Genomic DNA, 111,919 nt, shown 5'->3' with positions numbered 1-111,919 from the left:
TTGAGTACTTTGTCACAATTTTCCAGCAATAATGACAAAATAGTCTGTTAATAACATGAATTGACAAGTTTTTTAGTATGATCATTGCGTTCTCACTGATAACTAGCAGAATTGATAATGATAAAGGCAAATTCTTAGTCCTGGCAAGTCACAGTTGCTTTTTTATGTTCTTGAACAAACAGAAATGAGACAGTCCTCCCAAACAAAGATTAAAAGAATTTAATTCACTGAACAAGCAGAGGCAACATAAGAGTATTCATCAAAGCCAGGAGGATAAAGAAGAGAAACAGTGGTTTTGAAACACATTTCTGTTCTGGTATTATGCTGAAGTTCAATGTTGCTCAGGACATTACCTGAAACTAGAGGCAGGTTGTCACTGTTTGCCTTCTGATGCACCTTAGATTAGTGGCTTTTTTTAGACCTTTTGTCTGTAAAGCAAGTAACCTGCATACCCCAATGGCTTTTAAAGCTGTCTTTATGTTGTGTAATAGAACACTGTTAGGGCTTGGAGCCTGTCCTCACAGTGCCCATCCTTTCCTCTCTTTGTGTTCCTCACTTTAAGCCTGGTTTCTTTCAGGGAGTGAAGGACAGATGTCACCTGTTATAAAGTCTGGCACTTCCTAGCCTGTATCCTGCAGTGTTTAAGTACTGTAAGAAATGGGGCAGGCTTTTAAAAACACAGCCTTCCAACTGATTTCATGCATCTAATAATAGCCTCTCAGGCGAGGAATTGTGCATGTGCCTCATGCAAGCGATCACAGTGTCAAAGTAGACAGAGACATACAAGCTACAAGCTAAGAAAAACAGTTTTACAGGCTGCTGATAGGTTTCTGTTCTTTCCATGCAGGACAAAGACATCAATTCAATACTGGAATGGCCAACGTGGAGATAAGAAGAAAATTTTCTTCCCCATGGTTTTAGCATAAAAGGATTTATGCAGCTCTTACTGTTCTCGTTGAGGACTGGCCTGAGTCTTTCTTGCATGTGATTTTATGGCTTGTTTGCTTTTTTGCATTACTCAGTGGATGTCGGTGATAGGCTTGCACTTTCTGAGTGGTTAAATTTGTTAATATTAATAGCTAGAGATACTAAAAGCTGTTATGCACTGCTGTGATCATATTAGCTTTCCAAGCCAAACTTTTCTGAACAGAAATAGCAGTGTGCTTGTCTCTCCTAGATAAAAACAGCCATCAGGCTTCCATTTAAAATTTCACTGATTCTGCATCTGTATTCCAATCTGGTTCAAGCCAAAGAACACTGTGTACATTAGCATTTCACAACTTAGTAATTGTTCTCAAACATTATGAGTTTCCGTAGAGACTGTTGGAATTAGATCTATTGCTTTTCATAGGAGAAGAACTAGTTCTATTCAAAATACTGCAAGGAAACTAACAAGGAGTACTAAAAAAAAAAGATGAGAGTATAAAAGATTGAGAGTATATTCCCATTTATCATAATCTCTTCTTTCCAAATCTTTACTTGTATTAAATTCTTTGTGAAGCACTCATTCAGTTATGCTAGCAAAGGATATCATGACATTGACTTGCAAATGACATGGAAGGTTGTTTCTCTGTTCTTTCACTTGTTAAAACCTTCAGTGATATTGTTAATCATCATAGAAGCACTGCAGGGCCCTGAGTTTTCATCTTTTTATATAGGTGAATGAAACACTGATTGTTTGATATCAATGTATTTATCGGCAATTTGAAGATTTTGTTCTTCCTGACAGGGCTTTTGAATTTCCCTTGATCTGTAGAAGTATCATTGAGAGGAAAATATAGAAATGCAAGTCTAAGCAACTTTTTTCCTTTCTGAAACAAGAGCTCCAAAAGGTTTATATTTAAATTACAGAAAGAGTCCTCAAATATTTAATCTTTCTTTTCTAATTAAATCCCTGTCTTGTACATCCAAATCAGCTCCACTTGGATTCAGCAGTGTATTATTGGCCATAGGAAGCCCTGGGCAGTCAAAATACTACATTAGCTCACCTAGTTTGAATTGAAAACGACTTTGTTTCATGGAATTGCATATTTTCTTAATTTATGCATTCAGGTGATTGGCAGTTAGAAAAACTGACAAAGGTTTCTAGAACAAATGAAGAGTATTTTACTTTTGCCTGAGGAAATTCACCCAACAGATTCATACCACATAATTAGTGAAATTTTTTACTTGAGATGTACCAGTGAGAAGATGAAACAATTAATAACGGTAATTTCAGTGATATTCCAATAAGGAATCTGAACATTGTCTTCTAAACAAACAAACTCCTAAGAAATCTTCCAGATTTAATCTCTCAAGTTTGTGTTGCAAGTTCACAGCATGAAGCCCAATGATCCATTCACAACTTACAGCAAAAATGTCATACTCTTTTTACAGATTTCAATTCTGGCACTTGGCTGCTTTGGCTCGTTAGTAACCCCCTGATGATGTGAAAGCTCCCAGAATGTATGGAAAGAATATCTGTGGGGTAGGGGGCTATTCTCCTCATCTGAAAGATTTCTAGTAGTGTTTTGTGTTATAATTTTAGCCAAGAGTTTATAGTAGTTTAAACCTGATCTGATTCTGGTGCTGAATTTCCTATGGTTCTGCTACTTCCTGATGCTGTTCAGACTCTATCAGTTTATCTTGTAGAACTCAGGCCACAGTTGTATCCTGATACCTACATAGAAGGTATCATACTTCATACATAGGGTATAGAAACATACTGCCATCTATTTTTTTTTGCATGAGAGGAATTCCAGTGGGAAAGCAATAGTCCCAAACTGAACTTTGCCAGAATATTTTTTACATTGAACATTACAATAAAATTCTGTAACATTACACTGAATTTATCATACAAAACATGTATATAAATTCAAGAGAAGACATTGTCAATTTGGCAGTGTTTCATCAGACATCTTAGTTATCTGATTGCATTAATGCTACATATCAAAATTCTCCTTGTTCTGGTGTTATGTCTCTCCCCATTGGAATCCAAGCCCTGGAGTCAAATAAGAAAATATCCCCTGCTCTTTGAACGTGTTGGATCAAAGGAATGAATGACATCTCTGATCTCAGAGAACAGAAAAGCACACATTTTGGTAAGATCTTGTTCACTGTTAAGAAACCATGACTGGAGACACAGCACATGATTAAAAGCGTTAGGGCCAGCCCATAAAGCCCAGAGCTCAAACTTCATCTGTATCTGAATTAATGTGATTTCTGGTGTTGATGCTCATTCAGTCCCACACTGAAGACTGCAGATCCAACTTTTCTGTGTTTGGAACATAATGTTTAAATATCATAAAATATCATTAAGCTTTTCTCTAGCTAAACTTAATTTAATCAGATCCTTTCTGAGCCCCTCATAACAATCTGGAGTTTTCTGCTACGTTCCTGATGCATTGACATCACTTCGACTGCTATGAAAAAATATCACCTTCAATCAAATAAAACAGAATCATTAGCTGGTTCAGCAAACTCCTCAGGCATTAAGGAGATGTTGTGGAGTCAAGTGCTGTTAATTGGTTCATTCAGACTGCTGGGGGGGAAAGTGACCATCTGCAGAGTAGCGCATCCCGAAACGCATGCAGGAAATCAGCCCTCGGGCACGCTGGAGCTGTCAGGAGCTCTGATGCGGACCGGGAGCTGTACCCTTGGAAGTGATGCCTCCTGTGCCGCCGGTGCCCGGCTCGGCATTGCCACCTCCCGGCCCAGCCCCGGCACTCCCGCCCGGCCTTCTGCTGGATTCCCCTCCGTTCCCGAACAGCCTGAGCGTGGGCAGTGTCACAGGCGCTTGGAGCCTCCTCGCAGTGCTGCTGGGCCGGTTTTGCCGCACTCTGGCCATACAGGAAAGCCTGGTGAGCAGGGAAGGATGGGGCTCAATGGCACTGGGAATCCCTGCGTGTAAACCTCGTGTGACAGTATAAAGGTGCTCTCATGTATGTGGTGTTTGCGGATTCACATAGGACACTGCAGATCCTCACTGTGTTTTCAAATGCTAAGCTAGGCTGAGAATCCATTGTTGCACCAGGGATAGCCTCACCCATTTGCTTCATTGGCTCTACATGTTGCTGGCTGACTTTTGGACAAAGTTCAGTATTTCTTAACTAGCACCCAGAACAAATGAACAGCAGCCTCATTTTCCTTGCCTGTGCTTCTCCATTTATTTCACCCTTCTATATAACCAATAACTGGAAGAGATATCTGACATTTGTCCATCACAAAAGTAAACTTAAGCCTAAAACATTTGTTCATTTGACAAATGGGTTAGAGCTAATGCCTTTTCATCACACTTCTTATCCTTATCCAGGTGACTTCTTATCACCTGTCAGGTATCACTGGTGTAATGGCACCTGAACACCCTGTGGCCATGTCAGTGCAAAGTCTGATGTCTTCACTTAAGCTGTTGTGCAAGGCAGTTCAAGTGCAGCTGGGGGGTATTGCACAGATGGTAGAAAATGCCCACATATTTTCTTCTACCAGCAGAACTGAGAGGGACACACATTCAGAGGGGAGCATACAGTTGTGAGCCATTTGCATTGTCAATCCCTGGTATTTTTTTCCGTGAATACTTTGTGCATGATTTCTATCACACCTTTCCCTGGGGCCTTTTAATGAAAGTGTACTTAGAGCTTGGTCTTATTTAGAGTCATTCCATTTAAATATTCCTCAGCTTGCTGTGTATGAAGCATTTTAACATCAAATTTAGAAAATGCACTCTCCCCTTGCAGTTTTATTGGTGCATTTTCTATTTAAATCTCATTAACACATGAAAACATTAAAGTGCTGAGTGGTTAATAAATATTAAAAAAACAGCAGAAAAAAATTATATAGTTAGCATTATATATCTTTTCTTCTGTGCCTCTGATGAAATGAATATGCCCAGCTATACAGCAGCTGAGGAGCTATTTTAATTAGAATTCAAATTAGATTTCGTAGACCTGTGAAGAAGGAGGCAAAAACAGGCCAAAAGATACTACCAGCTGCAGAGAAACTCATGATGCACCAGCAGTGTCCTGGTAAAGACAATAATGTTCTCTAGCATGATGGCACTGGAGAATGAAGCTCTATTGCAGAAGGAGTGCTTATGTAAGTACTTCAGACCAGAAGGCTTGAAGAGGGTTTCTACATATTTGAACCTCTCAGGAAGACACATAAGAGGTATCAGCAGTGGTTTAGATTTCCTGTATCAGTAGATTTATACGATGTTTTCCAAAAGAAATATTTAATACTATGAAAATTTTGTAGTATCCTATGTCAAAGCTAAGGCTAGTTTTTGGATACTTTTTTCCTCTGGAAAAATAGTACATGCCAGTCTTTGGGACTGGCAGCTCAGCACTTTCACCACCTTTCCATTAAAATGAATTTAAATGTTAAAATAAAAAGTTTATGAGTCTGATGTTTCTTAAATAGAGCAGACGTCATGGTGCTAATTGACAGGCAAACTTCTCAGATCCCTTTTTTTCCTAGATGCAGGTCAAGAACTGAAACAACTAGATTCAAAGTGCTGACTGGGTAAAAGCATCAACATTTGGGGTCCCACAGATCATAACATTTACTGCAAGGGCAAATGTAATATGGATGGTGACTTTTGAGATGTTTTTTCAATTAGTCACCAGAGTGCTGTGAAACTAAGTGTCTGGACTGGTACTGACTAATGTGTGTATCACTGTAATTATCAGTGCATTTTGCCGTATTTTTTTTCTTACTATAGAATCATTGCAGAGTATCTAACATGCATGCAAGCCAGAAGGCAACATTTTTTCTTCCATAAGGACTAGTGCTATATAACTGCACTATTTTATGGCTGCAGATATTTTCAGGCTTTTCTCTTTATTAAATTTTAATTCAGCTCGGGAAAATGACTGGTCTTGGCAACTGCTCCCAGCGCAGAGAGCGAGGAGCCGCTCTCTCCGGTTTTTTTTTTTTTTGTTTTTTTTTTGTTTTTTTTGGGGGGGGGGTTTTTTTTTTTTTCTTCTGCAACTCTGCTGCTTTTCCAGCAGGAGGAGCTGCAGGAACAAGGAGCCCCCAATTCCTCTCAGACTTGCACTAAGGAAAAATACCTGGGATCATTTGTCAGCAGAGTTCCTCTTTGTCTACGCTACTGTACAACAGGTCAAATACAAGATGTTTTTGAGAGACTCATTTATTATCAACCGATTTATTCTTCGTTTTGCAAGGAGTAAAAGGTCTATCAAGTAATTAAGACAGTGTTTTCCAAGCCCCACTGTTGAGTACTCATTTATAGCAAATCTTTTGAGTTTCAGCAGTCATTAGCAACTGAGTACATAACACCAAATATGGTTGAAAGGGACAGTATAGGTGTAGCTTTTTATTACTTAGTGCAGTATTTTTAAACAAACAGAATAGTGCGACTAAGCAAAGGAAACTGAAACGGCAGCCTAAATAAATTCACTGGCCATGATAATAGATATTTAACTATGGATAAAAGGAAGTTTGGCTATCTATTCAGGATGTAGCTTTTTCTGTACCTTTCTTGTATATTGGTCTGTTTCATCACTAAAATGTACTCATCCTGCTGGTATATCTTCAGCTATATCCTTGCTCTTTTTCATGGAAGTTTTTTCTTATTGTTCATTTGTCTTACCTTAGGATTCTGTCACAACCGGACCCTGTGACATGTTCTCTGCATGGGCTTGATTTCATTCCCACACGTGTGCCAACAAACACATTTTTACTTGGAAAATTATACAATGGCAGCAAATAAACAACTTGCATGCTCTAAGTTAAGCAAGTGCAAAGCTCTCTGTAGGATTTTGGCCTTATTCATTCCAGGTTTATCTAATAATTTCCATCTGGTTAGGTTTTGCTGGCTGGTTTCATCATTATCTTTGCTCCTCATGTCTCTCTCTCAAACTGCAGTGTCACAGTGACCTTTTTTCCCTCTCTTATTAGGTATTTTTTAGAGACACATTACCTTTCATTTACCAAGTTGGGTCCTGTAATAAACTGGAAAATAACTGACCAGGTCCTAAAAGCAGTTGACATTTGTGCACAAGGAATTAATATAACGTTATCTGGCACCCCAGTACCTGGATACTTTTCTATGCTTTTTGCCTTGCTCCCTTTTATAAATGCTCAATGTGAAACTCTGGTAGAGCTTTGCATTGTGGCAGAGGGTGTCACACTACAACTTCCTTAACGGGGCGTGCATTTAAACTGTGAAACAGAAGCAGTCTCCAGGCCAGGTAGAAAATATCCAGATCTAACGTTTATCGAAGTTTGGGTTTAGATATGACTCCAGAACTACACTGCCTCTGAAGCAGTCTTTTTGGGTGGTTTTCTCAATGCTTCCCCAGAGTTCCAGAGCCATGCTCATGAGTGTTGACATGACAGTTTGCAGAATATATAACCTTCCAGTCATATTCATATGCTCTTCTGCCTGCTGGTTATATCAGCCTGACAAGCTCCTAAACCCAGATAAAATAGTAGCAGAATCTTACTGAGGTGAAGTTTGTCTTATCTGCCTGTTTCATCACATGGTCAAAGGATGCATTAGCAACCACTTCACTAGGAATAAATTTATGTTGGTCCTGCCACACACAGAGTTGTTACAGTCAGGAATTTCTTCAGTCAGATTGAGACAGACAAATCCCCTTTCCAAAGAATGGGTGAGGCAAAGCCAGAGCTTGTTCTGGAAGCTTTCCAAGACAGACTAGGCGATACTGTCAGATCCTCTCCTTCCTTTAATCAAAAGAGTGAACTTTCAGCATGTGTCGCTGTGAACATATTTATTTGTTTAGTTACTTGATGAAGTGGAAACAGGACATGGTCACAAGGGATAACCACAGAGCAACCAGGCTGGGAGTGGTCACAGAGCTGTGCAAGTCCTGAACGAAAAAGGAAGAAAATATGAGGCTGGGCTGCCTCTGCCTCAAAAGGCAGAATCGCCACGGTGTTGAGAGATAATGAAAGGAGGGTGCAGCTGCACATATGCCACTCTGGACGGGTTCTAGGAATTTCCCCATGTCTGCCTGCCCAAGATCCTGATGACTGCAAAACATTGTGAAACTGTTGTGGTAGATGTTTGTGTTTAAGTAGGAAACTGAAGATCCAGTGGGTTTGGCATGTTTCTTCCTGACCTCCAATACCTTTCTGGCAAGAATCTTAGGCTGGAAGCAGGTGGATCTTGAGGTGAAAATCTGGTGTTGTTTCATCCTGACAACTGCAAACACACACACATACAATCTGGGCATTGAAATGCTGGTGTTTGAAAATATGGAAGGGAGAAAAAATGGACCTACATTTGATAGTATTGTGAAGGAATCTTCTGAAGATTGCCTTAGGTCTGCACTTTTTTTAAAGTCAGAGCAACTAGATTTGTTTCCAGTTTCTATGCCTGAGTTAATGTGCCTAGGGAAATGCAGGGACTCTGTCAGTCCTATTCTAAGTCTAGTTGAGACTCAGGGATGGACGCCCACCATTATCTTCCTCACACTCATTCTTCTGGAGGCTCTTCCTTTGTTTACTGTCTCCTGAAACAAAATTTCCCTGCCATCCTGTTCAGACTACAAAGAAAGTGATTTTCGTTCCCCTTTCATCACTTGTATTTTTTCAACTATCAGCTAATCTCTAGCCTGAAAGGTGGTATCAGTTGTGTCTTCATTTGAATATAGCTCCAGGGTTCCACTTAAAACATTACAGACATGATACTTTTGAGTCTGTTAAGAGCAGTGATCCTTTAAAATATGTAGGTATAAAAAGTCCAGGATCAGTTATCCTTCACCTCTGTAAAATAATTACTTATCAGATTTTTATCAAAAATAAGGATGCTTAATTTGCTCTCTGAATATGTCTAGGGCTTACACAAATTTTTTCATCACCAATGTTCTAATTATGTAAAATAGATGTGAGTGTAAACAAAAAGCATTTTTTCTCATTAATTAGAAAAATATAAGTAGATCTAAATAAGTATAATATGGTGTTTGATTTTGAAAGATAATAGATTTTTCATCAAATGTCAGATAAACTCAGAGTTTGGTTTGATTCTAGGTCAATTTCACAAATTTAAGGCAATAAAACATAGGTTCATGGACTATCATTTTAAATTACCATCTTTGATGAATGACAGTTTTAAAGGAAATAATCCCTGTATCTTCTTATGTTAGATACAGTTAACTGTGTCAAATTTCTGAAGAAATGTTGCATCAAATGTGTATCTGTTGTTAGGTTCCTCAAGCTTGTAAAAAACAAGGTAGAGATAACAAACCAGACTGTCTGGTTTTAATACAGAGCAAAAGAATATTGAAAGTATTCTTCTTTGATACATATTCCTGTAGTGAAAAGAATATTGAAAGTATTCTTCTTTGATACAGATTCTTGTAGTGAATGGCTATCACCATCAGAGTGGAGTCTTACTCTGGCATTTCTCACTAGAACAAGCAAGATTTGTATATTTTAGTGGAGTATCTCTATATAATAATCTACACAAAGGTGGAGTCCCTAGTCCTTCTGCCTCACTCCCCCCTGCCCATGAAAAGGATAAATTACTGCTGTATATTTACTACCATTTTTCTTTATCTTCATTTACTACATACCCTTTAGCTCCCTGGAAGGTAATTAATAATATATTTGGTCTTGGGGTTATTTATATTTATAACTTTACTCTTGGGGAATCTTAACCAGTTCAAACTGTATCTGACCTCATTTTTCAAGTTTTTTTTAAGAGCAAAGTTATTAATCTTGAGATTTCTCAAGCTAAGTCACGCATTAATGTTCTCAAAGTAACAACCACAAAAAGTCCCCACTAGCCTTTCTCTTTTTTAAAACTTTGTTTGGGTAGATACCCTACTAGCTAACCAAGAAAGGTAGTTTCATGCTGTGGCCTCATAGCTTTGTTTTGCACTTGCGCTTTTGCTCTGATGTCATGAGCAGTACAATGCTGGAGTAATCAAAAGTATAGTCATGTCCTTGAAAGCTATTAAAATCACTTATGAATTCCTTAAATCGTGACAGACATATGTGCGTGCATATATGCACACATTCATAAGGGTAAGGACTTTGCTAGTTTGGTAGGAGTCGCTGTAATGATGCTTGTTCTTAACAAATACCTTAAAATAACAGTAATAATCACTACTGGACTTTCAGCTACATTTTTTTGTCCATCATTTGTATTTACATGACTCCTTCCCCCCACCCATCAAAACTAGCAAACCACTCCTTTCTAACAAGAAGCGAAGGCAGAGCACTAATTGTTTGAGTGGAACATGGGGATAGCTATTACAATGATTCCCAGGATGCATTTAGTGATCCTGAAAGCTGAACATCAAAGCATTTCTCTTTGTTTCATATTCTCACAAAGCAAATCTGTAGAGATACTTGATGAATGTAATTTCCCACCCCCATCCCCCCCATCGCCCCCCCCCCCCATCCCCCCCTCGCCTTTTTCTGCTGCAAAGACTGTTCTGGCTTCCTGCTATTGCTCCTGTTCTCCATTTTTGTTCCCATGCCTGTTGCATGTCTATGCCGTGTCCGTGCCACTGACTGCTTTTGTTGGCAGATCATACGTGCTGCGTGTTGCCACACAACTCCTCCCCCTTCAAAAACCCCTTTCACTCCACTTTCTCCTCAGATAACACAGCAGCGTGCCAGCAGCTCCTTATTTTTCATATCTAAATCACCTGGGTTGTGTAAGAGGCACAATATTGGTTGCCACTACTTTGCAGAGTTCTTTGTGGTGGCTTTTAGTACAGGAAAGCACAACCGGCATGTGGCAGAAAAGGCAGAAATGAGAGCTGTTTACCAAAGTAATCATAACTAGTCTGACCAGCTGCACCAGGTCAATGAGTACAGTCCATTTCTCTCTGTGCCTGTCATGGCAAAAATATACTGTGTGTGTATTTTTTGCATGCTGCTGATCCCATTAGCATTGCTAATTTCACCCACATTCATGTAGCTTGGGTATTTAACCACACATTAATTTTGGAGGTCCCCACTAGTGGTGGCATTACAGGGAGAGATTTCTATAGATGTAAATCCTACCCCAAATTCCTCAGAGGCAGAGAGTACCCAGATTCCAAATCTCTTCCTTTCCAGCTCGAGAGAAGGTGGTTAGAAATTGCTCAGGATTTGTGAAACTGTACATCAACTACAACCCCCATCTGCTGAAGAGCAGAGAATTCAGGAAACTAGTGTCAGTGGCCAGACCCACTCCGTGGGAAAAGGTTTGCAAGGGGAAAAAGAAAAAAAAAAAAAAAAAAAAAAAAAAAAAAAAAAAAAAAAAAAAAAAAAAAAAAAAAAAAAGGAAAAAGAGAATGATCCCTACTTATCTCCTCCAGAACTGACCAAGCAGCTGTATATCCTCTTTAGGTGGTCATGCACAATCAGGATGGCAGGAGCAAGCTCAGCAGTTTCAGAGTTGAAAGCCTCTTGGGCAAGCAGAGGCTTTGCTGGTAGATGTAATGTTTGTGCTTACTTAGCCTGCTTCAGGAATCCATTCTTCACTGCTTGTAATCTTCAAGTATTCTAGATCTTGCTGTTCTGTTCTACAGACCTTTATTCCGTGACAAATAATTGAAGGTTGCAGTTTGTGACCTTTTTCTGCCTCTATGCATGCTGAAATTGAAATTACCACTACAGTAGACCCAGGAACATTTATGTTAGCTCATCCCAATTAGATAATGAATATATCTGCTGGTTCCTGCGCATGCAGTGAAATATTAGAAAACTGAAGTGTTTTCCTGTGTTTACCCATGGCTGTTTATATTTGGGTATGCTTCCCCTACATGTCACTATGGTCTTGCTTTGAAGTCTTGGACTAAAACTAGTACTGTACTGATCTCCAAAGCCTTTGTGTACATAAAAGAGTTGGTAATGATGCCAAATACCACTAGTAAATGCTGGATTTCACAATGCAGAAGAGATGGGCTGGAACAGATTTCCAGGTTTCCATTCAAATGCATCATTCAGATATCTCCTTAGGAAGCAGGAGAAGCTTTTGATTTGAAAACAAAACAAAACAAAACAAAAAAACATGGCAAACCTTTTCCATGAACTCATACAAGTCAGAAACCAAATTCTGCAGTTCACTTTGCTCTTAGGGATCTGCAGGTTCTGGTGCTTGTGAAGCTGAAGATCTGCATTATGTAGCTCTCATCACATTTTTCAACAGATTTCTCTTAATATATGAACTTCCTTAAATATCCTAATATCAGACAAAAGAGCCATTGTTCAATAATGTCAGAGAATGAGATGGGGATTAGTATTATTCCACCAGTCTAGTATATGCCTGGATAAGAATTTTATTTCTAGTAAAATACTGAAATTCATTTGCAAGGCAGAATTAACTTAAACAGAGAAAGTTGAACCATACATTTTCCTACATGCTAACTCAACCCTGTGCAGCTCCAGTGCAACAGAAATTTTAAATTGGACCTATTTTTAATTTTACCTCTTCTTTCTTCATAGATTTGCTTAGGTGCTAATTCCCACAACTGTACAGTCCCATCATTTATGCCTGCAAACCTGAAATTTTCTGTGAGGGCTGGAAATGAGCACCAGAAATTTAAAAAGTGGGACAAACTTCGTGTGTTTGCAGTGCTACTGAAGAAAAGACCTGTGGAACCACAGGTTTACAATGGTACCTGGACGGCTGTGAGACCCTAGTGTGTTTTTTATTGCAAACCTCTTGCTCCATGGAAGGTGGACAGACAGTGAGGGTTTATCTCTTACAAGGCAAACATTTGGCTACCTCTTCTGTAGGAATTTTTGACTACTTTATATCATCTCAGGAACACAAATACAGAAGTTTGAAGCCAAAATAAGTCTTCCACACAACACCCAGAAATGCTCAATTGCTTGGTTTTTTACAGCTCATCAACATCTGGCCAATTCTTGAAAATAATCAAGCCAATCTAAGTCAAAATTCAGAAATATTCAGTCAGATTTGTATGTAACAAAATTTCACCACACTGGATCATGTATCAGCTCTGTAATCAAGGAAAGGCCGTCATGCTGCTACTGAAAGTACTGCTATTCCAGATGAGAAAACCAGAAGTGCTTCCACACATCACTCATTTAGCAAAGCTTCTACTAACTGAATGTGACCAGGAGAGATGCCTTGAGGTAAGGAAGGATTCTCATGTCTTTGTGCACTTGATTCTCACCTCTCTACATACATTTGGTGTGTCTTCTACATGTTCTGTTTTCCAAATTTGCCTCACTTTCATGTGATCATCTCATGTGGCTTAGTAGGAGAATCCATGCAGCCTTTGTGATGGGCTGTAATGTACAACAGGGGCAATGCTGAGGTTCTGGGTTCCCCCAGAACTCAGCTTCATTTATCTTCTGGATGGTGTCCCCTTCTCTGCCAAGACATCTCTCCTGATAGGTAGCAGAACTGAACTGCCAAAGCTGAATGACAGCTGCTACCCAAACTGGAATCTAACCAACAATCTGCAGGAAAAGCATCCTCTTCTGAGCAATCAGATTCCAAATTTTAGGAAGAATTACCTGTGACACCTTCACACTAAGCCATATGCCAGTTTTTTGGGTAATGAACATGGTTTTCTGCCATTCAAGTTTTCCAAAGCCTTCCATTTTAAAGATAACCTAATTTACTAAATATGGGGAGGGAATGCACAAAATTTCTGAACCTGTGTTTCCTGATGGTGGTAGACTTGACATGTGTTCTTTTTTCCATTAAATTACAGTTAGCTTTATTTATCTTCTCAACTTTTGTATAGGATGTTGCAGGATTTGTTAAAAGACCTTTGCTGCTCACTACAGCTGACTTTGAATAGCTCACTTGTCTGCATTCACAATCTATCTTTCAACAAGCAGCACAAAAGAAAAAATCCAAGTAATGCTGCTGGTTAGAAGTTTCCCGTGTTATTCATCAAAAATAAGCACATCATTAGCTTAAAGCCAGCTGAGAGTTTTGAGGAGAGTAGATAGAGACTGCAAAGCCCTGGTTAAAAATAAATAAATAAAAAAACCACGTCAATAAAAGGTGTAAATCTAGTTTTTACAGATGTCAGAAGGAACTTAAGAAAGGTGCACTAGGTCTTGTACACCTTGTGTTTTTCTTCCACTGAAGTTTCCCCACATACCTTACAAATGCTTGCTTAAACTGATGAATTTAAGACTATTATTCAATACAATTATGTGTTTGCAAACACTGGAAGGGAATGTTTTTCTCCAATGAAAAGGGTTCTTTTACATAGCTGTGTTTCCATTCTTTGATGTGGGTGAGGTAATCTGTACCTAGTCAGTGCTTTGGAGTGTTTAAAAAGTGTTTTCAAAAAAAAAAAAAAAAGAAATAAAAATCTTGTAGATTTTCTATATATTAGATCCCTTTTATTCCCTTGGAAGATGCCAAGAACCTAAACAAAAGCCTGTCTATCTATGGAGAGAGCTATTAGGCCTAAGAGGGTCTCACTGAGCTTTTGTTCACCTTTCTGGTTTGTCTAAAGCCTTTCATGTAAGTCGTATTTCTGAATTCTGTTGTTCATGTTTTGTGGGAATGACTAGATGGTTGTACCGGGTTTGCAAAATGCCTGCAGATAAAAAAACAGGTGATCATTTTAAAGGCTTTTGTAAAGGAGCTACTTTGAGATCTAGCCCAGGTTGACAGCGATCCTTTGCATTTGGGGATTGAGACTCACTGTGTCCTGTGCTGTTCCTGCAGTGTTTGGGAAGGCACAAAGGCTGGAGTTCCCCCTGTTCCACCCTTTCTCCCAGGGATTAGCCCTTAGCAGCAGTAACTAACCACAGAAGTCTTGCAGAGAAGCCAAACCCTAGAAGCACAATTTGCACTTACACCACAACCCGTTATGGCAAAGGAGCACAGCCCTCTTGGTTTCAATTGCCATGTCACCCAAATGAGTTATGTCACCATTTTATGATACAACTCATTATGAGGAAGAAAAGGTTATTCCCCTGTAACCTGAAGTCTGTGAGTTATATTGTTTCTGCACAGCACTATTGGGTCCAGCTTGGTAAACTTGCCTTAAATAGCCATACAGATAGGGATTTTGAACAGTCTTCTGTTGAATACAAAGGGTTCAAATTTGAAGGGTCTTCTCCAGCCTTGCAATACATTGTCAGAGTTCATATTCCTCTAAAGAGCTCATATTCAAAGGCAGCTTCTTCTTCTGAGCAACTCTGCATTGCCATCGAAGTAATACACCAGTGCTGATACCCACTCTCAAAGTCATGGACAGGAAAAGAGATCTTTTAGCTCTGTACCTACCTCTTCCAGTTATTCCCAGACAGCTTTGTCCAGCTCAGAGCAGGAAAACATTTCATACAGCCACATGATGCAATCTGTGGGATGACACCATGGGGCTTCATCTGGGATAACCCCAGGGCCAAAAGGCTGCTGTGTGGCCTGCCAGAGGGTTTGAAGAGATATTTACACCCTTAATAACAAAGACCTTCATTGTCCTGGTGTAAGGGGACAGAGGGAGCATTATCATCTCAGGAGCTCCTCATCGACCTCCTCCCGGCCCTGGTCAGACTGATCGCACATACCAGCAGGAGGAGAAAGCTGTGTAGGCACCTTCGTGGCCTGCATCCACACCAAGTCTTCTTGAGCCCCTGTGCAGAGCAACCCAGTGGTGGCCACTGCCTCTTTGGACAGCTTCAAGGAGTGGTAGGTGCTCTCAAGGATGCTCTGCTTGCTGTCTCCCTCCAGTCTTCTACAGATCAATTTTAGAGCTTGTGTAAACCTTTTGAGGTGTAAACTTTTACACCCTCTCCCTTTTTTCCCATTTGTTGTCTCCTGGAAACAGTTTTAGTCTGGGGGTTTGTGGGTTTGGTTTTTGGTTTGGGTTTTTCTTTGTATTGTTTTGGGGGTTTATTTAAGGCCTTTCCTTTCTGGGAGGGGCTTGAAGATCTTGTTAGAGCCAGGAGCAGATGAAATGATATGCGGTCCTGGGTGCAGCCAATGGTTACTTGGAGAACCTGGGAGCTTGGCTGTGACCCAAAAGACCTGACCTGCCTGGAGATAAGGTGCTGGGCTCCTGGGGTTGGCAAGAGACCAGAATGTGGTAAAAGCTGAATTGCCCAATCAGGCTGAAGGGGTAGGAGCTCTGCTTGCTCTGGTAGAGATGGGAGGAAATGTATTGCTCTTTTGAAACTCAGTAGCTCTGTCAAAAATTTTACATCCCAAGAGAAGTGTGATCTGTGTTTCCTAGCAATTGTTTGATGAACAATATGGGAAAGAACATGAGAATTTTCACACAGGCAGGTGTATTATGGGTTTTCCTGAGGTTGGTAATGGCTGGGATTTGACCCATGGTTTTGAAATCCCAGGCCAGGACACACAGAAGAAAATCTTAGCAGAAGGTTTCAACCAGAATGACTTTTTCTTTAGTTAACACAAGTGAGGTCAGCTCCCAGACATGAGATTTCCATAAGCAGAAAATAACCAGCCCAGCTGAGAAGTTTGCACTGGAGATGTCAAGTTCAGCTGGAAGAAGTTTGTATCTGGACGTTTTCAGTCTGCTGAAGCTCTGGAAGACAATTTCCCATGTGAAGCATTTGAGACTCTTAGCCTCAGACTATACTGCTGGATCTTGATGTTCTTTGGAACATTTGAAACTACTTGGGGTTGGAAATTATACCTGCAAATCATGCAGGTCATGTTTGACTGCAATGGAATTCCAGTTCTTGTAGCAGCCACACATACAAGTGGAGTATAACTTGTACCAGTGCTGTGTGCCGGAGTTCAGCTGGTGCATGTCTTCAGCCAGACCTCACAGTTAGATGTATGCCTACCTATTTAAAACACTATGACAGTTTTTAAATATAGGGTGGCATTATAGCAACTTTACTCAGCAGTTTTCTGCAAATAATAGCCACTTTATTAAAAAAATTCCAGATCAGCTTAAAGCTTAACCCCAGTCATTGACAACCATTTATAATAACAAACCTCTACTTTTCAGAGAATGGGACTTGTGCAAATTATTGAAAGATCAAGCTTATGGCTGACATACTTTTTAAAGATCTTTAAAATTAGATACCTCAGATATCCTTGCTGAGTGAATTCAAATACAAAATGTCTTTTAATCCTTCTGCAGGGGCTACATTGGCAGCATGACCATGTCTTGGCCAGTCTCAGGAGACTTGCAATTCCTCTATGCATCCAAGCCCAGGATGATTGCTCCTGTGCAGAGGGGTGCAAAGCAGAGGTCCCACAGCCATCACTGGTACAGGTGTTCATCTGTCCTTCAGCCACTATGATAGATGAAGAAAAACCTGAAGATTGCTCCTTGTCCGCCTCCCAAAGGAATTTTTTGGCAGGTCTGGTTATTTCATCCAGACATTAAATAGCTTTGTTTTATCTTCTTCCCATCACTGCCAAAAGCTCTAAATTTTCTTGTATGCCAAAAACCAGATTTGGTTTAGACCTCAAATAGTTAAAATAAAATAGAAATCATTAAAACTTCTTTTAAAAAGCTTAAAACCTGTGAGCTGAAATTAGCAGGAAATTTATTCATTTTTAAGAAATGGCTTCTCCAGTTGACAGTTTAGAAATCTTCTTCAGATACCTACAATCTGTCCATCTCTTAACATCTCCACCAAGAATTGATGTTAATAAATGGAGAAGACATTCATTTCTTCACACAGAAGTACTCATGTTGCCATATTGTCACATCAACAGGGGAAAATTTCTCTGGCTTCATGATACAAAGCCAACCATCCACATTAGCTTAGAAACCTGGCTGCACTCAATGCTCTTTCTTTCTTCCAGCAAAGGTTCATTCCTCAAAACATCTTGTTCTTGGAATAATGGCCATTTTTGGATTTTTTTTTTTAATGATCTTAGGCTCAGCAGGTTGCTAGTGCTACTGTGTACCAGGCCTTCCCCTGAGAGGCTCTGCAGGGAACTTAAAACAGTTACTGCAGTGGGTGCTTGGCTGTTACTGCAGCAGTTTGAGTCCATCATTTTCTTCTGAAACTATCAGAAGTAAAATATATTGCACTTCCCACAGTTTTTCCTATTGAAGTCTATGGAAAATTAGAAGTAAATTCACAAATGTAGCTCTTCCATTGTAGACAACAAAAACCCCTTTTGAGAACTTGAAACCACATTGATATTGCTGTATTTAATTCCTCAAATTACATTTGCTAACTAATAAGTAATTCAAAGAAAGTTTACATCAAAACTTATGTACTAGGGTATTACTGTCTCTGCATACTGAAGGTTTATATGCAACAGCTGAAATATACTTTTGATCATGCTCTTTAGCAAGCATATCAGGCTGACAATTTAGCATTAGGTCTCATGTAACATAAGTCTCCTAAACCTTATGGACATAATCTTCCATTTTACTTATAAATCATTAATAATTGTGTGCTTGACTTTCAATATTCCATGGTCTTCTGTTTCAAAACTAGGACAGCAGATAAATGTACAAGTATCTAAAGGAATCCCAGTTCTATCTCAGACTGTCTCTTTTCATAAAAGACTGCATATGCTGACAAAATACACATTGTGACCTTCCTTCTGCATTTCTCATTTATAAGGTTTCTGGAGATGCACTCCAAAGATACATTCCTTATTTAGAAAGAACAATTTTATTCAAAGAGCAAATAATGACTCTGAACATTTGCTTGTTCCAAAAATGTACTTTTTCACATGGGATCACAGGGCCAGTCTCCCTGTAGCAGCAGCAAAGTAACCTTTCTTGCTGTAAATTATTACATCTTCTCTCTGCAAAGTTTGCCACCAGAGAATTGCACAGGGAGTGAAGGGACAGTGACAGTCATGTGGTGTACCACAGGTAAAACACACTTCTTCTCATGTAAAAAGTGCAAAGCAGTGCCCAGGAGCAATTCCGGTAGTCAGGGACTTCATGGTCCCCTCCACTCCCAGTGCAACCCCCAGATCCTGGCTCTCCTGCTCGCAGCCAGCAGTGGCTGCTCCTGGGGCCTGGACAGCATGGTCTGACAGGCAGGGGTTTCTGGGCATGCTAAGGAAGCTAAAACAGAAACGTTTCCAGAATAGCATGGTGGAATGATTCACAGATACACAGCTCCACTACATTATCAACTATCCCAAGTGATGCCTATGTCTCCTACATTTAGTATGGAATTCTGTGAGTTTTCTCTTCCTCCAAAAAGGGGTTAAAAAAGTGGCCAGTACAAGACAAATTAAATCATCTCTCTAATTACTTCTGGAAAGCCAAACTCCTCCTCTGACACTTTAAAGTTTTATCTCCAGCTGTGTCTCCACATACCTCCTCTGTACTGGTTTGCCCAGGCCCTGCTTGGGTATATTCTCAGCATTCACTAAAAGTTGTCCCCCAGAACACGCCAATGCAGCATCCCGTCTGGGAGCTCAATAGCCTCCTGTCTCCCCTCCATTTGGGCTTCTGGTCTCTGCCGGGATTTGCTCCAGTTCTGCTTATCCCGGGGATTCAACACTGTCTGCCGTCTAGTAGCTATGAGTTTCCATAGATTACTCCCAGCTGTGGGAATTGTCCCAAAACATCTCTGCTGTTACGACTGCCTTAGCCAGCATCTCTTTAAAATGCAGGCTCCAGGTGATTGACTTCCAAGTTAGAGGAGCTGAATAGGTTTAGACAGATTAACATTCTAGCAGTAAGTGGCAGTCATTCCAAGGAGCTAAATCAAATTCTCAAGTGCTCATTAGCAACAGGGAAAAAGGAAAAAAAAATTAAAAAAAAAAAAGTAAGGGAAAAAACTAGTTTGTGAACGTAAAAAAGAATGAGCACATAATGGAGAGACTTGGTGGAAGCTGTTTTTTCATTAGAGTTTTTCATTGATGGCCATCTCCCTAAAACACCAGGTGATGGGGTGCTGCTGCGTGACATTTTCTTCTAACACAAAGTACGAAGGTGCAGTTGACCCAGGGTTACTCCAAGTTCAGAATCAGCCAGTTTGGCTGGCAGGATGTGTATTAGCCACGCCGCGCTTCAGTGGCAGGGGGAAAACTACTGCGGCTGCCATTTGCTGTCTAGCCTTGGAAAGACTGCTCTGCACCCTGAAAAACAAAGTACAAGTCTGCTGTGATGAGTTCACTCGGGTCATCCAGGGCACTTCGTGTGCTCGTAATAATTTGTCTGTTTGGAGTGTCCTAATAGGACAGAATTGCAGCAATCGTTGTGAGGGGGAGGTAAGGAGGACGCTCACCACTTAGCAATCCGGACAAGAAATACTGCACTGTCTCGGGGCGTGCAGGGACAGTGGCTTCATCGCGGGCTCGGAAAGGTGCACTGACACTGGCCATTGCCAAACTACACGCTGAGGAGGACGGCACAAGCGGCCCTGCAGCACGGTCCCCGGCGCGGCCTCCTGCGCTCCCCTCCTGGGGCGGCACGGCTGCCCTGCCCTCCGCTGCTCCCCTCCCGGGCACCCACCGCTCCTTCCCCCTGCTGGCGCTGTCCTGGTCCAGGCTGAGGAGCAGGGTGAATCGTGGCTCCGAATCCTACTAGTGAGTGGAGTAGTTTACATTTATACAAAATATTTACAGTTTTTTCTCAAGCTTGTTTTCCTAGAGTTCTGTAAATCATGCAAACAGATTTTTGCAGTTTAGGCAGTTGCACTGCAGAACTTCACCTGTTCTCACTAAAAGCATATGAAAAGGAGTAAATAGGAAAGATTTGGAATTATTAACAACTTGTCCCATAAAAGTAAAATCAACTCTACCTGAGTGCAGAGGAAAGTCCCTATTAACCTTTCACATTTCAGAAAAAGCAGAGGCAAATCCTGCCCCAGGTTCCCCTTGCCGCTTGATTTACTCAGAGAAATATTTTCACTGCTGTTTCACACAGCACTAATCAGTTTAAAACTCAGTGGGTTCACAGCAGCTGAACGGCAGCAAGAGCACAACCCTGAAGTGTACCAGCTACAGACTGGCCTGCAGGAAAGGAGGAAAACCCAAAAGCACTCTTTAGGCTTGAATGCTTGAAGAAAAGTTGTCTAAGGGTTTGTTTTAAATCAGGCACCTGCTCCCGGCTTTGAACATATCAGAGTTCCTAATGCCAGCCCTCCCAGGCTCTGCTTGGCTGCTGGCTCATGCTGCTTCATTCCCTACCCTCTCCACCTGCTCTGCGCAGTGTGCTTTGCCTAAGTGAGGCTCACCCTTGGCACAGGAGCATGATGGAAAGTGCCTGGGTGTTCTGGCAACAGAGTCAGCATTAAGCCTGGAGACAGTTGAATACATTCCTTTGACCGGCACCCACATTTTTCAATGCCTTTTAGAAAGCGGCTTTCACTGAAAAAAGAAACAGCAGCAAAGAGATCAAGATGTCAGGAAATGCTTTTGCTGACTTGGTGTGAAGAAAATATTTTTCTTATCCAAAGCAGCAGAAGAAGCTGAATAAGTCACTTGACCTTCCTTCCTTTCCTCTCCTTACTCTCTAGGCCTTCTGCCTCTGCAAAGGACATTTCTTCAGCCATTTGCCATCCTGTCTAGCACATTTCTTCATTTTTTTTCCCTTACATAGTCAGATCCTTGGAATACTCAAAACACTTCTTGATTTGCTCCTACCTTGCACTGATGGGCATGGCAAAGTCTTCTGCTTGGATCCATCACACACACAGTGGTTATAGAATTTTGCAAAAACAGTAGCTGAAACGATAGCAAGTGAGCTTTCTGGTATTCTGAATCTCTCTGCTATAATCTCAATAGTTTAAAGCTGCAAATTTGTGGATCTAAGCCCATTATGCTTGAAAGCACTGTATACTGCAAAAATTCGTGCAGGAATTTGAGTCATTTTGCTAGGAAGTGTCATGCATAGCTCTCATGATCACTATTACTAAGCATGATCCTAATTAAAAGAAACTCAAACCACAAAAAGCACCTTTGTGTTCAGAATCCTGGTAGTTTGCTAGTGTAAATTATTGTTTCTTCCCCTTCTCTTCTGGATTTCTTTGATCATCTAAGCCAACACAGGTAAGGAGCAGAAAGCTAGACCATTTTTCTACTATACCATGCATTTTGCACTGCAAGTACAGTCCTCACTGCAAGCACTGTGGGTACAACATAGTCTCCAGGCTCATAATTAACAGTGATTATTAATGGCAAAATATCTGTCAGAAACTGTGGGAATAACTCTCCATCCCTTAAGGAAGAAGGATGCACAGGATGACCTCTCAAAGTCTCTTCCAGCACCGTGACTCTGTGACAACACAAAGACAAAAGGCTCCCAGCTTGTTTTTCAAGTAGTCAGCTCTTTGCAGGGCTGCAGCTAACAGCTAGGAAAAAAATATCCTTCTATCTGCTTGCAGAGCTCATTGGTAGGTATGCAAAATTCTCCTGTCGTGTAAAATTTTTATAAATATTTGTTTATTTTTTTCTAATTAATACCACAATCGTACTATGATGCTAGCTGCTAATGGCAGTCTCTGTTCAAAATTATGCTTTCTGTGACAGCTGTAATGTATGGATCTGGAAACAGAGCCCAAATTGCAGTAGACGTTCTGCTGTCTTGTTAGTTTAGAGACTTCAACCCAATGAACTTTTTTAGAATTCAGGCCAATGATAAAATTACTATTTTCTTACCTGTTTCAGTGGAAACAGGTTTATATTACAGAAGAATGGAAACACCGTATCTCAGAGATTTAGATTTTTGTAAAGCCATTTTCACCATTGCTCTTCTACCTTCCACAAGAAGACTACAAACAAGAGCACACAAGTCAATGAAAATTTCAATTTTTAGTAAAGACCCACACCTTGAAAGGGGAAAAATATTTCACCTGGCGAAACTTTTCATGATGCTGATGTGAACGGAAGTGTGATGGCAGAAAACTGGTGCCACTGCAGCAACTTGTGGGCTGAACAGGTTTGTTCCCAGGTGGTGGCCATTCCTTGATAAGTGGGCGTTTCCTCCCCTGCTGCCAGTAACACCTCCCTGGTGGCTCGGGGACTATTAATGCTGAGTAAGGTGGCTCGGACCAGAACTACATTCTGGGAGTACTTATGTTATTTCTCTGTCAGCTCAGCTTCAGCCTATGCTAACAAAGTGGTAGTAGATGAGAGAGAATAGGGTCAGAGCACTCTAGATTTTTGTGTGGTTTCTGTCTGAAACCTTTCTTGGGTCTTGGGTGCTTGAAGCCTCCTAGATTTGCCTCCTCAAAACTTCTTGGGTGCTCAAAGCCTCCACTTGCCCCTGTACACTGGGTGGAATGATTTCTATCAATATTCAAAATCTATGATTTTTTTCTACCTGCAGTTTAAACTGGTGAATTTTGCGAAAAGCTGCAGCTGGTAAAGGAAGAAAGAAAGGAAGGAAGATAACTAAATGTCGTAAAGGTTATGGAAGTAGAAGAAAAAAGAAAAAAAACCCCACAATGCAGATGCCCAAAAGCACCTTGGCCATTGTAGTCGAAAGTGCTGCTAAAAACCCAGTCATATCAGCATTGGCTAGAGGGAAGGTGCTTCTGACTCTGTGCACTCCGTTCCTCTCCATCTCCCCCAGTTAAAACAATACCAGTAGATATTTTGGCTGTGTCAAGGTTATTATAAACAAACCACTAATTACTAAGCTAATAGAATTAAAAGAAACACCCCACAATTAAGGCCTATAAAATTCATATAATCTCTCTACTTTTGTAGGAGCAGTCTGACAGGGATGGCAGAGCCCCATTACATGGCACAGAGGGTGGCTGGGTTCCAGGCATTGTAAGTCATCAGATCTGTGGCAACTTGTACTTCTTACTGCTGTTGTTAAGAGACTATTTTAGGGCACACATATTTATTTGACCTTCACCTACTAAGACCAGACTAAGCCATTAGTTTTTCTTCTGGTGAATCCCATTAATTAACCTGCCAAATATTTCATCAGAGTTCCTAATGGGAAAACCTACAGAGGAGCTAATGTTTATTATGGTCACTCATGCAGTTTGCCTTACTGTAGATCTGGAGAGACTTGGTCAGAGATCAGGATCCTGACCCAAATCCTAAATGCTACCAAATGTGGGTCACATCCCATGGGTTTCCCCACAGAACTTATCATCTGAAAAGACTTGGTCAACAGATCTTCCTTAGTATAGAGTACACCTGGACTGGAAAGATGAAACAGCGAGAATTGCCTTTTTTGTTGTGAGATATACTCGAACAAGATAAGCATAACTTTAAAAGTCAAACCAACTGTATCTGTGCTCGTGTTTGTGACTGTGTTCTAAATTCTTCCACTTGCCATGTTATGTATAATCAGAAGTCATAGTTTTATTTTGATCTTGTTCTTATTCATGAATTGAGATATGCAATGTTGAACATTTGCTTCTAGATTAATTTTTTAAAGAAAGGTGAATTGCTTAGAATGTTGCAACTAAGACTAAAATAAAGCATAAATTTTAATGTGCCATGTCTTTTTTTCAAGTATATACAGTCTGCATTTTTCACATAAGCTGGGTGAATTTCACCTTTACACTCTACATTTGCAATTAATTTTCTGCTAGAGAGGATTTAATTGCTCTTTCGGACTTACTTGTTTGAACTCTCAGGTTAAGCTGAAAAGATGCTGTGAAATATTAAAAAAGAGGAAGAAACAGAAACATACAAATGTTCATCATTAGCTAACTGCAGGACACTGCAAGTAAGAGAATTAAGTTGATAAACATGCTTTCTGTATAACACCTCAAATCCATGTTGTACTGTTCATCTTGCAGCGATGAATCTGAAGGGGCTGGTAAGATTAGGGATCTTCTTCAAATATTGCAACAAGACAGAATGTGCTGCTGTTATATGATGATCACTTATAAAATGATAATCATGGAAATTTTCAAAACTGGACTTCAGCGCTACTTAGAGTATTCCTGCTTGAGCTGATCACTCTCTCTAGGTTTCAAGTGGACTAGACAGGCAAGCAGAGTGTTTTCAGATATCCTATATCCAATTTTGAGACTACCCAGTGCAAATCCAACTCTTATAATGGTTAACAGTTCAATTAGTCTTTCAACATGATGTGGGATTTTTGCATGTTTTGTCTTTCTCTTAAAAAAAAAAACAGAGAGAGAGCGAGAGAGAGAGAGAACAGAAAAAAATATTGTGGCTGCAACTATTTTCCTGTCACACAGCCTTCTGGTCCTATTTGCCAGATAGGTGTGTGGATCTTTTGTCTTTTGTCATGTTTAATTACTCCTTCTGTCCCCATTGCTAATGCTTATCTTTCCTAGTAGTCTGCCTCCTCTTCTTTCCTTGTGCATCACAAATTATTAATTATTGTGTCCTTTTTGGAGGGTAAGAGACATGGAGGTGGATGCTGGCACTTGGTGTTTGAGGTTAACTCAGCAGCAGAAGAAGGCAGCAGCTGCCCAAAGCTTGGGATGAGTAATTTTTAATCAAAGGTGGTCAAGCGCCAAATCTTTTCATTTTGCCCTATCATGGCACCATGGAAATATTTTAAGGAATTATTCAAAAATTAGTTTGATCTCATGGAAGTTGGTCTCCAAACTTGAGTATTGCCCCAGAACCTTGATGGAAGTCAAGGCAAATGTAAAGGTAACCATAATTTTCTGCTGAAATTTGTCTTTGGGCATATGTCCTTCGGGGTTAGACAGTCAAGAGCATGGAAACTGAACATTTTTACAAAAAATATTACTTTCAAGTGTTTAAAAGTTTCAGAAAAAGTTTTTAAGCTGAAAGAGGGTAGATTTACATTAGATTTTAGGAAGAAATTCCTCAAAATGAGGGTGCTGGGGCACTGGAGTAGGTTGCCCAGAGTAGTTGTGGATGATCCATTTCTGGAGGAACCTGGTCTAGTGAAAGAGGCCCCTGACTGTGGCAGGGGGTTGGAATTAGATGGTCTTTAAGGTTCTTTCCAACCCAAAACATTCTATAATGCCATGATTACTCATGGGTGGGTACACTGGAGACAACTGAGGGCTCAGAAGCTGCAAGCCAACGCACAGAACAGAGAAGAAAAGCAACAGGTTACAGCAATGCAGGTGAACAGTCCCACCAAAAGCCTGCAGAGAAGCCTTCTGATTTAGCATCATCTGTTGCTGAAATAAACTATTTCATGATTACCTGATTTCTCCTCTATCCAGAAAATTCCTGGTTTTGTTGCAAATTGCTTATTTAAAAAAAAATAATTTTACCTGGCTATTTAAGTCAAAAAAGTATTGGTGTTTATTAACATGAGGCTTATGTGGTGCAGAGATCTCGTGTATCTGGGTGACCTTCCTGTTTGATGGCTTCCTTTTCTGCATTATAGTCCCACGGCCCATGTCCCATGTCCTGCTGGAGTATTTCTGTCCATTGGAGCATGGAAGGGGTTCAGCTGTCACCATTATTTTCAAGTCCCTGAGTCATCTGAACCCTTTTTTTCTGGTAACCACCCATGACTATTACGGGATGTGTGTGAACACCCCCTCCCTCCCACAGTCACAAACCTTTCTGGTTGTTCCCCTGACCTCTACTCAAGCTCACACCCAGTCGAGCACACAAGCGCCTACATGCACCACGGTGATATCTGATGTTGTCTCGGTGGCCTCTCAGACCTTGCTGCTTATTTGTGCCGAGAGATAGAAGTGAATTTAGGCCATGTCTTTTCTCTCCTCCCTCCCCCTTTTTACAAGGATTAATAAATAGCTGAATTCTACTTGGCTTGACTTTTGTTCCGTTCTTAGGGCTTGCTTCAGTACATAACGATAATTTCCTGCTGAACTGCTTCTGCTACACAGTGCCTGTTTCACTTCCCTTCTAGAAGAAGTGACTTCAGAGTAAATACCAGACCAGAACTGTGACTCCCTGCCAGGGTTAAATCTGACCACAGAGCCTTGTGATTTTGCTCTCCTTCTGATTTCACCAGCAATGGCTTCCAGTTTTGACCTAAAGTATGTTTCCTGTGAGGAGAGTGCCCAGGTTTTTAGCTGTGAATTCTCAACAGTCTGCAAAGAAGAACACAACCCTAAGATAACCTGTGCAGACTATCTACTCTTCTGAGCTGCAAAACTGTGAGAGAAGGGTTATACTACATTCAGAGTGGTTTGCCCTTGCTTTTTCAGGTCCTCATTTTATTATGAGGACTGGAAAACCACTTTGTATGTGTGAGAGAGCTCAGTATAATAATAACAAAAATGGCATGACTATTATTATTTCTGTGCTGGAGGTGGTGCTGCCTGTGGCTCTCCACAGAAGTGTGGAGCTCTCTTCCGTCCAAAGCTTTAAAAAAATCAAGAGGGAAGAAGAGCAGCATCTTGTTGCGGTACTCTGTGAGTTGTGGGTTAGGCTGGAGGGTTATATAAGGGCATGTTTGCATACAGCTAAGGTGCATCATGCCCACAGCCCTGAACTAAAACACCCCAATATACGCCTCTGGCCAGAAACCCCCTAGCACTATTTGCTAGCCAAACGCAGCAAGAGCACATGGCATCTATACCAACATGCCAGCTGCCCTGAGTGAAGGGCTTACATCAAAGAGAAACAGCCACTGCCATCACGGAGAGTGTAGCCGTGACACCCCCAGCCCCAGGCTGATGGGGACAGAGCCCCTGGCAGCTTGCAGGCCCTGGGCCAAGGGGAGCTGCTCTGGAGCTGCTGTGGGTGCATCTCTGCTGCTGGGGCCTTAAACGGTGCGCACAGCGACCTGGAGCCGGGACCTGGAGGTGGAGGAGAGTTATTGCAGGGGGATGAAGGGCAAAGAGAAGACAGCAGCTTCAGAACAGCCAGGCAGGCAACAGAGCTGCTGCCAGGCATGAGGGCACACCTCCAGGCTTGTCATCCCCATCCCAAAACACAGCACATGGACTCTCACTGCTGTCACAACAGATAGCCTTTAAGAGGGACTCAAGGAAAACATACCAGTGGTTTTACCTCCTTCTTTTTGTTTAGGGATTGTATTTGGTGTAAGGACAGCATGGAAGAATACATGAAGTTACTTGTAGAAAAGCAAATATTACCATGACCTAGGTTGGTGCTTCTGGAGTTGTGGAAAGGCAGAGGCAAAGTGCTGAAATGGATACATGAATGAGAAGGGCTGGTAAATGAAGAGTTTAAATGAAAGTCTGAACCTGAGATGTGTGGAGAGGAAGCAGCTGTTGAGAGGGGTAGGATGGTCAAACCACCAAGTAGGAAAGCAAAAAGTACAGTCTGGGAGGAGTTGTTGGGGGGCCCACAGTGACAGCTTGCAAAGACTGCATGGAAGTGCCACAAAGAAAACAAGACCTTTCTGAAGAAGAAGGTGCTGTGTTACAGACTAAGCACATTGAGATCTTTTACGTAGGGGACCACTATCAGAAATTCTCACTCTCCAAACTTCAACTTCAACTGGAAAAAAATCAAATGCTTTATGATTACAGACTTATTAACAGACTGTTTGATTACTGAACCATATTCAAATGTCTAACCTGTAGTAGGAAACATTCTGTGTTAAAAAACTTGAACAAAATTCAGAGTTGAAGTAGAGGCTTTTTAATTTCTGACAAAAGTAGCAAGTGTTCTGCTTCTCCAATTACTTTTCTGATAATTAGAAATTCATTCTTAAATAACATACTCTCACTTTTTCATAGTTTCCCAATTAGAGAGAGAGGGGGAAAAAGTTTTGCCATAATCTCCTTAATGAAATGCACTCACCAAACTTTCGACATGCAGTTTTCTTGTTGCAGTAAAGTCAGGAGTGGGCAGGAGTGATAAACTCTACAATAAGTATTTAACATAACTCATAATACAGTAAGCCATATTCAGAGGGAAAAAATTACAGTCCAGGAGACACAGCTCTCCAAAAAACACCCCAAACCCCCTGACATTTTTATTGCAATTTTAAGATCCCTTTTGGAAGACACCTTCCTTGATCAAATACTATTTCCTTTAAAGATTAGTGTTCACAGCCTAATCATGCTGCACTTAGCCTAATTTGCTTTGCTGTGGACTCATTAAATTCTTTGTTTTGGTCAGAAACCCTGCCATGGCTTGGCAGAGAAACAGGAAATCTCCTCTCCATCTTGGAGGGTTGTGACTGCTCTTTCATTTTAACACACAGACTGGAGGGTGCTGCAGCAAATTACGTGTGAGTCACTCATTTATTCCTATGTAAGGAGCCCACAACCCCTTAAAACACTTTGTCAGCTGGACAACTGCGACAAGAGGGAGAAAAATAATTTTTGTGTCAGAAATGTCTCAGATTGCCATTATATCAGTTAGATCTAATGTTTAATTTTAGGTTACCTGAAACCTCAATGGCAGCAATTCCTACAACCGATTGTTGAGGCTGCTTTCATCCCATCTCACATTGTGATAGATTCAGCATTTGGTGGTCAAGAAGAGACTTTCCTGAATTGCTACTGTCATTTGTGCTGAGAAAGTGCACTTAAGGAACAACCTGGCACCATTACCTGTTATTTGATCCAGAATCTGTGAATCAGAGTAAAGTGCAAGTGATAAATAATAGAGGTTTGGCACTATTGTTTTGCTGGCAGATGAGGAAATTTGGCTTTCCTCACTGAGGTTTGGAAGTCCATTAAAAAGTTTGAGCAGATGTGTCATGATCACCCCTACACCTGCAGGAGTATGCAGACAGATGTGGTACCTTGAAGTCTCACCTCGGTCCATGGAAAGTGTCTCCTCACACAGACAGTGAGCAATAAGGAGTATTTTAATTGCTGGATGACCTTCTGCCAAGCATTAACTCTAACAAGGCATCCCTAGTGCTGTCATGCACTTCACCTTCAGCTGAACAGAGCCAAGAAGAAAGTCAAACTCTTTCCTATTTGCATCTTGCACAAGAAAAGCATGAACTGGCTTTCAGAGGTAAGACCCACAAGCACATGTGAAGAGCCAGTAGAAGAGGCAGAGCTACACCTTTAGCAGCATACCTTAAAACAGTTAACTTCACCACACTTGTGCAACCATGGCTTTTGGTAGTATACCTGTGTTCTGGACATGCAGGAGAAGGCACTCACATGTCTTTCCATTTTCTGTAGTATTCAATATATTACAGAGATGCTCATTTAGAAGTAATCTGTACATGTTGGCAAGGAACTACTTCTGCCCAGTAATGCCAATTTGCTCCTTTAAATGGTGCAAATGGAGCATAGGTTCTCTCTGAGATGGATTGCCTGAGAGTTTTATTGGCAAACTTATCAGATGAGGACACTATGGGAATGCCTCCCTTTGGGCAAATGGGTCATGATTTTAAAGAGTACTACAGAATACTTAAGAGGTTTTTGTACCACTAAACTCCTCATTATTTACTATTCTGGACTATTTTTTTCTTAAAGAATTTATCTGCATAATGTTTGCCACTAATGCTGAACTCCCATTTCAATTCAAGTGTTTTACAAAAATTTTCCCCATGATTATTTGCTCATTGATGCAGGTAAGTTCTGAAAGATTTTTTTATTCTTGATGCATTCGCTAAAGCTGGAATCACATGCTTTTATGAACTTTTGAATTGTGATAGTTTGAAGAGAACACACTGTTAATTTGAACTTTGCAACGTTTGACTGGGAGCTTTACATATTATAGCAATAGTAGTTTGATTTATTGATTTCTACCTGCAGCAAAACTCTCTTACAGAGTGAGTGTGGATTTGCTTAGGTAAAACCTGTGAGATTTTTCTATACTTGAAAAAGAACACAATTTGAGAGATTATTGTTTAGAACGACAAACTGCTTTCAAAAAGCACAGGTAATATCACAGAAAAAAAGGCAGCATAGTGGATATCCAGCTCTGAATAAATCTTTTAAAAATTAAGAAGAATTAAGAAGAATTCTTAATTAAGAATTGCTAAGAATTAATTAAGAATTTTTTTTACAAATAGGAAGAATGATGAAAATCAATTTCTTTCACTATTTTTGAGCTCAAATATTATTTATTCTTTAAAGATTTAACTTGCAGGACTTCTAATCTACTGTCGGGGGCTTGAACTGTCCAGTTATCCTAGATGAAGATCCTCTGTCTACTCATCAATTACAGATATTAATTGGGGTGAGGGTCATGATACTAATCAGTTGCACAAATGACCTACATGGGGAAACAAATAGATGAATAATATCTCCAGATCACCACTAGTGGTAAATATTGCTCTGTTAAATATTTGCATATACATGATGGAACATTGCTTGTTTGTTTTGGGGTTTTGTTTGATTGGTTGGGTTTTTGCTCTAGAGAAAAAATAAAAAACAAACCAAAAAAACCCCCAAACTCCTGCATTTGAACAAAAGTGATTGAAGGGAGAAGCAAAACCTTTTTTTTTTCTTTTTTTTTTCCTTTTTTTTTCTTTTTTTCTTTTTTTCCGTTTCATGACAATGCTAGCAGGAATTAGTACTTTAAAAAAAATCTGCTGGTGTGTGCTTCCTGTTCCAGTTTGTTTAGTCACAAGTCTGAATTAGATCTGTCTGTTGGTTGGTTTCATTTACTATAAACAGGTCTTGAGCTTTGTTTCAATACATCAAAGCCCATAGCCAGGCACAGACAGGTAATGTAAAAGGGGGTAAGAAAGTTTACAGTCTTGCTTCATTGTTTCTTTAAGCGTTCCAGACAAAGGTCAGAGGGATCACATGGAGTTTAAAAGAAGGCTTGGTTGGGTTTTGGTTTGTTGGGTGTTTTTTTGGTTTTTGTTGGTTTTGGTTTTTGGGGGTTTTTTTGTTTGTTTGTTTTTTGGGGTTTTTGGGGGGGGGGTTTTGGTGGGGTTTTTTTGTCTGTTTGTTTGGTTGGGTTTTTTTTGTTTTTGTTTTTGTTTTTGTTTTTGTTTTTTTGTCTATATGAACTGGTTTCTGTTTTGTTCCTTTTCTAGAAACCACATGTAACTTTAGGTCAGAAAAGTGTAAAATGTGGCACTTCTTAAACCAGTGTTACCGCTGCCTTGGGGTAACTGGATCAGGCAAAGGTGCAGACTCCTCTTTCTGCTATATGCTGATGCCTGCTGCTGTCCTTCAGGTGAGCACCAGAGGTTTACTTTCTTTTCAAATATCCATCCACCTGAAGGAGGCAGGTGGCTGAGAAGTGTATTTTCTCATGATTGACACTGCCCCCCCCCAAAAAAAAAATCACTGTTCTAGCCCTTTAGAGATAAATGCGAATCACTCCCTCCCACAGTAATTTTAGTAAAGCTGCTCTAAAAGTTTGCTTCCTTCCAGTCCTGCATCTCTCCGGGTTTTCTTCTTTTTTTTCCTTTTTTTTTTTTTTCCCTCTGGTTTTTTGGGGGGGCTTTTGTTGTTTTTATTTTTGTTTCTGTTTTTGTTTTCGGGGTTTGATGTTGGGATTTTTGTTTGTTTGTTTGGGGGGGGCGGTTGCTGGTGGTGTTTTGGGGGAGTTTTTGGGGTGTTCTGTTTGTTTTGGGTTTGTTTTTTTTTTTTAATCTGCCCTCTTAAAACAACAGGAATGCTGGCTGGCCCTCAGCCAGCCAGAACTCAGCAAGCGGGGTAAAATTTCAGTTCAGATTTACGGGAAGGTGTTGGGAGTAAAAATCTGGTTTGGTGAGTTTAAGGCAGGGAGTAGTCCAGAGACAACCTTGCTACTGTGAGTGTGGAGAGAAAGAGAGGAGGGGGGGAAGGAGGATAATAAAAACCACCCAGGCTGGAGATTAGAGACCAATTTTTCCCCTGTCCGAGTTTCAGTGCGTGTTCCTGAGCTCCTGCAGCCTTATCGAGTTTGTAGGCAGAAAGCCGGGTCTGGGGGTGGAAGAGCTGCGCGGTGCCGGCAGAGAGCTCAGCGCCCTGCTCAGCGCCCTGGAATGTGCGGCTTAGGGCAGGGGCGAGCAGGGGCTTTGGCTTAGCTGGTACTAATTGCAAGTTTTAGTGCTCACAAACTCTCTCTCTCTCTCAAAAAAAAAAAAAAAAAAAAAAAAAAAAAAAAAAAAAAAAGGCGCAAAGAAGCGAAGAGCCAAGAGAAGGGGTTAAGATTGGGAGAGCTGTTGCTCCAAGCAGCAGTGCAAGGAGTTGCTCAACTCTCATTTAGCAGCGCGGTAGGAAGGACAATGCATTAAGCTCGCTACCCCAAAACGTTGCCGTTGCTGCGAATGGTGCTGGGCGCTGAGGTGGGCTCCAGGTAGGTACCGCCGCTTCTCGGTTTGCACTTCCTCCGTCCTTAACCGCGGATTGGATTGTACTTACTCTTCTGTGATTGGGTTGACAATGCAAGCGACCAGAAGTTCACTCAGAAAATACATTTTAAAGTATTTTTACGGGGGAGAGGCAAATGGAGAGGACTACAGAGGTTTTCGGTGGACTTTTGTTGACTCTTTCCAACTGACAGATTTCTGGTGATTCTGAAGGAAGATGACAGATGAGAAGCAGAGGCAGGTACTAAACAAGGACAGATTGAGAAGTGATTTTCAGATCTGAGAGTTTTAATTTAAAATATGTGTTTCTCCATGTCAAAGAAAAAGCACAGCGTGACTTGTCTAATGTCTTCGGAGTCAATTTCGGAAGAAGTGTTTTGTTTTAAGGCTGTTTCTTCTTTTTGAACACTTAAAATGCTGTAGTTTGTATAGACCAAGAGCCGTGGCGCAAGTGACAAGGGGAGGTGACAAGAGGGCTCTGAGTCTGCTGTCTGCTGTTACAGATATTAGCATAAGAATGCGATCTTATCTGCGAAAAGTTTCTGAAGACCATTTGAAATACATGTATCCATCAGGAGGTCAAGCGTCTTCTTCATGCTGAGATATGTGTGATTAGATGAGAAATGCTAGGGTCTCCTCACTCATGTTAACAGAAATAGCAGATTTTTAAAAAAAAATTTAGAGGTAAGGTTACACAGCTCATTTCTTCTTAGGAATTTAAAATAAAATTTTGACCTAAAGCCAATCTATTATAATGGTTAGAAATGGGCTGGGACCTTACAGGTCGCAAAATCCTTACTACATTTTATCGGCTCAACCGGGCTGACCTGGCAGAAGGCAGGAGCATTGGACGGGGCTCAAATGAGCCGCCTGAGGCTAACGCGAGCTGAGTATCGGTGCCCTTATGTGCCTCCCAGACTTTGCAAATGATAATTTGGACAAGCCTGCAATTATTCTCTGCCAGTCTGGCCGAGGCCACACGATGCGGGAGGGGAACCTCGAGTGTTTCACAAGCGGGACGGGAACCGCACGGGCGGGCGGCCAGCGCAGGGCCCGGGGGGCCAGAGGTCGCCCGTGGTGTTAAGCGGAGCCTGGTATAGAGCTGGAAAACTGGAAGGCGGCTTGCACTCTTCAGAGAGGAGGTGGAGATAACGCCAGGAATGGGCCGCTGCTCGGTGTCCGGCAGGCTCGCAGCTAAAGCTAACAGAGTGCTGTCTGTGAGATAAACAAGAGACAAACACAACTTTTGCACGTTCGTTCTCTCTCCCGCCACTCCCCTGCATATTCCCGTCCTGAGAGAGGTTGTTCTCCTGGCTTGTTTCAAAGCTGTGCATCCTGCCGAGAGCCGAGGGCAGCCTCGTAGCCCGGGGAGAGCCCAGCTCCCTCTTCTGCGTTTAGGGTCTGATCTCTCTTGAGACACAGGCTCCGGGCCCCAGGTGTTGTTAGGGAAATATTTGGAGTTGACTGGCATGTAAATAGGGTTGCTAATGATTTCTGAGTGTCCCTGCTGCAGCCGAGGATGCAAAATCTTTGTTTGAAGTTTTAGAAAATGAAAGCATGTGCTGCCTTCAATACAACAAATCTTTTAAAAGTTGAAAACATTGTAAGAAAAATATTTAATGTAAGCAGTGGAGACAGGAGAGCTTTCAGGGAATACTGTTTCTTTGTCTGTTTGGTCTGAGCCCTTGACCTTGCGTGGCCCTCACCTGGCTGGCCTCAGCAGAGCTATCCCTTGGACTGGGGTCTGCTTTTGCAGCTTCCCATATTTTGGAATCCTGGATTCCTCCACATGGCAGAGCCCCTTCACTTTGCTACCACTCTGTGAAATGCTACACCCTCTTCTGTGAAAGCTGTGAAAACACCTGACAGCTAGAGAAGACCAGGGTTACCTTGGAGTGGTGTGAAAGTCCCTGTTGGGTTACCATAAGAGCCCACTGCACTGCCAGGGTGACAAATTCCAGCAGATGTTACACCACATTTATGAGTGAAACAAAAATGTAATCTTGCCTTTTCATTCAAATGGCCCTGATCATTTGTGTGCAGTTTCCTGAACAAATATTGCTCTAATTTACTGAGAAATTTAGTTGAGGCAATGTGCTCTTTGTGAAGAAACATTACCAGATCCTGTTCCTGTTAAAAAAAAAAATCAATGATGAACATAAAGGTGAACATAAAGATCAGACTTGATTTGTAGCAAGGAAGTAGATCTAACAGATTAACTATAAAGAGACCATCTCCATGCCTGTATATGGCTGTATGTAGTTGCCTCTTTTGTCATGAAGCTGAAATCTCCAAATTACTGATGACTTAAACCAACAAATCCTTCCTTATATTGTAGTCACTTTGAGATTTGTTTAGTAAGGGGATTTTTAGGTGCAGTTTTCAAGTTTGTAAAATGGATCCCGTGAACAGGATATTTTTGTCTGCTCCCTTAGCAGAGGGAAGGACTCTGACCTCTATCTTTCCAGTATGAGGCCTAAAATAATATTTCTTTCTGCTGTCGTATTTTTTTTCAATAAAATGCTTCTGGGTACACCTAGCTCTTGCCAAGATCAGGAACATCTCAGTAGTGTTGCTAAGACAATGCAGGCTTTGTATAGCTATGGCTGGTAGGGCTTTGGTGACACAGTAAACTCAACAGAGGAAAGCAACTTTTTAGTAACTGCAAAGCTGACTACCTGATACTTGAGGACATTTTTGTCCTTCCCAGGCCTTCATTTGTCCTGATCCCAAGTAAGATTTTATTTGAAAAGAAGAAAAAGGTTTCTGATATTTTAAAAGTGTATTTTACAAAATATGCTTAAAGTCTGGATGTTATCTTTTGCTTAGGTAGGTCATAAAGCTGAGACTGAGTCAGCACAGGTGGGCTTATTTGCCATGAGATGGAAAGAAACTACAAAGGCATGAGAATATTCAACCAATAATAATGTGACAACAGTAACTTTCATGTATTTCCAAAGGGGGGATAGCTTAACCAGCCACGAAAATCTGACAGGTTTTCTATCCTATTTGCCAATGTGAGAACCATTGGGAAGTTTAATCTGGATAAGCAACACCCCAAGTGATGTAGCTCAGAGTTTGCATTCATGTTTTGGCCTTTTGAGTACCCAATGGATGGGCTGGAGCCGTGCCTTAGAAATAAGCTGAGATACTGCTTCTGCCTTTTTGTCTTTTATCAGAGAAACTTAGTAGGCTCCACTACAAGTCAGGGTGTAGGCTGAGTTTCAGCAAATCGAGTTCCCAGTAACATTCAAGATGTCATTTATGACTGCTGTGTCACGGATCTGGGATTCCTGACCTGGGTGTTTCTGCTGTGCAGGCCTGCTCATACAGGTGCAGAGGAAGGGCTGTCACTGCCGTGTGGGGTTTGTGCATGAAACAGCTGGTGAGAGGCAAGAGATGGGATAGATCCTGGTGGAGCACAAGAAAATGGTGAGGCGGTCAGCTGGATACACAGTGAGAACAGCATGCCAGCAGACTGGCTGCTGTTGTACTCTCTCAGTGGTAAGGGAGAGATTCTAGAAGGAATTTAGCAGAGATGAGCAAAGTTCCTCTGCAGTTGTGACCAGGGAGGTAGTCCCAGTGAGGAATTATGAAGGAAAACAGTAGGGCATATGATAGGAAGCATAAAGTAGGTGTTCATAAGCTGCAAGACACCTGTTTGTGCTATTCAGCTCAGCCTGCCTGAGCAAGTACAGTATGTAAGGACACCTTTTATTTTATTTTTTAGAAGATGGAAAGAGGATCAACAGGAGCACAGAAAATGAGTGGCACATTCAAAGCTATGAAAATGACTTTTGAAGAAATATTTTGGAGATGAAACAGTGGATTAAGATTGTAGGTCAACAGTGGATCAAATTATGAAAGAGCAAAAAGGAATGTTACCATTAATGAGCTAATGTGAGGGTGAGACTCCTGGGAAGTATTTAAGTTTTGAGGGCAGATAGAACAGCCAATGTCTTTGACATACATGCAGAAAGCATCAGCAGGTCTTAGCTGTACCTCAAAAGAAAGGCTGCTCAAATAAAAATTGTGCCCTGTCTGCAAACAGAGCAGTAATAGTCACCATGGAAAGGAGAGGAAAAGAGACTTTGGGTATTCCTTGAGAGAGTGGTAGTGTTAGAGGCTCCGCTTTATCCATATATAGCTGGAAGTGATGGGCGGGCTTTCAGCAGACAGTCTTTCAACCTTTCTAGCAGAAGAAACAACTGAGAGGTGTTGGTTGGGCTGGATATTATGGGGAAGAAAATTAAAGGAAATTGAAATGTAGAGAGAATTTTGCAATTTAACTTGGTATAGAGACATGGTCTAAAAGCAAAAGAGAAGTCATGAGAGTTGATGGAGTGGAAATTGCAAAAAGGCTGAATGGTGGACATTATGGAGGAGGCTAATGGATGGTGCTGAATGGGACCACTTGTAGTTTAGTGCCGGAAAAACTCAGCAGTAGCTAGCCTCTGGACAGTACAGGCCAAATAAACAGACTTTTTTAATGAGGAAAAGAAAAGGATCGGGGCAACAGAGGAACAGAATTGGTAAAATGGACCCAGTGTGTCAAAGAGTGATAGGGGTCATCAGCATAAATCAGCAACAATAAGAAGAGAGAAATGGGGAATCAAAACCCAAGGAGGAAGGTGATGGACTTGGTGAAGGGGAGGCATTTGCAGGGCTGGAAGGAGAAGGGAAGGGAGAAAATGAGAAATGAGCAATCCTTGAAAAGAGGAGGAGGAAGAGGAGGAGGAGGAAAGAGACAAGGGAGGAAAAGGTCAGCTCACTGAGTCTAATCCTGGTCAGGGAAAAGCTGAGACTGAGGTGCTTCATTATGGTTTGAAAGCTGTGCTCAAGATTTCAGGACCTGTAAGGGTGAAATTATTAAGAGACTGTTGCTAACAGGTCTTTAAATCTGGAAGTTGTGCTGGGTGACAAACAGAGGGTATGAGGTCTGAGCAGTATGCAGGGTGCAACTTTGGGAGCTCTTATAGCTGGGGTGGGAGGAAGAGCCAGAGTGGGGAAAAAACATGAAAGGCAAGGAGGGAAGATAGAGTCAAACACGATCATGCACGCAGCGACATGTCCTCTAGATGTTTTTGAACAAAAGAGCATGTTCAACTCACCTCAATTAAATATTAACATTGTTACCATGACTTAAGGCCATGTTTCTGGCAGTAAAATTTCTTTTGATGGTGTATGCTGAAATTTCACCTGAGTTCATACACTACTATCCACATCCTAATGTGAGTCTTAGTCCTCACAGGAAGCATTTCACTGTCATTAGCATTTTCACTAAAGGTAGCACTAGTATGGTACCTGCAGCTCACAGGAGCATAGTCACAGGTAAAGCTGCAAGCAGACCAAGGCTTAATTGGTGAGTGTATTCAAACTTTTGAGACTGCAGCAGTAGCTCCTGAAGATGGATTCTGCCTTTGGCTTCTTGGTCTCACGAAACAGGCAAGAAAAGACACAACTTACGTGACTTACTGGTTGCACACATTCGATGAATTTGGAGGTGCCTCTGGCTGGATCAAGGAGATCTGAATGTGCTTACTGTTGCTGCCATTTGTGGTGTCTTAGTCAGTGTTTACAAAGTAAATGGGAAGAGTAGATGCTACTGACAAAATTGTCTGCTCACCCTGAGCACCCAGGCCAAAGGAGGCAGCAGATGTACCCAGCGGCATTGCACAACCCCAGGGCCCAGAAGCAAGCTTCAAACTGGGCAGGGCTCAAACAAGCCACAGTTGTCCTGCATGGAAGGAAAAACAAGTGATTTTCATAGAGGATAATCGTACTGAGCAACAACAAACAAAAAAGCTTGTACGTGCTTCTTCCACATATTGAAGTCCCAAGTCTCAACTTACCTATGTGAGTCACAGGTCAGACTGTATGTGTGCAGAATAAATCTTCCTAAGCACCACAGGGGTGGCAAGAGGTGTCTGGGATGTCAGCACAGTGCCCTGCCTCCTGCAGTGTAATCAGTGCGAACAGGGTCTGAGACAGGCAACAGCTCTTGAACACACCTGTGTCTGTGCTGCTCTGCTCCTCTCTGCCTTGCCAGCTGGGAGCTCTCCTTCATATTTTAAGGTCTGTTCTCTGGCCTGTGTTTTACCACAGGTGTTTGCAGGTCCTTGATGGAGATGCTGGGAAGATATCTTCCCATGGTCACTCTTTATATCTTTTGGAAAGCTCTGGTTTTCTGCAGAGAGTTGTCTGCAAACTTACATTTTTGGTAAGCAGCAAGACTGACTGGCAAACAATTTTAGTTTTTAATGTTTGCTAACATTATGAGTCTAACTAAGAAAATTCCTATGCAAATTCCTGCACAAATTCCTGGCCATTCCCATGGCCACCTGCCTCAGGGAAAGTTTATCAGGTACACTGTCTAGTTGATATACAGGGCACTGTATAAAACCTACAGCTCTGAGGAATGTGGAATGAACTTCCAGAAGCCCTGAGTAAATATATCAAGTATCGCTAAACTGAAGGCACTGATGGTCTCGTCTGTCGACTTTCGCATCAGAATGAGAAAAGCCCAGGGCAAGCATTTTGCTTACAGAAGAGTTTCAGGGCTTTTTTCCCCCTCCTCTATCTAGAGCATTATCTAGAGTTTCAAGAGTGGCTCTTTGATTCCTGTCATCTCCCAAACATGGTTTTGTGCTAGTGTGTCAGAGGGAAGAGAGGCACCGTTAACAACATCAGGGATTTGAGAGGTGTTACCAGTGATCCTGCCAGTCCCTAGGCTGTGGGGTTGCTGAGAGCAGGTTGTGGTGTCCATCCCATTGGCCTTTACCAAGGAGACTGAAATCTGAGTCAAATCCTAGCAGTTCCATCTGTAGATTGCTGAGGTTTTGGTTTGTTTGTTTTTAAAAGGAAAATATATTATTTCTATTTGTATATTTATACATATATATAAAGAGCATGTGCATTATAGGTGTCAACACAAGTCAGTCTCAGTGCTGCATTTTTAGATCCTAAAGCACTGTCAGTAACCATCTTTATCTCTGATTAAGGGAGATGGTCTTATGGGATCTTTTTACCCACTGTGTCATAATTTTTTCTCTCCTCCTGTATACCAGAAATACACTCTTGAGGAGTGCCAGCAAGAGACGAGCTGTTAAAGAATATACTACTTATATAAAAGAGGTGAAGCATGAAGCATCTCTGCCTCTGTATTTTCCAACAGATACAGCAGGGTTTTTTTCCTAAATAAATAAGTTGTGTAAAAATACAGGTTCTCTGAAGGAAATTTAAGCAAAATAGGTGACAATGAGGTCTACTTGCCAATGGGCAGTGTAAGAAACTTAATTTTATGGAAAATGCCATGTATCTGTAAGCCTAAAAGGTTAAGTTCTCAATGAAGCTTCTTATTGGTAATAGTGAAAATCAGTTAGAGACCTCGACTCTCAGTGAATGCTGTCAGTACACAAGGCATGGACTGAACAGGGGATTTGTAAGCTGGAGTGTAAGTTTATAGTATCTTTGGGTACACCTTCATGTTTTTAATATATAGGCAACTGTATGTTCTCTTTTTTGTTGTACTCCAAAGTAATCGAAAAGGGTCCTGCTGCAGTTTGGGAGCTGTAATTGTGTTATCATAGGGTGGATACTAGGTTATCTGTCCCCGGTGACCTAGGAATAGCCACAAACTGGTTGGACAAACCCTTTGTAGAGCTGAGGCTGGTGCAAAGAGGATTAGATAAGCTTGCTAGTCATTGTTGTTGTTGTTGTTGTTATGCAAGTTTTCTTTCACAGTTCTGTGTTCAAAGCTGGCTTACTGCTTCCCCATCTTCAGAGGTTCACCTTTGCCTTCTGTCACTGGTGCCATGCTCTCCGCATGCTCTGTCTGTGTCAGTCAGTGAGTCTGGCACCTGTGGCCAGGGATCCTGGCACAGGATACATGCTCTGAACTGGCTTGTGTGTGCCCTGGTGCTCCACAGACCACCCACTCAGTATCCTTGCAAACACCAGACAGCTGGATGTAGAGATGTTGGAACCATGGAAAAGCAAAAGAGGTGAACCCCCTTCTGGCTAACATCAGGAGCTTTGAATGACAGACAAGGTAGATGAACCAGACTTTGATTTTCACTGCAGTGTTTGAATGTGGGTTTCAGCCACAATACCAAAACACAGAAAGGGCTTAGCCTCTGCCTGAGCTCTGGTGAGGGGACACTTCTTTTGTGTCTTCTGAATCCAGCCCTGTAACATGAAGAGTGTGAGATGAACATAAGTTTGTTGGTCCTTCTGTAGATCCAAACCACTTATATCACATTTCCTCTTCATCTAACCTTATCTGTTCTGTGTTGCAATCCTTGCTGTGCTTCCCTATTTCCAAAGCAAAGCAAAATCTTTCTGGAAAAAAAAAAAAATTGAAAGCTGACACCATTTTGAAATGTGGCCTTTTTCAAACAAAGAACATCAGGTGGTGGTGAACGCATTGGTTTGTTAATCCTTACCTGGAAAGTAACCGGTGCCAAAATCATTGCATTCTTAAAGCTCTTGCAAGTGTCAATCACTATTAAATAAAGGTTTCTTCTGAGTTCACACGTACTATTGTATGGATATGTGCAACAGGGTGTAGAACAAGCCAGGCAAGAAGCAAAAAGTGTACGAATGACTGGTTTTGCAGGAAAAGCACCAGAGTAAAGCTTAGGAAACCTGGGTTCATGTCCCTGCCTTGCCATAGAAAATGACATGCATGACTTAACAATGGTACAGTCAAGGGGTTTTTGTTGATATCTGTTTTGTGGTTATTGGTCTCTGCTCATAAAGCTGAACATCCCATCAGGTTGTGAGATCTCCAATGGCCAATCTGTGAGGAATTTCAGCAAATCTCAGGGATTTTTCTTTGTTTGGCTTATGCCTCCATTTAGGTAGGGCTGGGCCGTTGTGCTGTCAGTCCTGGGGAAAGATGAAGGAAGGTGCCAGTCACAGCTGGACACCTAACCTGAACCTCTGGCAGCCCCCGAACTCCTTGCCTCAACTCCCTTCCTTCAGTCCCACAGCCCTGGGGTGAGGGGGACTCCATGAAGCACTGCAATGACACAAGCTGTCTAGGGATGGGGAGGGAGCGCTGCCAGCAGGCCGCATTTCATGATCCAGCTGTGTTCCTGTGAAGTGAGAGCAAGGTCCTGCTGACAGAGCAGTGAGCAGCACTTGCTGTGAAACTCCAGGGACAGGGAAGAGTCAGGAGTCCCCAGGATGCTGGTGGGGACAAGTCCCATGTTTCTGCTTCAGATCACTGGTTTTGGAAAAGCAGTTTGAAATGTACTGCTGAAGTGCCTGTAGCTTTACTGTTGATAAATAGATATAACTGTTTTAGCCCACTCCAGAAAAAAGTGTCCACACAACGTAAACTACAGAGATCTGGGACTGTAACTGCTCCAAGTGCATGACATTTTGAAACCAAAAGTTTCCATTGCACAAGCAGATGTAAAAGGAAGAAGACAGATCAACTCTGGGTAATAAGTATGTCCTGCATTTTCTATTAGGAGACTGTTTTTATTTGCTCATAATTTTGCAAAGCTTTGCATTGCATGGCAAGACACCTGAGACCTATGAATTGTTCTGCATTTACCTGTATAGAGGCCCAAGAGTCACTTAGCCTAAAAGTATTTGAAAATTTCTGAAAATCAAAGTTAGAGGATTTGCTTTTTTTCAAACTTTTGCAACTTCTTCCTAAGGTTTCCTAAGTACTTGACCTCAAGCAGGGAAGTGGCTCTTGTGCAGGGGTCAAAGCAGGATATAAACCTTTAAAAACAGTTTCCATGTGTTTAGTGGAAACTTCAACTTTTAACTTCCAAGTCCCCAAACCCACTGTTGACACTGCCTATGCTTTGAGAAAAACTTGAGTCAAAGTTCTAGCATGACCCTGCTGGGCTTTCTGCCCTGAGTTCAAGAGCAGTCTATAAGGCATTTAAAGATTAAAAAAAAACAAAAACAAAACAAACAAACAAACAAACAAACAAAAACACCAAAAAAACAGGTACTGGAGTGTGAGGCTCCTGAAGAACAGGTTGAACCTAGTGGGAAGGGAAGAGAGAAAAGAGAGACAAAGAGGCAGGAGAGGGAAGACCACTGTCTGCCTTGAAAAGCTGATGAGGAGTCAGAAGGCTAATGGAAAAGGGGAATTGATAACTCAAACAGAAACGACTGAGAACTGGTGGCTGGGCAGGGAGACAGCACATTTTGGAGCAAGGTCTGACATGGGGGGCTGCACTCAGGGTGGTTCTCAGGGCTAGAGACTGACAGGATGAAGGAAATGTGGGAGTTTGAGGCACTGCTATTGGACAAGGGCGTGAACTGGAGAAAGGGCAAGTCATACAAGGAGACTGGATGCAGCCCAAGTCAGAGCACTTCAGGATGTGAATCCAAGGGTTTTCGCCACGCCAACTTTCCCTGAAGAAGCTGTAAGGAGTCCCCCATTCCTGCCTCTTCTCTCCTTCTCTGCTGCTGCTCTGTCTTTGTCATTTACTGTTCCTCTGTTGAACAGAAGTCCAAGTAGTAAATATCATGTGCTACCTCTCTGGTGACACACGCATCAGTAGGATGCCTCATGATGGAATTTGGGGTTGGGTTTCAGTTTGCATTAAAAAAAAATACAGGGAAGCTTAGGAAACCATGCACATATATATCCTACTCATAAAAAAAATGAAGTGCCAGATTTATAGTCTGCACAATCCTAGTTTGCCTTCTGTTATATATATATTATAGTATGATCCTGTTTTTTTGACACATTTAGTGCTGATGAGGTTTTTTGAAGGAGCCTTGCCATATGCCATCCATAAAAATGAGGGTGGACAATGAACCTTAAATATTTAAATCTTTTTCTCCTGCTGTTCGGGATGTAAATGGTTCATGCTCTTGATATTCTTTGCTCTGAAGAGAGATTTATTACTCTTTGGCTTTTTAGTGGTTCTCATTGCTATAACATTTAAATACTTACAAACAGTAATGAGATAATCTGCATAACAACAATTTGATATTTATTTACTAAAAAATAGGGACATAGGATATAAATTAAGAAGTTTGCCATAGTTTTGATTATACAGTTTAGGATACCAGGGCCAGGCACAGGTGAATTTGCTTAGTTAAAGGTCATCTTCACTGAACAGTGTACTTAAGGGTAAACAAGCTCTAGCTATGGGCTTATGTCAAGCTAAGAGGTTATTTTGGGTGTTCAGAAATACATGTACACAAATAGGTTGAAGTGTTATTTCCACGTTTTTAAGATTATATAATCACTTTTTTTAAAATTTTCTTTAGAGTGAAATTTCTTTTAGAAAATGTCACCAAATTTAACAATAGAAATGGAGTAAAGAATTCAGAAATTAAATGTTTGCCTTGAGGCAAAACAAATTGTCTCCTTTCCCTGTTTTATTTGCACTTCAGCTACTAGTATCAGTCACACTGCTCGCCTCATGACTCTACTTCCCAGAAAACTTCGTTTTACTTAAGATCCACATTTTCAAAATGCATTTCCCAAACAGTTCCATTCCAGCTCTAAGTGCCCATTGCTCCTGCAAGCAAATTGCAGTCCAGAAAATGTTCCCATCTGAAAACAAGGAACATGCCACTGGTCACCATCTGTACAAAGCTTGGTTTAAATGACTTGGCCAGTGATACACAGGATACATGTGCAGACCAAAGGCAGAAACTTGTAATCAAGAGCCTCTTTATTTGCCTTAGTTGTGGGTTCCCCTTTCCCGTAGTGCACCAGGTGCTGTCACCTCCGTTGTCTCTGGCAGAATGGTGGGGACACCAGCCGCTGTTGGTATCTGAGTCCAGCTTCTCTGGAGGAGCAAGGCCACCCTCTCTACTGCATGGCAGGCAAAGGAGGCCACTGTCTCCCATGAGGGTCCAGAGCAGTATGAGATCAAATTTGCAGCACCCACATTCCAAATATGAAGTGCTCCGGGAGAACAGCACTTTGCACCACTCGTTCCCCCATGCAAGGTCCATCCAGACCCAGGCTGGCACCTTCACTTGGTGAAACATGGGAGTGAGGGCGATGGTATCACTTGTCAAGTTGGAGGGTACCCAAGGAAAGCCCTGCAATACTTTTGTCTCTCCTGGGTTGTAGAGCTGTGCTGGGGTACACCAGAAATAAGTGACTGGGGTGGGGAGATGCCAGCCCCCTGCCACTGCACAGTCAGGGATCTGTGGGGCCAGGAGGAGAACTCAAGGAGAGGCATCCTCATCACCAATGGCTGATTGGGTGTTGGGCTGGGAAGGGGGGATCCTGGGTTGTCATTTCTGTGACATGGCCCCTGTCTGTGTTTTATCCCCATCTCTACACATTCATGGGGAAAAAGAGGGAGGAACAAACCATGGCTTCTCATGGGTGGGAGTCACTCACAGTCTGAACTGTGCTGGCTGGTTTGAGGATGCAGTGGTCCCACATGCATCCCTGCTGGTCAGCTGGAGATCTGGTGAGTCTGGCAAAGCAGGACAGGTGACCAAAACCATGCAGGGGGAGTGTATTTCACTGACAGCATTGCTGCTGAAAAAACAGCTGAAAACATAAATGAGGCTGGTGTACTCTGCATGGTAAGAAAAGATAGGGGTGTAAAGAAGAAAGACATTATGGAAGACAAATAGTGAGGAGTGGGCTGAGGACTGGGATATTACTCATGCTACATGTACTAGAGTTGGACATTTCCTTGCTTAGGGAATATGTTCAGCATGGCTCTGGCCACCACAGTGCACCTCTTCTAGAGATCTGTTTGTTAAAGTGGCCTGTAAAGTGGCAGAAATCAAATGTAGGAATTCACCCTGTGATGCTGGGGTGTTTTACTCTCTTTTTCCTGATGGATGACAGTTACAAGTGATAGCTGCCTGAAGTTAAGCTGTTTTCACGTGAGGAACAGGAGATTGGTCAGAGACTCAGATAATGGGACTGTGGACTCAGGGTTGCCCACCACACAGAGCTGTGTTTCTGCTTTGCACTTCGCCTTCAGGCAGCCTAGGCCCTGAGGCACAGCTGTACAATGGAGCTGCTTTCCCTCCCATGAAACCATCCCAAAAGCAACTGTGACTCAAGAAAGGTGCAGGATCAGAGCATGAATGCGTTACATTTCCCAGCCAGTGCATACTGGCAAAGCTTTTGTTCTTTTTAAAGCAGAAATGGACAACTGATAAACACTTCTTGCACTGGGTACCACAGATACCAGAGGGAAGGCTTCCTCTGATCAACCAGCTTGAAATCCAGACTCAGAAATGAAGCACACAGAGCAATCTCCCTCATTCATAGCAAATGGCTAAAGATAAGGGCAAAAACTCCTGTCCTGGGTGGGCTGCAACACAGCAGATCATGCTACAGCCTTAACTGAGCAAACTTGAGGTGTGAATGTGTTTGTGGAAACTAATAGGTGAATGATTCACGAAGTCAAAAAAGGACCTCCCAAAAAAACAGAAGAGTATGCACCTCTAATAGGGAACAAAGCAATTAAACCCTTCTCCTAACCCATGGTGGTAGCAGTACAGTCCCTTTCATGTACCTGTGCTCGTGCTCATCTGCACTTTCTCTGCTCTTCTGCAAGACCACAGGGTCTGAGGAGGACCCACAATACTTGGTGATTGCTTTGTAACAAAATAGTAACTTTTCAAATGATGCAGGACTGACATTATTATTTAATGTCAATAATTGAATATCTGTCCATTCCTCTGTTCATTTAATAGAACAATCATAGAGGATGCAAACCACCCTCTTCTCATCTTCAAAGCTTTTCTATCAAGTCTGTAGGCTGGCCCAGCTGTGTTGGCCAGATCACATTTAGTTCCTTCTCTATGTGCTTGACCCCTGCTTTCTCACACTGGCAATACTAGGGGCCATACCTGACCACCATACTAGGAAATGTTCTTCCTCTACTGGCCAGATTCCACCTGTCTAGGCTGTATGTGAAGCGTGCTTATATAACAAACAGGGAAAACAGTCTGAGTTTTGCGTGAGCCAAGGCAGTTTGCAGTAGTGACCACCAGGCAGCAGCTCACAGCCACTTGGGCGGTCTAAGGCTAGCAAGGAGAGCCTGTGCCTACACAGGTTATGCCCTCTTACTTGAAATTGGTGAAAATCAGCATGCAGTTTTTTGGCTTTCAAAGCTGAATTGGTGTCAACCCCCCTGGAGATAACATGCATCATTACTGTTGTACTTGAGTGGGGTGGGTTTTGTCGGGTTTTTTTTTCCTCTGTATTCCCTCTCTATTCAGACTTTGATTTAATATTCCTTCTCTCCCTCAGTTTTGGTTACTTTGTGTCTTAGAGCTTAGAGATTTCCTGCCCGTATATTGAAAGTTTTTAATGAAGAATTTCAGCAACTCTCAGAGTTACCAGTAAAAGCCTTCTGCAGATTTTGACAGAAGGAGTTATATGAAATTACTTCTAATCTCTTTATCCTTGTCACACCACTCTGCTATGCAGTAATACACCAAAGAATTTCCAGAAAGTGAAGGTTGGCCACTTGCAATACCTACCCGCTTGGTTGAAAAAATGATTAAATGAATTGGGAGGCGAATTCAATCTGCTGCTTTGTTAGCTGGGGGACAAAGGAGGGGAGAACTGGGGAGAGAAGACTGGAAAAAGTAAACATTTTCTCAGTTTAATTTTTTTTTTTTTCCAAATAAAAACTCAAGGCCAAACAAGCCATTTCCCTCAAAAGTTTAGATCATGTTCTGGAAGTCAAAAAATGAAGTCTTTTGGTTGACTTTATCATGGCAGCTATCAATGGCACGTGGTTAATCCCTGTTAGAGTGGCAAACCTGTAAAACAAATAACAGTATGTCCTTGAGAGCACCAGTTCTGTGCCTGACAGGTTTTCATTTTTCACCCCGTTGTATAATGCTGGCACGCACATCCGACACGTAGTGTATGAAGCTGTCTGAGTAGGGGCTGGTCCTGCCTCCATTCAAGTCAAGGCCAGTGCTCTTCCAGTTCTCAATAGAGGCAAGGTCATGGCATGTGCTGGAGCTGACAGCAGCCCGATGGGGAAGCCAGGCAGAAATATTTTGTAATAGGTCAGCTGTCTCCTGCACTTGTGCTAGGACTTTCCATTTGAAATCCCATGGCAACTAATTACCTTTGATACTTGTTTTCTTAGATTTATTTCCTTGAAAATACAAACAAGGAAAAAGGGGGGAAAAAACCCAGATATTATTTTCTACTGAAATACACACATAGAGGAAACAACGTATAGATTTTCTTGTAGTCTGTGTTTGTCAATCTTAGCCAAGCATTGTGTGTAGGTGTAATGTGATTTAAGAAATAAGATGAAATGTGGGTGGGACTGAAAATGCAGTTGCTATTATTCATCTGTTTATGGCATCACACACATGTGATCAGGCTGTGATCTTGTGCAGCACCCTAGGAACCTATGGATTGCTTGAATCATGTTCTGTAAAAGAGCCAGAAGATTTGTTATTTAATAGTTCTGCTAGATCAGCATGATCTGTATATACTACATTTGTATTTCATGGCTAGAGCCAGTCTCATCCCACACATGTGATGAAACATCAGCATAGAAATCCATACTCGTACTTTCTTCTTTACAATATGCAAGGTCATCAGGATTCCAGCTAGGATAAAAATATGTGTAAACAGCTTACATACTTACCAAAAAGTGAAGATTTTGTAAAAATAAAATTATTTGTAAGTTTGGGTCGAGTTTGCAAAACAGACTGATCTGTATAAAAATTAAAATTCCAAAGAAAATATTTCCAATTTTCAATTGTGAGAACTTTATGCAGAAATTGAATAAACCTCTAAAGTGTTGGGGAAAAAAATTAAACTGAAATTGATTTTTTATTTGGTTGAGGAAAGCAAGTAAAAAGAATTTTTCTTATTGCTGTTTCTGGGGTCAACTTGTGATATATATTAATTAAAAAAAATGTTGTTTCTACACCTTTAGTTTTGATACACCTCCTCAGAAGGACTAAAAATGCAGCACTGGCACTGGCTTGCCAAGCCATCCTCAGTAGTCTGGAGTAGGGAATTTTTCCATGGGAGTCCAGTCCTGAATGCTCCTTCAGCTCTGTGGAAACTTACCTGTGACGTATGCCGACCATCCAAAAATCTTAGGTACAGATCCCTTATCACGTTTTTTCAGGCTCAACCACATTCCTGCTTCCACAGAGAGCAGTTCTTCTAGCTGCAGGCAGTACAAACTTGCAGTGCTAATTATTTGATCATCCGCCTCAGTATTTCCAGATGTAAAAGATTTCTTTATTTCCCTTGTTAAATAAGGAGTTTGGTTTTCTATCTCTGTTCCCCATTAGCTACATCTCTGCTAGTAAATCAAAGGCACCCAGAATCGCTCTCTGACACAGAGGCTGGTTGCCTCCAGAGGAGGATGCTGTGTCGCCTGCCAAAACCAAATGACTGCACCCACACCGTGTCTAAGGTACGACCCAGAGCTCACCCTAACCCTGGGTCTGTGCCTGGGACAGTGATGATCTGCCCTCTGGTTTGGGCAACTAGTATTTAAATGACATGGGTCCAAAGGGTGTCAGCTGTTCTGGACCTTAAAAGGTGCAATTGGTTTCCATTCCAACACCCAGGAATCCTTGCTGACGTGGTTTTTCTCTTACTTCTGTGGAGGTAGTTTTTACATCTCTCCCTTCCTCATTGGCACCGATCAGCTCAACAGTTTTCTTTCAGAGGCTCCAAAATCAGGTGTATACTTATTATGTCCCCAAGCAAAGTATTTACATTCAAATAACGTATAATTAGTGCTAGCAGCTTTAGCAGGTGTTCTATAATGAGGCTGGTAGGGGAGAATGAAGCCATCAAGATAAAAACCTGGGATCCATGGGATGTCTGCCCAGGAAGGAGTGAAACAAGGCAAAATGACAGGTAGCAGCAGATGCTGATGGAGAGGGCTGCTGGCTGCTGCTGAACTGAACAGTTTCACTGGGAATAAAGTCAAGAATTTCTAAGCAAGCATAAGACGTGTCTGTTTGCAGAGGGGAGGGAAGGAGGAGTCTGGAGGCTCTAATGGCCTGGGTTTTGTGGGGGTTTTTTTTGTAGGGAGGAAACATTTGTTCAGCACAAATATGCTGTGGATCCAAGTTCAATTTTCCCTAATCTATTCTAACTGGGGATGCAATTGCAAGCAGTTCCCTACTGGAAGAAGAATTCTTCTGATTCCTATGAAAATGTAAAAGAAGCTGATTCTTCTTGACAGAGACCACCCTAAAAGGACAGGGTAGAAAATCTTTGAGCGTCACTGACTTCCCAGCTGGTCAGTATACAACGAGATTTGTCCAGTTTCTCAGTGTAGTAGCAGACAATGTTTCTGATCAAAGTGTGGAGTTGTGTTGTGCTAAGGCAGCTTCTGGTGCTATTTGTGTAAACCTGTTTAGTCGATGGGCTACAGTAGTAAACCTATAGAATAATAGAAAATACCTACATGTCCTTTGCAAGAATAATATAAGAGATCAAGACAAATTTTTACTAAAGCTGGTTTTGCCATCTGGATGTAGAATAAATATATTAATATATTAATATATTAATATATTAATATATTAATTTTGTCATCCACTCCTTTCACCCACACACAGTGGGGTAGCGTTCTTAAGAATTAACAGCAGCAACTTTGTTTTCTCGGTTATGTCTAGTTTAACTAACATTTAATCTTCTTAGCTCTTATACCCTCACAAACAGGGATTTGTTTGGCTAAAAACTTTTAATTAGCCCAGTCACATGGAGCAGGTATTTAACAACCCCAAGGCAAACCCATTTCAGACATCAGAGGTGTCTCACCACCAGATTGGGAGAGCTAATTCTAGGAGCCTTTTGCTGCAGGCTACAGAACTTGAATAACAGGGTTGGTGAGCGGCTGGCACCTAGTTTTTCTACATAAGTGGGCGGCATTCTTTAATGGCAATTTGCTGGTTCCAAACAGCATGTCATGATCCTTCACTAACCCCTCATCTCTGCTCACCCTCCAAAGCATCCCCTCAGTTTTGTGCTTGCACAAGTCAAGCCACCTCTGAAGAAAGGCAAGGATCTTCTCACGGGATTGTTAAGACCTGTGAAGACCTGGCAGGTTAGTGGAACAAATAAACACATAAACAGACTGACTGAGGGTAGAACCTGCTGAACTTTTGATCCTAGTAATTTGAATCCAGGAGAAACATGGCTTGAGGAGTATACAGGTCCTAAGCCAGGAAGCACAGGGTCACTGCTGCAGGGCAGGCAAGGCTGGGGGAAGAATGCTGATGCCAGTGGGACCTATGCTCCTGTGGTGCGTGAAATCAATAACAAAAGGAGTGGCTATCACAAAGCGGAAGAATGGATACTAAACATGCAATTACTAACTTGAGACTAGCTCTGCCACAGAACCAGGGCCCTGGCTGTGCAAAGCTCACCCCTGAGCCCATCCATAAGTGATTCTCAGGTCCAAGCTGTTTCTCCAGCAGTCCCTCTCAGAGGGATCCTGGGGGGCTATGTGAAGTATTTAGCAGTGCTCCTCCAGCAGGTCCCTGGGGAAACCAGAGCAATATTGTGATCAGTTGAGAATGGAGGGAGAGGCCATGAGTGGTGACTCACAGGGACATCACTTCATTGTACTTTTACAGCAGTATTATCTTCCTCTACTGTGTCTGCTGCCACTGTGGTGTTTTTGAAACACCTGTCAGTAGAGTGATGATCAGGTCACCCCTATTGAGTGTGCTGCCATGGAGTTATTTATGATCTATACTATCATCTTAAATTTGCTTTTGAAAATTGCTAAGCATAGTAAACAGAAGTAAGTAAATAAGTGAGAAATATTATCAGCATCTTCTATTCAAAGTTGCAGAGATGTAAGCCATATCTGCCACTTTCAGCCCTGAGTCTGCAATATCATGAGAGCTTTCCTAGGCATTAGCTTTAATTGATTGTCAATTAATCTGAGGTATTTGGTGCATTTGTCTCACCATTCACCACATATCCTTTACTGGCTCCAGCTGCTCTTCTTTAGGATTCCAGTACTTACTCTCAGGGCTGGGTGGCCCTGCCTCAGCAGGGGAGAAGATACCTTGCAGATCTGCCTAGTGAGCAGCGCAGGATATGCTTTTGGGATGCTTCACAGGCCTGTGAGGAATATGACTGGCCAAGCTGATTTTTACAGATGTGGTTATGATGAGCTGCCCGTGCTGTAAATAATTAAAAATGCCCTCTTGTCCCAGTGTGGGAGGTAAACCAGGTAGCCATATGGTGCACATGTAAACACAGGGTACCCTGTTTAAACACATTTGCTTGTATTTTAGCAAGACATAAAATCAGTTTTTAAAGCAAATGATTCTGATGAGTGGATGTAAAATCAATTGAAGTTCATGTTCCCTGAACAAGATCTGCTTGATCAGGCAGGATTTCCATTCCAGCTCACTTACTGAGAGACACTAAAATAGCAAAAACATGTAGCATTAGAAATTGTTCCTTAGGAAGCCAGCTTTCAAAAAAGTCTGCTGACTGAGCTCATCCTGAATTTTTGGCTTTCAGAGGGCAACTGAAAAACTTACTCAGTAGCATCACATGCAGTTATTTGCAGGTAGCAATAAATATATGAGTGCTTGCAGTGCTGATGACCATTAAAAGTTTTGTTTTCTGGCTTACTTACAGCTAACTGAAAGCAAGCAATAAGACAAATTAAAATGTGGCAGAATGATGTGATGGAAGGGAGACATGACGTCAGGTAATATAATTACAAGCTACTGAGTGCACCTAAGTAATGAGGGGATCTTAGCTTTAATATCCCAAACTTAATATACAAGGTAAAGCAAAACCTTTGGTGCTTTGCAGAGTACCACGAAGAGAGCAATTTAGCACTCACATTCTGGCAATTAAATATTTGAGACCAGCGGCCCACACCAAGCTTTGTGTGCCTGTTGTGCTCGGTGTGCTCAATGTCCAACCAGTGGACGAGGGCTGAAGGTTTGCCACAAGGATGTGCAGAGACCCTGGGCAACAAGAATGTTGTAGTAAATTCCCTAATCCCTTGGAAAAAAGCAGCCAAAACACATGTGATAGTTAGCCACTGGCTGAGTAGGCTCAGACTCAGGCAGAGACCACCATGGGGGTTTCCTGGATTCAGGTCTATAAAATTCAGGGTGGTGTGAAGTGGATGTTTTGGGGTGAGCGGTTCACAGTCTCTCCCAATGCAAGCGGTAGTGACTGTTAGACAAAGATTTAGGATCCATTGTCAGAATAAAAGGAGATATTTTGTCATGCAGCAAATGCTGGGTTTGTGAAACTCTTTACCGAAGTGTATGACAGTTGCAGCAATTTTTTTCAGACACTCAAGAGAAGACTGGGCAAGTACTTGGAAAAGAGGTCCAGCACTGGGCAATCTAGATCAGGCTGGAGGAGTCCCCTGAGCTGCAATTGGCTGAGGGCTGGGAGACGACTTGCAGAAAAGATAAATATGTTCATCCTATTGTTGCTGTTCTTCGGGGGTCAGTTTTTCATCACTGTTGCAAACAGGTTACTGGGCTACCTGAGCCCCAAAAATCTGAAATAACACTGTTCTTATATTTTTATTTGAATTGTGAGCCAATTGTATATCAGTTTTCTGATGTGTAGATGAATTCAGGGTGTTCTGTCTTCCCATCTGTGCCTGAGCTGGAGGGGAGAGCACTGCAGGGAGCAGTGGTGCCTCAGTACCTCTGGGAAGCAGGTGTTTCTGTCATGGCTATAGGTACCAGATGCATGGCGAGACAGAGGAGTAGGGCTCAGTGGCAAGGGCAGTGAGCATGATAGTGTATTTTGTCTGGGGTCCAGTAAGTTGCAGGCTATGCTTTGTGAAGCCATGAGCTATAGTGCTCCCATTTATTTACACTGGGATGGTTTTTTTAATCCTGTTAAACTAGCCTGACAAGATAGCCCTAGCCAAGAGGACCTTCCTCTCTGTCTCTTCTGTCCCACTTTGTCCCTCTTTTTGTGCATAAGAAGAACTGATATCTGTGCTTTCTTTTATGAAATTAAAACAATTTTTGAAAAGTTTGTGGATTAACAAATGACCCCAAGTTCTTCCTTTGTCCTCTGAATAAGTAAAACAGACATCACAGCAATACAGCAAAACTTGGATGGCCCTTGTGCTTGAGAACATATAGCAACAAACATTATACTCAGCAGTTTAAATTAACTTGCTTATCTTCAGACTACCAGAAAAAAAAGTATTATTTATCCCCCTCTCTTATACTGCAGCAAAGATAAGTACTTTGTTTAAAACATCAGTTCAATTCCATTGCCTTAAAGTCTGAAGCTGTGAGGAGAGGAAGCTCTGACAAGCTGTTTCTGGCCCACTGTGTTTTGTGGGTTTATCATCTGAGTGGCACGGGGCAAAGTACAAGCAATATATGTTAGGAAGAAAAAACCCACTCTGATATTCCTATGGCTTAGTAATTGTAAAAAAATTATTGAAATAAACATTCTAAAACTTTAAAACTATAATAAATATTTTTAATTTACGAATACTTTTTTAAAAAGAGATACTGCAGCTTTTGTGCACACATATGTACACAAAATCATGAGAATTGTGTCAAATGTGTGCACAGATGCATGTCATCACAAGATGAGAGCTTTTCTGTGGCTGCAGGGAGCTAAGGCATGTTTTTACACAGGCTTTTTTGAAATATGTACATATCTGTGCTGCCTGGAATACAGGCTTTCATAAAACTTTTATAAATGATATATGTATTATTTAAGATTTTATATAAGCATTAACTGCTATAGCACTTCTAGGTTTTGTTTCAGAGGGGATAAAGCAGCTTATTGCTGATATTAGTCACATTGCTTGAAGCTCTGCTGTGAAGCCCCCTGAAACAGTACCACCATCTTGACTCTAGTGGAACTGTGCTAATTTGTTTTAATGAAGAATGCAGACTCATTAGGTTAAAAGAAGTGTCAACCCATGATCTGATATCCCAGGGATGTCAGTGGATTCTGACTGACACATGAATTTTCATGACTGAGCATGGTATTTTTCTCTTGGTTAGAAATGCAGACATTTAGCTAGCATATTCCTTCAGCATCTTATTCACAAGGCAAAAAGGATCTTGGAGACACAGGTTTCCAGACGAATGTCACCAAAATATAGGTGATAGGGCTGAAACCTCTTTTTGAGTGACTGCCATAGTCCCACCTTTTCCTTCTTCACTCAACTGGAATGAAATCAATAGAAATTTTAGTTTCTAGAAGTCAGCTTCCCAGGAATGTGTTTTTAATGAGGCCATGAGAATTACTCTCACCTTCTCTGGAACATTATTTATCTTCTTTCCTTCCTTGCATATACTATTTCACATAGGCCTACTGGTTGCAAGTGAGGGATTTTAGCAGAACTAAGACAATAAAACCCTCTTGCCTCCATTTCCAGTTACTGTATAGAAGGAACAGAGCTCTAGGACTAAACAGACATGGATTCTCTGTGTTGGCTTATCCCATACAACACTCAAGGAATGCTAACCCAGGGCATGGGACGTGTTAGACTGTTTGTGCACTAGAAATAAATTCCCTCAGAATACCCACCAGCACCTCTGCAGAAGTCCAGAAGCTTGCAGAGCTCCTGATAGTCAGCACCATCATGAGTAGTGCAGGGATGGAATGAACTTTGTTTTAATAATGGCAATTCCTTGGTACAGCTCTGAGGTTATAAATCCATCTCTCCTTTGCTTCTCCCCTCAGAGATACAACATCACAGGTGAGAGATCTGCACACCAAAGGAGCTACACACAACCATTTTATTTACTGTTCCTTAACAAAGAAAGCGATCAGCAAGATCCTAACACCCAAAACATTGACTAACACACAGATGAGAATGAAGTTTCGACAAGACTTACTCCATTTTTGTGCAAAGGATCGCTAAAGGCCCTGCCACACAGTCCACAGACTGATTCACAGTCTGGAATTTCAGGCTCATACACAGTGTGATCCCACAAGCTTATATTCATTGATGCTCTGCCTTGTTCATGTTTTTAGTGGGTTTAGCACTGCAAGAAAATATTTTCACTGATGATTTACTTAACCACAAGCAAATAAAATTATATTCAACCCATCAATAATGTGACATCAGTGAAGAACAAGAAATGGGCTCAGTTACTTGGATTCAATCAATAATTGAACCATGGCATCCATTGTAATAACACCTAAGTGTCAAATGTGCACATGGAAGAATAGCAGCAAAATCAAAAGGTGCAATTTTTCCTCCCTCTGTGCTTCTGTTTATTTAGATTGGCTGAGTTGCCCTCACTTGTTTGTATCGAGGAGTGACGGTGTTCCAACATGCCGTTGCCTTCGTTCCTGAGAGAGGCCTCTCGTGAGGAAACACCTCACCTTTCCCCTGGATGTGCTGGGGTTATACCTCAGCCCAGGCGGGGTGCCGGGCACTCCCCAGCTCTGCCTGCTCTCCCGGCATCCTTGTGGCCCTGCTGGGAGCAAATGCCGGGGTGGAGGGAGGATCACAGGATATCTGCTGGTGGCAGGCTCTCAGGTCCAGCTCTGGAACCAGTGCACCAGCCTAGACGTGAGCTTGCAGAGAGGAGCAAGGCTGGTCAGAGCTGGTGCCAGGTGGGAGGGCAGGCTCACACCAGCTATGTGCCGTAAATCTGCAAGAGATGCTGCAATGGCAATTCTTACCTTGGCTCAAGAAGACTCAGTGTCTAGCAGGAGATAATCTATTTCTTCTAATGAAGCAAGGATAAGTTGCAAATGGGAAATTTTTAGCAGCCTTGGCTGGCCCCAAACAAAATGCAGCAGAGACATTGCTCCTTATTGTGTTGGACCTGTTCTTATCCTCTGCTGTTCTTTCTTCACTTTTGAGCAGACTGGTGTCCCCACTGCCAGCCCAAGCAAGGGGTGAAGGTATGGAAACACTTTTCTTGATCTGGAGCCACTTTCAATTTTAATAATTAAATAGATGAGAGCATTCTGACTTTTCCTATGATGAATGGTGTTTGCTGCTGGTACTTTTTGTCTGGAGACAGTATTGTCCTCTGGCAAGAAGAAAATCTTTAGAAGTGGCCAAGACATTCAGTTTCCTATCCCTATATTTTTAACCAGTATCTGACTAATGTGTGAGATCACATAAATGGCTATCCTATCACTCAAAATGGTCATAGTAAGCTTAGTGAAACCAAGCTTATTTTTTAATTTCTGACTTTAATCATTTCAGTGTTCTCCTTCAGAGCTGACTGTATATCAAAGGAGGTGAAAGCATCATGTGAAAAACAAGCGATCTGGGATTCCTTCAAGGGAAAGGCTAAGGAAATGTACACCATTAAGAGGATTTGAAAGTCCACAAGTACATAGCTGTAACACGAAATACCACCTATCACTGGAGAATATTTCAGGATTATTCCAAACTACCAATCAAGTTTAAGTCTAGACTCAGGTGATAAATTGAAAAAAAAAAAAAAGTACAATCAATCATGAAAAAACCCTGCTAACAGGCTCATAGCACTGTTCTCACACTTGGGGACAGGACACTCAACAGTTTGGGGTCAGAATTTGATACTTTGATGGTGATAAATTGAGTGACTTAGACTCTGCCTAGCAATCTTTTCTAGGGCATCTTTTAAGATCTTTCTCATAATCTGGTGATGCTTAGAGTCTTGGTAATCATTAAAATATGATTATTCATCTCCCTTCACAGTGGTCTATAACATCCATTTAGGACACTATGTGTGTTATTTCTGAACAGTTGTTTTCATACATCTATTCTATTCTTTAAAAAACAGGAAAAAAATGTAGCTTTTCATGACTGATGTGCAGTACCATAAAAATGACCCAGCTAGGAGTCCACAACACAGGCAAAATTTCAGTGCTCTTCAATATTCTTGTGGAACAAATGGAGTTGTGTTGAATCAAATTAACTAATTTCAGGTGTTTAAATCCTAACTGCTTAGGGGACTCTTTTGAAAGCAAAAAGCCAAAGAGTGTACTCTCAGCAATTTTGCAGATGGCACCAAACTGAGTCATGCAGTTCATATGCCTGCGGGATGGGATGCCATCCCGAGGGATGAGGATGAGCTCGAGAAATGAGCCTGTGGGAACCTCATGAGGCACAACAAGGCTAAGTGCAAGTGCTGCAACTGGGTAAGGGAAGCCTCTGGTATCAAGACAGGCTGGGGGATGAAGGAATTGAGAAAGGCTCTGTGGAGAAGGACTTGGGAGTGCTGGTGGATAAGAGGCAGGACACGAGCTGGCAATGTCCTCTCAAAGACCAGTAAACCAACCACAGGCTGGGCTGCATCAAGAGAAATGTTACCAACAGGCCAAGGGCGGTGATTCTCCCTCTCTACTCCACTCCTGTGAATCCACACCTGCAGTGCTGCATTCAGCTCTGGAGGTCTCAGCACAGGAAGGACATGGACCTGTTGGAGTGAGTCCAGAGGAAGGCCATGAAGATGACCAGAGGCCTGGATCGCCTTTCCTATGAGGAAAATCTGGGAGTTCAGGTTGTTCAGCCAGGAGAAGAAAAGACTCTGGGGAAGTCTTATGGCACCTTCCAGTAGCTAAAGGGAGAAAGATGGGGACAGATTTTTAGCAGGATCTGTTGCAATAGGACAAGGGCAATGGTTTTAAAGTAAGAGATATATCTATATCTATAAAGTAATAGATGCATCTATATCTATAGATATAATACGCAGATTAGATATTAGGAAGAAATTTTTTATGGTGATGGTGGTAAAATGCTGGAACATGTTACCCAGAGAGATGTGAGACACTTCATGCCTGCAAGTGTTCAAGTTCAGGTTGGACAGGGGTCTGACTGACCTGATCAAGTCGATGTATCTGTTCACTGAAGGGGCTCGACTGGGTGTCCTTTAAAGGTCCCTTTCAACCCAAATTATTCTATAGTTCTATAATTCTAGTATTGTAAGATCTTGCCCTAGTACAGATGAAGCTACTCTCAAATGCGAACTGTTGTCCTCTGAGAAGGTTTTTCTGAGCAAGAGACTTTCAAGAACAAGCTGATCCTGAGAGTCCCTCCATCTTGTGCAAAGATTAGCGAGAGCACAATGTGTAATTCCAGTTCTGATATAAATTAAGTCCAAGCTTCAAATCTGAATTGTAGCCTGCAGCTAAGCCGGACTAACACCCAGCCAACCACAAATACCTGTGACTGTGCTTATAAGTAGACAGCCCTTTTTCACTGAAATACATGTACAGAACAGCTCCTGATTTCATAGCAGTAAGTACAGCAGGGTTCTGTAGGTCAGCTTTCAAAATACATTGTCTGCCTAAGATGAAATGTTATAAAGTGAATTCTGCATAATCTGAGAGGTTTTGAAATTCTAAAATCTTAAGCAGGAGCAAGATGAATTTTGTAACTTGGGAGTTTGAATCATGATTTTCTTACGAGCCATGCTGCCTGCCTCAGGACAGCCAGATTGAAGATCAATTTGCCACTGAGCTCAGAAAATGTATCAATGTGCTTGCCAGAGTAGGCATTACAGATTTGCTCTTAAATAATTTCTTAGCATGGAAAAACAAATCCACTTTCACTGCTACTGGAAGGTTTAAAAAATAGAAATACCATAAAATTACTCTGGGGATAGACTGGCTAAATGCTGCGGTTTTCTGGTACAGAACATTGTGTTACTCAGCTCTCCAGCTTTCATACAATAGATGGGAACTCTACACGCATGAACTATTACTGGTTGTGTGTGTATTGGAGTAAACGATATCTGGTTTTAGTCTTTACATAGAAAAAAAACAAGTTTAACAACATATTTTGTTTGCACATGTGATGTAGCTATTGTAGAGAGGCTATTGCTGGTTCTGCTAGGCGCCTTTTATATGAATATTTTTAATTAGTACCAAAATCTGCTTGAGGGTATTTTTATCATAAACAGGAAAAAGGTTCATTTTACATTTTTCTTCCTCAACCGTTGCCCCTCCAGTTGCCGCTCCTCCTTTCACCCTGGCAGCAGCCGGACCTGTCCTCCCCAGCCCTCCCTGCTGCCTTGGCAGCGAACCATCCCCAGGGGCAGCCGCAGCCACAGTGCCCGCCCATTGCTGACACCGCACCACCGATTACACTGCCACACCAAAGGGTTAACAAGCTCCAGTCCCTGCGGCTTGCACCCAGCTCTGCCTCTCTTTCCTCCCCCTGGTCAACCACCTGCAGACACGCTGCTCCCCATTATTTTCCTCCCCAAATTTTGCACCTCAGTCTCTCTCCAGCTGCCCCAAAGATCTCTCTCAGCACAGTGACTCTGATTCAATGCCCCATGTCCCTGTTAGCTTTCTACGTTCTCAGACTCACTGCTTTGCTTGACTTCATGAAAGTGAAGCAAGACTTCACCCAGGTCATAAAAATGCTCCCTAACTGATCAGATCTCCATAGGCAGTTTATTTTCTGATCTTTAAACCTCTGAGCTCTCATCACTTTGGTGTTCCCACCAGTCCCTCTTGAATAGTTTTCATCCTTCCAGCTTCACCACACAAGGAATTTTGTCCCTAATATCCTTGTTTTATTGTGGTCAGGCTCCACTGCACTGTCCTCTCTGACCCTTTTCCATTTCTCTCTCTAGATGGACTCCATTTCTTCAACTTTTGAGCAGTGTGCCTTCCAGTACCCTGTACACTGGTGCCAAATGCATAGCTGGAAAGCACACAAACCACCAATTCTTCCTTCACCCAGGGACTAGATGTCCTTCTGGTTATGTTCTTCCAGTACACTATTATTTTACCTGACTCACAGGCACTCCTTCAGAACCATCATCTGCACATCCTGTATTTACTACTTCCTCTTTCCAATTCAACCCTCATTTTCTCCCATCTCACAAGCATTACTATGTCTCATCAGCTGTCGCTCCGACACAACTTACTTCACTCCAGCAGCTGGGTTGCCCCATCCTATTTTTTTTCCCTTCAGAAATGGTGGATTTCCTCTTATTTCTTCTACCACAAAATGCCTTCCAGCTCTATTCCCACCTTCCTCTGCATCTATCACTCGCCCTGTAAGCAGTTCCCAATATCCTGTTCCTCCTGAACCACGTCTGTTAATCTCTGTGATTTTCATTTAGCTTCCTTTCAGACAATTATCAAGTCACTCACTCTATCCTTGGCATCCTCAACTAACTCATGTTTTTGTGGTAACCCAGCTACTTCCAGCTGTGTCTCAGCCATTCTGCTATTTCTAGGCAGGAACTCTTCATTGGGTTCCACCAAAAGAGAGAAGTGAGAGGCAGCCAGACACCTCTTACAGGCAGATGATAGGAAAACCACAAAGCAAGAGGTCCACTGTGTGGGTCCAACCTCCAGATCTTCATTCCCCTCATCTACAAATGTTTTTGCTTGTGCTTTGAATTTGGTGATGAGGTGGATGTGTTGTTAAAGGCATCTGTGTACTGAAGCTTTGGGATGTTTTGGACTGCATGGAGATAATTAAGTAAACAATGGCTTCCAAATACGTAAGTACAGTCCTCAGGAACTGGCCTCACAGAGATCTGTATCAATATCTCCTCTGAGATTTTGAGTAAAGCAAATAAGAATAAAAATATTTCATTCATCATCTTGGCAGTATGTTCTGGAAAGGCTTATTCAGATCCATTCTTTTCCATTCAGCTATAAAATCTCTGTATGTACTATCTTCTTCAGTGTTATTTTAATTTAGAAACATTATTTGTCTCCTGGGGTTCATTCAAGGCAGCTAGCTATACTTGTGGAGTCTAATGAAGTTGCTTCATGTCATCAAATGTTAGGCACTGAATTTGAGAGCAAATATTTGCCCAAATTTGACATAAGGTGCTAAGGACAGTGTAAGAGGAATGCTCAATATTAAAATGGCTACAGGCTAGTTTCAGTTCCAATGTTAAGGCCCAAGAAAGTAGAGTTAAGTTATTGTTAGCAACACATGTATTCTCTTTTATTAGCAATTCTAATCTTATAGAGCTCCACAAGTCCAGTCAGCTCTTACAAAACATTTTAAAACCTAATATATCTTGACACAAGGATAGATAATAGATAATTAAATTAATGTCATGGTCCCTACACACCAATGCCCCACAGACACTGCTACCTGCAGCCAGTGCCATCCTAAAGTCTGCCAGGGCAGTCCTGGTGCCACAGGTACTCCTGAAGGACCTCCTCCCACACCTGTCCATTTGCTCCTCTGCGCCTGGTCTCCACAACTGCATACAAGAGCCCAGGGATAAGATGAGAACATTGTTAAAGCATCCAGACCACAAACACCCCTCCCAGCTGTCCAGTGAGGATCCTGACTAAATCAGCACCAGCAAAGCCTGAGCCTGAGATTCTCCCTGTTTACATAAAATTGGCCCATCAGCGAATCCCAGAAGCAGCTTAGCTGAGAGACTTTTGTATTAAAATCAATCCCATGGGGTATGTACATCCCCGATTTTAAAACATCAAGTTTCCCAGACCCTTTCCTAAGAGTGACTGTGGGTGGGATCACAAAATGCAGCAATACATGTAAAAGTGGTTTAACAGCTGTGTGTTCAGAAGAAAGGAATATTTTGAAATATTTGTCTGCAGTGTGAAGTTGCCAAATCACTAGTGCAGTGTGGTCTTACAAAACAAGATAAAGAGTAAAAATAGGCAATACTCCCTGAAAGCTTTGGATGATAATGTTTTGTAATACTATTTTTGAAAAAAAAGCTGCAAATAAGGGTGTGAACAAGAAAGGTGGGATAGGTTGGTTTGTTTTTTGAAAAATAGCCTCTTTTTGTAGGGTGTTTTCTAGCCTGATATATGATTTTGTACCAGTGTTGCCCATTCTTTGAAGGTAGCTCCACAGAATCTGCTTGCAATGTTCTTTCACATCAACATTTGGTTTCTCTGTGAATCATGAGCAAGCTTCCTTACACATCTTGTGTATTTTGCAAGGTCTGCTCCCTCTAAGGGAATAGTGCTGACTGAAACTCCTATCCAGTGAAACCACAAGCCAAACATCTCTGGGATCAGGTAGCAGCAATGTTTCAGTTTTCTTACCATCTCTTTTATCATCCAGAGGAGTACTCTGTCAAGTGCTGAGGACTCATTCTCCAACAGATGAATATCTACAGGGCATTTTGCTCTGAAAGCTCAGCACAAGATACTAAATTATGGACCAAAAGGATGAGTAGGTGTGGCAGGACTGTAGATCTTGCACTGCTGGCATGCCCAGGTGGGATTTCCAAGAGCCCAGACACCCAGCCAAACCCACAGCTGGAGAGGTGTCCTCATGTATGCAGCATTCAGGCCACTGTTGAAAGAGCGCTCTCAATTCGTACTTCAGGCCTCTGCTGTTTTACTGTGATAAAGATCTTCCACAGCTCACAGTGATTATTTTTCCCCTCCCACCTGATTTTTAGCAGCAGGTAGTTGCTAGTCCTTCTGCACCAGAGAAGGGGATGTAGCTCCTGTCGCAGGAGATCAGTGCTATACCAGTAGTTCCTGGGGAGGTGGTTTCGACACAGTGCTTAGGGATGGGTCTAAACATATTCCTAATAGCCCCATGTGCTCAGATGCAGGCTCTTTACTGGGAATGGAAAGTTTTCAAAGCCTCTGCAGTAGCCCCTCTGGATCTGCCTGTACTCTTTTCCAAAGCAAGTGTTGCCCTGCAGGATGAAATACAAATGCTTCTGTTGAAAGAGAACTGGAACAAAATTAGACCCTATTTAAGATTCACAGAAATTTCCCTTCTGTTACCTGATACCCATGCTTTAGTTTTGTTGTTTGGTCTCTTTGTTGTTAAGGTTGTTAACAATTTGTAAGTAAATTGGGGTTTCATTCAAAGAGCTTCATGGATTTTAGGTGCTTTCTCACTTTTAATATCCCTATGTATTAGTTGCTCCCAAGCCAGTATGAAGTTATACAATGCCTGTATTAAATTAATGTTTGACTTTACAGTCTGTATGCTGTCCAACCCGGCACCTCCTCCATTGGCAGTAAGTAAATATGCAAGTGTTACATTGCCCTTGAAACCTGTGCTCTGTGACAAAGGTTGCATGCTGAAAGGAGACTGATATGCCAAATCTCCATGGGACCCAGTCCCTTCTGGGAGCTGTGTGTTAACCAGAAGCCCACCCCCCGTGATCTGCAAAAAGGTGGCACACTTCAGCTGACACCAGGGCAGACTTGGCCTCCTCAGAAGCATCCACCTCTCTCTGAGCCCTGTGGAAACCTCATCTCTGAGAGAGGAAACTTGTGAATAACAGACTGAGTTTTCTCAAGGTGATGGCTATACAGGGAAGACTTTTTTCAGTTCTTGTGCAACAATGAAAAAAAGGCCTGGTTTCTATTGCTTTATATCAGCTAATCTACAAGTACAGATTTTGGGGGAGGACCCATCAAATTTTCCACTGCTCTATTTCCCCACGGGGACATGATACAACTTAAGATGAGCTGTAGTAGAGCCATCATTTTTCTGTGGTAGCTATACCTGGCAGCTACAACTCATAACTGAGTTTCTTCGAAGTCCTCTGGCCTCGGAGGGTCAATACTACACACTATTTGACTCTCTCAGGCTTGTACCAGGCTAACATGATTTGTAGAAGTGTTAGCACTGTGGAAAATTGAGTATTTGTACAACCTTCCTATAACAGGCAGTAACCTTGTCTATGCTGCCAGGCACACTAAATTTGAGCTGGCTCCATAACCCAAGAACCAGTGTGGTGCTCTTCTACTTCCACATCTCACCACTGCAGCCATAGCTTTCAACTTGCCAAAGACCAGACCATGACATGGAACACAGCAGTGACAAAAACTATGTCTGACAAAGATGTGTGGCCAGGTCTCCTCCAGAGTCTTCTGCTGAAATGCTACTGCTACCAGTAGTCTTTTGCCATCGAACTGGCAAAAGAAAACCTTTTCACAGAAACATGGTCTTTTCCAACCAGGTTTTTTGGGGAAAACCTGAGAGATCTTGAATGGGCTCCTAATCCAAACTGAAGAGAGAAACAGCTTGGCTGGACCTCCTCCCTTGCCTATCTAGTGCACCTCTCTGAGAGCAGCATTCATTGCCGGGTGGAGCAAGACTGTTATGAGAAGTTCCTGCTCTCTGAATCTGGTTAGACAGGGTCTTAAGCCCAGATAAGCTTTTCTTCTGCCTGGGGGTCTCAGAGGTGATAGCCACAGCTATCACTCCAAGCAACTCTGTGGAATAGCAGGGTGTCCTTACTTCTACTGGGGTATCAGCAAGACACAAAGGGGCTAAAATGATGTGGCTTACAAACCTGAGAAACTGGCAGAAGATGAGTCTCTCCCTCCCCTGCACAATTATCACACTTTTCCTCACAGGTTAGGAGCAGATGCTGTAAAGCAGCTGTGGGGCATTTTCATCCAGAAGGTATACAAATTGATGTCAAGAATTCATGAGGTTAATGCAAAAGATATTGATCGGTCTTGCAAGTTGTCCTAGAGCAGCAAGACTGTGTCTAGCAGCTGTAGGGAAGTCCATATGCCTTTTCTAATCATGCCAGCATCCTGCCCATTCCCAGCAAAGAACCATCGTAGCAGGCAGTCACAGACTGCCATGGTGGCACAGCACTAAATGCCTGAGACATGCCCTTTCTGCCTTCCCTTTTCCAGGCAAAAGGGGAGGGGAGGTGGATGCAGACTGGCAAGAGGGAGCAACACACCTGAAAACACACAGAGTAAATGGACCTTGGAGAGCAGAGCAGACTTTTGTTTGCTGGGCACACTGGGCATGTGGTATTGGCTGTAGCCACAGGGCTTGTGTTGCTGCAGCAAGTGGCCATGCATCAGCCCCTGCAGGCTTGCCCTGGGCCCTGAGGAGTCCTGGCTCAGGGAAGGCACTCCCAATTCCAGTGACACATCTGCTCCAGTCAAGCCCAGTGCTGAAGCAACAGTGTAACATGTGTGTGCAAGCTGTTGTGCTGGATGGAGCTGTGCTGCTGGCCACCTGTGAATACACACACAGCAGTGTACCCAGCAGGCAGAGAGTGCCTCTCCAACCTGACCAGACTCAACTGGTGTCCCTTAGCCCAGCATCACTGGGTATGGACATCCCCAGCCCTGTGCAAGGCTGTACAAGTTCCAGATCAACAGCAACCTCATCATAATAGACCCCATTACAGTGATCTTTGTTGCACCATGTGGCAGGTCTTTGCAGCTAATCTGACTAGCTGGAGCAGCTGTGGTGTAGATTTTCTCCTTAAACACGTACGTTAAAATATGTACTGTTTAAGTTTGGGATCCAAATTAGACTAAATTAATTACTCTTCCCCAAACCAGGATTGAAATCCCATGACAGACAAGACAATATCACAAAACCAGAACACACAACACAGCCCAGACTTTCCCATTGTTCCTCCATGAGCAAACATCTGCGTACCAGGTCCAGAAAATGACTCCCACGTTGGAAGCAGCCACTTCATGTTGAGTCCCAGCCTCTGGGTGCTTCCCTAGTTCAGCAGCTACCCTTTTCTCCTCAGGGAGCAGCAGTGTCACCTTATCAGTGCTGTGCTCAGTTGCCAGCCCGTTTCGTCTGCCCTCTGCATGTAGTTGTTAACTTCCTGAGAACAGGAAATCTGTTTACCACAGGTAGAGCTTTAACTCTGAGGCACTCCTGAAAAGCCGAGACACAGGAGTAGAGCAGGGTGTTGCAGATTGCTTTGGCTGTTTCTTTCCCGTCTTCGTGTTTAGGCTCCCTTTGCATTATTTCATCATGCAGTTCAGGTCTTTTTGTTATGATTTTGGAGTTTTAGCTGTCATTTGAATAGGTGATCTCTTATGCCAAAGATTTACTTGGAAATTTATGTACTCCCACAAATTAAGCGTTCCCTCTCAGCTCTCAGCAAGGCACGCCTAGGCTTGCCTCCAACCTTAGAACAATACAGAGGAAAGTTATCATGACTTACCTGCCACAAATTATCTATTAATAGCACCACTTATGTACCTTTTTTTTTAACCTTCATGACACGCTTTCCCTAAATCCCCCTGTTAGCAGGTTTCCCTTTTCTTGCATGCTTCGTTTTCCCTGTGGAGAACAGGGCAGGTAGAAGAGAAGCGACCTTCCCAGCACTGGCTCTGCCCCCGTGGCCCCGGCACTGCCTTCTCCCACAGATGTTTGCCGGGAGGGTGGGACACGGGCTGTTCGCAGCCTGGTAAAACATTGACCAGCGCAGGCAGACGAGGCGGTGGAAGCGCAGGGCTGCCCAGGCAGGCAGGCAGCGAGAGCCCAGCAGCAGCCAGCACCCACGGGAACACACCAGCTTCTCCCCAGGTACCGTTTTCCACTTTCATTTTCCCAGCCGTGAAAGGCAGAAGGGCAATGGTGCTGGGTTATGCGGTTTGCCAAAGCTTGTCTCCCTGGAAGTAGGAAGAGGAGTTAGACTTGTTGTTTTGCAGTTTGCTTTTTGTCAACTGTAGTTGGCTGAACGGTGTCATCTAGAGCATGGGTTGATTAACTCACGCTTGATTAGCTGGTTGTTTGGATTTTGTTGTATTTTCAAATAAACAGAATTAGTGCATAATTGCATTTGAAAACTTCATTGTCTTCTAATAGAACTCAAACCTGGTTTCTGCTCGTCTTCTAACTGAAGAGTAGGAACAAGAGTCAGAGATTTTAATGAAAATATGTAATTCAATTATTGCAGCAGGGATGTGGGTAGTGACTCATGGTGAAAAATACTTGCTGATTTTTGACCAAGCTTTGCAAAAATAGGCAAAGTGACTAATTTTTTTCAAGATTATTTCCATGTTCCTTGGAACATGGAACATGGACAGTAGGCACAGTAAAAATACCAGGATTTAAGTTCCTAGTATGCATATGCCACTCAGAGAGATGAAGATTAATAGATTCAAATACTTGTTTCAATTTTGCTCAGTGACTGAAAGTTTCTGCCAGCCAGTGGAAACTGACTCATTCATGCAGGAGCCATCATCCATGTGTGCTTTGCTGATCTGGATGTGTCTTTAAAAGTACCTATCGTGACTACTTAAAAATTACTTTTTATACCCCAGGCAACTGTCAGTCCTGAAGAGGGCTCAGTGTGAAGTGAATGACATGTTGTCTGTATTCATGATTTATCACCAGTATGTTTTGTGTGCTAAACAAAATGCAAGAGATTTTTTTTAAAAAAGAACCTGTTGCTTTCCAGTTTATCGGTGTCTGGCCCTAGCTGTTCTTGCTTCATGTTTAAATCCTCCCTGATGTGCCAGAGATTTTCTTGATGTGTTTGCTTACTGTGCTTGCAGACGACATGATATTTATGCTCAATACATGCTCCGTGGTGTTAAGTTGTAGCGAAGTGTGGTAACATACTTACTTTATTAGAAGTAGTCTAAGTGTGGCTCCAACTCTTAGCAGTACAAAAACTCCTAGAGCAAAGTGCAAGGAAAGGTTGCTGGAGAACAAAGCAACTGTATTCCCACAAATGGCTGCTTTAAAGGATTGAAATATGATTCAATAAAAATTTTGGTAAAGGCTGCATCATAGTTTCAGTCTGTCGGTGAATTTGTAGACATAAAGCATGACTATGATTAAAACCTGTGATTTTCATCTGTGTCACAGTGTTGTGGGATTCTTGCCCTCTCCTCCCAGGAACAGTATATGACAGTAAATTGTATATTCCAGTATCTCACAGTAAATTGGACTGATGTAAAATTTCTTTTGCACTAACAAAAAAAAAAGGTGGCAAAATCTTATCTGAGAGTTCACAGAGACTGAATTTTAAAAAATAAGTATTTAAAACAAAATATAGTGATGACCAAATTATCTTGTCTGTTTTCACACAAAGACAGGGTTCTAGCTGGTGACTGTAAGGGAGATTACTTAGCTTAAATGGAAGGAATATGGCTGTTGACAAAATCTGTTCAGTCTTTAAGTCCTGTTTGAGACAGCTTTCAGGATAAGGAAGCCGTAACAATCGGTAAATTATGAACAATTTAAATTGTCTCAGTAAATATAAGCATATCATTGCATGCTAAAATGAAGCAAACCTGTTTCATCCCCTGTGCTTGGTTTTCAGCACAGCTGTTTACCAAGATTCAGTTGGTTAAACCTGTGTAGATAGACTGAAAGGAGCAGGGCTGTGCAGGGATCATGAGGACAATCTGGTCTGCAAAATCTTTTTCTGGATATGCAAGGCAAAAAAGACTGAGACTGGTGTTAAGAGTGGGCTAGTTATGAAGTTGCTAGTTAAAACCAAGTCTCTCTTCACCCTGAGAGGCAGTTCCTCTGATACAGGCATTAATGCTAAACCTATATAAAATAAAATGTCCTGAATCCCACGAAGTTCACATACTGATGTTATTTTAAATTTCCAATCTGTATTTGAGGGAGAAATTACCATGTTAAAGGGATATATTAAATGGGAATCATCTCTTCAGATACTTTGGGAGTGATGCTCTCAATGTAAGGGCCAGATATTCGATTAACAAAAAAAAGAAACCCTGTCAAACAAAAACCTTCATGCAACCAGGATTGCAGAATGGGCATTGCAAAACTCTGCTGTCTCCTCCCCAGAAAGTGTCAGGATTTCCCAGCTTGCCCATGCTTGCCAGGTCTTCACAAGGTGAGCAGTGCCCTTTTGGAGGCTGGAATAGCCTCAGTCCCTGCTCTCTGTGGGCGAGTGATAGGGCTGTCACTGGTAGGGTGCCAAGAGGAGCATCCAGGCCCTGTTTTCAGTGACCTCCTGCACTCAAGCATTCATTCAAGCGGCTTACGTTTGCTTACTGTACTTGTTCGTATAGCAGCTATGACACCACTAGTGAGATTCCCCATTACAAAGATGTTGACAACAAATCACCTGGATCAGATGGGTAACTTGTGTCTTTCTGTACTGGTTCTCTTCGTTTAAGAGCCTACCCCAAATGAGAACTTTGTAGTTACTATTTTTCTCCCTGACAGCCAAATGGCAGCTGACTGCAGCCATTGCAAATGCTTTGGGCTTGAGGCAGAAGAGCAAGAACTCTGCAGTCTCTGCCTGAAGACTCATTCCTTCTGTGAGGAAAAGCCACTGGCTTTTCTTTCTAAATATTGGACAATCTTTTCTATAGAAGTCTACTTGTACACCACCCATGCAACCAGAAAAACTCTTTGTGTCACTTTGGGAGCAATTTAAAACACTGGTATTTCAGTAGTTCATTTCTTAAGGCAGAAGTGTAAATCTTACTGGGGGACATTTTCTTTTCTAGGAGTTAGAGTTTTCTAAGGGAAGCTGTTTACTTTTTCAGAGCCAATTGAAGAAGCATATTTTTGAGAATCAGATAAAATGCAAACATTAAAAGACAGTGATTAGAGACAAGAAAACATGCTTTTGCGCATTTCTAGCTGATCAGAAATACTGGTGATGCACTGAAACCCCAGCTTTTCAATTTTGCTAAAATAAAACAAAGTTAACATATGAATTGCAGCTGAATGTGAAATGTAATTTCTGTAAAATGAAGTAACTTTAATTATTTTAGTTACAAAAATTATTTTGTGCTGCATGCATGTATATGTGGTTCCCAGTGGTGCCAAAAGAAATGAGTGCTTAGATCTTGATTTAGTTTTTCCTTCTTTGCAATGTGTACTTTCACTGTTAATATATCTTTATGCGATTTGTCCTTCCTGTAATAACTTTTAGAACTTTTATTTCCTCAGAAATCAGATGTTGCACAGATCAGTGTACTATATAGTTGATGATTCAGCATTTCTATCCAGATAAATGGCAGTTCTGCTTCCCCTCCCTGGTGCTGGGTCATAGTGTTTCTCTTTAATTCCAGCATTAAACAACTGTCAATATCAAACACCATTTGCTTGCACATATAGAAGGCAGAAGTAGAATTAATAACAAATAATTGTGCATAGATGTTTTTTAATGGCTGAACTACACAAAGGCTTACTTCTCATACCGCAGTAGTCTGACTCACAGATTTACAACTCTTCTTCCCAGCAACTCCCAGGCTGTAAGAGTGAAAAGCAAAAAGGCACTGAGCGAAAGTGCAGTAGTGCCATTGAACCTTTGCATTTTGAAAGGAACAAGTTTGAGAGTCATCAGATTGTATCTCTTGCATCTAATGAGTATTTGGATTGAAAATGAAAATGGATTGTTCAAACCAAATCTTTCTGGTTCTTAAGAGTCAGCCTCTACCAACTTCTCATGTCTTTTGAAGGACTACAGAAAACAGTCATTATTCTAGTCCTTCCTACCTCCTGCAAAGATATTATCCGACAAAATGCTGTGGTACTGTAGCAGCAATGTAGTTTTTAATGGTCTCCAGAAAAATTGCACATCTTGCTCTTATCTTCTTTCCTCTGGGAAGCCTCTGTTACTGCAACTGGAAGCAGCCCCCACAACAGCCCTTAAACAAGCTGTTAGCTGGGATCATGCTAAGCTTTACTGAACAGAGTACTTTCACCTGAAAAATTTGGGATGCTTTAAAAAGAACATTGCTTTGTAAACGTTCTGTAATGCACAGAAACAGCTTTTGCCACCCTGGTTTATGGCAGTTTTGTTAATATTTCTCCAAGTCGTGTCCACCCTATCATGAAGCTCTTCCTTGAATGGTTCCCGGAGATGATCAAACCACACCTACAGTTAGCTCTTTGTGGGCAGACAACTTTATAAACCTGAAACTAAGGACTTGACAATAGAAAATTCGTGAATAGGCATCTTCCAGGTGAATTTAACAGGATTACTTGGTCCATTGGTGTTAATCAATGGGAATAATAGATAAAATCTTGCTTCTGCAAACCCTCCTCTATCTGGTAGCAGGTTTATACTTGCTAACTTTTTCCTGGGAATCTCTCAGCAGAGAGGGGACACTGTTTGAAATTGATGTGAAAATATTGAAATAATGGTGTCATACTACAGTGCCTGCAAAACCCGTATCATAGGCAAGACTGGGAGATGATAACTATATCTATCCAAATGAGCACCACCAGTCCCAGAGATCTCTGTGGAGAGGACTTGATATGGTGGTGGGCATGGGGGAGCCATGCTGCCCTTGGTTGAGAGAAGGCTGAAAGGCAGGAAAAGGGTTCTGGATACCTGGTGTATCAGGACAACATTGAGAAAAAATTCCATGGAAGGGAGCAATGTCACAGAAACAAAAAGGGAGAGTGGTGGGAGGAGGGAGTGGGGGAGCAGTAAGATGGGCTGATGACCAGCGGCCTGGACTTCAGGAGAGCTGCCTATTTCAGGGGTGTATCACAGACAGGTGTCATTTGGCTAGAAATCCAGGACTAGAGTGCTGAGGAGCAATATAAAGGGCCTAAACAACCCTGTCTTCTTGACATCAGGCAACAGGCTCCTCCTTTTCACTGTCTGGAGATAAGAGAAATGGTCAGTACATCCAGTGGAATTGTATTTTGACAGGCTCAGCAGGCTAGAGTCCTCTTCCTCAAGGCCCTGATGGGGTTTCATCCTGAACTAAAGTCAACAAAGACCCTCCTGATCCATTTTGTGTTGTGCAGTTGCTCCAATGAGGCTGAAGAACATTTCTTTCTGATCAGCCAGAGTGAAAACCACCACTGTGATTCTGTACTACCACCATAATTACAGACAGCCCACATTAAAGCTACTCAGGCACAGCTGTTGAATATGCTACTGTTCTATATGCTAAGTTTTTCAATCTAGTAGTACTCTATTTTGTGCTGCAGAATATTTTTATGTAAATGGAAAGTTGATGTTGGATACAAATACTGTGACTTTCACTACCTGGAATAATGTACATGTCTGCAGCTGAGCATTATTCAAAGTGCTGCTTTCTGCACAGGTGTAAAGGATATATTTCGATTAAGAATGTGTTTCTTTCTAGTTGGCCTTAAAAATGGCAAATGGAAAGGTGAGCAGCCCTCTGTAAATAGAAACAGGATACATAGAGAGATTTCTTCTAAACTTCATGATGACACATCTTCCTAGCAGAAGAAAAGAGGGAAGGCATGGAAATTAAATCCGGTTATGGGATTTCAATTTATGTTCATTCAACACCGTAGGCTCAGCTCTGCTCTTCATTTGCATTTAAACAAGGAAGTTTCAATAAAGGAATTGTTGAATTACTTGGGAGTGTCTTTAGGGCAGTGTGAAGAGACGGTGGAAACTCTTCTGTTCATTAACCACAGCGGTAGGAAGTTTACTGAGACTTCTGGCTACATTTTGGGAGATGCAGGGAGGGACCACCCCCAACAGCACATGTGTAGTTTTAGACACAGCTTAACTGTGTTAATGTAATGAGATTTAAACTGTTTTCACTTGCTTAGATATTTTGCTGCATCAGGAGTCTAATTAGAGCTTTGTTTTGGGGAAAACTAAAGATCCAGATTAAAAACAGGTCAAGAAGGAATTATCTCAAAAGACACATAATAATCATTCTTAGTCAGATTTTAGAATTTCTGATGGACAATGGCAAAACTGGTAAACTCCTGCTTTCATGAATTCTTCCCTCTCTCTCCTTATGGTGCTGAGAACCCTTCTTAAACTCCTACTTGATGAAGTGGAGGGACTCTGTGGTTGCGCTGCATAACAGAACTTCATGGTGCAGATCTCCATTAGCCCTGGGTATGTAGGACACTCCAACGACCTCACTAAACGTTGTGTCCAGAGTCCATGATTGCTCTCCTTGGCAAGTTATTAACTGGCACTTAATTTTATAATGGTGCTGAACTTTGAGGCCTGTTTGCTTTGTTCTTGAATATATCATAAAGGTTTTGGTTTTTTTTTTTTTTTTTTAGGTGGGTGGTGTGGGGGGTGGGGAAGGTTTTTTTTCAAGAAGTCTTGAAAATGTCAAGATTTTTACAGGTTTTTTAGGAAGTAAATTTTTGGAATAGAATTGTGCTATCATGCCAGGCTATGGGAGATAGGATCTGTATCTTCTCTCTCTTTTTTTTTTTTTCTTTTTTTTTTTTTTGCTTGTCCAATCCAGTTCCAGAGATTTCGCTGTTTTGTTTAAACTCTTGTAATTGAGTTGTAATTACGTAAATTACTTAATGTTATGTTTCTGTGAGTGAACTGCAAACAATTCAAAAAAGGGTTATTCTGTCTTGTAGATTAGTTTCTGTGTCAAGAGAGCAGGCATTGGAAACATCTCTGGTTTGAGTCTTTTAGGCTCTTAGCAAGCAAGATCTGCGAGTTTGTGTGAGGAGAACATACGCAAGGACCTGACAAACAGATGTGCAAGCAAGTCCCTCTTGTCCTCCTCCTTAATCCCTCTGATCCCCTTGACTCTGGAAGGCAGTTAATATTCAATACTCCTATATCTGCACGTGGAGTTTTGGTATTAGAGATTATGGCAATTCCTGACAGAAAAACAATTGCACGTAGCTCAGTAACTGACCATTCCAGATCTTCCACCTGATCAAAAAACCAAAATAATACTGGGTTTTTTTTCAGTTAAGCAACTTTACTAATATTAAATATTTTTATCTGTGAGGGCAGTTTTTTGAGACCTCAGATTAGCATATTGCATTGGTGGTTTTCTTACATGCAATAGATTCTCCTCTTCACTTACAAAATATCTGGGACTGGCAATTTTTAGTCATATAGTTAATTCATAGTGTATATAAGTCTCCTGTCAGCTCTATCAGTAAGAGACCAATAGGGTCAAATATTTGGCTTTTGCTGGATTTTTTTTTAAATTATTGTGGGATTGAGTAAAGAGGATGGGAGGTGATTTTTTTATGAAAACCATCACCAGAACAAACATACCCATCTGGATCATCTCTTCAGCTTTCAAATAGGATTTATTTCTGATTCCTGAACAGGATCTATTTCTCATTTATTCCTCTGGCTGCTCATGTGAAAAAGAACAGACACACATACTGGGAAGATGGGACCCCTTCCCCAGCCATAAAAGCAAGGAAAATTCACAGAAAAAGACACGAGAGCTGCACACCCGGTCACAGACCCAGCTGTCTGGAGGGCATGTGAGTGGTGACTCCATACCCTGGCCCATGACCAGACAGATCCAGTGGAGAGAGAGCAGTTTTGCCTTGCTGAGGAGGACACAATGCACAGCCATGATGGATGCTGACTGGGCAGGTACTGAAGGGGGAAGCGTTCAACCCTTTGCAGCTTCTCCGATTATTATACAGCAATTAAAATAGCTCCCCCCATGTAAAAACATGCCATCAGATAACAGGACACTCTGACTCATTAAATGGACCCTTGCCAAAATTGTTTCTGGAGTGTTCCAGTTTCTTGCTTGGGTCATGATGTTAAATCATGACTTGCACTCAAGTTCGATGAGCCAGCTACTCGCTGGTTGAATAGACCCATAAGCACAGCTGTGCTGGCGGCTACCTTTGAAAAGGTCTTCTCCAGGCATTGGGCTTAACTTTTAAAAATAGCCTGTTTCTTTGGCACAGCCTCTCATCTCCAAAGCATGACCCCCTTGCTGAAATCTGGTTGTGAAATATGACTTTCCCATTCACCTGCTAGCAGTGGGATGCTTTCTGTGCAAGCTGGCTCTAATGGCACAGTATTTCGTTCCTGTTTGGTGGTTTAAGGCTCTCAGCAGCAGGCTGTGCCATGATGTGCCTCTCTTCTGCTTGCCTGTCTCTTCCCAGAGGAAGATGCCATTTCCATTTGTCTAGGGTTTTTTTTTTAACCACTTGCCCCGCAAATGCCTATGAGAGGGGAACAGACACAGGGATGTTTGCAGCATCCTCAAAGTGGTCTAATGCTGGATGCAAATTTCTGCATATTTATAAATGAAATAACCTTTTATTTATAGGCCCACATCTCATACAACTACTCCACTTCTGAGAAACCAGAAAGAAAATAAATTTTGCCTCACCTGACCCCAGGGTTGGTTTTTCCTGGCAGGTTTCAGTAGAATCACAGAGTCATTTGGAAGTATGACACCAAGCATGTGCAACTTGCACCTCAGGCTTCCAAACTTATTTTGCCTACTAGACATTGTTTTTGTTTAGAGTAACTTTTGTAACCAGCAGTTTTCACTTATATTTACTAACTATGCTGTGTTGCTTAAGGAAAATAAAAGTGGGTAGCAGACAGTTTATTAATTTAAATTAATATCAATTTATTATTTGTATCAGAAGCTGGGGGTGGCCTGCTAACCTCCCTGGAGCAGGCTGGCTCATCCATATAACGGGTGTCCCATGTCTTCTCTAGGACCTGTGAGGACCCTCCCAGTTCTGAGGCATAATTATTATTTCTCATATGCTTTTTGTTTGCTGTCAGCTCCTGAAGTTTAGCAGAGGGGTATCATGAAACTGAAGGTGTACATTTGATCAGAGCATAGGGTCACACAGGGTCACCTGGGAGTGCAACAATCCTCTTAGAAGATTCTGCTGCATCAGCCCAGGCAACCATTCCTGGCACTAGCTGATCCATTTTGTCTGCTCCTGGAGTCACATTTGGACTTTAGTCAGGAAGAATTGGCTGATTCTCTCTAAAAGAGGACGTAAAAGAGAGCAGAGGGTTTCATGGGCTGGGAACAGACAGGATACATCCCCTGCTGTCTCACAGGTCAAATGAAGGTGCAGCACAGGCAGTGGGCCAGTCATTCCTCCACCAGGAATCTCCTCCTAGGAGTAAAAGTGATCCTTGTTCAGGAGGAAGTTTCTGCAGCTCCTCCTCAAGAGATGAGAGCTAAGTCCAGGTGATGTACTTATGTTATGGCCTGTTGAGATTTTTTTTTAAGCAATACACAGTTTTGGTGCAGAGCATATGTGATTAGAACCAAAAATGTTCTTTTAAGGACTCCGTTTAAATTAAACTTTCATGTTCAGAATAGAATTTATGGGCCAAGCCGAAAGAAGGAACTGCTGCAGAGCAGGGCAGAGAATCTATGTGAGTTGTGAGACTCCAGCAGTAACCTCTATCCCAGCTACAAAAGTTGGGGTTCGTGTGCCACCCTGCACTGAAATGCAGCATGTTCCTTTTCCCCGTGCCACATCTCCAGTTGTTGGTTCCTTTTGCTGAGCTGAGAACTGACAGTGAGTTTTATAAAACATTGTGCTCCCAGCTTGACAGGCACTTAGAGAAACTCCTAGCAGGTTTTGCTGCTGTTCTAAATTCGCCCTGCTTTCACAACATTCCTTATTTTCTTTGATAAACCCAGTCCAAACATATAATTATTCATTCTGTCTGTGCAGCTGGGGAAGAATTAACTTCCCTGTTCTGATGAGAAACAAGAGTATTGTTTGATATTAAACAGTATGTTGTTTTGGTGCTTTTGCTGCTTTTGAGTGTAAGGACATCAGAAACAGAGCCCTCTAATGGGATAATAAATAAACTGTGTTTTCCCGTTGCTGAAATAAAGGCACAGTAGTGTGCGGTACATCAGCTGTCATGGGTTTCCAAACCAACAGGCAGACAAGCAGCGGGATTGTTCCCTTATACATCCTTATCAGAGGATTTCCTCTCCTCTTCAGATTTCTACCTGTCCTCAGTGTTTCTTCCTTGTTTCATTATAAGGTCAGCTCTTCTGGAATATGTTTCTTTAAGTCCAGATGAATTTAAAAATGTTATATGCTTAATGAAATAAAGTGCAGCATAGTCTCAGAAAACTGATTTTTACTCAGGGTTAGAATGTAACTGTGTACTTTTTTGATAAAATTAGTGTGACCTGGGCAATACAGTGATTAAAGTTTGTGTTTGAAAGACAGAACTGGTTTTTCTTATGTTGTTTCTTTAAGACATGAGTAATTAAAGTCAGACCTCCCAAGCCCAGTATCTAGGCACCCATACAGTCTTCAAAGGCTCTTGAGCATGCTTAGTTCCTACTTATCTCAGTGTGAATTTGACAGACAAGGACTTGGAGGATTTAAAATCATTATAGCAGGCTGATCTATGACTAACACAACTTATTAAGTCTGCTTTTCTACAATACCACTGTAGGAATGCAGAGCAATTCCAGCTTTAGTCCAGGTTCCCAGTAAGTCCCATCCTCCCAACCTTTGCCCTCCTCCCGTGCTCCTCTCTGCACCCTGTCCTGCAGCCTGTATGGGTACTGAGGACCATGGGTGCCATCTCTTGCATGTTGTACCGCCCTGCTGGCCACTGCTTCCCCAGACAACGTTGGGGAAAAGCTCACCTCTGCCTGCTTCTCCCTCAGCTTCATAACCAGGAGTTAATCCTGGTTTTCTCAAGGCTGCATAAACTCTCTGAGGCCCCTCTCCACCCATGAGAGGTTTGACTGCACCTGGCGCAGAGATCCACAAGTGGGAATGTGGTGATAAAAGACTGGCAGACATGTCACAAGTTTGTAGGCCATGCAGGGGCAGGGTGTGGGACCATTTTTAGGAAACCAGGATTGGGATACCGCACATTCAGCAAAAAGGAAGGGCATGCAAGTGTTAGGATGTGCAAACAGGGAAATTAACTCGGGCAAAGACAATGAGTCTATTATTGCCTGTTTGCTCAGTTACAGCAGCAAACATTGTTTGTCTTCTGTGCCAAAATGCACTCTCTCCTCTTCCAAATTTTACAGTAGTTTCTATGTGTGTGCTTTCAGTGTCACAGCAGCTTTACTGCTAGAGCACCTGCCATAAGCCAGAGTGGCTTTAGCCTTTTAGCCATGAACTGCTGCTGGACTTTGTTCACTTTGACGTGCTAACCTTTGGCCAGCTGAAGTAGGAGAGAAGCTGGCTGCTCTTGGCGAAACACGGTCACAGTGTACCCAGGGAGGAACCTTTTGTAAAGTGCCCTTTAATCAGCTCCAGTCATCATTAGAGGTTGTAATGATTTAGGTTTCGCTGACAGTTTCAAAGAGCATCTGAAAGCACTAGGTCTGTCCGGCTGCTTTTCTTTGACCTCCAAAGCTCCTGGCTGAGGTCTCGAAGCAGTGGACAGCCGGGTGCTGAGCCACGACGTTGACGGAGGCACCAGGTGTGTGACGGTTTAGCAGGGCACGAACCTCCTTCTGCCAGCCAGCTGAGGAACCACCAGCAGGTTAGTAACCATACCCCATGGCAATATTGTGGTCGTGGCCATATTTCCTATGGTATTTAGAAGGGGTTCAGGCTGTGTCAAAGGGAGCCTGGACAGTGAGGGACCTGTTTCAGTCTCTTGGGAAGTAGTAGATGCTCTAAAATTTGATGTTCGTTGAGGAGGTGGTTATGGAAAACCTTGTTTCAGAAATCTGTCTTCTTAGCCACTAAATGCAAGAGACTGTCTAATGCTTTAGACAGGAAAGTTGATCCTTTTGGGAAGCTGACTATACTCTGAGCATGACTGAGAATCCCTGTTAGAAACAGGCAGTCGTTGTGAAGGCTCCTGTTTTTCCGGGTCGCCAGTGTCCTGTGCCACAGCATGTGCAGCAACCCTCATGCTGTGCTGCCCAAGTGCTCTTTTAATGTTATGTTTCATCTTCTAAGGTGATTAATAACAGACCAAAAGTAACCTTTTCAAGTGTATAAAATGCTTTTTTCTGGAGTAAATCGCAAAGACAAAATATTACATTTTTTTCCTCTCTGAAATGAAATATCTCAGTAACTGCATACGGAAATTACTTTTCCTTTGTTGGCATCATCAAGGCAATTTTAATCCACTTAGATTTCAGTTCTAGCAATAATTGTTCCCAAAAGAATTGAGAGTTTCCAAAGAAAAGCAGTTTAAAGCCTCAGGATAACATTGCTACTCTTCCTCGGTCCTGTGGTACGTCTTCAGAAAATAACTTTGCTTTACTTTTCAAAAGACAGAGGTTAGAACAAGGCAAACCTCACCACCTGATAGCTTTATCTGCATTTTCTGGAATGTGCTCTCTTGTACATACCACCAGTTTCATACCATGAAACATATGAGAAGTCAAATTAAAACCCTGATGTGATATAGTTCATGTCAAGCATGATGATGTGGTACCAAGAGTGTATTGGCTTCATTCAAATAAACTTACACACTGAAAAATTTCAACCACCTCTTCACATATGCCTCTAAATATAAAGAGAACCAATTCTTTCTTATACAGATAGAAAATTCAGACCTCAGAGGTGACGTGAAAGTCTAAGTATTTGGACAGATGACAATCTGGTGGTTGCCACATTAATCTATGTGCTAGATAGCAATATATTACATATTCATATTCAGACATTATGTGCTAATCTTTTGGAATGCTCACCAGTGATGTAGCAGGAAGGACAATGTCCTCGTGCATAGGTCTCTGCCTATCTCCTTTGGTTCTCTGAAGACAGCACACAGCCCTACAAAGGTCACATTTCAACCATTTCAGCTTGCATAGAGACTATTGCAGCTCTTTCTCTGGATATTTGGTAAAATGTTTACTTTGAAGATGTAACCTATACATATTCCCACCAATTAAATATGCTTCCTTTAGGAGTGAGTTTACCTTGCTTATTTTTAGGAAAGGCAAAGTCACTGACTTTTTAAAGTTCCTGAGAAGATTTTTATTTTTTTTTTCCAAAGAAAGGGAGTATCTTTGCACACTTACTGCCATTCGTCACTCATTTAACACACTGACAGGCTACAATTTCCTGCTTAGTTGCAGATGCCTTCTTGCACACAGCTCACATCTCAGGTGCATGGTGAGTGTGATTTCTGCCCCACAGCTGAGAACAGTTGATCACATGGGTTATAGCTCTTCTAACAAATAAAGCATGCTGGGTTTTTTTTCCCTGAACCCAAAGACTGCACTGCAGACAACCTTTTAGATGAAGTCTTCTCCTTACCCCCCAAAACAAGGTGGCCTCAACCACAGGGCCTAGCTTAGGCAGTCCAAGTTTCTACATCCATCCTGCAGTAGAGAAGAAATCTGAGAGAGAAACATAGCAGAGCTGAGAGTGCAGGTACTGCTCAGAAGAGCTCATTTTGTGGCTCCAGCCCCTCCTTTAGCCAAAGTAAAAGTATCTCCCTGTCTCAGGACCATTTCATGTAGCTTCCAAGTCTGAACTTAAGGATTCAGTTACTGCCATTTTGGAAATGTCCTCTTGAAAATACAAACCTTCTCTTAGAGACAGGAAGTGTGTGGCTTAGGTTTTTCCTAAATGAGAAATATCTCCTGCTTAGGTGTTGTCAGTGGCTCAAGAGTGGCAGATCCTGGGTCATTGTAGAGATATTTTCTTTAGTGAGAAAGAGAAAGAGCAATCTGGCTAGTGGATTTGATAATTACAGCCTTTCGGACCATTCTTTTAATTCCTAAATATTTCAGCTATTATGGTCTTTGAAATCACAGGCACTTTGCCTGGTTTATTTTGTCAAATATCTGTTGAGGTAAGTTATGTCAACAGCACTCTGAGATTTTTCTTTGAGAAAGAAGTGTTTTATAATAGAAGTGTAGTTCTGTTAAAAGATCACCTCACTGTGATTATTGAGAGCTGCCCATTAACACAACCTTTGAGCACTCTCAAGGTTAATTAGACTGGCTCTACCCCTCAGGGTGACCTGGGCAGCTCTGTCAGTCAGGGGGATGATGCCTGAGAGTCCAACAGGGGGCCCCAGCCCAGATGGAGCTGCAGAGGTGAAAGTGCCCTTTTACTATTTAAGCATTGGTTAAGTTTGGTTAAGGTGGGCATTTTTACCACAAGGTTGCAAAGTCTCTATCAAGAGTCGCTTATGTTGCACTTCTGTTTGTGTGCTGAGCAAGTGGCTTGGTACAGATGTAGCTCTAGGACTTGCCTGTGCTGTAGATAACATTTGGTGGAATAACAGGCAAGTCCATCCTGTTTCCTACACTGCAGAAACACATCTTAGACTGGCAACATAGCTCAACTCACCCCAAAAGAGTGGCTCAGAGCAGCATGCCTGCAGCTTGATGCTAGTACAGTGTTGGCTGCTGAGAAGAAAGCTCAGCTGGAGGCAGGTTTGCAGTCCCAGTCCTGCCTGCCCGTAGGGAAGATCAGCAGTGGAGAGGAGCAGACAGGGTGCAGATGCTGACAGAGAAGGAGCCAGAGTGCTGGGCTGAGGTTAGGTAAGGCAAGGACAGGAGACAGCATGGATAAATCTGTGCTGGACCACATGGACAAAATCTTCTGTGTGATGGGCCAAGAGATGTGACCCCACTCCTGCCACATGGCAGCACCCACCACTGATGGGTGACTGAGTCATAGCAAATTCCTTCCTTGTGAAGTCCCATCACAGATGTTCTAATAAGCACAGGGCTGGTATAAAGGGTCTGCTTAACACAGACTTCTCTGGTAATGACGCCTTTGCTTTGCATGCCAGTTCAGACTCTGCCGACATCATCAAAACTGCTTTTTGTAATCCTGATAGTAAATCAGTTTTCTGAGAAATGGAAGTTGTGGACGTGTAATAAAATGTAATATAAGAGGTGCTGGAGTTAATGGATATTGTAAATTCCCCAGCAGATCATTCAGTCTCATGCAGTCTAAAATTTTCCTTCAGGGTGCTGGGAGGCAGAAAAATAAATATGCCTTCCTAAAGGAAATTCTGCCAGTTTCCTTATTGGATAAACTCTTTTTACACGCTATATCCTTGTGATGCTTATTGTTTCATTTTCAATAAGACATTAAGAATGAAAGTAGAAAGGCTTATGCCCTAACCAAAGATGATGTCTGTTGGCTGGAGGAAGATTTTTTCACTTAATATACTTATATTCTACTGTGAGCTGTAAAAAAGCAGAACAATTACTGGAAGAGACTGTGTGTGCTAGCCACACTCATTTTCATACCCTGATTCTGAAAGCCACCTGTAAATATAGATAGAAGGCCCTGGAAGAAACCAGCAAGAATGTTGTTTGCCAGTAACCTTTTAATTATCAAAATTGGTTGGTACATGGTTGGCTTGTGCTGGTTGGGTATCCCTGCTAGCCACAGCAGGCGGCCACTGGGTACCTTTTGGTGACCTATTGAGCTCACACTACTGTCCTGCCCCTCCTTCCTTGATTCCTCCAGGACCTTCAGCCCCTCAGTAGCTACGGTGCTAAAATTCATCGGCTGCATACAAACTTACAAAGAGTTGCAGTTTGCTCTTCTACCCTCTGGTCTCCCTGGATGATTCAGTGGGCTCCTTGGTGATACAGAAAGGCTGTCATTTACCCCACTTTGGAATCTCATTGGCCTCTTCAGAGGAGGAGCTGTGCTGTGAAACTAGATTCAGCAGGTTTTAAAATAATCCCTTCCCCTGTTTTCCCATGAATTTTCTCAATGCTGGTGACCCGACAAATGCTTTGAGCCAGCGATGCTGGCAGAGGGACGGGTCCCACCCTCTTTTACCCCTCTGCCAGCACAGGTGCTCAGGTGGTGTGGGTGGGTGCATGGTGCAGCAGCACAAACGCTTGTGGCAGCACATGCAGAGGCTGCAGTAAGGATGGAGTGGGGCCCTGTGTAGACAGCACCAGTTTAACATGTTGGTGAAGCTGTGGTGTGAACAGTGGTCTGGAGCAGCCACATGGGGCTACCAAGGGCAAAACCTTTTTCCCATGGAGTGTTTGATTTACCCTAGGACTGAAAGGCAATTATGGTATTAATCTCCCTTGTAGATATGTCTATCCAGAACCCACCCTGTATTTATTTTAATGGAAAGCAAACATGCCACAGAAATGTGCTATATAAAAAACCCCAATTCTGTGTTTTGCTGGTTTCCTTCTGTTTTGTGTGCTAATTAAAATCTATTACACTCCATGGGTTTATTCATTGTCTGTCTTCTTATATTTTTGAACCTAAAGCCTGCTTTCAAGTTTAAATTAAAGCACAAAATTCTACATGGGGAAACTGAGCCTGACTGTTACAGTGATCCTCTGTGCTGACTTTCATTGAAGAATGACAATAAAATAGATTTTTGCTAAAAATAGAACAAATCCTTTGCCTAGTGACTATAAAGGTTATCAGAGCAAATCCCACTGCCCATGAACCAGAGAAGCCTAAGACTGAAAAACAAAACTGGAAAGCCCAAGGTGTCCTTGTCCACATTTCCCCCAGTTGGTACTCCACCTTCAGGTCTGTGACTTTGTCATCTCCATGGTGGGATTAAGGCATGTGGCTGCTGGCTGGCAGAGCAGATGGGGAGTCCATCATTTTAAGGGCAGTTCTCTGTGATGTGGCAAGGTAAAGATCAAAACATTGACATAGGTTATGTGTAGAAGAGTTTGGGTGTGAGAGCTTGGAAAGCTGTTCTTAAACAAACTTTATGTTCTCTGAAGGATCTCCCCATGTTTTGGTCTGCAATAGCTTAGGAAAGTCAGGAAATTACAAAATCTGCTGTACTAACTCATATTGTATAAGAACAGGTGTAAAATAACATGTTATTAATTTAAATAAAGTGGTGTTGTCCCTTTAAACATTCAAATAGGCAATAAAATTGTTCTATAAACATGTGGGAACGTGTTCCACCAAATACAGAGTGGCTTTGTTAAAAAGAGAAGGAAAAAAATGCTGTTTGTTACATTATGAGATCCAAATTTTTGTGGCTGTATTGTGACTGCTACTGGGTTTGTGTGTGAATATACTGATCAAGACTTTCTGAGATTGAGATTAGAGACTTTGCCGGTCACTCTTAGATTCATGTGTCCTTTTAGTGAAAAATTTTACTTGGCACATTCCCTTCTCATTCTACTGCAGTATCTCAGTTGTTTTTGAAGACCAAATAAAACCATAAAGGCCTACCATAGTTCAGTCCTTACTCTGCCTTCTCATTTCACTTGCTCACATGTCTGTACTGTCACATAATGCTAAGTTTCCATCATGAAGTATCTCCTGAAAACCTATTTACTACCATAATCATAAAAAATACTCTCATTCAATAAAATGATGAGCCTGTGGTCCACCTGTGGATCTCCCAAAGCATTTGGGTTTGATCTTTCTAAAAATCTCAAGAGGCAGATCCAATGCTTCATCAGTGCTTGTCATCGCACTGAGGAGCCCCGTGCACTCCATCTGTAAAGGCCAGTTGATGTGTGTACTTGTAGAAGAGAGACAGCTGTGGGGAAGCTCTCTCTCCTTTGGAAGAGTCTGCTCCAACTCCTTGGAAGTCTTTTCTGCATCAGGGAGAAGGTCCCTATTAACAGACATTACTATATTCCAATGAATATCACTTTTTTTCTTCTAATTTCCAGCCTTTTCTATCACTCTTTCAGGAGAATAATTATTTAGAAAAAATCTTTCACCTGCAATCCCACTACAAGAAAGAGTAAAAGGCAATGGAAGCTTTAAGGGAAACATGGGCATGGACTGGTCATGACTGTTCTCTTTCAGGTCTCTTAGGATTTAGCCCCTGCTTCACTGTCAATAATTAAAATGACAAAACAACTAAATATATATGTTATTATTGTAACAGTGGGTGTAGTCAGCTGTGCATTGGGAAAGAAGTGCTTATACTTTTACCCCAGAGCAATGGATGCTGTATGAAGAGAGGAATGTGTGGTGTATATACAGTCCATCCTCCCTGCTGCTTACATGGCTCTTCTCTTAACACTTTTCCACTCTTCCTTACCTGCCATCATAAAGAGGTATATAAAATGTCATGCAATCATTATGAACACAGTGGTTTTGAAGTCAAAGGAAACCAGGTTTCTAATGTCAGGGAGAGCTGGGAGACACACTGCATAATTCTGCCCAAACTTCTGAAGTTCCTTATAAAAGCAAAGCCTGCAGGAAAAATTAATATATTTTAAAATTCTGCCACAGGGAATGGTAACACCTCAGAATACCCTGCAACAGACGATCTGTTGATGATCCTTGCTTTAAACAATAATGGGAAAATAACTTGGAAACTAACAACAGGATGCAGCTAAAAGTAAACATATGAAATGAAAGCCAAGGGTTCGAGAGGCCTCCCTCCATGATCCTAATTGACACAGCATTTGAACAGCCTTCTAAAAATGAGCCCATCAGCTCACTAGCATCAGTGCTTTTTCACATACACCGGAATAGTCCTCTCTGGCCATTCAAGTACACTCACAGTTGCAGCTGATATGATTCACTTTACAATACTTTTACCTATAAGTTTAGTTTGTTTTCCAACAGAAAAAATATGAAGTAAGAGAAAATACTGAATTTTTAAAATCAATTAATATGATGGAGTTTTGTGAATTTGTAACTGCCAATGTTTCATACTCACTCTCTTCCAGAGAGCAGTGGAATTGAGGCATGGATCTTATTTGGCAGAATCTCCTAGATTTTATCCCCATCTTTGATACTGATTTTTCCCACAGTCTTGGATAAACCATTTAAATTTCCACGCTGCAGCTTCCCTACTTAGAGGGCAGTACCTGCCTCTCTGCAGCTCTTGTAGCTAACAGGTTAACATTTGCAGGGATGAATTCTGAAGATGAAAGGCTTGCACAGTAGACTTGGCCTGCCAGTACTCTGGGACCAGGATCCAGGCTCCAGGTGTGTTTGTACAGTGCCTAACACATCACAGCCCCAGTACAGTGGATAAACAAGTATAAAAATCCAGAACAGAGTGATTGCAATCATCCAGTGGTTTGCAGTGTAAGTAGAACAGGTCTCCTTCCTGTTTGCTTTCAGAAACCGCCACAAAGATGCTTCTTTTGCCAGTCTTTGCCATCCTCCACATTTTTCTTAGAGCCTTCTAATATTAGAGCACTTACCTCTCCACCCACTGACTCCCCTACCCCTCTTCCCTACTGACCAGCCTCTGACTTGGCAATATGAGGTTGTTTCTTAAGTTTTACATGCCCAGACTAAAGGTCTCAGAGGACAAGAATAAGTTATTATGTAGGACCATCTCAAACAAACCGACAGTGTTCCCTCTGCAGAATATACTTGTATTTATGTTTGCCACTGACAGGTTAAGACACTTTTCCTTCCAGATGTGGATGCCCTGAGGTTGTTGCTTGTGTCCTGTTTGGATGGAGGTTTGGACCAAGCTTTCTTTTTGGGATGGGAAAAAACAGTAAAAAAGGAGAGAAAGAAGAAAGGAATGGTTATGCCTGTAAGAAACACCTGGGAAAGGACTGGAAACTGTAGTTGTTTTGCTACTGCAATATGCTATTTGCTTTTCACCTTCTTCAGGCTGTCTCCTTTCCCAGAAATTAGCCATCTCCCAAGGTATGCCCTGCTCCCTCTTCTCCCACCGGCCAGTTGCGCATGCTGCTTGCCAACTGGGCAAATCTATCATCCAAAGAGTGTTTCGGAGCGGTTCCTCCTCTTGGCTGCTTGAGAAGGTGTGTTGTTTGCTTTGCCTAAGTGCTCCCAGGGCCTAATGCTCCGTTGTTATGTACAGACCATTTCTACTGTCATGAATCATGTTTTACCACCCCTGTGCTTTTACTTCTGCACCAGGTGCTTTTTTTCCTTTTGAGCAAACACACTGGAGTTTCCGTGTTTACTGCTGACACAGTGCATGTCGGGTACACGGCATAGGCTGAGTTATTCTTACCGTCCCACTGCCGACATGATCAGTAAATCTACTTCCCACTCCAGGAGCTGCAGACCCTTTGTTTTTCCGACAAACAAAGGTAAATTGATTCAGCACTGCCTGAAATAATTTTGCCAGACACACATAAAGAAAAAAAATATTTCACTGAGAAAGCCTCATGCAGTCAAGCAAAATATGCCCTTTTCTTATCTTATCTGTTGTGAGTAACCCAAGCTATTTGCACAACGCCTTGTGCTAGGAAGGAGTTGTTTGTACATGTTTCACTCCTTTTTTTCCAAGTTTTGAATTTTGAATGAAATCTTTCTCTTCAAATTCTTTTTACCTGTGAAAATGTAATGGTTTCTCTTTCCTGTGCTTCCCTGAAGGTTGGACCCAGCCCTCCCTCCAAAGATCCCTTCGTTGCAGATAGTTTTCTATTAATCTTCAAACCACTTTGGAGAGTTCTCTGCGTCTGGCAGCACTAACATCCCCTCTCCCTCCCGTCCCACCCACTTAGCCTCAGCCTAAGAGCCCTTAACAAATGACTCCCAAGGAATTTAAATGGCTAACGCTCGCTGACCAATAAAGAGATGCATAAACTCTATAACCAGGTTGCACAGCTCTTGCCATTAGGAAGAAAGGTTGCTCGGGCAAAGGCACACATCCCCTTAACCTGTTGCACTTCGATCGCAGGAACGGCTAGGTAAGGGAAATCTTGTTTGCTCTGTAGGGCTTTTTATCTGGTTTTCATTTATCAGGGAGTTGAGACCAAAAGTATGTCATCATCAAGGTATGGGCTCAGGGGTTTGCCTTCCTTTAGAGGGTCCTAAGGGGTTGTTTGAGAATTAAGCAACTGCTTGTAAAATTAAATGGTGAGATCAACATGTGAATATCTAAAAGAATTTGCATAGCAAATACCAAAACTAATGTCAGAACAATGAACACTAAACCACTGATATTTTAGACAGAAGAAAACAAAATCATGTTTCAGAGATATCTTTTCTGCTATCTTAAATTAATGAAGAAAAAGGTAGCCAATTGCAACTGCTTGGCATTGTGTTTTCAATCAGTCTGTGCCTGCCATTGTCTGTACCACCTGGTATTTGTTCGGCTTTTTCAAGAGATTGACAAAAAAAAAAATCAAACTTTAAAAGTGGATTATCAGCTTTTGGTGCAAAATGTGGGGCTTGCAGACTGAAGGTGGCTTGGAAGGTTTAAGTAAACAGGGTATATATGCAAGTATTATTAATATAAATGAATCTATATAGCGCGATCTGCATACTGAAAATTTGACAGCATTTAAAGAAAGTCAGCTTTGATATTATTCAATTCATATTCTACTTAAGCAGCATGTGAAATGTGTAAGGCTTGTATGTGACATTGGACACGTGACATTAATCTGTTCACCCTTATTTATTTAATTAATAATTTATTGCTTTATTGGGGTCAGCACTTATAGTAATAGTGAAGTTTGAACGTAAACCAGGAAGAAAATAAATGTAGTTGTTGAAAGTAAGGTTCAATTAAAACCAATGATAAATATGTCCATTTACATGTGGACCAGATGCAGCAGCTGTATATAATGGTGTCCTGTCCTGAGCTAGGTGGGATTGAAACCATGATTCAAAATGTATCTGTAAAGCACCCCCTTTCCCTTTGCACATCCAAGCTTGCCATGGATGACAGCCTGTGCTCAGAATACTTGAGGAATGTCACAGCAAATGTTGCTGCTGTCCTCTGCAGTGCTCCGTGGCCTGGCAAACTGGGTTACAGAAAGGACATCTTTTTCAGTCATACTATCACAGCTGATCTCTGAAGGGCTTCACACCCAATGCAGTCTGCAGTTGGTGTTAGCTGATGGTGTTGCACCAAAGACCTTACCAGTGTGTTTAAGAGTTGAGAGAGGTTTATAATTAAATTGACACGGTTAATCCAACAGAACTTCAAAACATGTCCTTTATGTTTGTCAAGACAAGACCACATGACTGTCTGTCGAGAACTTGTTGTAATGTTGTTGGTTTGATTATTTTTCCATGGGTTTCTCATATAGCTTTGTACTGTATAAACAAGATTAGATAATATGTTGCATAAAAATAAAGTTAATGAAGGAGTCACCATTTTGCTACTCTTTTTAATAATTTCCATTCAATTCTGCATTTCGGCTCCAGTGGTTGCTGAAGAAATTATATTGAATCAAATGATCCTTGTCTTCTTTCTTCAGTTTCTAATTATAAAAGGAAATAATCTCACTTAAGGTCAACAAAAGGTGAATTTCAAATTATATCTGTCTCAAACCGCACTCCTTTTCTGGAGTGAGTAGAAGTTTCACTTCAAAACCATAGGTATTTTCAAGTGAGCTGTAATTTCAGTAGACTTAAATTGTCTTGAATTAACCTAGCACAGGAGAGTTGCCCCCTGAGAGAGTTTCTGCCTTAGTTAATTTTTTTTTTCAATTTATAATATTAACGCTGGGCACAGGTAACGAGTACTGAAAATCTCTTCCTTGTACTTGCAAACCTTGTTTCTCAATTCTCCAATCCGACGTTCAAAGGTCTGTACAAACTTCTTGGATCAGAGGTCAGGTACAAATTGCTGCACTTTGCAGCTCCTTTCTGCCGATATGACAGAATTTCACAGAAAGACATTGGCTTCCAGCCCCCACTCGTCTGCGCACAGGCAGCACCAGGCAGTTAAAATGGTGATATGTACAAGTCAGCCATTGGTACCTGAGTTTAATTAATAACTAACTGGGTTTCAGTGGTGCAAGGTGCATATTATAAAAAGGGTCAAATGTCAGTGCACAAAAGAAAAAAAAAAAAAAAAAAGGACAAAACCCCAGCCACTGACTAAGCCAAATGCTTTGAGTTTAATGTACTTTCAGCAGCGAACATTCACATCCCAACTGTGGTTTGCTTTATGCTGATTTTCATTTCAGTGACCTGAGGGGGAGGGAACACGTTGAGCCACTTTCAGCTTTCCCTGGAATCTCTGCCTCCTGCTGAAAGCAGGGTTGCAGGTTGGGCCCCCTGTTGTTGCAGTATTCACGTGGTATACACAAAGCTTAGAATGTTGCAATAAAAGTAGTGCTTGGGATTAGGGTAAACTGAAAATTCTGAAGCTATTTTTATTGTAATAAATTTGACTAAGCAAGTAGATTTTATATGAACAGGCAGGATGTGTTATGTTTCACTCTGGGATCTCCAGGAGAGTTAGAGGAAAACGCTTGATCAGAAAAGCTGAAAAGACAACTGTAAGTTATGAACTTTGTAAGTTACTATTGGTTGCACTGCAGAGTGGAACATATTACTGTAATATTTATGTAGACAGACAGATAGATAAAGTGTCCTGTGTTATAAAAACAAAGAAGCACGTGCACGCATATCCCAGCACCACAGAGTTCAGCAAAGCCTTTGACGGACATTTTCTATGATTGAATTAAATCACCATGTTCATATATAAGGTTTTTCTTCAGAAGGACAAGAAGTAAAATAAGTGAATGTGTTATCTTTCCTGGGTAATGATTAACAGATGAGTCTAGTTGTGGTTTTGTTTTTCAGTTGCAGAACATTGCTTCTCCTTTCCTTCTTACGGCAAAAGCTTGTGAGCTTCTAGTCCATCCTGAATGAAACTCTTCTCCCTTTCCAAGCAGAATACTTTCTAAAGCAGACAGTTAATGAGGAGGACACACTTACCTGTATCAGCAACTCTGCAGAGAACAGTGTTTAACCACATTTTTGGTAAAGAAACACTGCAAAAACTTTCCCATCAAGTATAGCTCATCCAGAATAGGGAAGACTACACTGAAATTTATATAGCACACATTTTCCTGTCTGATCATGGTAATGATAGACTTTATTGAATAGATTGAAATACAGGAATTTGGGGAGAAGGGAATGGTTGTGCTGTTTCCTGACTTAGACAGCTGATAATAGTGATTTACAAACCATGTCTCATCTTTTCAGTTTTCCTCAACATGTGGCTTCAATACATTGCAGGATAGTAACTTCAGCCTCAGCCTGTAACAAGTCCTATCAAAATAGGTGAGAGCTATGAATCAACTGGAGTGGGTAAAAGATGGAGCTGGGGCAAACAGGATAACACAGGGGTTATACAACTTGCTGGACAAAGTTCTGAATGACTTGCAGAAGAGTGCATAATAAAATAAGGGAGGCGACTGGGTTTTGCTTACCCAAACTTCCTTCAGAAGTGGTTTAAGTTCAGGTCGCTGGTTTGGCAATGCAGTAGCATATAAACACCCAAGAAACACACATTTCATTAGCAGAATTCACATTGCAGAAGCAGGGTCATTTTAGTAGGATGCTCTGGGTGTTGGTGGTGTTGTGATACAGCGATAACTTTTTCGTCAGTATGGATTCATTCTTGCCATGGTAAAACCATATATTAATGAACACATTTTGACTTGTGATTGTCAAAAAGCCATGGCAGGAAATAAAGCTATGCTCAGAAAAGTTTTCTTACTTTATTATTTGAAATATCATTACTCACATCTCATTGAATATAATTTTTTCAGTTTTTGAGCAGGAGGCCAGGTCACTGAGGGACCTTCCTCCTGGGAATGTGCACTGCTAGGCATGAATAGTGCTTACAGATACTGCAAGTGGATCACACACAAGATTAAATACACCACAGAAAGATGCAGAGAGGGTTGATAACAGAATAGGCAGGACATTTGCACAACACAAGGTGACTTTATTTTGTATGGGAATCATAATTTTAGCTCCGTTTTTAAAATTGTACGTAAAATTGCTGTGAGGTAGGATTAATAGGCTAAGAGAACTGGTATAATATTGAAGGTTAAGGGAATTAGATCCGTGGTTGTTATTTTTCTAATGATAATGGTGAAAATGACAAATTTAACCTTCAAATCCTAGTTTGAAGCTGTAGCCAATTGTTGACTGTACAAATTCCTTGTTGAATTATCTGATAGGCTCTAGATTAGAATGCAAATTGTCACCATAGCAGAAGTGGGAATTTCATAAAATCAGAGAATCTTAAGGTTGGAAAACGCCTCTAAGATTGTTGAGTCCAACCATTAGCTGAACACTGCAAGTTCACCACTAAACCAAGTCCCTAAGTGCCACATCTGCATGTCTTTTAAATACCACTGGAGATGGTGACTCAACCACATCCCTGAGCAGCCTGTTCCAATGCTTGACAGCCCTTTTGATGAAGAAACCTTTACTTCCCTCGTGCAACTTGAGGCTGTTTCCTTTTGTCCTAATTTCAGCAGCTAGCATCAGGATTTAGTAGTCTGGTTTTATCCTGCCTCTCAGGCACTGTTGCTCTCTATATTTAAGTATAGTACTTCTAGTGGGCAGAGAGGCTCTGCTTGTACATGTTCTTGTCTGAACATACATGGGAAATACGCAGTGCAGCAAGTGCTGCTCCATGCACATTTTGTGTTCTGTGCAGCACCTGAGCCAAAAAGTTCCTGACCCTGGCTGGAGAGGGACAAGTTCAATGACGCAGTTGAGGCATGCAGATGATGATGAGAATAAGCAGTCCTTTAGAGGTGCCGGCAGCAGGATAAATTGCACAGCAGACAGACATGTCATTGTCAATGATCTCTGAGGTTCCTTTCTTCCAAGCTGCTCATCACAAGCTACTCATCAAGTCTCCTGCCAGCCGTTGTTCCTGCCCCTTCAGGTCTGCTGACACAGTTCACCACTTTTTCCACAGTTTTGCTAAAATGGTCCAGATTGAGAAAATTCACCTTTTCAAAATGTTTCACCTAGCCTGGGACAACTTCTTCACTCAGTTCAGCAGCAGGTAAAGAAATGTGTCCAGCACACTGCAGATATTGTCATGGCCTGTTGGCCTCAGGTATTGCTTTTTATAAAAGAGTGAAGGCATAATCCATCCCATGAAACCTTCCCCTTCCTGCCTGAAAGACCTTCAGAAAAGGGCCTTGGCCAAAAATCTGTGTTGAAATGCTCCACTCTCTTGCACTGACCGACCACGAGTTTCAGCTTTGGACAGCTGCGTTTCATTAATGGCAGAATGTAGGAAACCAGTTGTGATCCAATTCCCCACACTGGCCCTGGATCCTGCAGTGGGGCATGCCATGGCTCAGCTTCAGCAACAGTCTCAAAGACACTTGCTTTATTCAGCTCATTTATGAAAATTCTGAGGAGGAAAAGAGTGACAGTCTTGGCAAGAAAAAGCAAAGCGATGTATAATGATACTGTAATTGTCTTTAAACAGGGAGGTAACTTGCACATGACACTTGAAGCAATGCAGGAGTCACTACCTTATTTAGGATTGATGAGGCAGTTGAATTTTTCTGTTCAGCCAACAGATCTCTAAACAGGCAAACTGCATTTTCAGCAGGAGCATTTCTGGGGTGTCTGATGTTTGTGATAAAACTACACAGTTGTTCTTAGTAAGCCGTTGGTTTTGTATGCATTTTATGAGCATAAAGTTGTCATGAGAATAGAGCCAGGATTTGAAAATAAAGAATTTTAATTACAGCCATGCTTTTAGAGCTGCTGCCTGTCATCATCATCATCAGTATCAACATTTTCTCTTCTTCTTTCAAGTAAAATACCAGGAAGGTCACATTTAAACCAGTAGCTGTTATTTCCCTCCACCAGCAGGGTGTATTTGAAATTTCAGCAACTGTCTTTCCCTCTGTGGTTTAAAATGCAAAACTGTGGCAGTTTCTTGAAGGAAGCAGTAGCTGTGCAGTGTTCATGAGGACACGCCCTGCTAGCTCATTGGGAGTTTGTACAGTACAGGGTCTGCAGGTGGGGCACAGGTGTCCCCATCCCTCCCCTGGACAGTTATCACAGGGACAGCACATCCCCCTGGTCTCTCCTGTTGCCTGTGGTGGTGCTGGCGTCTGTTCCCAGGCTTTGTGACTGCTGGCAGTTGTGTCACCCACAGAAGGACACATGATGCCACTAAATCTATGTGACACAAAACTGGAGGGATGAATTAAGTCCAAACATAAACAACCTCATTTTTTAGGAGCATGTGAGTGGATACACAGTTACTGCCACAAGGACACTGGCTGTGTCCCTGTGTTTGTAAAAGCATGTTTGACCACATTAGGATCAACAGTGGAGAATGTGCCTGTCTAACTTCACAGGGCACTGCCCAGTGCTGGACTAACCCAGGGATAAGTTGATACATGGACTTTGGGCATTGCTCTCTTGCTGGGGCCCCAAGCTGCCTTTGCCCTGGAACAAGGGACATCACCATTTGGCCCTGTATTGTTGTTGATCAAGGTGTGGTATTTCTACTTAATAAAATACTTGCCTTAGTTAATCAGCCTACTCACAGTATGCTTTAGGTCAGTCACTGCCAACACAGTAAGCTTGCAATTTAATATTCTGGGATGTGGGGAAAAATGTATGTTTAAAAAGGAGATAATTAATGTTTAGGGCAAGAATTATTTACACCCTTCCTACCAGCAGCAGAGGGGTTTCATAAGCAAGGTGAAGTGAAATTTCAATGCTTTCAGTGAAACATACATGTCTGAGAGTTCACCTGTGCAAGGGAGAGTCCTTGGAACAGAGATGCTGAACTGGGGGGCTCGTAAGTCTCGCTCCTGGTAGGCTGGCAGATGTTAGCGTTCATCTGACATGGGGTTGAACAATCAAGCAGGATTTACCTTTTCCTAAAAAGAAGCCAAGGACTTGTTTCAGTCCTGATAATGAGTCATTTAAACCTTAACTGTCTCCAAAACACAACCTTTCTTGTTAAATATATTTTTGTCTGTCTCTCTTTTTTGAATCTGTTATCAAGATCAGGTGTACCTTCCTCCTCAGAGTCTAGGAACCAAGCATTTGTATTTCACAAGACACTACATTTAAATGGAGATCAAATGTTTGCATTTTCTTGCATTAATCTCACAAATCAGATGTTGGAAATCAGTTTGGCTTTATGAAGGCCGCTAGACCCACAGTACCAGCCCGTGCCTTGTGTAGACCCACAACACGTGGTAGCAAGTTTTCATGACCAGTTTATTGTTGACTTTAAAAATGCACAAGCACGTTTGAACACTTTGGAAACTGGTATTTTTGAAAACTGTTTTCTGGAGAGGGATTGCATTTCAGTCTGAAAAGGGTTAGATTGTGTTGGTAGCCACATTTTGAAAGTAACAACAGGAGAGAAGAGCTCTCAGGCCAGACAACCTGTGCATTTTCTCATCAAGCTACAGATGATCACTGATGATAAATGTTCTGGTAAATGATACCTGAACTTAGTCAAGGTGTTGATTGTATAACGTGGCAATGAACAAGTTGTTAAGTGAGTATTTAGTTACAACAGCTAGGGCTATATGGGCTCTGTAGCTTTCTTCAGTAGTATCTATTTATGAAACTCAGCTCTATGTAGCTGCACAAGAAAAAAACCCAAACCACATTTGATCATGAATTTTGATTCCAAATAAATTACATAGGGATAAATGCATTTTAGGTTCACAAGAAATTTCTAATTTTGCACTGTCACAAATGCTGTATGGCAGTGTCTGCAGCAAAGATGGCCAGCAGCACTTAGAAGCAGCTTGCAGAAGCAGCAAGCTACAACTTGCAATATGAGAAATCATCCTGTTGGTGCAATGCAAAGTGCTGGAGAACATGCAATCTCCTGCATGGCCATTGAATTGCCACCTGGTTTCTGGGGGTCAGGGGAGATTCTGTTTCATCTCCCCTCACTCCACAAACCCAGTGATCATCTGTAGCTTTCCAGACTATAGCCTCAGACACAGAGCCCTGCACATAACAGAGATATAGAGACTTATTACGTAAGTTGACCAAAAGCAGGTGGTTTGAATGGAATTGCTAATTTTTAAACTTAGCCAAACTTGGGGTGATAAGTATTTGACTTGCCAACAGGTTGCCCACGTAAAGGTAATGATTATTTCCCACCAAAGTGTTTGTATAACTAGCTTTACTTTTATTCCAAGAAAGGTGAAGTTACACTTCTAGGAGAAAATCGTCAAGTGAAAAATGGAGCTGTTTTACTCTGCCTTAATTTTCTTAATTATTTCAATTCTTAATTATTTCAAATCAGTTTTCTTATTATTTCAAAATAGTTTCAAATAAAATTAAAATGTCTGACTATTTAAGGGTAATATTTGAATCTGAGAGAAACATGTATCAACAGCAGTTCAAGAAGCTATCCATGACAGACCTGGCTTCAAAGGAATTGTGTTTACTAAAGCATTGCCTGAGCATCAGCATCTGCCCTCCACTTTCTTTATTTTCTCCTCTGCTCTCCATATTTTGAAATTAAAATCGCTCAGGACCATTAGTATGCAACACTCATGGCCCAAAAACAAATGCAGGATCAGGTCCTACCACAGACCAAAGTTCAGAGATCTGGTGTCCCAAATGAACCAGGCTCAGTGGTGTTTGCCCTGGCTCATGTAGAGGCATCTCTGGGCAGCTCAGGAGCTTTACTGAAAAGATCTGAAGTGCTGAGGTTACTAGGATTTAAATGGATTTTGTGAACCATACAAATCAGACTTTGGTGCCTAAAATCTGTGCTGATATTTTTGTGGACTTGGGCTTGCTGTACTAGTGAAAGATCTTCCTTGGCAGTAAACAATGCAATGGCCAAATCATTCAGTTGAAGGATATATATTTGAGTCCTTATAGGACAGAAAGAAACCTGTGTCTCACTAAATAAGACAACTATATAGAATAAATAAATCTCTCTGAAGCTTCATCCTTAAAAAAAAAAAATAAAAACCAAAAAAAAACAACAACAACAAAAAAAACTGTCAAACCCATATATTGGTAGCATTTCTTATGGTGGTTTGCAGTGTCCTACAAGGGTCAGTGTATTTTGACAGTTCCATCAACAGACTGGTGATGGATGCAAATCATGACAAATAAATCAGTGAAGGAAAGACTGATGGAGTTATAAAACACAATGAGGAGGAGCCAATTTTGCAACATTCAATAGGTGGGATCTACTCAAAAGGCAGTTGGAATAGGGCTGAATGCAAGGTTGTGCTGTTTAGGAGTAGCAAACACAAGTCATGCCTGCTACATGGGACATAACCAGAGCAAGGGGTGCTTCTGTAAAGGATTTGTGATTAGCACTGAAAAAACCCCACCCAACTCCATGTGACTTGATAGTGAGAAAGTGTGAAGAGACAGGCTTTGTCAAGACAGAGACATGGGGAGAAGAAGGAGGGGAAACCTTTATCCCTGTATGAGGGAAAGGTGAAAAAGGCCGAAGCTCTAGAAAACTGTCCAAAGACCAACAAACAGAAATTTCAGGTGAAAAAATGACTAATTGTGAGCTCAGCCTTCAAGTTTTATTTAAAAAACAGAGTTGAGTCTTGATTAAATGACTTAAGTATCACTACAAGGCATAAGCAGAGGTCTTGTAAGACTGTTTAGTCTATCTAATCCTATCTGGAAGCAAAAGCCAGACAAATTCTCATGAGAAATACTGCACACTCGCTTGTATGATGGAGTGGTTAGCCAACAAGCCATATGGGGATGTGGCAGGGTCCACAGCTCTCTGACTCCTTAAAGCCAAGGTCCTTGTGGAAGACACAATTTACTCAGATAAATGCTATAGCACATAATGTGCAAATAACGCTAAAATGTAATGGTCCATGTCATATACAATCACTTGTATTAAATTGTCTCATGGACCCTTGCAGCTTTAAAAGTCAATGAACTAACTACTCTCAGAGTCCCAAGGTGTCTAACTGAATTGTGCTCAGAAAGAAAGCCAACTGTCTTGCAGTTTTGGTTATTAGCAGGATCATTTCCTATTTGTCTGCATTTCCTGCTCTCTGTCTGTGATCAAATGCAGAAGGTTTCTGAGATTTGCCTTCCTCTTGCTGGCTTGCAGTGCTGTGCTGTCAGCTTGGCCTGAAGCAAGCTGCCTCTCATAAAGGAGTGATTCTCTTCAGCTTTTGTCAAGTCCTGCTGTAATAGTGGGAGAAACAAATATCAGACATTGTAACACAAGCAGTAGGCAACTCAGAAGTTTGTCAGATCACTCTTTGCACAAAAGAGCGAGAACTGCCCCCCTACCCCACTGCTGAAGTGTATTTATTATTTCCTACTTGACAGATAGCAGATGTCTAGAGGAGCAAGGGGTTGTTGTCAAATGGAAACTGTCTGGTGCTTCTTATGCATTTGCCACTTTTTGCCATGGAATATGGCACCTGGTGCTTGTGCTGTTCAGGAATAAATGGATTAACTGATGAGTGACTGAGAGGGAGAAGAAGGTTCTGTAGGTGGGTACCTCTGGCTTCCTGTCAGTATCTTCTCTCTCTCAGTTCTGTGTAATCTTCCTACAATTTCAAAGAGAAGACAAGGGTCTCAAAGGTCTTGAGATTTTGAGGTACTTGGTGGCATCTATTCATGTGCCTTTGGTGTCCGGCGACAGCAGTTCTTGATGCCTGGGATGTGTGGGCAAGTGATCTTCGACCATTCCCTCTAAGAGGAGCTTTGCCTATGTCCAGAATAGATACACTATTCCTGCAGTATCACTCTTCAAGCTGGTGTGGCTTGTTCCTCTGTTCTTCTGCAGCCTTAGTCCCATTTTGAAAAACAAACTTGCAGAACAACTACAGGAAAATGAAAGAGAGGTGGAATTCTGATGGTAGCTAATAGCTTTTAACGAGTGTCCTCCTTCTTCATTTGCCCAGGTTTCATCGTGCTGTGAATGAGTTTGACACCATGACCGCTGAGGATTCCACTGCAAGGATGAGCAATGATTCCACTAATGTGGCCACCACAAAAGTCCCTGAAGGTGTTGCTGGTGCGCCCAATGAGGCAGCTCTGCTGGCCCTCATGGCCCGCACTGGATACAGCATGATCCAGGAGAACGGGCAACGCAAGTATGGAGGCCCTCCTCCAGGCTGGGAGGGCCTGCATCCTCCTCGTGGCTGCGAAGTCTTTGTGGGAAAAATCCCCCGTGACGTCTACGAAGATGAGCTTGTCCCCGTCTTCGAGTCTGTGGGCCGCATCTACGAAATGCGCTTGATGATGGACTTTGATGGGAAGAACCGTGGCTACGCCTTTGTGATGTACACACAGAAACACGAGGCGAAGCGTGCTGTCAGGGAGCTGAACAACTATGAAATCCGCCCCGGCAGGCTGCTGGGTGTGTGCTGCAGTGTGGATAACTGCCGGCTCTTCATCGGAGGCATTCCCAAGATGAAGAAGAGAGAGGAGATCCTGGAAGAGATTGCCAAGGTGACAGAAGGCGTGCTGGATGTCATCGTGTACGCCAGCGCTGCAGACAAGATGAAGAACAGAGGCTTTGCCTTTGTGGAGTATGAGAGCCATCGAGCAGCAGCCATGGCCAGGAGAAAACTCATGCCAGGAAGGATCCAGCTGTGGGGACATCAAATTGCTGTTGACTGGGCAGAACCAGAGATAGATGTGGATGAAGATGTCATGGAGACTGTTAAAATCCTGTATGTGAGGAATTTAATGATTGAGACCACAGAGGACACCATTAAAAAGGTGTTTGGTCAGTTTAACCCTGGCTGTGTAGAGAGAGTGAAAAAAATACGTGATTATGCCTTTGTGCACTTTACAACCAGGGAAGATGCCATTCATGCCATGAACAACCTTAATGGTGTTGAACTAGAAGGCTCATGCCTGGAGGTTACTTTGGCCAAGCCGGTGGACAAAGAGCAGTACACTCGCTACCAGAAAGCAGCAAAAGGAGGGGCTGCAGCAACCTCTGAAGTAACTCAGCAACCTAACTATGTTTACTCTTGTGATCCATACACACTAGCATACTATGGATATCCATACAATGCCTTGATTGGGCCAAACAGAGATTACTTTGTGAAAGGTTAGTAAGCACAATTAGGGGACGTGATGGGCAGGTTTGATCTTAAGCTGATGCAAAAGGTCTGCCTCAGCCAAAGGACACATAGCGCCACGCAGTTTTTTCTTAATACTCTTCTATAGGCCTTTTCATTGTATTTGTTTGGTCTTACTTTAGTTTATGACTACACAAAGTGTATTTATCTATAAATAATTGCTAATGTACAAGATAGTATGAGAGAGGTATCAAATACATTGTTAAGAAGAGGTAAAAACCAAGCATGGGATGGGGAACAGAGGGATCTGGGTTTTTTGAATGTTGTACCAAGTCTGACAAAGTCTAAGAATTCCAGCTTCTGATGTCTCCTTTCAAAGAGCTGGATCCAATGACAGAGTGCTCTGGAGGCGTGGGTATAGTCACCTATCCAAAGGGAGGGGGGTTAGGGAAAGCCTTAGTTGGGAACTCTCTAGGTGTCATTTACCTTCCGCATTAAAATGATAGTAATGCTGTCCTTCATGAAGTCATTTGAGAACTACAAGCAGAAGGAATCATGTGAGTGAAAAATAATTCTTTATTATGTATACCTTAAATAGTTATCAGTTACAGTCACTAAAAATTAACCAAAAATCATTTATTCATTAAAAAACCCTAACAGCTATAACTGATATTATAATTACAATTGTCCTGTACTTACAGGAATTAGAGTTTCCTGAAATTTGATGTGTATTTCCACAGAAGAAGAAATTTAGCATAAATATATTCTTAAAGCACTCACGTAAACCGAGAAGTATTTTTAACCCTAGTTGTTCAAAAATTTCAGCTTCTCAATTTCCAGGTTTGTACTTGGAATGAACTATGATAGGATTGAATGACAGTCTAAATATTCAATTAGACCATCATAAAGTACATCAGTACTGCAGTGTTCAAAGTACTGTCATAACACATGCGGAGCCACTAAGATTAATAAAGGCAGTATTTTTGGAAACGGGTTATGTGCACCTAATAAAATAGCAGAGAAAACAATTAAACAACCTAAGTTAAAATATATGCAGTGGTGGGACAGACTTGGTTAAAGGGCAGGTATGATGTTGAGCCATCTCAGCAGGGTCCCATCACACCAGCTGACAACTTGGGTCTCCTCTGGAGATCAGCAGTTCCTAATGCACAGAAATCACTCTCAGGATCCCCTTGCTGTCTACTGACTGCATTGAACCTGTAACACTTGCCACAAGAGTTCCACCAATATAAATGAGCAGTTAATACATGCTCACAAACATCAAAAGCTAAACAAGCATAGGCTTACTGGATGCTTCTTAGGCACTTCTGTTCTCCTAAGAGGGGTCGCTAAGATTCAGTCATGCTGACTTCAGCAGCCACGTTTCTAAGCGCAAGCCTCCAGATTTCAGCCCGGGGTCACTCATGCTCCCCACAGGGCTGTCACTCTCCATTATTCATCATCTTCTGTGTTGTTATCATAAGCAGGCAGCATACGAGGCAGAGGGCGAGGTGCAGCTGGCAACAGAGCTCCAGGTCCCAGGGGTTCCTACCTGGGGGGATACTCCGCCGGCCGTGGAATCTACAGCAGGTACCATGAAGGCAAAGGAAAACAGCAAGAGAAAGGATATGAACTGGTTCCCAGCTTGGAGTTACCTGCAGTCAATCCAGTGGCCATTAAGCCTGGTGCAGGTTAGTATGTGTAAGGAGGGGAGGAAAGCAGGGGTGGTGGGCAGCCCCTCTCTCCAAGCCCTGTCTCAAGCATGTGAGGACTCCTCCAGGGCCAGTCCATGACCGCAACTGTGGCAATGGAGACAGCCCCAGGGTTGGGGCTCAGTGCTCCCTTGTGCTGAGTGCCTCCTTGCCCTGGCCAGACTTTCTTCACACAAGAGGCACGCAGCAGGATAGGGGACACAAATATCTGGGAGCCCTTCAGGCCAAAGGAAAAAGGACTAAAGCAATGCTCACTCCTCCTGTCCCCTATATGCTATGGGGGAAGCAGACTTTCCTTCTAATCATGTACACCAGAACACGGTGACTAAGAGCAATCTTCCTCTCTTTTCATGTCTTAAATGCTAATTTCACCCTGAGAGATTCCTATCCTAGATTTCCAGCCAGGCTGGAGCCCTCCCCTGTTTAGTCCATATTTCTCCAGTGGTATGAAACTGAGAAAAGGATCAGGGGCTTTCCCATTGCAGGAAAGTCCCTGGCTGAGGCAAGCTCCTCTGTCTCCCTCAGTGGCATGGGGAAGGAGCAAGGCATGGAGCCCTCGGGGTCCATCTTTGCAGCAGTGCAGGGCCCACAGGAGTGCTCTTGTCTCTGCTGGGCTCTGAGGAGCCAGTCCAAGGGCTGGGGCAGGGATTGCCCCCTTCCCCGCTTTGTCAGCTGAGTACCCAGCCCTTGCCATTCCCAGGTGGGCAAGATGAAAGCTGAAGCTCTGCAATTCCTCAAGATACTGTTTGAGAAGATTTTTATTTGAAAAAGTAACCTGAGGAAGAAGGTCCTTGAAGGTGATGGGGACCAGCCCTCTTGCAGAAGTCCTGATGTCTTCTCTCCATTTCTCTTTCCAAGTAAACTAATGGCAGGATGTATACATTGCTTAATAATAGAGCTACTGTTGTTTCCCAAAACATGTTTCATTTATCTCAGTGAAAATTACAGCTTTCATTTTTGAAGTCTGTGAAGAGATCTTCATAACAGCTAGATGAGACAATGTCAGAAGAAATCTAGAGACAAAGGAAGGCTGAGAGTTGGAGAAAGATCAGACTTTCTGAGAATACTACCCACTAACCACCAGAAAATATTACCGCTATGTGTGTTTGCAAAGATACTTTAGGAATTCCAGGTATTACTAAAGGATGCTTGAAAAGTGAGCTTGGAAATGCATGCTTATTAGTGGTGTCCATATTTTATTCAACTGCCAAACAAAAGCTTGAAGCTCAAGTCAAAATGTTTCTACACTTGAAGCATGTTGAGATTCAGGGTTTTTTTATCAGACCTTCCCCTATCATATGGTTCCAGCACAGCTTCTGAGCACAGAAGTACCTGGTCTATTTTTGCCAGTCAGATTAACTGATCTAATAAGAGGTACCACATGCGAGACTTACCTCTGTTATGAAGAGGGTGTGACTTTGAAAGCACATTACCAGAAGAAAGGAGTAGAAGTGTACTGGCTGCAAAGTTTCCTGTCTATTGCTTAGATCAACCTCGTTTCTTTGAAAATAGTTGGAATACTCCTGCAAGGTCACCCCAGTACCCCAGATGCCTGCTACTGTTTTTCTGACAGAAGGTATTGCAGAATGGAGCATGTGAGCTCCTTGCCTTGCTGAAAAGTTATCCAGGATATTTAAACCAGAGATAAAACTGGTTTGACCTGGCCAGGTGGACTTGGTGTAAAAGAAGAACTGGAAAACCTCATGACTTGGGGGAGTCTCTCTTTGAGGAAACAGTGGTAATCCACTGGTGGAAGACACATCTCTGCTTGAAAGATACCTGATCAGCTTCCTTGTTGCAGTCACCAGGATGAGAGCAAGAGGGCTGCTTTCTGTCACCTCCTTCCACCAGGCATAATTGCACACTTTAACATTGCAAAGTTTCATTGCACAGAAAGAAACGTGTGTATATATTAGGCTTCATTTCTGGCTTAGTGGCTGCACCTCCCATAAATGCCAATATCACCTCTTAGTCCATCATCCATTATTTATCAACTGCTTTGTTTTCCTTGTGAATAACCTTACTGCTAAAAAGCTCGCTGAATGCTGAAGTATGCACTATGAGGCAATGATGGAAATCACTGGGTCAACGAATGGTTTCCATTGGAAGGGACCTTAAAGATCATCTAATCCAGTACCCCTGTCATGGGCAGAGATGTCTTTAATTAGATCAGGTTTCTCAGAGGCTCATCCAACCTGCAATAATGAAGCACACAAAACTTCTCTGGACAACCAGTCCAGTGTCTCATCACCTTCGTTACAGAGTACTCCTTTCTTATGCCCAACTCTTTTTCAGTTTAAAACTGTTACCCCTTTTCCTATCACTACAGGCCTTGCCATAAAGTCTTTCTTATAGGCCCCCTCTAAGTGCTGAAAGCTCCAGTGGAGGTCTTTATTCCAGAGGCATCTTTCCTCCAGAGCTGAACAACCTCAGCTCTCTTAGTCTGACTTAACAGATTCATTTTACATCCTCTGAACCTGCTCCAACAGATTCACATCCTTCTTATATTGGGTGCCCCAGAACTAGACACAGTGCTCCGGGTAGAGTGTCACCTGAGCAGAACAGAGGGGCAGAATCACCTCCCTCAACCTGCTGGCCACACTGCTTTTGATACAGCCCAGAATACAGTTGGTTTTTCTGGGCTACAAGTGCACATTGCCAGGCCATGTGCAATTATTGTGATTATTTGGAATGTTCAGCAAAGAATGTTTCTTCCCTAAGCAAGTCATGAAACTCCATTTTGGACCATGTACCATCCTGAACAATATTATTCTGACCAGAGTGTTCTCCCTTTGTCTGAAGGACCATGGCTCTAATTATATCATGTTGTCCAATTTTGGCATGAGGGAGAATTCCCTAAAAATAAGTTGAATTTTTTTAATGTCTTTAAAGTACATTGATTCTGACAGATGGGATAAAACATATTTAGCCAAGCTAGTCCTGGGAAATGCTGGTAAAAGAGCTGATATTTCACAGGGTTGGCCAAAGGATGGCATGTAAAGCAGACTGGTTGCTGCCTGTAACTTCTGCAGTACAAATCACAACTTTCTGTCCTGAAGCAGCTCGTCCTTTGGCAGCTACATACTACTTGATGTCAACAGCTGGAGCAGGGACCTCATTGGGATATTACACACTCTTACTCCTTGTGTTCAGGCCACACTTTCGGCCAGTGGGAAGGACGGCAGTGGTCAGAAGGGGTTGTGGAAATCTGGGTCACAGTTCCCAGTCTCCAGGAGGACTCTGGCCCTAGGACACTCATGGCAGGAGCGTGGGGGGAAATGCTGGACCAAACAGCACTGAGTCTGTCACAGTGCATCAGCTCAGTGCTCCTACACATGGGGAGGGCAGAGGTGCCCCAGGTGCCCTGCCTGCACACAAGGCTACCTCCCCTGATAAGAGCAGCACAGGATCACTCTGGAGAGTTGGCACAGCTGGGAGGGAGAGCTCTTTGACAAGTGGTCCTGGAAACATTCTCCCAGTATATCTGATATGTCTGGTCTCTCCTAGTGGCCATCCCTGCCATTGGTGCCCAGTACTCCATGTTTCAGGCCGCACCGCCAGCCAAGATGATGGAGGATGGCAAAATCCACACTGTTGAGCACATCATCAACCCTATAGCTGTCCAGCAGGACCCAGCTAGTGCAGCAGCTGCCGCAGCAGCTGCAGCCGCAGCTGTAATACCAGCTGTCTCAACACCTCCTCCCTTCCAGGTGAGTTCAGCCCAGAAATCTGCTTCCCATACTTCCAGCTTCCCATACATCCTGCTATGCATACCCAGTGTGGGGGGAAAGCCTAGTTTATTGCCCTGCTTTCATTGAGGACATGCTCTTGAGGATGTCACAGTGCCCAAGAGCCCTGAAGTTCATCTCACCTGTCTTAAACATCTGCACATTGGACTGTTGCTTTCCCTACCATGGGGGATGCAAACTGAGGGGGGAGCAGTCTCCTGTGACAGCATAACTCTCAATCAATCACATTCCGCCTACCCTCCCCACTACCTCCTTCCTTTTTATGGGGTGTGCCATTCAGGGCATGGAAGTGGGATGTTACACCAAAGTACTTTTTTTGAGGCCTGAACCCTTCCCTCCCAGGGTCGCCCCATCACGCCGGTGTACACCATGGCTCCCAATGTGCAGCGGATCCCCGCCGCTGGGATTTACGGGACAAGTTACGTGCCGTTTGCGGCGCCCGCGGCGGCCACGGCGACAATAGCCACGCTACAGAAGAACGCTGCCGCTGCCGCCGCCGCCTACGGAGGATACGCCGGATACATCCCCCCGGCATTCCCAGCCGCCACCATCCAGGTGCCCATCCACGACGTCTACCAGACGTACTGAAACTGTCGGCAGAGGACGGTGGTGGAGAAACACACTGAAGGAACACTTTACTATTTATGAAGAAAGAACTGTCTGCGAAAGAGTAAACATTTGGGCTTGGTAAAACAATGCAGAAAGTGAAGAATGTCATAGAAAAACGTTTGAAATATTTTCTATGCTTGAAGTTTTCACTAACTTTTTTAGGCTATTTTTAAAAATTTAACATGCCTGTATTCATACATTTCCAAAGGACCTCAGTGCATCCAGCCCACCACTGACATGCATTTATACGCATTGTAGTGGGGTTGCATAGGGTCTTTTTTTTTTTAGCAGTTATATTTTCAATATATTTGTGGTATGAAGGTTATTTTTTAGTAATTTCTGCACTCCAGAGATGTCTATTTTGTAGTGCCTTTAATAATATATCAGCTATATATTAAAAAGCACACCTGAGCAGCTAGGGAAAGTTGTAACAATATATTTTGAAGAGTATATTCAATATTTAAAGAATACATACCTTAGTTTTTTGTTTTGTTTTGTAAGAAGAAAACAACAAGTATCTTATTTAAAAATTATACTGGAAAGTGCAATTTGAAAATGTGCAAGACCTCTGCATTTTTGTGCTGGCATTAATACAATCTGCTCATTCTCATTTGAAATCACAAGTAACTAATATTACCTGTTTGGAGGAAAGAGAGGAAAAAAAAAAAGCCTCCTCACACATACCTCTTCACAGTGTGATTTGCAGGCTTGTTTTTAGCTGAAGAAAGGCTCCAAGTTTTCCTTAGCAACTGGATTTTCTATTTATTGAAGCTACTTGTAGTTGGAGCATGTACAGAAACGAGTGGCTGATGTTTCACATGAGGAGTCTTGACTTAGATCTTCATCCACTATAAAACCAAGGCTTTTTTTCAATGCTCTTCATTTTATTCTTTGAAGTATATGTTGTGGTGACTGAGAACGTATGCTGTTCTTGGCAAAAGTTGCCATGCTCTTGCCGAGAGTATGTGCAGCATTACTTACCCATTGTTCCATCATGTTCCATGAGAAATTTCAAAGGTACTAGGGGTGGTAGTGATACCGGAATTAGTGAAACAGGGCTAGCCTCCCTCCCAGCCTCCCTTCCACTCATAACTCCCCTTCTCCACAACTGGAGTTGTACATGCACATCAGGGGTGGGAGTGATTAGACCCAATGATTTTAAGACATAGAACTTGTAAATATCTTTTAACATACATTTTTAAAGTCATTTTATGTTGCAAATTTACATGTTATGTGGTTTGCCACAAAACAAAGACCTTTTATTGCAATATTATAAAAAAGTTTGTTTTATTAAGAAGTAAATATGTTATTGCAGTGTTTTGTGGCCTGTTTAAAGGCTTTTATTTAGTAGTGCAGTGAATGTAAAATAGAGTAAAATGGTAAAAAAATATCTTGCCCTTTGAATGAAGTGTATCAGCTCTGCGAACACAAGTCTGGTGACAAAAGGTGAGAAGCAGGGAGTCACTAAATAATGTTCCTTTACTTTTTGTAGTATAAGTACGTACCACAGGGGTTTCACATTGGCCATATTTTGACAACTGAACCACTTCCAGACCACATTGAGCTCAGTTAAGTGACCTTTTTAATACACTTCTTTTGCTTGCCTCAAAACTGAGCAGTTGTATTGTAGGTGCTCTTGCTCAGACAAGCTGAGCTCCCCTTGACCCTGTTGAGCCATTAGCAAAAGCACTGTGAGGTTATCCATTAGGTTGGACTCTGCCCCTCCACACCCCTTCCCAGGAAACTTTTATTGTCTGTACCTGCACATCTCAAAGCACACCCAGACCTCAGCCCCAAGGTCCTGCCCTTATGTAGGGAGAGAGAGGAGGAGATCTGGGAAAGCCCCCAGCCAGAGTCCAGCACTGCCTCCTCCAGTCCTCCAGTCTAAGGCCTTACATGGCTCAACACTAAACACCAGTGTGGGTCCTTGGGCCATGCACAAACACCCCTGGGGCCAGGAAAAGGTAGTCCAGTGCTCTGGGCCTCTGCTGGCCCACTTCCAGCCCCACGCCATGGCTGACCCCCAGAGGAGAGAGGAAGGGTGATGGCTCCTTTCCCAATAATGCTCTCCCTGCCAACAGGACAAGGAGCCTGCCACTCACAGAGATGGCAGGAAGAGAAAGGAGCCACTGAGGGAAAACCGTGAGGTGCCCCCAGCCAGCAGTGGGTACTGCCTGTGCCAGGGTAGTAGCAGGCAGTAGCCGGGGATGGAGGCAGGACCCAGGCATGCAGGCAGCCAGGTCATGCTGAGCCTCCTGCCCATGACTGTCTTGACACTTGCTTCTAAACCATTTCATGTACACTACTACTGAGGTAAGTCTAATAACTTGAAATGTGAACATCTTTAGGTTAAGAACAAAATATTCTAGGAAAAAAAAAAGTATAAATAAAAATAAAGCTAGTGTGCCTTATTCTCAAAAGAGCTGATATTTTAGATATTTTATTGTATCTCTCTTCTCTGTATTGTCAGAAGCCTCTGAGTTTATTTAGTTCTTGCTCCATTTACGGTACATTTCTAGGATGTAGTGAATAAAGCATTCTTTAAAAACAGAGACTGTTACTTCATTGCAACATCCCACTCTGCCAAGGCTGTGCTCCCCTCCAAGCTGGGAAGAGGGTGTTTGGGACAGGAGGGGAGCAGGGCAATGCAGGCAGCATCTCTGCAGGCTCCAGCAAGGAGGAAAGATGAACTCTCCCACTGACTCCTCTGTTCCACCACCTGCAGAGGACAGTGACCTTCCCAGAATGCATATTGGGCATCTCTCCATTCTTGCAGCATCCTCTGAACAGCCTAAATCTCTCTTTGCATGCAGTTTATAGAGTCGGTGCCTAGATGTGGGTGGAGCTGGAGTTAACATCCCTCTGTGCTTTCCATCCACCCTGTGCACAAATTCCTGTATCTCTGTTGTATGTCCTCACCGCCAGGCAGTAGCACTGGGAACCGGTTCATCCTTTTCATTTCAGCATGGTCCATGCTTCATACACACAGAAAGCTAAGCTGCACCTCATTTGCAGTGCTCTAGACTCCCTGGCGTTTTCCTTGGTGTAAATACACCTGGAGAAAATTTGTTACCAATAACCTGGAGAGGAGCAGTCTGAGGGAGTAGTCCTGGCTAACCAGAGAGGTCCCAGTTGCTGGAAGATATCAAATCTGATAACTGTGGAAACTATCAGGAGTGACCCACTTGGTGAGGGAAAGGCTGTGGAAGTTGTCTAACTTTATTTTATTAAAGCCTTTGACACTGTCTCTCACAGTATTCTCCTGGAGAAACTGGCTTCCCATGACATAAAGGAGGACACCATTCACTGGGTAAAAAACTGTGAATTGCCAAGCGCAGAGTTACATCCATGGATGGAATTAGATCCAGCTGACAGCCAGTCAAGAGCAGTGTTCTCCAGTGCTCAGTACTGGGGCCAGTCATGTTAAATGTCTTTGTTGATGAACATGGGGATTGAGTGCCCCTCAGTCAGTTCATAGATGACACCAAGTTGGGTGAGAGTGTTGATCTGCTGGAGGGCAGGAAGTCTCTGCTGAAAAACCTGGACAGGCTGGATCACTGGGCCAAGGCAAATCATATGGGGTTCAACAAGGCCAAGTGCCAGGTCCTGCACTTGGGTCACAACAATCCCATGCAGTGCTAGAGGCTTGGGGCAGGGTGCCTAGAAAGCTGCCTGGTAGAAAAGGACTGGAGGATGCTGGCTGGGAGCTGCTGAACATGAGCCAGGGTGTGCCCAGGTGGCCAAGAAGGCCAATGGCATCCTGGCCTGTGTCAGCAACAGTGTGGCCAGCAGGACCAGGGCAGTGATTGTCCCCGCATACCCGGTACTGGTGAGGCCACACCTCAAATCCTGTGCCCAGTTCTGGACCCCTCACCACAGGAAGGACATTGAAGAGCTGGAGAGTGTCCAGAGAAGGGCAACAGAGCTGGGGAAGGGTCTGGAGCACAGGGCTTGTGAGCATCAGCTGAGGAAGCTGGGGGTATTTAACCCGGAGAAAAGGAGGCTCACAGGAGACCTGATCACTCTCTTCAACTGCCTGAAAGGAGATTGTAACCGGGTGGGGGTTGGTCTCTTCTCCCAAGCAACAAGTGACAGGACAAGAGGAGATGGCCTGAAGATGTTCCCAGTGAGATTTAGATTGGATATAAGGAAAAAATTCCTCACTGAAAGGGTGGTCAACAATTGGAAAGGCTGCTCAAGGAAGTGGCGGAACCACCACTTCCTGGTAGTGTTTAAAAAGCATATGGGTGTGGTGCCTGGGGACATGGTTTACTAGTGAACATGGCAGTGCTAGATTAGCAGGATTTGATGATTTCAAAGGTATTTTCCAGCCATAATGATTCTATAATTCACTTGGATGAGAAAGAAACCACCAGCAAACCACGGCCCTTTATAAATGTTTAAACATGAGGCATGACCTTCACAAAAAGCAATGTTTTCCAAATGAGATGAGCTGTGCCACACTGAAATGTGTTCTGCTCTTTCCTTTTTCCCTTTATCCAAGCTACCCAAGAATAAAATTAATCTACACTACTTTTTCTAAACATATGCTTTACAAGATAATTTCTTTATTTTTCTAGACAGCTGATTTCTGTCTTCAGTTTTGAAAGATCTAATTAATGATTAACTCTTCATAAGGTTGAAATATGCAAGTCATTCTCAGGATATTAACATAAACAATGCCAGAGAAATGCAATTGTGCTTTCAAGATGACCTTGCTGCCTTGGGAATGTCAGAAGTTCTGCTGAGGCCTTGGGCACTGTGACAACTCAAAATGCTGCCAAGGTGATCCCATTCCCTTTTTAATGTCTTTCTTCATGGTCTTGAAGAGCAGTTGTGCTCTTCCTTGGCTGGTATCATCTTAGAAACCATGCTAAAAACCAGCTTTAGCTTTTTTTAGGAAACACCATCCAGTAGCACAACTGTGATACAACTATAATATGAACAGATTTAGAAGAAACTCAAGTGCACCACTCTTATATGGCAACATCTCATTTATAAAAACACCCCAAATATATGCAAAATGCATGCATTTTTCATAGTACAGAAAGGTAGATGCAGTACTTCATCTCCTTCTCTGTGGCTGGTGTTACACCCCTAACACTTCTGGTCTGAATGAGTCCTGAGCACTTACAAAAATCTCTGCTCCCTGGATGCCAATCAAAAACTGACCCATCATGCTGACCTGTAAAATAAATAAACCCAAGACCTACATTGTAACAAGAGAAACTACCTCTGCTGTGCATCTAAAAGCCAGCAAAAGTCAGGCTTTATGCTCCAGTGTGTCAATTAAATGCTGAATCACATTTGAGTGAGTTTTAGAGCCAAGTCCTGCCTGGCAGCAAGTCAAAACTGTGTGGCAGGGAGAAGCTGCAAGCTAGGGAATAAAAGAAGGTAGTTTTGTGGCACCAAGTCCTTCCCTTTTGGCACAAAGACAGGCTGTGCCATGCAATTATGATTGTTCAAGTTGCCAAAGAGGAAAGAGACTATGGAAAATTTTAGAAATTTGGTACTGTAGAAGTACTTCCACATGGAATACTTTCTGTCAAGCTGAATGAATTAGATAAGAATTTTTTCCTCTAGCCAGAAGACAAGAACTGGAGTTCACTTGGTTCCTAATGAAAGAAGGCATAGGTTCTGTCTGACAGTCCTCACTCAGGCAAAATTGCAAACCCTGGATGTGGGAGGTGACCAGTCGAGGACTGTTTGCACCAGAAAACTTCTAAGGGAAAAATGCTCAGGTGTGCTCAGCTTTGTCCCACATGTACCAAATGCCTGTGTCTTCCCAACATGGTGTGAAACATCTTTGTCCCTTGTCCAAACCGGCTGTGCCAGTTGTCAGATGCCCCCGTCTAACCGACAGTGAAAGCTAAAATTCTGCCCCACAGTGGGCCCTGGGGCTTCGCCTCCTCTGACCAGGGCTCCCCACAGCCACCTTTCCCCAGGGCATTTGGAGACACGTGATCACAAACCTGGGTTGTGGGCTGGTGCCCACCCTGACTGTTCCTGCACTTCTGCATGCAACTGGTTTGTGGG

General features: G+C 42.3%; 1 protein-coding gene across 5 annotated transcripts; it reads left to right on the top strand.

Moving 5' to 3' along the window:
* Positions 1-32,145: 32,145 nt before the first annotated feature.
* RBM47 (RNA binding motif protein 47) lies at positions 32,146-108,433 on the top strand. Of its 5 annotated transcripts, none has more exons than XM_066185647.1 (5): positions 32,146-32,905; positions 98,683-99,842; positions 101,298-101,504; positions 105,033-105,235; positions 105,617-108,433. In XM_066185647.1, exons 1-5 carry the CDS (start codon positions 32,877-32,879, stop codon positions 105,860-105,862), a joined length of 1,845 nt encoding a protein of 614 aa, XP_066041744.1. In that variant the 5' UTR covers positions 32,146-32,876; the 3' UTR covers positions 105,863-108,433. The 5 variants fall into 5 exon arrangements, with proteins under 5 accessions (XP_066041744.1, XP_066041745.1, XP_066041743.1 ...); XM_066185648.1 differs by lacking the exon at positions 32,146-32,905 and adding an exon at positions 67,063-67,075; XM_066185646.1 differs by lacking the exon at positions 32,146-32,905 and adding an exon at positions 87,580-87,738 and having other exon boundaries at positions 101,301-101,504.
* The last annotated feature ends 3,486 nt before the right edge of the window (positions 108,434-111,919 follow it).

The sequence above is a fragment of the Chamaea fasciata genome, unplaced genomic scaffold (genome assembly GCF_029207755.1).
Source record: "Chamaea fasciata isolate MVZ Bird 193981 ecotype frontalis unplaced genomic scaffold, bChaFas1.0.hap1 SCAF_6, whole genome shotgun sequence".
NCBI classification, from domain to species: domain Eukaryota; kingdom Metazoa; phylum Chordata; class Aves; order Passeriformes; family Sylviidae; genus Chamaea; species Chamaea fasciata.
The sequence above is the reverse complement of the archived record's forward strand: the minus strand, read 5'-3'. Positions and strand labels throughout refer to the sequence as shown.

Excerpts from the sequence above, each read along its gene's own strand:
- RBM47 (XM_066185645.1), top strand. The coding sequence starts at position 87,626 with ATGCATAAACTCTATAACCAGGTTGCACAGCTCTTGCCATTAGGAAGA. Across the intron at positions 99,843-101,297 it reads CAGAGATTACTTTGTGAAAG|CAGGCAGCATACGAGGCAGA; the intron begins GTTAGTAAGCAC and ends TGTTATCATAAG. Across the intron at positions 101,505-105,032 it reads GGCCATTAAGCCTGGTGCAG|TGGCCATCCCTGCCATTGGT; the intron begins GTTAGTATGTGT and ends GGTCTCTCCTAG.